At 34.0% G+C, this 138,902-nt stretch overlaps 8 protein-coding genes and 1 long non-coding RNA gene across 14 annotated transcripts; 3 read left to right on the forward strand and 6 right to left on the reverse strand.

Moving 5' to 3' along the window:
- Positions 1-2,282: 2,282 nt before the first annotated feature.
- On the forward strand, positions 2,283-20,261 carry LOC128185511 (synaptojanin-1-like). 2 transcript variants are annotated; one of them, XM_052855094.1, is made up of 27 exons: positions 2,283-2,421; positions 3,821-3,907; positions 4,213-4,480; positions 5,784-6,009; positions 6,147-6,230; positions 6,388-6,546; positions 7,082-7,248; positions 7,830-7,911; positions 8,041-8,196; positions 8,300-8,456; positions 8,951-9,139; positions 9,593-9,695; positions 9,905-10,045; positions 10,162-10,354; positions 10,809-10,820; positions 12,855-13,013; positions 13,318-13,477; positions 13,955-14,033; positions 14,287-14,487; positions 14,621-14,699; positions 14,842-15,007; positions 15,129-15,212; positions 15,756-15,913; positions 16,261-16,384; positions 16,523-16,608; positions 17,239-17,380; positions 17,693-20,261. In XM_052855094.1, the coding sequence occupies exons 1-27, from the start codon at positions 2,301-2,303 to the stop codon at positions 18,841-18,843; spliced, it is 4,734 nt and encodes a 1,577-aa protein (XP_052711054.1). In that variant the 5' UTR covers positions 2,283-2,300; the 3' UTR covers positions 18,844-20,261. The 2 variants fall into 2 exon arrangements, with proteins under 2 accessions (XP_052711054.1, XP_052711058.1); XM_052855098.1 differs by lacking the exon at positions 10,809-10,820.
- Positions 20,262-21,177: 916 nt separating this feature from the next.
- On the reverse strand, positions 21,178-33,467 carry LOC128178470 (G patch domain-containing protein 4-like). 2 transcript variants are annotated; one of them, XM_052845665.1, is made up of 7 exons: positions 33,386-33,467; positions 27,254-27,317; positions 24,519-24,641; positions 23,969-24,122; positions 23,555-23,696; positions 21,745-23,273; positions 21,178-21,558 (listed from the first exon to the last, which is right to left on the reverse strand). In XM_052845665.1, the coding sequence occupies exons 1-6, from the start codon at positions 33,392-33,394 to the stop codon at positions 21,753-21,755; spliced, it is 2,013 nt and encodes a 670-aa protein (XP_052701625.1). In that variant the 5' UTR covers positions 33,395-33,467; the 3' UTR covers positions 21,178-21,558; positions 21,745-21,752. The 2 variants fall into 2 exon arrangements, with proteins under 2 accessions (XP_052701625.1, XP_052701620.1); XM_052845660.1 differs by lacking the exon at positions 33,386-33,467 and adding an exon at positions 32,661-32,667 and having other exon boundaries at positions 27,254-27,324.
- On the reverse strand, positions 25,147-25,761 carry LOC128178490 (uncharacterized). Its single transcript, XR_008242965.1, has 3 exons — positions 25,572-25,761; positions 25,341-25,456; positions 25,147-25,234 (listed from the first exon to the last, which is right to left on the reverse strand). It is a non-coding gene; the product is annotated as an uncharacterized LOC128178490 (long non-coding RNA).
- Positions 33,468-33,596: 129 nt separating the features above from the next.
- Positions 33,597-41,814, forward strand: LOC128178483 (serine/threonine-protein kinase PLK1-like). The gene is made up of 13 exons (XM_052845678.1): positions 33,597-33,873; positions 34,861-34,968; positions 35,105-35,221; positions 35,613-35,830; positions 35,934-36,029; positions 36,260-36,459; positions 36,626-36,739; positions 36,982-37,080; positions 37,187-37,282; positions 37,972-38,125; positions 38,422-38,551; positions 39,315-39,431; positions 40,128-41,814. Exons 1-13 carry the CDS (start codon positions 33,769-33,771, stop codon positions 40,359-40,361), a joined length of 1,788 nt encoding a protein of 595 aa, XP_052701638.1. The 5' UTR covers positions 33,597-33,768; the 3' UTR covers positions 40,362-41,814.
- A 7,138-nt stretch (positions 41,815-48,952) lies between these two features.
- Positions 48,953-53,243, reverse strand: LOC128187091 (cholecystokinin receptor-like). 3 transcript variants are annotated; one of them, XM_052857240.1, is made up of 2 exons: positions 53,034-53,243; positions 48,953-50,380 (listed from the first exon to the last, which is right to left on the reverse strand). In XM_052857240.1, the coding sequence occupies exon 2, from the start codon at positions 50,372-50,374 to the stop codon at positions 49,187-49,189; it is 1,188 nt and encodes a 395-aa protein (XP_052713200.1). In that variant the 5' UTR covers positions 50,375-50,380; positions 53,034-53,243; the 3' UTR covers positions 48,953-49,186. The 3 variants fall into 3 exon arrangements, with proteins under 3 accessions (XP_052713200.1, XP_052713211.1, XP_052713221.1); XM_052857251.1 differs by having other exon boundaries at positions 53,030-53,243; XM_052857261.1 differs by lacking the exon at positions 53,034-53,243 and adding an exon at positions 52,068-52,305.
- Positions 53,244-82,062: 28,819 nt separating this feature from the next.
- On the reverse strand, positions 82,063-84,055 carry LOC128164665 (olfactory receptor 51V1-like). The gene has a single exon (XM_052828636.1). The coding sequence runs from the start codon at positions 84,053-84,055 to the stop codon at positions 83,237-83,239; it is 819 nt and encodes a 272-aa protein (XP_052684596.1). The 3' UTR covers positions 82,063-83,236.
- A 5,446-nt stretch (positions 84,056-89,501) lies between these two features.
- On the reverse strand, positions 89,502-97,842 carry LOC128155959 (olfactory receptor 51V1-like). Its single transcript, XM_052817891.1, has 2 exons — positions 97,749-97,842; positions 89,502-92,293 (listed from the first exon to the last, which is right to left on the reverse strand). Exon 2 carries the CDS (start codon positions 92,276-92,278, stop codon positions 91,163-91,165), a length of 1,116 nt encoding a protein of 371 aa, XP_052673851.1. The 5' UTR covers positions 92,279-92,293; positions 97,749-97,842; the 3' UTR covers positions 89,502-91,162.
- Positions 97,843-131,178: 33,336 nt separating this feature from the next.
- On the forward strand, positions 131,179-135,044 carry LOC128177359 (uncharacterized). The gene is made up of 2 exons (XM_052844051.1): positions 131,179-131,382; positions 132,329-135,044. The coding sequence occupies exon 2, from the start codon at positions 132,333-132,335 to the stop codon at positions 135,042-135,044; it is 2,712 nt and encodes a 903-aa protein (XP_052700011.1). The 5' UTR covers positions 131,179-131,382; positions 132,329-132,332.
- Positions 135,045-136,199: 1,155 nt separating this feature from the next.
- Positions 136,200-138,490, reverse strand: LOC128185828 (uncharacterized). Of its 2 annotated transcripts, XM_052856539.1 has the most exons (3): positions 138,332-138,490; positions 137,634-137,783; positions 136,200-137,451 (listed from the first exon to the last, which is right to left on the reverse strand). In XM_052856539.1, exons 2-3 carry the CDS (start codon positions 137,665-137,667, stop codon positions 136,445-136,447), a joined length of 1,041 nt encoding a protein of 346 aa, XP_052712499.1. In that variant the 5' UTR covers positions 137,668-137,783; positions 138,332-138,490; the 3' UTR covers positions 136,200-136,444. The 2 variants fall into 2 exon arrangements, with proteins under 2 accessions (XP_052712499.1, XP_052711808.1); XM_052855848.1 differs by lacking the exon at positions 138,332-138,490 and having other exon boundaries at positions 137,634-138,305.
- Positions 138,491-138,902: the final 412 nt, after the last annotated feature.

Genomic DNA, 138,902 nt, shown 5'->3' on the forward strand with positions numbered 1-138,902 from the left:
CCAGTCTTGTTCAGATCAAACCAGAAGAATGCCTCAGTGTACGGAATAAACAGTCATTATATGTCAAATGGAAAAGAAGGTATTGCAATTGCGCTATTTTTCCCTAAATGAGTTCCAAATAAAATGGAAAAATCAAAGTAACAGAATTCGATGTAAATCTTTTTTTTGTACATAAAACAGTGTAAAATTCTATAAGGAAAAATTGTCCTAACTTTAAGAAGACCATGATAAAAATTTGAAAATGGTTAGACCATTTTGGCAGATTTCACGCTTTATAAACGGGGAATCTTAATTGTTGTGAAAAACTGCCTCCTTGAAACAAAAATAAATTAATCTTAACCTTTAGATACAGAAAATTTCTTGAAAACTGTCGTTTCCGATTTTTGTTTCAAAAAGGCACAATTCTATAGCTAAAAAATATAACTATTTGGGGGGGGGGGGGATACTATTACCGATAATATCGAACCCCGGAACAGTTGGAATTTTTTTTATAATATTTACTTTTAATCGCACGAAAAGGTAATGTACATTGATAGTTTCAGAATCTCAGAATATAGTTAATTAAACGCTTGTCAATGTAATATTTTGCGTGCGTGCTTATTTTTTTTCTTCTCAACATTATTGTGTGAAGTCCCCTTTATCATCTTGAATTATAAACATTTTCTTCTGACCAAAGGTTTTTAAAACAATGTTCATGTACCCATCAATGTTGAAAGTTGTGTTTTTCTCTTTTTATATGAAATAACCGGGTATGCCGTTATCAAAAAATACCTTTAGGCCTACAGGTTGATAAAAACTAAACAAAAAATCATTAAAAAGTATGAATAGGTAAATGAAAATATGTATGGATAAATTTGTTCTACCTTTTTATACCCCCGCTCCGAAGGAGAGGGGGTATACTGTTTTACCCTTGTGTGTGTGTCTGTCTGTCCGTCCGTCCGTAACAAAAATTTCTGTCGCATTTATCTCAGCAACTGTTTATCGCAGATGCTTGAAATTTTTACACAGTGTTTGTTAAGGCATGCCATATCGTGGGATATATTTTTGTACCAATCGGACGTCAACTTCCTGTGAAATGACGACTTTGCTTATTTTTTAACCAAAATTTTCAAACAAACTTTCGTCAAAGATTTCCCAGCAGCTATTTATCGCAGATGCTTGAATTTTTTACGCAGTATTTGTATAGGCATGCCATATCGTGGGATATATTTTTGTACCAATCGGGCTTCAACCTCCTGTTAAATAATGACTGTTTATTTTTAGCCAAAATTTTCAAACACATTTTCCTCAAAAATTTCTCAGCAGCTATTTATCGCAGATGCTTGAAATTTTACACAGTGTTTGTTAATGCATGCCATATCGTGGGATTTATTTTTGTACCAATCAGACGTCAAATTCCTATAAAATGAGTACTTTGTTTATTTTAGCCAATATTTTCAAACAAATTTTCCTCAAAGATTTCTCAGCAGCTATTTATCGCAGATGCTTGAAATTTTAACACACTATTTGTTTAGGCATGCCATATTGTGGGATATATTTCTGTACCAATCGGATGCCAGCTTTCTGTTAAATGTCAACTTTGCTTATTTTGCATATTCACATCAGAGCGGGGGTATCACTAGTGAGCATTGGCTCACAGATTGTTTATCTAGATACTGTAGAAACATGCAATGTTTTTATATTACAACTCTGATGGGTTTTTAAGAGCCAGAATCAGATTTATCCATGTAGCTCACAAGAATGATATTTTAAACAAGTTGGATAGAAGAAATCAAGTTGATATAAGTTAACATCAAAATACTGAATTTATGATTATCTTCCTAACTGAATTTATGAAATAAAATGGTGGTTGTCGTGTTCGATAGAAATGCGCGTAAATGTCTGTGTATTTTGCCTACATACGGAACATACCCGCTATGTAAATATAGTCGTCTCAGTTCATGTAATGTGTCTAAATATTTAGAATTTATTAGTATTTCTAGGTCCTTTTCACGTTAAGTAAAATCCCGAATTTCTGCAATACCCTCTTTCTTCTATAAGACAGAGGGTAACGTCAAGGAAAAGTCCTCTGTAATGCTTTTGTAACATACATATAGTGTCCTAGCTTTACTTATGCGGCGTCATCTCAATGATGTATAGTTGAAGCAGTATATAAGCATTGGTTTGTTTATCTTATTTAACATTCCTTTGTCGTGTGAGCTAATAAGGAAAATATCACAATGCAGTGAGGAAATAATACAACCATCAAATTTACATCGGGATCGAGATTACAGAAAGGGGAGGAAACTTGAAAGTTGAAAATGGCGATGATTAAAAATTTCCGGATATTTCACAAATTGGAACCCCCGTATAGCGTTATAATTGACAACAAAAACTATGAAGAATCGTTACTCTTTGAGTCCAATGCACTTGCTGTTCTACGTAAGAGGGATTTCTTTACATATGCCGTAGATTTGCTGTTCTTATCATGAAATAAATCGATTTATGAAAATAAGCAACAAAACAAATCGTTTACACAATTTTATTGTCTGCATTATTGAACGAGTATTTTCTAATTTAGACTCTTATGATATTGATGTTATTCACAGCTTTAGCAGGAAAAACAAAGAAAGAAGCGATTTCTACGGTTTCCTTTTGATTTCTATGCTGTACTCGGGTACTAGCACCACTTAGATTACTTGTGTGTCCTTTGGGTCTTTGAACATCAGTGAATGTATTTACTAGGCTGTGACTAATTGTATTAGGAAAACGGGTTATATAGGAAGAGTTTTAGTTGCCCCATCCTTTCATGTTTTAATATATATATCAAAATATTTTAAAAATATGATTAGATTTTATGTGTTTTATGGGGCAAATGTTGGGGCGAGTGCAGCATAAATTGATTACTCATGAATACATATTTTTCATATAAGCGTGGTTTAGTAAATGGATGCATCACTGTGATAAAAAAAAATGAATAAAAATAACGCTCCAGTATACTTGTATAAACATTTATATTTTGCGGTGTGGCCGTGTGGAGGGCAAAGCCAATAAAACTTGATCACAATTTCACAGTCAGATTAATTAGAAACATGCACTGTTAAATTCGCCTATGTATTTATTCAGTATTCTAAAGGTCATGTGCTCAATCTAGATATTGTGATGTAACGTTTGTTGAGCAAACATCACTCGACAATTTTTGTAAAGTAACATTGCTCCAAAAAATTTACCATGAAAAAAGCTTCAAACAACAAGTTGCAAACCAGTTTTTAGAATAAGCAGAATGATTTATTCACCTCTTTTTAAAAATGCATGACATTCTTAAAAATACATTTTTACCTGTTCTCACAACAACATGACATTGGTAGCCATGTGCAATTTACACAGAATTGTGGGTACAAATCTGACGACAGAATATTTAGTATGTCAGAGGGAGCAGTAGTTCAAATTTTCTCTTCGTTAGTTAGAGTGCTTGCAAAGCTCTGGCTAGCTGCAGTCGCTATTACAATTTGTTATGATTTAATGCAGATACATAGATCAAAGTACAACTCTTTTAAACACAGGTGTCGGCAATTTTATCAATTATGTTGTATGATTATGAGAAACAGACAAAATCCTACCAGTAAGCATTGCAAGTGTAGCAGCAATTAAAGATTAAAGCCTTAAAATTTAGCAGTAAATTACAGGTTTGTTGCTTGTTAAAATTTCTCTGAGTACTTCCCAATATTCCTAACATTGCTGTATTCAATGGACTTGTAGTAAGTGCTCAAGGTTTTCTTGGATAAACTTTAAAGATATTCTATGTCCATTTTGTTTCTGACTTATGATTTTTTGTTCATAGACTCAAGTGAAGCTGAGCTAGTCAAAAAACAGTATACCAAAATATTGGATACATATGGATGTCTCGGAGTTCTGAATTTTGCTGTCGGTATGTAATTAAAAATTTATTTTGGATTTAATTAAGTAGTTATAACACATGGTACACTTTTTCCAAACTGATTCTTCTTAATGAAAAGGAAATTTGCATTTTTGTTTAAAGTAATAGATTTTTTATATGCGGGTACATGTATTGAAATAATGAAATTGCTTTTTAACTATTTTACATGATAAAACATAAAAACTGTAAACTTCCTTTGTTTTGTTTTATTTATACATGTATACTGTAAAAGTGTAATTTACTTGTGGGGGAGATCCATTACAAGGCAATATTTCATGAAATCATTTATATTTCAGGGGAAGACAATGTGTTTTTCCTAGTGCTAGTCACTGGTTGTTTGTCTGTGGGTAAAATATGCGATTCAGAAATCTTCCGAATCACGTCGACTCACTTCCTGTCCTTGAGGAATGGTCAGGGAGACGAGGAGAGGATCTCAGAGGTCAAGAAGCTCCTAAACTCAGGGACATTCTACTTTGCCTGGTCAGCGGCTGGGACTACGTGGGACCTGACTCTGTGTGCTCAGAGAAAGATCCAGGAGCACGATACAGACAATCGATTCTTTTGGTAAGAGTCTTATTAGAACAGTGAGCTTTCAATTAAAAGCGTCTTTACAATTCCAAGGCTCAAAATGTTTTTCATTGATGGTTTGTTGGATGATATAGGTATAGCAGATTTCTAACGGTATGTATGCAGTTTTTAGCAGTTTTTGATTTGTTGGAAACCCGACCCAAACTGTGTCAGTGTGATGAACCGTGTAAAAAAAAAAACACTGTGAGGAATGAGAAAGGTTATTCATTGGTATTTATTGAATATTCTGTTTATTTATGTATTAAGGAGAAATAAAGATGTTCTTATGCATATTTATAAATGATTCATGTAAGTGTAAATCTGCGCATGACTGCAGGAAAGGTCATCGAGAGGAAGAGCGTGGGAGGAAGAACAATGACAGCAAATTTGTTAACAAAATTAAATACTAGTGAAATACTTTTTTGATGTTGAAAAAAAAAATTGCCAGTTTTCCTTTAAAACTTTCGTTACGAAAGAAAAGCTATTAATATCAATAAACCAATAAACATATAGATCATCGTTTTAATTCATACCTGATAAGAGAATAAATGAAACAAAACATCAATATTATCACTTTCAGGGGCCCCTTGACTCAAAACATCAGTGTCTCTGGGTTTTTTTTCTATTGTCTTTGAATGCATTAGCCTGCTACCAGCATGCCAACCATGCTTTTGTGTTAACTTCTTGTTTTATTACATACTGAATAAGCTTGTGTCATTACTTGATCAGGTGATAATGAATATTTAAAGCTGAGGCATTTACAGAACGGGTCTGTCAGTAAATAAATTAATTGGGAATTATATTCAATACCGCTGCTTTTAAATGTGTTTGAAATAAATTGTATAAATTGCAGAAAGTTTCTAACTTACTAGTATGTAGATCATCACACTGACAAAGTTTGGGTCGGATTTCTAATATACCAAAAATACCAAAAATAGTGTTAAAAACATTATTTATGTACAGTATACCTTTAAAACTATGACGAACTAGACTTTTTTTGTTTGGGAAACATAACATGTGAAATTGTAAAGATGTAGAATAACATGATGAATTGATTCTTCTGGTTTGTGTCTCAGCAGACTCAGCAGAGCAATAAGCTTTCCTTGAAAAACCTGATACAGCTATATTGTGCTATGTTTCGTATAAAATTCATATATGATTTTTTTGGTAACAATTCTGTTGTTTTGTGTTCTCTTTGTAAATTAATTCATACCCTTAAGAATGGAAATTATTGGGGAAAATAGCTCAGGTACCGGTAGTTAACAACATGAAGGTGACAGAATTTTTATTTTCCCTCCAGGAACCGCATGCTGCATGTTCACTTTCAGAGATTTGGAATAGACTGTGATCGATGGCTGTTCAAGATGATTTGTGGAGGGGTGGAGATCAGGACCATATACGCCTCTCACAGACAGGCCAAGGCCTGCCTGATATCACGGCTCAGCTGCGAGAGGGCAGGCACCAGGTTCAACGTCAGAGGGACAAACGATGACGGCCATGTGGCCAATTTTGTAGAGACAGAACAGGTACAATAAAAAGTCAATAAAACAATATAAAGATAAAACAAATAATAATATGACAAAATTATTTTATTGAGTGGTTCAAGTGTAAATAAAATAACTTGGTAATCATTTTAAAATATCTGCAATAAAATTTTACTTAGGTCGTTTTCCTTGATGAGAAGATATCCTCCTTTATTCAGACTAGAGGCTCTGTGCCCTTGTTTTGGGAGCAGCCTGGAATCCAGGTATAATGATTTGTAATGGTATTTTACATATGTAAGTGTGATCTCTTATTTGTGCCAAGTCTTGAAGATTTTGGGTTAGTGGTAAGGGTAGTAAGTGAATGATTTCACCAACTTTTTCTGATGAGAGATACATGTATTTACTTTTCATTTGACATAGGTTGGCTCTCATCGGGTGAGAATGTCACGGGGACACGAAGCCTCGGCCCCAGCCTTTGACAGACACCTGAACATGATCAAAGACCTGTACGGAGACCAAGTACTGATCAACCTACTGGGCAAGAAGGAAGGGGAGCACATGCTGAGTCAGGCCTATGTGGTAAGTCACTGTAGAATATAGCACTGTAAAATTACAGGGCAAGAAGGAAAGGAAGCACATGCTGAGTCAGGCCTATGTGGTAACTCACTATTGAATGTATTGTATGATGAAAGAGAGGAATGACAATGAGAGGGAAGTAATTAGAATGTTGTGGTGGACTTTGATCCATGAAATTTGTATGTTTTAATAAATGCATAAGTGGATGAGTTCTTGTGACAAAGTCTAGTATATACCTACATGTATTAATAAAATGTTAGTTTCCACTTACTATGACATAGGCATTTGCTTTCGTTTAAACCACAAAGTTTTTATGTTGATATGTACATTACATGTAAAATGTATTTACATATACATTTCCAGCATCTCTGTCCATTATGAAACTACAAAATTTTTAAATAAAATTTTAAGATAAGTGTCATTCTTTCTCTCAGTAGAAAAGTATATGTAATTGGCAATATGGCATGTAATGCCAGTGTTCAACAGAATCAAATTAATTTACATGTAAACTAAATTTTAAACTTTTGATGTCATTTAGAAACATCACCAGGCCTCCACATTTCACCAGAGAATTCCACTGATCAACTTTGATTATCATACAGAGTGTAGAGGTAATGCTAAAAACCTGGATCGGCTGAAACAGAAGGTCCTCAAACAGCTGGTGGACTTTGGGTACTTCTACAGTGTGGACAATCAGGGAGACAGGTAATAACAGGTGTACTATTTTACCCCCTCTCTAAAGGACAAAGGGGTATAATGAATTACCCTTGTGTGTCTGTCTGTCTCTCTATCTTTCTGTCTGTCTTTCTGTTCGTAACAAAAATTTCTGTTGCATTGCAATCAGGGAGACAGGTACTAACAGGTGTTATTTGTGTTGATACTGTCAACCAACTTCTATTTGTGTTCAGGAAAATTTCACAATGTTTGCATCTTTCTTGCCTTGAACCAGCATCCTATTGTCTCCAATACGGTATTTGTTTAATAATTTTAACAGACTGTCACACAATCAATAGCCCTGAGCTAGTTTTCCACTGGTTAATTATGAAATAAATAAATGTTTACACAACAGTATGAGTTGGGCTGGACTCTACTCGTGTACCATATTTACTTAAATGGAATTTGTTTTTTCAGATACATTCTATTGCTTAGTACAGAAGTATACATTGATTGTTTTTGGTAATGAATGTATTATAGGCTAATTTACAAAAATGGCATTTTAATAGCAACAGATTGATGATACATCCTTAGACACTCAAAATGAATTTGTCTATCTTGTTTTACTCCAGATTTCAGTCAGGAACAATGAGGTCAAACTGTTTGGACTGTCTGGATAGGACAAACGCTGTCCAGTCCATGCTGGGCCTGGAGGTAAACTACATGTTTTTAATTATTGGTGGTTATGCTTCGAATTCAATGCAATTCTAGCATCAACTTGCAGTCCTGTTAAAAAAAACCATACCGTAACTGATATTAAAAAATGTTTTCATCGATTTCTAGATGCTGCCTCGTCAGTTGGAAAGTTTAGGACTAGCAGAGAAACAACAAATGGTGTCAAGATTTCTGGACATTTACCGCCAAATATGGAGTGCTAATGGGGACCATGTCAGCAGAATTTATGCCGGAACTGGTGCTTTAGGAGGGGGCAGATCAAAGGTTAAAAAAAAAAATCATCAATATTCATTGTCAATTGCATTAATTTATAGAATTTCTGCTACTGAAAGTTACACTTATGTTAATGATTATATGTATATTTCAGTACTCAGATGCTGCACGCTCAGCCACTCGTACCATACAGAATAACTTCCTCGACAACAGTAAACAGGAAGCAATAGATATTCTGTTGCTGGGGAATACATTGAGAGGAGAGTTAGCAGACAAGGCCCGTGCACTTCTTACCACCAGGATATTGCATGGTGGGTACCTAAATATAATTAGTAATTATATGTTTTTCTAAATAACTACCAAATATATTGTTTGTAGCAAAATCTAATAACTGTATACAGGGTTATTTTCACCCCGTGTAATTTTAGCCCCTCTAGACTTGCAAACAGTTTTGCCCTGTCTTAAATTCATCCAGACACAGTTATATTTAAAGAAAGATAATATGAGACTTTGGCATTCACCAAGTCCTTAATTCGCCCGCTGGCAACAAGGGCGAAAGGGGCAAATATAAAATGAGGGTGAATATTTCCCTGTATACAGTATCAGTTGTTCACATTTAACTAGCAGAATATTCCAAAGGTTGTAGTTGCATAAACATATACATGTAATTGTTAATCATTTTCGAATAATTACCAGAATAATGCATTGTGTCTTGCAACGTATAATTATCTATCATTCATAGCCATTAATCTGCTGAAAGATTAGATTTAACACTAAAACTTAACAAAATGATTAAAACTTGCAGCGCCCCCTGCCATCCTCCAGTCGATGGTCAACGACTATCCCGACTACACAGAGGTCGAGGATCTGAGGATCTTTGTGGGTACCTGGAACGTGAACGGGGGCAAACACTTCAGGAGCATCGCACACAAACACGAGTCTGCAACAGACTGGCTGCTGGATGCTGCTTCCATTACCAGAGAGAAAAATCCAGGTTTGTATAATGTCAACAAAGTAGAGATACTTTCAAAGTACAGAGGGTTCCGCTTAATCTGATAGTCAATTTGTCAGATTAACCGATTATCATATTAACCAATTTAGCATTTTTGTAGTCTTTAATTTTGGTATAGAATAAAATACAACTTGTTTCAATACATAATTTATCAACAAAAAGATATAATCTGTTTGTCAATAGTTTGAAATGATATAATTTACCTTGCAATAACAATGAAATAGCATTTTATAAGTTATAGGGCATTCATACCAGATTCATTATTTACCCTTTCGCTCAGTTGAAAGAGTGCTAGTTTATATGCCAAAGGACTTAGTTCAAACCCCAGCAGAGATACCATAATTTATATCATTTTGTTCAAAACTATGAGGAGGTTTGCAGAGATTGCATTGGTCTTGAAAAAATAACATTGGATTGGTTTTGATTGATTTTCAGAGATGGTTGACAGTTCTGCAAATTGGGAAAAGCCTATTGATATATTTGCCATTGGCTTTGAAGAAATTGTTGATTTGAATGCCAGTAATATTATGAAAGCCAGGTAAAACTTTTAAACGCCAGCATATCTTTCTTTTAAATGATTATATGAAATCTGTGATAGGTTCTGTGTTCTATCATACACGTCTAGTATATCAGAAATCTAGACTCAAAATCAATCAAAGTGTGAGTTCTTATTGAGGATTGATTGTAATTTGGTAATATTTGCAAAGGTTCTAACACTCTTCAAACTTTCTAACTCCATAATTACAGTACAACAAATGCTAGAGAATGGCAAAAGGAATTACTGAAGACAATATCCAGAGACCACAAGTATGTGGTGCTGACCAGTGTCCAACTGGTGGGGGTCATCCTCTACGTATTCATACGCCCGCACCTGGCACCCTTCATAAGGTCTGTATTGACACCTTGGCATACTTACCCTGTACTTTGCTGATCATATGTGGAAAATTAATAGGAATTTGTTGGTCCCTTGAGGCTACAGTTGATCATTTTGTTTGGTTATATAGGGATGTTGCAACAGATTCAGCTAAAACAGGACTTGGAGGAGCGACAGGTAACAAAGGGGGCGTGGCCATTCGCTTCCTGTACCAGAGCAGCTCGCTGTGCTTTGTCTGCGCCCATTTGTCTGCTGGTCAGTCACAGGTCAACGATCGCAACAGTGACTACCATGAAATCTCCCGCAAAATCTGCTTCCCAATGGTGAGTTACTTGATATTGTACGGTCAATGAGATAATCCTGGCCCTGTGTTTTTTGCTTGCTTCTTCTTATTTATCAGGTTATCAATAATAAATCTTATATATATATGGACACTCATATTGTGTTCCGTTACTCTTAATCTTAATCTGATTATCATTATTGAAACAATTTTAAATCATAAACCATCAAGTAGCAAATAGATTATAATCAATTAATCAATCAATAACTACAATTAGCAGTTTGTATATTGACTTCTCTGTCTTGTACAGGTACATGTATAATTATGTAAATCTACGATTACAATGAATTATGTGTAGAATCTGCATAGCTTATATTTAATACAAGCCCTTTTGCTCTAAACTGTTTCATGCTTTACGATATTCTGACTTACATGTACATTGTAATAATTGCTTTGATCTTTGACTGGAGTTAAACTTTTAATCTCTCAATGTACAGGAGCAGTGTATGGTAGGCCTTTCCTATTGTTTACTAAGCATGGATGTTATGTGTCGTTTGTCATGCCCTCTGTAGTTTTTGTAAATTTCAGTCAGTTTGTTCTTGTTCAGATATTGGTGGATATTTATATCAATACAATTAAAAATGTATTTACTCGAGATCTATATACATATACTATATATGCATGCTTGTAACTAGATTTTAGAGCCAAAAAATATATATTTAAAGTGGATATGTTGAATCAATTCAGTGTTGAAGTTTTTTAGATACCTGCAATTGTTGTTGTATTTTAATACATGTACATTGTATACTATATTCCATATCAAAGTTAAAACCCTTTAATCATGTTAATTATTTTTGTTTTGTTACTGTTTTATTGAAAGTAATTGTCCCTTGATAGAAGGTAATTCTTTTCAAAGTCAAGGCATAGTTTCAAAGCTACCGGTAAGATGGCATGGAAGGGAACAGAAGTTGGTGTGAATGTGCATGACAGTGTTGCTTTACTGGCCTGTACATGCAAGTTGTACATGAACTCAGAAAATGGAAAGAAACTGATGTGATTTTATCCTTTTTTAGATCATGCCAACCACCAAGAAGGTTGAATAATGTCAGCTTCATGTATCTAATTAATTCTTTTATACTCATTTTCTGCCTTTCTGACTGTTATCATAATGATAAAACTTTCTGATTATCAGAGATACGTGCATCCCTCTCTGTACAGAGTAAATAACTAATTGATCGTTTGTGAGAGTCTTAATTAAGATCAGAATAGTAGGTCTTTGTCATTCTTGTTTGCTGCAGAGAGTCACATAGAGAAAAAAAAGAGTTGATAAACTCTTATGATGCCATCTTATTAATTGTTGAATTCATGTTACACTCCTTGGTTTAACTGTTGGTAATGCTTGAAATGCAGAATTACTACCCTACTCCAACATCTAGCATAATATCTATAAACAGAGCTATCAAATTCGTAAAACCAGTCAGAGCTTTTTTTTTTTAATTTTAAGAATCTATCATTTATCCTTTTAACCTGTTTCAAAAAGTTTTTTCCTCATTGTCAGCAATTTTGACAAAGAACATTGCTGCATTGATATACTTTGTACATGATAAAGATTTCAAGAGCCTAAGTATCTATTAAGAAAAAAAAGACATAAAAAAGTAACACAAAATAAGACGAATGGTTTTAGACATGTTCTAAGGATTGTATTCAAAACAGACTTAACAATTGAAATGTCCAATATTGATGTACAAGATGATATAAAAGCTTATACATGTGTATTTTTCAAAGAAATTCTTTACCAACAATCACCAGAATTGTTTTTTTAAGTGAATTCTAATATATTCTTTTGGTTTCATTAATATGTATGAGCATCAACTTTTGTGGATTTTATGAAAATCACAGTTTTAAAGATGAGTAAATTCATGGCCAATGGTCTTACTGATTCAGTATGTTATTAAAATTGCACTTCAATGTACTTTCAAATTATCCACTAAATCCATGAAAAATAGTAATGAATATTGATGAAACCTCAATATTAAATAAAAACTCATCGGACAGGTATCTTTTTTTTTTAAATACAGATATTGTAATTTTTTTCTTTCTAAAAAGTTTGAATATTTCATTTTCCTAAAAGAAAAGGAATGTATACAGTATTAAAGAATTCATTTATTTTTTTCTTTTTCTTTAAATATAATTACATGAATGTACACCAAAATCTTAAGCATTCATGTTAATTAGTCTTATCAAACATGCATGACTATATCTAAAATACCCAAGTAATATTTTTGTAACCTATGTATTTGAACATCGTAAAATTTTAAGTCTTATCTAAAATAAAGTACCTAGTTTAAATGATACATGTTTATTAAAGATATTTTTTTCAAAATATCGATTCTTTGAAAAAAAAAAATTGAAAAACATTAATATCTGGGTACAGGTAATAAAAAATAATTACCGGTATTTTAGTATCTAAGTAAAATTTGGTATTGAAAAATGAACACTATGAATATATTTTGGTAACAGATTCTGTCATAAATTAAATGTAGGGAAGGACAATAGGGTCCCATGACTATGTGTTCTGGTGCGGTGATTTTAACTACCGGATAGACCTGCCGCGGGAGGAAACCCTCAGTCTGATTGAGGCCAAGAACTGGGGCGCGCTCCAGGCCTGTGACCAACTCAAGGTCCAGAAAGAGGCTGGAAATGTAAGTGAATAGGAGGAAAAGCGTGAAAGTATCTCAATAGCTATTAGATTTATAGAACATATTAGTAACATACCGTACATTAAATGTTAAATAATGCATTCATATATAACATTATAAAGAATATCTTGCATTAGGTTATGGCATTAAAAAAATGTTATAAAGATTAAGGAAAATTTTTATCTTTCAGTGTTTGAAAAAAGTCTGCTTCCCAAGTCAAGGGTTTATTTAGAGCATAGCAAATCAAAAACTCCTAACCTCATTAGGAAGATGATAAAATTTTGAATGATGTTATCTTTTTTGGTAGGTGTTTAAAGGATTCAATGAAGGGCCAACCAACTTTGCCCCCACCTACAAGTATGATCTATTTTGTAACGACTACGACTCCAGCGAGAAGTGTCGATGTCCCGCGTGGACAGACCGCGTGTTGATGAGGAGGAAACGACTCATCCACCATCAGCCACAGTGTGAGTGAATACTTCCTTCTTAAGAGAATTATTACTCAATGTCAAGGAAAATAGATGTAAATTTATTTAGTATCCCTTTAGACTCCCTTTTGAATTTGATTGATTTAAAGTACAAAATCTGAAATTGGCAATGGATTTTGAATATCAAACAGCTGCTTCTAAATTAAGCCTAGAACTTTTTCTGAACTAAATTAATCAGAGTACTGAGAGTGATTGATACATGTACATTTTCTTAATAAGATAAAAAGTTGTGTCACACAACACAGTTATAATAAAAGGAATTTTGAATTGATTAAAATTGATAAAAAATCAGTTTTTCGGCTGTCTTAGAAAAACTTGATTTTATGAGTACAATGAATTCTTTTGTAAATATTACATTTTCAAGTTCATTATTCAAAGTATGGCAATAGGAAATTAGAAAAGTTGAATGCTTTAATTCACATAAATTTTGTTCATGTTTTAAAATTTATTAATAAGTGTTAGAGAATGGACCAGTGTGGAACCCTGGGAAATTGTTGTTGTACAACAGAGTAGAACTGAAGACATCAGACCACAGGTAAACACATGTAAATTTAAAATAACAAGTACATAACATGTGAAAATATATACATTTGATGATTTCTTAGATCCAAAAAATTCTAAATCATTCTATGAACAAGAAACTATATGTATTCTGATTGGCTGAATTCCCATTTGTTGTTTATTGCTAGAGAAAATTTGTATGACACTCTCCCTTTACATCAGACCAGTTTTTGTTCTGTAATATAAATGTATGACACTTGCTATTTCACACTTTCGGTTTACATCAGACCAGTGCTGGCTCTTTACGACATTGACACGATGAAAGTGGAGGACAAGAAGAAGGAGCAGAAGCTACAGGAAGTGGTCGCTTGTCAGGGACCGCCAGATGGCACTGTCATCGTGTCGGTGGAGGCGGAGGAAATGGAGCAAGATCTAGTGGAGGCCATCGTCCACTTCTTCTCAGACGTTGGAGAAATCGTACTTGTCAGGTAAACCCCTTGAACTCATTTCATGCCAATGAATGTCAAATGACTATATTTTAATTACATGTACACATTATTTATAGTAATATTTTGCTTTGATTTTCGGCTTTATTTATTTATTTTTTTTACAATTTGGCAGATTTGTGGAGAATGACTTGTGGCTGATTTTTAAGAATGGACAGTTTGCATTAAAAGCTTTGAACTATGATGGCTCTGAGGTATGAACTGGTAGCTCCTTGTGTGTGATTTTATAGAAGCTGAATACTGGGTTAGATTGTGATGGATTTTTTTTATATCTGTGTACTCAATATGTTTAAACAAACTGTAATGTTTAAATGATTGAATATAATGCTCTATTAGATTAATGGGACCACAATAAGAACTCGTCTGAAGACAGAGAACTGGCAGGCCCAGATACAGGAGGAGCTAAAGATCTGTGTGGTGAACACCACTCCCCTCTACAACCAGTTCTCCAACAGTCTGCTGGGCGAGGATTTCAACACGCCTGCCATGGAGTTTGAATCAGGTCTGAATTTTGTCTATGTGTAAAAAAAAAATAAAAATTTAGCATTTCATTTCTTATATTTGAGTTGAAAGGTAATACTAGGAGATGCATATTGTCAGTAATTTATGTAATCTCTCTGTAGAGGAAGATGATGACACAGAGATACAGGATTCTCTGTTGGATGCCCGCATGGACCAGATTCGACCCAGTTCTCCCAATGGGTCAGGTATGTCAGCTTTATAGAAACTGTTACATGTATGATAAAAAATATTTAAACAGGAATTATAAATATTACAGCGTAAAAGTTCCCAAAATCTATGTACCAGCACTTCCTGTTTGTTTTTGTTTTTTTGGAGGAGTAAAGAATCATGAAAAGTGTTATTCATTATCCAGTCTAGTGTACCTCTTTTTAAAGTGCCAAAAAAGAATTATAATTATACAAGTAATCATAAAATTCCCAAATATCTCCTGATGCTAACATTTTCATTTTCAAAGTATATTTGAGGTAATAATATGATATCTCTCACTATGACTGCATGAATATCTGATTGAATACTGTAAACTAATTTTTATTCGCGGCGACTTTATTTCGCGATTAACTGCCGATAAACTGGTTCGCGACGACTAATGTTTGCGACCAAGCCTTATCCAGACCTGTATTGCTGTAAACACTATAGACAAAGGATTGGTTCGCGCTAACCTCACGAAAATTTCTTGCACGCGAATAAAAGTTGGTTTACAGTAGTAATAAATTCTTTCTATTATTCAGGACGATTCAGTCCGTACTCAGATGATGGCTTTTTAGACCAACCCTCTGGTCCCCCTCCTAGGCCCCAGGCAATAAACAAGCCCCCCATTCCAGCCTCAGCCCCCAACAGAGAGTCACCTGATCCATTCACCAGTCAGGCCAAGACATCAGGACAAGAGGTACACAGGATCAGTGTCTCAGAAAATGATTAGTTATTGTAAAAATTGCTTATTTTAGGCCAGTAGCCTAATACCTAATTTCACAAATTTCTCAATTCTGTATCAATATGAAATTGTAAAAGCAGGACTACAGTAAGTTCACAACTGTCAAAAAATTACAGTAAGATTTTAAAATTACAAGAGTAGCTTCTGGTGATTTTACGTGGATATGGATTCCTTGTGTTTAATTAGGAATCTAGAAATCAGTATGTTGACAATGGGATGTGTATGGAACATTATACATGTATTGACAATTTGAATCTATTTGAAGCAGATTTATACCTTGTTCTTTTTATGGACTTTTTTAGCCTGGATCTCGACCAAATCCTCCACAGCGCCCCTCAGGACCCCCAGCCAAACCACCACCTCCACAGCGACCAAAAGCACCCCCTGTCAAGTCGACTGGGACCGCAGAGAAAGCCAACGATAATGGTATAAGTTTTTGAATTTTGTAATACATGTATATGTCATTTTCTGAAAATGCGTGTGTATTTTGAAATAACTGTTTATCCATTGTCATTAAGTCAGATTATTGATACTGAATGAACATAAGCTTGTTTGTATGTGTAGATGTCAAAAGACCCCCTCCCATTGTGAGAAAGCCCATGAGCTCCCAGAGTATCAAGAGAATCAAGACAAAACAAGAGGACGCCAAGGTAGGAGTGTGATTCGTTACTTTAATAATCATTTTGAAATATCACAGAATGTATGTGAAAAATAAAGTAACTTTTTGATATAGTGATTTACCATTATCGTAAAGTGGATTCCAAAACAAGTGTATATCAGGCATTAAATGCAATTCTGTAAAATTTTGTACCATTGAATTCAACCAAATGTGGCGGTGGAAATACCGGTATATCCCATTGAATGGATAGTAACTATGTCTGCAGTATTACTCATCCATGTAGAAAGGGAATAAAATTTGGTTATTGTGCTCAGTTTAATACATGTATAAAGTTCTGTCTTATGTTTAGGATGTTGTGATAATGCCTTTGAATAGGTGATTTGACATATTGAATACCGGTACTGTATGCAGGGAAAAATTCGCCCCTGTTTTATTTTTGCCCCATTTGCTCTCTTCAGCGGGGGAATTTAATAGACTTGGCAAATTCCAGTGTCTCAAATTATCATTGATAAAACATAGCTATTTCTGGGCGAATTCAAGACTTAGCGAAACTGTTTGCAAGTGAAGGAGGGCAAAAATTACACGGGGCAAAAATAACCCTGTATAGAGTAATCTAAAGGATTGAGAAAACTGATAGATGTAATGTTCTTGTGTATTACAGATGCAAGCAATGAGTATCGGTCTTCCAACAAATGTGACCCATCAGGGACATGCTACTTCAATAGAGGATGCCCAGTCTCTGATTGAGAAGCTGATGGTTGGGAGAGGAACATCATTACCCCCTCCATTGTTACCCGAATCTGGTGAAACAACTATTTAAACATCAATCTTTTCTCTTCTTTTTCTACCTATTATGTTTGAAAATGAAAAGGACTACATGTATTTAAAAAGATCTTACATGTACATCTCTAAAATTGATCCTAAAAACCACAAACTCTTTGCTTGTTGGCTTCATGCCAACATTCAATTTTTGTTGCATGATTTAAATGCACATAAGTAAAATTGTTAGTGTAGCCATATTCATGAAGATATTTTTACAAACATAAACGTATTTTCATCATTGATTGTAATCCACATTATTTAAAAGTTAATTTTTTTCTTTATCCATATTTCAGACATTAAAATGACCAGGAGTCAAAAAGAGGCTCCGGAGACAAAAAAACCTGAAGTAGATGCACCAAGGCCTGTGCCAAGGAACAAGAATCCCGGGACATCCCCCACAGAGGCCCTCCAGCGCCCTAGGGATAGTCCCCCTGGTGTACAGCCCCGGGCAGAACTACGCCCTGTCCCAGCACCCAGGAGGGAGGTACAGAGTATGGCCATCAATGAAGTGGGGCAACCGAAGCCCTCCAGGGGCCCCCCTCCTGTTCCACCCACTCGACCCCAGAGTTGGATGCCCACCTCTCAGAATGTGCCAGAGGATCAGGCCTATGCAGTTGTAAATAAGCAGATGAAATCTAATCCTAAAAGTGCTAGTCAAAATCTAATAGATGCCCCTTTGTCATCAGAGGCTGGACAGGTAGAGAAAAACGACCCGTTTGATACTTCAAGTGTACCTAGTCAGTTTCTTAATCAGGGGCCAAACTCTTCAGTTACACCACCCCAAAGGGTGAATAGACCTCCACCCCCTGTACCCTCGCGACAAGTGTTCAACAACCCGGATCTCACTTCCAGTGCTTCCTCACACAGTAACCCAGACCAATGGGGTAGTAGTCAAAGCCATTCAGAAAATGGATCCAATTCTCCACCTAGCCCTTCCTTCAGCCCTCCTGAAGTTCCATCATTTGATTCCACACCAGGGCAATATTCACATCAGGGACCTCCCTCTGAATCTCCACCCAATGTACCCTCTAGTGTAGGACCCCCTACTGAATCACCACCCCCTCCTCCATCCGAATCCCCACCCCCTCTTCCTTCAGATGGCCCCCCTCTAGAAGCCCCACCCCCTTTCCCTTCAGAAGGCCCCCCTTTAGAGCCACCACCACCCGTGCCCTCTAATGGTCCTCCATCTGAACCCCCACCCCCTCCCCCTGCAGATGATGATGAGGATCAGTTTGCAGAGTTTAAGGCCAATTTTAATAGCTTTCAAAATTCTACAAATGAGACCGCTAAAAATGCTAGTCTACCAGTGACCCAAAGATTGCCCAACAATGAAGCAGTTCCTAATAGACCAATGCCCCCTGTACCCTCTCGGGGGCCCGCCACTGGCATGCCCCCTGTTCCAAGACGACCAGCAAACTTACCCCCTGTACCCCCAAGGTCTTAGAGCAAATTTTAGTAAGAATATATGTGTATAATGAAAATACAGGGAGATCCACTCAAGCTCCTGAACGATGTTCAATGTTTATATCTGCTTAATACTACCTGTCTACATACATTTATGTACAAGGTATGTACTGGTGCATGTTTGTGTATTTCTAGGGCAGTTTATGCTCACCTAGACTAGATCATGCACTGTTTATCAGTCTTTATTTCCACAGTCAGGTTTTTTTCTCAATATGAAAACGTTTTTTAAGTTTGTAGATTTTAATGTGTTATGTGGTAGAACCACAATGTAGACTGTGATATCCTAGAACTGGTCATTGAATCATATCAAATGATTATACATGGAGCATTTGTTATCTATCAGACTTTTTTTTCTGCAGATGCTTGTTTATTAGAAGTTAAGGTGTCTTTATGTATGTTGTTAAAATATTTTGCCACAAGTCTTACCCAGGTCTTCAGAGAAAAACTGTTAAAATGTCCTCATTTAAGGGTCATTTAATTTATTTGAGATTAATAATTCATGTACCGATATACATAAGATTTCTACCACTAGTCAACGTAATGTAATCCTTTAGCTTTTTAATGCAAAAGAGAAGTTTATTGTAACACATGCATGTAGTATATAGAGCAAAATTAAGACAACATGTAATGAAAATGTATCAGAATGTTTAACATATTCACTATATAATGTATTTGAACATGTTTTTGACAGTGAAAGTTGCATCTTTTCAATACATTAGGTAGAACTTTTCTGAATAGAGGCACTTTGATCATTCCAAGGATTTATTTTTCAATTCATCTCTTCATGTAACCGAGTTTTGAGGGTATGGAACTAATAAACAACTACCGGTATTTGGTTGTACATTTATCATATTTTGTTCAAGATTGTTGTCCTTACACAACTTCTCTTTTGAAAAAGTTGACTGCTTATCCTCATCAACATTCCATCATCGTTTTACTTTATATTATGTGTCTAGAAATTGCACGTCAATTTCTTGATATAGCAATTTATTATTTATAGATAGTTTGTTTGACCAAAGCCCAAACTTTAATATCGTATTTTTTTCCTTGATTTAATTTGAGGAACATTAGATTACCATAGACATAATATGGTCTTGTGCAATAAAAGCTCTCCTAAATAATCTGCTGTTTTGCAGTAATTATGATGACGAATGAGATCAAGTTCTGTTAGTTGCCCTGTTCGTGTGATCTTAGCTGATATATGTATATTAAGAGATGTGTTAAGTAGAGTATAACTGAGTTTTTGGTGTACAGTGTAGACAAATATTACCTGTGTTGAGGCCTCCGATTGTTAATACTTACATAGAATGGTGTTATCTGTGATACTTGATGAGTACAAAATGTCTGGACATACATGTACTTTGTGCAAACTAGAGCTAATAAATTTAATCATGTGTTTTGGGGATTTTGTCTTAATTTTTAAGGAAACTGAAGAAAAAATAGCTTTGCAATAGGCCTGTAGGCCACATTGCTTAATATTGTACTTTCATGTCCAATACTGAAATATGATTGGTTGAAATGCAGTTCATCGTCTGTTCTATAACCTTAAGCGTTAGCAACACACTTGGCAATGGGTAACACAACGAGCAGAAGTTAAGAGCATTCAGTATAATAAAATAAAAAGTGTCTGTTTGGGAGGGCAACCGTTGAAATTGACACCAAGAGAAAACCATTGTCAACCTCCGCTTCGCGTTGGTTGACAATGGTTTTCTGGGGGTGTCAATTTCAACGGTTATCCTCCCAAACAGTCACTATTTATTTTATTATACTGAATATCTTAATTTTAGAGAAATTTTTACTGCTTTCATATAGAAATGACATCAATTTTACAGCAAACGGTACACGCATTATTCACGCGCTTGTAACAATTCGTTGTGTTACCCGTTGCCAAGTGTGTTGCTAACACTGATGATAATAGAACGGATTATCAACTGCGTCTAAACCAATCAGATTTCAGTATTTAACATGAAAGTATAATAATTTCAAATGTTGTCCTCCCAAACAGGCACTGTTTATATAATGTTACCATACTTAGAGCTGAATATGGTACAATTTGATAATCAAAAATAGTCAATCTGTCATAGGCCATACACCTTTTTTCTGATTCTGATACCAGCACAAGGATAACATTCATGATCCTTTCCCATATAAACCTAGAACTTATATTGCCCACTTATGGTGTTTCTATGCTGCCTTAATGTTTACATACATGTAAATACAGCAGCCAAGGATGAACTCTTCCTTTCACAAGTTGTGTTCAGCTTTCTATCATCACAAAAACACACAAATTTGATGGTGCCATTACCATCACTGCTTTCCATATACACCAATTACAAGATTTATTATATAAATTACAAGTTTATTCCATAACAATCATATTTCAAACAGCATAAAACCACTTCATGTTAATATTTAGACTTAATTCTGTAACAAAAGATACAATCATTACATTATTTATATCTTTCTTGTTTCATTCTCAGAGTTTGTCAACTGTAACGTTATAATTTACATCTCAAAACTGAATTTACATATCATTTAGATCTAAAAATACATTGTACAGATCAAGAAATCATTGATGAATGACTTGATATACAAGTTAATGTATGTGTACTTTAGGGTGAGCTTTAATAATAAGAATGTCTCTGCAAAGTCTCCTTAACCTGCCAATGGATTACAGGGTTTCATAATTTCTTGCCTAGATGCAAAAGAAGAAAATTAAACATCATTATTTGAAACAAATTTGTGTATTGAATTAAAAAGATAAAACGTTTTGCACTCTTGTAGTCTGTATTTCAAAATATTTTTTACTATCATGTACACATAAAAATATATTGGAAAACAACTGCATGATTTTTTTTAACACAAGAACCATTTAACTTGCCTCCAAGCCTACTTTTTGAATTTTTGTTTAGAATACCACAGGGATTTTTTCAACTGATGGCGAGTGAGTGTTTTTCCTTTTGTTTTACTAATTTGTTCTATCCTTAACTTATCAGCTTCAGTCAATGCCTTTGGCTTGCTACTTTTCTTTTTAGGAGTCTTTCTCTTTACTGTTTTCTTTGACTTTTTCGAAGAATCTTGCTGCTTAGCTGGTTTGCCAGCAGGTTTCTTTTTCACTATTTTTCGTTGACCTTTTTTAGCAGGTTCCTTTTTTATTATTTCTTTTTCAACTGGTTTAACATACACACCACTGATAGCATGCATACTGGCTCCTTTAGATTTAAACAAGTCTACAATGGATGGGAGTTTTGTTATAATGTCTTCCTCTAATTTCTTCTTTCTCTCCATTCGCTCCTCATAAGTTGTTGCTCTTTTTACTGGCATTGGCGGTGCCCTCCTGTCATTGGATAACGCTTCTCTGCTTCCTTGCCAATTGGACCTTGTTTGAACACTTGGTCTTTGTGGACGCAGTACCCTAGTGTCTCTAGCCCGCTGCACAACACTATTCTCCTTACATAATCTGTGAGCTACAGGTCTTCTCTCTGGATATGTCTGTTGTACAAGTTTTTGCTGTGATGCATACTGTTTTGGTTTGCTCCAGAAACTTTCTTCACTTTTCTGCTTTGTTTTCACTTTACTTACTCTAACAGACTTGTCTTTAAGTTTCTTTGTCTTTGCTTTTTTGATTGGCGGCTGTTTTTCACTACCACCAGTTTTGATTTTTTCGGTGTAATTAGGCATAAATGTTTTCATGTAGCTCTCTTTCGTTATATTCACCAGGGTTTCCTGGGTGTTTTCAACTCTTTCAAGGTTTCCTTCGGAATCAAACACAACTCGCTTTGCCCGACCATCAGTTGTCATTTCAACACTTGACTCACCTTTTTTAGACTTTTTTTTCTTCTTCTTTGGCACGTCTTCACAGCTCTCTGACTTCCGTTTCTTTGAGAGTTTGCCTGTAAAACAGTCATTCCCATCTGCCTCTGTTTGCTGTTCTCCCTCCGTGTATTTTTCCTGAGTTTTGTCACTTTCTTTCACACAGGGACTGTCCACAGTTTCTGCCATCTCCTCTGAGCAAGGTTCATCCTCAGTAGCTTTTCTCTCCTTTTTTTTCTTTTTCGACTTTTTTGATTTTTTAACACATTCCTTATCAACAACAGATGAATCCGTGGTTTCTTCCACATCAGATGCATTTCTTTTCTTCCTCTTTTTAACTGTCTTCTCAGATTCATCATCTAGATAAAATCCCACTTTTGCATCTTTATCCTCATCTTTTGTTTCCTCTAATTTATTCTTTCTTTTCTTTTTCTTTTTCTCTGACACTGATCCATTTTCACTTGCCTCTTCCTCCTTGATTGATTCTACAGAAGTTGGAATAGGTTGACTTCCTCTTCGTTTTTCTGCCATTTTTTGGGCAAAGTATTCTTGTAAACTTTGTTTGCTGTTATAGGTTACCAAAGACCCACTGTCAGCCTAAAAATAAAAGAAGATTTGAAGCATTTGAAACTACAAAATGCATAGAAAGAAATAAATTCATATAATTATAGTGTGTAGCATAAACAGTTTCAAAAATATGTAAATGCGTGGTCAACGAGCCTATCAATACAAATTATTAGTAGGAATTGCAGTTCAATGAACCCTTAATTTCATGGACAAACTTAACAACGAAATTAACAAAAATTGGTATTCTATGAATATAGATGAAACCACAGTACAATGTAATGGACTGATGATTCCTGTTTGGCAGCACATACCTCGACTTCTTTCTCGCTAGGTGCTTCCTCTTCCGTTTCTTTCTGTTTGCTTTTTTTCTTCTCTTTGCGTACACCAAATATGGAGTCTAAATCGGTGGCTGATCGGTTTGACAAGTCTTTTCCCTGAACAAACTTCTGGTAGCTAAAACAAATATCATAAATGATGAAAATTAACTTCCCAAAGGTCAGCTCAATGTAACGATAGGAACATTACTTATTCCAATATGTTGGAGAAATGGTGGTTCAGAAGATTTCAAGACTAAAAGAGTTTCTTTGCCATAAAAATAGCTTGAAAATTGCAATAATTTTGATTAATATTATCCTCTCAGGCTCTGACATGGATTTATTTTTCAAAAACATCATTTATAATTTTGTATTTGAGTTGCAACATGAATGGTTGGAATGAATACTGACTGGACTCGGCTGCGTGATTTTTTGGACGCTGACTCAATACTGGACACAGAGGCCTGCTGTTCTGAGTTTCCTTCATTCAGGTTGGCCAGTATGGCATTGAAGTCATCCTGATGGGCTATCCAGTTGTCACCCTGATCTTTCTTATACCCTACACCTACCAATTTAACATACCTTTATCATACGTTATATACACTAAATCACTTTTTATATTTTTTAACCTTACTAAGTAATTTTGCTATATTGCCAATAAATAACCATTATCACACGTTTCAAAAATTAAACTTGTTATTTCTCTGTACCACAATATCTTTGCAACAAAAATTTTGCTTTTTAAAAGTATATTTATTTCCTTTAGAAATATGTTTTCATTTCTTGTCAATTTCTCTGGATAAAAAGAGATCACATGTCGTACGTTGTAGAGAGTATGAGTCAGAGTGGGCCACAATTTCTAATATGCTTAAAATATTCAATTATTAATAAATAGACTCAACATAACAAGAGCAACAAAATAAAGCTATAGATATAGTGTCACAAAGATCCCCAGAATTACCTTTATTTCCAAATTTATAGTCAACTTTGATGTGATCGGAAATTCCATCCTCCTTTACTCCAAGACCTTTTCCTTCACTCCAACCAAACTTTTTCATTAACTTCTGGCCAAATTTAGTGGTATCTGTATAAAAGATGAATAAAAGCAATTCACTGCAAAATTGAATAGAAGAAGACACAAATATTAAAATCAAACGTATAACATACGATCATAGTTTGGGCAAAATTTCGAACAAAACTAATGCAGAGCTGTCCTGATTTTCAGTGAGGCCTCTGCCCATACATTCTCTCAATAGAGGTCATTCTACGCAAGCATCGCTTTCACCTCTGTCAGTGCCTGATTTACAAGATTCTTGTACAAACTAAAATAGTTAAATATGGGCAGAATATACCCAGTAATTAAAATCAATGTATTTAGTTTTTTTATCTATGAATATGCATACATGCCAACTTTTGAAAATCTTCATGGGGGATTTTTCGCGAACGACATTTTTCATGTCTACAAATTCGCGACATTTAGTCGTAAAAATATAATTTGTGTTTTTTGTTGTTATAAGAATTTATTCCATATATCCAAACAAGCTAACAACTATAAAACAAAAAGGTTTATTCTTTAACAACAAATGTAAAACTTTCAACAAGCGTGCTTAAAATTCAGGTCCATGGTAAAAGAATCTGCAGCCAGGAAACATATGCTCTCTTTCTTAAGACAATGGCCTACAAAAAATATGATACATATATATTATTAAATGCAGTGTTTGTCATACTGTTAATGTTATTATACAAATGGTTTACAATACACTTAACAATTTATTGTACTAACCTTTATCTTGGTCCACATTTTTTCCAATGCAAAACGTTTGCATTCCGACTTCTGATTGACATGAAGCGTGGATGCATTTACATGTTTGCCATTCGCTGTAGCCACCATGGTTAACGCTAGAAAAATAGTTACGCTGAGCTTAATTTAATTCTTTAAACAGTTTAAAGACTAAAAAATTTTAAAGGAATTTTTTATCATAGTAAACTTTGAAGTGAAAATGTTTTTACTTACCATCACTCGGAAACATTTAGTGATTTACAAGCGATCGGTGCTGTCAGCATGGTCAGTTGCTTCATTCGTTCTTTATCTATAAAACAATTAACTTCGATCGCCTAGGTCGTTCTCTCTGTGTACAATACATGCCGATTAATTACTATCAACACACGCTCTCAGTTAACTCCATTTATCTCCCAACACATGTTCACATATCCCAAATCACGACATGTGCCACAGGTAAACAATAATGGCAACCCTAAATCCCGATTTCTGATTGGCTGGCCAAACAGAAGTCGCGCGAGATATAAAATTCATGTCGGAAATCGGGATATCTTGTCGTAATATTTTGCGAAATCGGGATTTCTGTACAATTTACAAATCCCGATCGGGAAATCGGGATCGATGCTTCAAATCGGGAAAATCCCGACTAGATCGGGAAGGTTGGCATGTATGAATATGATTATAAATATTTCAATTTGTATCTTTCATACTTTTATTAAAAAAATTTTTTTTAATTTAATATTAGAATTATTTTGTTGGGGTTAAAATTAAAAATCTGATCAATGATATGATCCAGTTTGACAAGATGTTTAAAAGTTTTGGAGAAAGCATTTTCTGCTTGCACCCGATTCATCTTTGATTATTGAGTTTACTCAGGTGACCTAATAAAAATCGACAACAGTAATGTCATCTTCTATGGTCTTTTAAAACTTGCCAAAAAGGTCTTTGCCCTTTAACATCCTCTTTTTGAGGTGGTATGGGACACCTGTCCATAATGATTTTAATGTAGATAAAATGACACAATATTAAAAATACTTGCCCCATTTTAGATTTTCCAAATTTCACAATATTTGACCAAGGTAAAATTTATAAAAAAAACCCAGCGAGATTCGAACTCGTGACTTTCAAATTTGTAGATAACACTCTAACCCATTGAGCTACACTGTTAGGTAACAATTTTAGGAAAGAAAAGATTTATAAAATTATACTTAATCTTATTGTTTATTTTGATTGGAAATATGTCACGCTATGAAGGTGTCCCATACCAACTAAAGTGAATGTGCAGGAGAATCAAAATAACATTACCACATGCTCACCATGATTGTTTGATCTTATGACAGACTTTTAATTTGGAGATGACAGAGTTGTAAGTGGTAGAAATAAAGAAAATCTAGAAAACTTGTTGCCATCCTGTCGCTTCGCTCGCTATGCTCACTGGTAGGATTTTGCCCGTTTCTCACTTATTTGTACAACAAATTGATAAAATCGCCGACTCCTGTGAACAGGTTAACTATTTGGGCATTTAACCACCAAATGGGACTCAAAACCACCAAACCGGGGGGGGGGGGTGCCCAACCTGATAAAATCAAATAATTTGATAATGTTTCCTTAAAATGCTTTTGTGTTATGTTGCTTTTCTCTTACAATAAAAAGCCCAGGTCAGATTTAAATCTGTTATTCCAATGAGGGACGTCCCTGTTCCAACTTGCATATATGTTGTCTAAAGTTTTTGGTTTTTCTGGTTTGTTTTATTTAAATATTATAGCAAAGCAAATTGGACCAAATGAAATGTAAACAGGAACCCGAATTTTCTCTAAATCTAAATGCTGATTTGACTTGATTATATGCGAAATAGCTGGATAAAATTTAATCAACCTTTAAAATCATTTTGAACATCACATTAAATTATATATTACCGTTACTCCATGCATTTCCATTTGGGTTAATCGAAATTTTGCGTTTGTTACGTGGTTCTGCTAGCATAGCCACGGTCATACTAAAACACGCCTGCCGACGCCTGCCGGGGAAAACACGCCTGCCGAGAGAAAACCGCACGCCTGCCGTTTACCTGATGGATTATTTTAATATTTTCTTTGATATTTTATTTAACTTAACTAAATTAAGTATCATAATAACAAAAAGTTGACTTTATATTGATTATTTAGCACAAAATTGGCAAAAATGTTCAATGTTGGTAAAGATAGATAACTCTTACGTAGAATTCATACGCCTGCCGAGGAAATCTAGACGCCTGCCGTTAATTTGATGGATTATTTTACTTTTTTCTTTGATATTTTATTTCTTTTAACTAAATAGATGATAATAGAAATCAAAAGTTGATTTTATATTAATTAATTAACACAAAATAAGTAAAAATTGGGTAAGCTGATAGCTCTTACGAAGAAATCATACGCCTGCCAAGAAAATGTATACGCCTGCCGTTTAGTTGATGGATTATTTTAATTATTTCTTTGATATTTTAGTTTACTTGGCTTAATAAACGATAACAGAAATAAAAAGTTGACTTTAAATTCGTTAATTAACACAAAATTAGTAAAAATCGGTAAAATAGATAACTCTTACGCAGAATGCATACGCCTGCCGAGAAAATCTATACGCCTGCCATTTATCTGATATATGATTTATTTTTTCTTGGATATTTTATGTTTCCTAACTAAATACATGATCAAAGAAATAAAAGGTTATTTTGCATTCGCTGTTTAATGAAAATATTATTAAAAATGTTCAAAGTCTGTAAAGAAGACAAAGAGTTCTTACCCTGCTTACGCCTGCCGAGACACTGAGTTGTACGCCTGCTGATTTAATCATTTATCCATGTCTTTTATTTTTATTTCTTGAAAAACTTCAGCTTTTTACATAGTTATTGTTTATTAGTGTTTTCATAACCTTATTTTTTGTTGCAATTAATTAAAGATATATTACAAACTCGAATCAGGGACATACATGTACTGTTAAAGGACATATCGCATGATTTTCAATTTTCGAAATTTTTAAAATAAAATCACTCTATACTCATTAAAAATGAAGTTTATAAACGTCTTCATAAAATATTCTGCCTAATTCGTGAGTTTGAGAGCGATGAAATTCAAATGCCGCGATATGCATATTTTCTCTCTCGATCTACCCGCCATGATGTGTGACGTCATATGCGACCTCGAGCGAGAAGGTGCTGTCAGCCATCTTTGTAATTCGATTAGATTTAAACGACAATTAAACTAATTATCACCTATTAAATTGCCGATAACGGGACATGATGGTGTTTTGTGCCTCCTGTGGGTGTTCTAGCCATCGGAAATTGGGATTTGGACTGATGTTTTTTTAAGTTTCCCTTACGAAAGTATGCGGAAATCTTGCGACAAATAGTGGTCTATCTGTCGACGAGAGGATTTATTAATAAACATTCAATACATATATATCATTAATTATATGGTATATTTTTGTAATCATAGTTTCATAAATAAATCGTATTCATTTTTCAAAAAGAAAAAATTGAAGTTTATGAACAGGGGCCTGTGTACAAAACGCAAGTTCATCATGTTCATCGGAGAAAAATAACGAGAGGGGACGCCATTTTGGATACCGCCTCGCTTCATTAGCTGTTTTCTCATTGTTATTGTTAAACTATACGTTCATGTATGCGTCGGATTTGTAAAAATGATTTCTTCATTCATACATGTAGCTCACCTCTGCAGAAATCATATTAATATCATCGGAAGGTGAGATTTCTGTAAGTTTTATTTTTTGTGGGAGAAGTCAAGGATCGAGTTGTCGAAATCGAATGTTTATGCGAGAAATAGACAAAGTTTGTTGATATACATTTATACGTAAATGGATAAAACTATACGGAGATGGGATCTTACAGAAATAAAGAATCATTAAGGAAAACGTTCTTGCCTGCTTTTACAATCCAGTGTAATATAGAGTAAACAACCTTATAGAAAGTTGTGACCAGTTAAAATTACTGCCGAAGAAACAAACTTCTTGTGCACCACAGTTTTACAATAATTAACATTTTGAGTCGTTAGGAACGCCAAAAAAACAAGACTGTTGTAGATTTTAATAAATAAACACCTTTAACCGATTTATTTAAGCTACAATCATTACTAAGTTGTGTTTACAATGTTTTCACGTCGATCAATCTGATCGCCATTGCCGACTTCATCAATATCATCGTTTTTTATCCGTACTGGTGGCTTAAACATGTACGACTGTATAATAAGATTCTTTTAATTTAGTCAGCATATAAAAAAACCCAACGTAAATGGTGAATAAATGTCAAAATTTAAAGAAGATAATGCTAATCCTACATATTTGTTTACAATCAGCTGTTTGAAGAAGGTCGCATGTGACGTCACTGTACCACGTGACACGCTATCTAATTAACGAGTTTTTAAACGATCAGGGCTATAATTTAAATTGATATTATGGCTAATTACCGCTTTTATACCGTTAACAAACTGTTAGGAGTAATTATTAGATACACAAGGAAGCCAAAAAATGTAAAATGTCCCATACTTTAGAAACATGCGATATGTCCTTTAATTACATGTATATACATGTACATGACTTTTGTATGTCTCTGCTCGAATTTTAAGATTAAAGTTTTCGAAGAACCCTTAAAATATGCATGTATTTTACGTATAATCAAAATATTTTATGTTATATATTCATACGATCTAGCCTAAAAGTGGTGTCTGAAATAAGAAGGAAAGTATACTGATGTGAATATATGTATAATTAATGCACTGTTATACTAAGTTCAGAAATACGTATGGAGTCAAACTGTAAATACTGTGTTTGGTGAACATGTAAATACAAAATTCACGACATGTAATGGAAATTAATATTCACACCAACTCAATCAATTCAAAAGATGCAATTCGATAATTTCATTTCTTTAGAGAAGTGGACTGGCATAACCTTTATCTGTGTATGAAGGCTATCTAATGTATTTCTTAAACAAACAGGCTAGCGTACTTAAATTGTGTATGCATTCCAGATTTTATAAATATTTATGCTCCTAAATTATTAATTCTAGTAAATGTATATGGGGAAAGGTTTGACTTTTTAAGCAAATTGCATTTACATTTTCGTACACAATTAGTTCTGTACAATGTTTGTAACTGTTTACATCTTGAAAAACTACAAATATAAGAGTCAGAAACCATGATATGGCGACCTTGCTCTATCAATTCGAATAATTAAAGTGGACTGCAAGGTTTTAATAATACTTTTGGGTTAATAATTAGGTGTAAGTTCAAAGGCTATACATAGTATCTTAAGACATACTTAGGTAGATCGACTCGTTCATAACTATTTTTCTCAGTCACCTAAAACACATGAGAGAGAGAGAGAGAGAGAGAGAGAGAGAGAGAGAGAGAGAGAGAGAGAGAGAGAGAGAGAGGGGGGCTTGTGTACAAGGTGCGTGCTTCACGGTCGTCTTCCAATATACAGGTAGGTAAGGTCTATTGTTTCTTAAGAGACAAAAAACCGTTCAATTCACACAGAATACACAAGAAACTAACACGTATGTATACACGTGTATCAGTAGAGCAACGATCACTAGTTATCTTTGGACATGTAGCCCCAACCCCGATTCGCCCAAAATATTATAGCAAAGAACATAATGAGTAAATTATTTTGTTATTATTACATGATTTGTAATATAATGAGATAAAAATACATTAATCTGTATGTGCATGTTCAGATTGTGGTCCCGTTTCTCTATTTACAAAACTGTGAGTGTAACCGTTTGAGGGATAGTGAAGTGAGTGATATTGTAAGCCGTATGGTATGATTATATACATTGAAGAATCAATAATTACGAATGCATGCATTATTCTTTCTTTTTTTTTATCAATAAACATATCAACCTCCACGACGTACGATTAATTATAGTCAGTATGGTTGATTAATATAAAAATTGTCGGGAAGATATTTTACGTTCATTAAGTTCAAAGACAACCGATCTGCATAGAATATTGCGTTTATTTTTGACTCAGAAAATATTTACTCATGAAATAAATTAAAACCGAAAAACCCCCACGTTCAGATGTCGAACATTTGGAATGTGAATGTCTTACGCTTACCGACTCGCTGCAGTTTTCTCCATATTTTCATTGAATTTTTTTTATTGAAAAATACATGTAGTAGAACAGTTGAACGCAGGTGCAACTACATCTATAAGTATTTCTTTCTCTTGATATTTGAATTGTTTCCATCATTGAAGAGAGAAAGAAAGAGAGGGCAGTGGATGGAAAAGACGGAGAGAGAGAGAGGATCTACTCGGGGGGAGGTGGGTAGAGTTACCCCCCCCCCCCGGTAAATCTCGAATTTTTTTACTGAAGTGGGGGTGATGGAGTCCCCATCTCCCTTGGAAAATAATTTTTTTTAAAGTAAAATCACCAAAAATCTTGCCCCGACACCCCAACCCCGGACAAACCTAAATACTACCCCCCCCCCCCCTGAAAAAAATATACTGGATGCACACGTTTCGTGTAACGTTTTAATATCATTGAAATCTAATTATTATGTCTTTATTCGTTTACTTGGTAAAGTTAAATGAAATATGAAATATTGTTTGAAAATATAAGATTATTAATTTTTGCGTTAGGCGAAAAGTTATGATATTGATTATAAGTATCCCTCTTTACAACACACAAAGTTTTATTTCATTCTTATTCTATGATCATGTACACAGTTGACGGAAGAAGAAAATTAATGAAAAAAATCATGTCATGCAATAATATAGGTATTCTACAAGCGTAAAAGCGTACACATGTATATTCCTTGGGCGTTTCGTATCTATAGACGTGTTGATAAATCTTACCCTGTATTTCTATCATAAAAAGCTTCAGCGACAGGCTTAATCAAAATATTAAATTCTGATAGAAAACAAAACTTTTGTCAAACTTAAAAGGGATGACATACATATTATATCATTCCGTATCACCCGACTTCATATAATATGATTAATCAATAGCAGCAATAAGTAAAGTTATGAACATAATTATAAGGCAAAATGTTAAGTCTATATTTAGCAATCTTTAAGTAATTTATAAATTAGTTTATACAAATAAAAATGACATAAATAAAATGGCAAGCGTGCATATTAAATCGACAGTCGTAAGATTTCTACATAAGAGTTTTCCCTTTATTTTTAGCCCTTCGCAATTTTTTTCCTTTTTATCTATGCTTGCTATTTAGTACAGTAAAATAAAATACTAACATAAGAAAAATATTAATTCATCTTCAGGTAAACGACAGGCGTGTGGTTTTTTCTCATGTTGTGTTGATTAAAAAATGTGGTAAATTTTTAATTAATCTGATTATTTATCAAGTTAGAAAACATGAAATATAAATAAAAAATTTAAAATCATCCACCAGGTAAGCGGCAGGCGTGTTCTCTTCTCGGCGGGCGTATGCATTCTGCGTAAGAGTTATCTATTTTACCGATTTTTACTAATTTTGTGTTAATTAACGAATTTAAAGTCAACTTTTTATTTCTGTGATCGTTTATTAAGCCAAGTAAACTAAAATATCAAAGAAATAATTAAAATAATCCATCAACTAAACGGCAGGCGTATACATTTTCTTGGCAGGCGTATGATTTCTTCGTAAGAGCTATCAGCTTACCCGATTTTTACTTATTTTGTGTTAATTAATTAATATAAAATCAACTTTTGATTTCTATTATCATCTATTTAGTTAAAAGAAATAAAATATCAAAGAAAAAAGTAAAATAATCCATCAAATTAACGGCAGGCGTCTAGATTTCCTCGGCAGGCGTATGGATTCTACGTAAGAGTTATCTATCTTTACCAACATTGAACATTTTTGCTAATATTGTGCTAAATAATCAATATAAAGTCAACTTTTTGTTATTATGATACTTAATTTAGTTAAGTTAAATAAAATATCAAAGAAAATATTAAAATAATCCATCAGGTAAACGGCAGGCGTGCGGTTTTCTCTCGGCAGGCGTGTTTTCCCCGGCAGGCGTCGGCAGGCGTGTTTTAGTATGACCCCATAGCCATGTGGTAAATTTCCTAAACTATCATGTGTTAAGATTTTCCATTAGGTATTTTCGTCCAATCAAAGTAATCGTTGCAAAAGGTTTCCGACATGAACGAAATCGGGGTCTCTCGGAATTTTTCTTTCACTTTCTATATAAAATTTAGACTTTACGCCCTCTAGCGAGAAAATTGATCTAAACCAATGAAATTAAACTTGGAAGAATTAGCCAATCGGTTGATTGTTGCTGTACACAATCTTCAAACTGGTAAATTTAAAACAGGACAGGTAGAAACTGAAGGAACGTGTAAAAAGGACTCCGTTAGGTTTTTTTTTGCATTTATTTTAATTTCAAACATTAATGTCATCAGTGTAGCCAGCACCTTGCAACAGTAAAATGTCGAGCGCATTAAGAAGAGAAGAAATACGCAAGGATATACCTGACATAGTCATTGATCCTGGAAATGGAAAAAGATACTTGAAAGGCAGATTTCTTGGCAAGGTATAAATGATAATTTTATATATGAAATTTTATGTCTGTTGTGGATAACAATCTGTAATGTCATAGTTAGCTTGTGCATTTAAATTTGAAGTTCAGAAGTTTTAACGTGTATGGACATGTTCATAGCTGCAGTTTAAAATGGAGGACTATATAAAATATGAATGTTATGAAGCAAAAGTTCTGACATACTTTTTATTCCAATGACATTATCTGTTTATAAATTATCAAAGTAAGAAGTATAACAGGTTGTTGATTTAAATAGCATTGCAATTGCTTTGTTGAAAACAACCAATGAAAATCAGTGGCATACAATAACTAGAGAATCTAAAGAGAGCGAATGGTAATAATAGCAATACAGAGCCTTTTGAGATCAACAGCAAAACAGACATGTTCTCTTTCATGTTAATCATTAAACAATATAGAATAAATGTGTTTCTGATTAATATAAACACTTTATTTGTCTCCAAATCCTTGTGTGGTTTCTGTTGGCAAAGAACCAATTCTCACCACATACCATTTCTCACCAATGCACTATAATGTCATAATATGAACATAAATTATGTGGTCTCGCGAACTGTCTTTGAACTGGTCCATGGTGAGAATTGGTCTTAGGCTAGCAAACTTTTTGAGGAGAAAAATAGTTCTTAGTCATTCCTTAATGAATTTCCAATTTTGTGACCAATTGTATGGTATTTGATTTCAAATGAGTTGTGATTTTTCTATCTTCAAGCCATGGCAAGGAGATATAATTAAACATAAGAAGGATTTAAATGATATATACAATCACAAATCACTAGGGTTTTCTTTGTTTCATGTTCTCCAACTTCTGGCAAATACTTTTTTAAATAGTTTTTTATGCAAAAAGTTCCTTAAAAAGTTCCTTACATGTTGATGTTTCTGCCAGATAGCCCTTTCAATTATTCAATAAACATATTTTTTTTTCCTTATTCCAATTATTCAAAAAACATTATTTTTTTTTCCTTTTAGGGTGGATTTGCAAAATGCTACGAATTGACAGATGCAGACACCAAAGAGATATTTGCAGGAAAAATTGTTCCAAAGTCTCTACTTGTAAAACAGCATCAGAAAGACAAGGTTTAATAACTTGTTCTAGTGTGCTATACCTGATTATCAATTTAAAAAGTGTTGCTTGCTTTTGAAATTAAAACTATTGCTTCCAAATTTTCATTTATGTTCTTAATTTTGACTGAACTTATTTGTCTTGTTGCAGATGACCCAGGAGATTAGCATTCATCGCAGTGTTTCTCACAAACACATTGTCAAGTTCCACTCTTTCTTTGAGGACATGGATAATGTGTACATTCTCCTGGAGCTGTGTCGTAGACGGGTAAGTTCTCACCCTGGTTGTGGGCCCCGTTAACACCTTCACACCTTACATCAATGATGGAGGGACAGAGGGTGCGACAATGACATCTGACACTGTCATTTTATTATGGCAGTTTATAAGTGAGACAGTTTTCTAAGAAAAATATTGTTATGAAATTGCTTTGATTATTTTTGTTTCACTCCCTCAGGTGTAAACTTGCCATTACTTGGAAATTTGTTTAAGTTGCACATGTATATATGAATACAGTATAGATAATGAATGATTGTTTAATGTATTCTTAGAATTTGGCAAGCAAAGTTTTGATTGTGTTGAAAATGTTTAAATGTTTTTCTTGAATTGGTACATTGTGGTAAATAAAACAATAAAAATGTGATATTATTCATTTCTCTAGTCTTTGATGGAGCTGCACAAAAGAAGAAAAGCAGTGACAGAACCAGAGGCTCGCTACTTTGTCCGGCAGGTTATTCTGGCATGTCAATATCTTCACAACACCAAAATCATTCATAGAGATCTAAAACTAGGAAATCTCTTCATCAACGATGAAATGGAGGTGAAAATTGGAGACTTTGGGTTGGCTACAAGAGTGGACTATGATGGAGAGAGAAAAAGGTAGAAGGAACAAATTTGTTGTGAACATTTTCAAAGTTAATTGATGAAATACCTAATTTTCAATAAATAAAATTAAACAATGTTAAATTAATTTTCTTTGTAGAACATTATGTGGAACGCCAAACTACATTGCACCAGAGGTGTTAGGGAAAAAGGGGCACAGTTTTGAAGTGGATGTGTGGTCATTGGGTTGTATTCTGTAAGTTGCATGCTTCAAAGGAATTGCCTCAAAGATTCTCTCACACAATGAAAATGTCATTGGTCCATCACAGTTTGGGCTTATTATTGTCATCATATTAATGCACCTTAGTGGTAACTCTGATGTGATTAAACTTTTGTCAGCTTATTTTACAACAAACCTTTGACTTTTCTTTGACTTAAAAATCTCAAAAATTATAACTTGCATTGGAAGCATTTTTACTTTAATAGGTACACTTTACTCGTGGGCAAACCTCCGTTCGAAACATCATGTCTCAAAGACACATACATGAAGATAAAAAAGAATGAGTACCACGTTCCTTCAAGAGTAAGTCTGCCTGCCAAAAACCTCATCATGAAATTGCTCAAAGGAGACCCAACAGACAGGCCCAATATGGAAACTCTGTTAGAGGAGGAATTCTTCCATACAGGTAAATTGCCGGGAGGAAAAAATGAATACTGTTCAATGGTGTTTGGTGTTTTATGTGATATTTCATGCTCACTTTGGTTTGTTTGTGTAGGGAAACTACTTAATCCCATTCAGTAGTATTTGGTGTTATTTGTAAATGTTTGATGACGATTTTGTTTTATGTGTAGGATACCTCCCGCCCCGACTACCCACCAGCTGTTTGACCATGGCCCCCAGGTTTGATACGTTAGCTCGCTCTGAGGCACTGTCTCGACGTCCTCTGCTAGAAATCAATAGAGCAGGTAAGACACATATTATTCTAAAGGATTTTTTTTTTGTTATTGTTTTTTTTTTTTTTTTTTTTTTTATATATATATATATTATTCAATAAATTACAAAATAAGCGAGGCAACATCTCCGCAGAGACCCTCCGGTATATCGTCACCTGGAGTGTTATTGTTTATTTGATGATCTGTTGTTGTTTTTTTAAAGTAAATTGAATAAGAAGTCTAAATAACCAAATTATCTTACTTGGTCTGATTAGATGGAAATTCTCGACCCCAGACGGCCCCAACTGACATGAAGAAAGACGATAAATATCCAGCAGATTCGGAGGAAACTGATGAGGGACGCAGGAAAGGAAGTGAGTCACAAAAGGGCTATATCATTATAGGTACTCTGATGTCGTATAAAAGTATAGTTTCCCAGTAAGTTTGTCTGTTATATTGAACTGTATATGGTTTTTTTAGGTGACGAACCTGCAGACTATTATTTGTCAGACCTCTTTGCCATCCTTTCAACTGTGATAGCATCAAAACCGTCCGAAAAAATTCATGTTCAAGAAGGTCAGTTTTAAAATCCATTATAATTTATTTGGGGAATTAAATTTATTCCTTATAATTTCATTTTTTAGTACTAAAATCAGAAAATATAGCCCACTAATAAGTTAAAAAGATGTTAATTTGTACAAAATTTAAATGTAACATCAAGCAGATTAATACGTTTCACACCCGCGTCGTATTGTGACGTAGGCAAGTTATGTTATACGATATATTTATGAATTTGTTTGGTCAATCAAATGAGGCGTTACAATCAGAATTATTCATGAATGGATTGAAATCAACTGCTGCTTAATTTATTAAAGTTTAAATAGGGCTGCAGCATTTATAAACTTTTTATAACATAGTATGACTGTCAATATGAATTTGTTAGGTTTTAAGTTCATTCTTTAAAATATTATTTTCTGTTCTTCAGCATGTTTAGTGTAGAAAATAAAATGATGGTACCTTTAAAGTTACATTAAATTGTACAAAATTCAAATGTACCATCAAGCAAAGTGACAAAGTTTGTTGATTGTCTTATATTAACGTGGACGACGGTTATACATGTACAATGTGAAATAATTTTTTTCATACAGTAAATAATGATGTCAATACCAAAATAAAATTACTCAATTTTGAGTTTGATTGAATATTACATGTAATTGTGTTTTGAAATGAATTGGTATGCTGAACAGTCGATATTACTTTTACAGAGGAGGCCGAGGACCCCGCATCCATTCCTATCTACTGGGTCAGCAAGTGGGTCGACTACTCGGACAAGTATGGGCTGGGCTACCAGCTGTGTGACAACAGTGTGGGGGTTCTCTTCAACGACTCCACTCGTCTCATCCTCCTGGCTAACGGAGAGTAAGTCTATTGTTAGATCATTACACCAAAGAGAGTCTCTTTGCAGCAAAACTTCCTTGAATTGCCTGAATTTTTCTCTCAATTAAACTTACCGAAAGTTAAATTTGTAATGTCAATAAGTCTATGCTCCCACCTCTTTTTGATGCAGTACAATGTATGTATGTTTTTATAGTGGAAACAATGTGACTGTCAGATATTCCAACCATATTCATTCTATTTTTCCTACTATTGATTGTACATGGGATATTTCCTCTGCGTTAATTGTTGTATGGACTAAACATTGACTTCCCTTTCAGAAATATTCAGTACATTGAGAGAGACGGGACAGAACATTACCACACACTGAAGGTGTTCCCAGAAACTCTGACCAAGAAAGTCACTCTGCTCAAGTACTTCAGGAACTACATGAATGAGCATCTCCTCAAGGTGAATATAAACTAACAAAATAATTTTTTAAAAAGCTCCTTAAATTTTTGAATTCTTTTAAAATATTAAGTTAGTTTGCTTTATATTACTTTATAGGTTGAACAAAGTGAAAATTCCCTTCTTTTTTAAATTCAAGAGATACATTATTCTTTTCAGAAATTGTATTTTATAAACTGAAAAAAAGAAATAACTTTAAAGTTTCCATACTGCAAGGGAATGAAGATTGATTTATATATTGTTACAAAAAGCCACATATAAAAAAATTTAGATTCCCACCCCCCACCTGCCCCTCTGAAATTGGCCCACCTTAATGTATTTTATTCTGAAATAAAATTGTGCTTGATATACAATAAAGTTAAGACATTCTAATTGCTACTTTACAAGTGGATCATCATTTGATTCCAATCATGTTTGTTATCACTTGGATACAAATGTCTACATGCATAAACAGTTAAGATAAAATTAAATAGAATTTGAAAATAATAAATTGGTTTGTGTACTCATATTTAAATAGCATTAACAATGAAAAAAAATATAGCAGTTATTTCAAGAACATGAACAGTGATGGGGAGATGTTTTAAAAAATAGAAGATGAAGTCAACGCATCTGCCCCATATTTTTTGCAAATCAGGATGAGAATCTAAACATAAATTTATGTGGCTTAACAGTAATGCTTTAAAGAAGTAAGAGTTGTTTCTCTTGTATCAGATGCAAACACTGCTGCAAAAGAGACTTCTATATACTATTCTGTCCCTATTTATAGGCCGGTGCCAACATGACTCCTAGAGAGGGAGACGACATGACTCGACTCCCGTTCCTCAGACACTGGTTCAGGACCAGGAGTGCCATTGTTTTACACCTCAGTAACGGAACTCTACAGGTATGATGACAATATACTCAAATACCTGAATGTATATGTGCCAATGATTTTGGGTTTTAAAATGCTCCTTTATTTAATTCATTTAAGAAATAAACAGGAAGTTAGGCTGCGAAGCCTAAAGGGCTTCTCAGTAGATTTGATCATGTGCCAACCAAGTTCATATCCTGGTGAACTTTCTCACATTGCTTTTTTATTACTTATATTTACGTTTGAAAAACTGTTCAGAATCATTAAAATAACCTTGTTTTTAATGTTTACAATAATGCACAATAAATATGGGTATGCAATTGTCAATGTAATGTCATTAAAATTTCACACAGAATTGAAAGTTTTCCCTATGCTATAGGTTCATATAAGGAAACATGCAAATGTAAATAAGAAAAAACAGAAAGTTTAAAATATGAATTTTGTTATGCTATCAAATACTGTGAAGTCCTAAGGGCTTCTGAGAAGATTTGATCACATGACCAACCAAGTTCATACCCCTGTGAACTTTTTTACATTGCTGTTTATTACCGTTGAGAGTGGCAAATCGTTCCGAGTTATTAACAAAACTGTTTAAAATAATGCAATCATCAAATGTTATGTGCGTGCGGTAATGATTGACGTCATTGTAAAGAACTAAACGTTTTCGTTACTCTGTAGGTTCATATTAGGATGTAAATATTTTGTTTTAAATGTTGTTTTTTTTTTCAGATCAATTTCTTTCAAGATCACACAAAGATTATTCTGTGCCCACTAATGCAAGCTGTGACATACATTGATGAGAAGAGAGACTTCCATATATTTAAACTTAGCGGAATCGAAAAATATGGATGCACACGGGAACTTGCCAGCAGACTTAGATATGCCAGAACAATGGTGGAACGCCTCATGACCTCTAAATCAGGGTCAGGTCGCGTGAGATCAGCCAACCCTTCCACTTCATAGCTGGTATAGCGACTGACATTTGTGATCAAGATTTTGTAGTGCTGGGAAGAAAAATGGTACTCAGTTCAGCTCAACTGTGAATGAAGTGCCAGGAACGAGACTATCAAATAAAGTCTGAAGTCCATCTCAGGAAGTTAATGAAAAAATACCGGCAGAAAGTAGTGAATGAAAATACCACCAAAATACCATCTGTGTTGACCAAATTATTTTATGAATGCTCTGTATTTGTTAGAGCTTTTGAATTTCTGACTGTACAATTATGGATGTGATTGAAAATCTCATTTTTGTACCTGTCTTTCATGTGGTCCCTCAAAAAATATCACATTTTGTTATGTCTGAAGGTTTTATTACAGCTGAGTATTATTGAGTGTTCCATTGTATTCAAAGTTCACAGTAGGTCTCATGTATATGTGTAAAAGAAACTTTTTTTAGTTTTCATATAATCATGTTCAAAGGGAAATATTTTTAGAAATCATGTATTTTGTGGTCCCTGAATTAGTAGTGCTGAGTTGTCTTTCTTGGGTTGGTTTTGGTACGCATGACTAGAGATTTGTTTAAGTTTTGGTTGTTTACACCCCATTCATTCAGGTGCTTTGTTTGTTTTAAGTTGTTTTGTTGTCATGAACTAAAGTTTTCTCAGAAACTTTTTACAGTACACAGAGCTACTTGTGAAATAGAGAAAATAGAAATTTGATGGACCAAACTGATCAGAAATTTTCTACAGGGAGACTGAGAACAGCGAAAGTGATGTGTTCAGATTGTACATACTTATTTGTAGAACTTGTGTACACCTATTTATATTGACATTGTAAACTAGAGATGGCTGCCCATAGCGCCCTGTGTTGTTACAAAGTGACGTTGCCATTGTGGATCAAATCCTAGGATCTGGTGGCGCTATTTAATTCTTCTCTCTTTCCTTTTCTCTCTATCCTCAAATGAGTCGGATGTGTCAGCCCTGCAGTGACTGAGTGTGAATTACTAGTAAACATGCCGTGTATTTTTGTGCCTATTGAGAAACAATTTACAGGATTGATTTGGCTTCATTTTTCACTTTTTAAGTTCACGTACAGTTTTGTTTCTTCTTTTTTAATATTATTTTGGCATCTGTCAGTTTAAGAATTTTGTCGATTTTGGAAAGAGAAATCTGCCAAAATGACAGCGAAGATTTCTGTCGGCCATGCTGAATATGAGACTTGTGACTGTTACATTATAGTGTGTATGTACTGTAAACACCTATGGATGTGGAATCTCGTCGCACACAAACTCACGCACTGAATTGTTATCATAACCTGTTGATTGTTATTTCTGCTCCCACATCTACTGGAAATCTATTTGATCTGTTTGAATTGGCCTTTTCTCAAATTTCTCGTTTTCTGTCTATCTCTCTCTCTCTTCTTGACTAATGCTATACAATACATGATATCATGGTTATCAATAAATGATTCTACTAATACACCTGTTTTGTTACTCTAACCGATGATAAATCTTGAACAAATCGCTGTTGGATTCAAAACGGTGGGATGGTTACTACCCTCGTGCTCATAACGTAACGCTCGTATTGCAGTAAGAGTACTGCCCATGTACTAGTAAAACTAGGATCTTGATTAATAGGTCACCGATTGTTAGTCTGTTAAGTGGTACGCATTCATTTTCCATGGATGAAAAAGATCCAAATTTTAGAATTACTGCCTCAACATTATGAGAACATAGTGATATTTTTATGTTTTATCACATTTGAACCAAATTTTTAGCACTTTAGGTTTCTGAATCCAAGCGTCATTGTTCAGTAGGCCTGCTTTTAAGGGAAAAAAAATGATTTAATTTCCTAAAGCATTATTAGCGGCTTTATGTAACTAGTGTTAGTACTGATGGCGCACTGGAGATCAGTGAAGTCATATTATATACAGTATATAGACCCCAGGCAGTCGGTGCTTCTCTATAGAGTATGAATAACACGTCGACATCAGCTGTTAATGTAAGTTATATGTGATTGATTATCATAGTGGAAAAAAACAACATTGCATTGATTGGTAACTAATGCAAGATTTTCATTCTAATTCGATGATAATGAAAATATTCGGTCGTTTTATTATTTTTTTAATTATGTCTACACTCGACGACATTTTAAAAGGGTATGGTCACGATTTTGGTCAAATTCTATAATTTACAATGCTTTAGTAATGCATTTCTATAGTGATCAAATGAAACGTAGAGTTATAAACAAGATATAGGACTCACAATTCTGCGCCATGTAAACAAGGCTCGTGCCCTGCATTTGTTTACATAGGTTCAGTATACCAGTAAAGCTGATTTGTCTATCGTCTTATTCATTTTAAGCATAAATACTTAGTTCCTAACCTTTAACACATTCATTTTAGGTCTAAAACTGAAATTTTCACCTCAACATTAAAAATGTAAACATGCAAAAACCTTGTTTACATAGCAAAGAATTGTAAGCTCTGTAACTCGTTTATGACTCAACGAATGACTCAAATTTGGTTGCCTAGTAAAATTGCCTTAGTGGAGCATTGTAAACATAAAAATCGAAAAAAAATAACCTTTGACCCAAATCATGATTGAGCATGACCCTTTAATCTCCGATTCCAGGATTGTATGTGTATATCTGGATATTTTTCTAGATTTCTATATCTCCACAGAATTATCCCCGAGTACCCAAACTCCGTCACCATAAGCAGAAAACCTCCCGCGTTTCTCTGTAAATTATTTTTTGTGGTTTTTTTCATCTGAAATCACTAGATATAATCTGAAACAATATAATTTATAAAATGATTGACAAAAATATTTTTATTTTTATTCAAATAAGCTCTCTGAATACGACGTTTATCACGCGTGCTTATTATATCTTATGAACCTAACTCCGTCACCCACATGCTCTCTGATATGGCAGGGAATGAAGACACATTAACAATTTAGTTTAAACTCCATTTGTATCTAGGCCAAGTTATAATAAGTAAAAATGGTGCATACAATTTAAATTGTATTTAATTTCATCGAAATGAAATGATCGCCAGAATAAAAAATGGGTCCATGTAACAACAATCACAATGGCCTTTTCAGAATGTATGGATGCCGTTTGATTTATGTCCTTACATATATCAAATATTTTATATCATTAATTAATATATTACTTATTATATTATTTATTTATTACATTTTTAGAAATGTAGCATATTCTAAATAGCGATGACGGAGTTAGGGTAGTGACGGAGTTAGGGGGCTATGCGAATAAATACATATGCTGGATTATCCACAGTCACCTGAGATGTCATGATATCAGAATATATATATGCTGGATTATCCACAGTCAACTGAGATGCCATGATATCAGAATATATATATGCTGGATTATCCACAGTCACCTGAGATGTCACGATATCAGAATATATATATGCTGGATTATCCACAGTCACCTGAGATGTCATGATATCAGAATATATATATGCTGGATTATCCACAGTCACCTGAGATGTCATGATATCAGAATATTTCCCCATTTTAAATAATCTTAGAATTCTGACTCTAGAATTATATAGCACAAATTCGAGTTTGTACGTTGCCTTGTACCTTGATATGTATATAACTCTTATTTTTAATAAAGAAGAAGGGTGGATTCCCAGTGTAATTTTTTTCACCTGAGCTAAGAATTGAATGATGTTGATAGATTGAAAATTCATTACAGACAGCAAACAAAAGCGCTCATTTTTATTAATCACTGTTGTATATGGTATAAGAATGATCATATAATTTATCAAATATCTGAGTTTATTACAAGCTTGTTGGGTGTTAACGCAATATCCAGTTTTCATAATGTAAGATTTGTTATACCACCCACCAATATTTGACGTATCAAAGCTGATTTTTATCAAGCTGTACATTTCAGCTTCCCATGCATAACCACTTGAAAGTTCCACGAGAACTTTAGATAAATAATTTAAATATTAATTTTTTTTAAATTATCCGTTTGAAAAATCTAGTTTACATATACCTACTAGTATATATATGAGATTCATAAAATAGTATTTAGCATGTTTTTCTTCAATCATGTTTTTAAAAAAAATTAGCCTTCCAGTTACCATGGGCAGGAAAAGAATTGCTAATAGACGTGTGCCAATTCCAATTACAAGAACATCTTAGTCACATTTAAGGAAAAAAAAACTATTCATCAATAATTTTTCTTTCTATGAGAGGAAGAGAGGAGCACGAACACGTGTTATTATAAGTTTTAAACTTCTTTTAAACTCTAACCAGAGTTTTCAATTTTTTCCCATGAAAAAAGTAATTAATGCACACAAATTTTCCACAAACAGCACTTTTTATACCGCATTCTCAAACACCTGTTGATTTCTTGTATATCAAATTTCAAAAGATGAGAGTTTTTTAAAGTTTGGTTTTTAGAATAAAAAAAATTCTAGACAAGTGAGATTTTTGCGGGTAATCCCGAAGAGATCAAAGATTAGCTTCAGTACCAACCTTTATTTTTAGATGAGTGATACGTATACAGCTGGATAAGCAAGAAGCAAGTAACTGAAACTCGGAGCTATCACCCGATCGCCGTGAGTATAGGGGTCGCTGTTCCTTTAGACAAGATTTTTATGGGGCGGGCTTTTTCGGGACTGCTGGAAATTTTCTCCGATATACAATGTCGTTTTAAAATCTTTGGAAGACCTATCTTCTTTCGCGACCAGCCACGGAAAGTTTCCGGCTATAAACCCGAGGAATAATCTATTAAAAATTTCGGTTATCTTGAAATCAAGAAAAATTATAAACCAATTCCTAATTTTACGTATAAGCATTCTGCACTAATTCTATTAGTGGAGCTCTATAATTTGAAATCTATTTTATGTTTTTCCGATCGAAGGATGATTCCAAGCCTTTTAGACTACTACAGAGTTTGCTAAAATATCTGCACCATTAACTCTAGATAACTTTTGATTAGATTTATTTAACAAAAAATCAAATGCATGCATGCATTTTCATAAATGTGTACGATGTAAATTTTCACTCAACAAATTTCACAAATACTAATCTTTTTGACATATGGAGCATTGTTTATAAAAACACAAGGGTATTCCAAATGACGTACTTTTTTTTTTTCAAAGTCAACATCAAATCGATGAGTAACATTGCTCACAACAGTGACTTGTTGAGTTGTGTTCCCCAGGGTATTCTTATTTCATATTTCGTACAACTATATCTGGAGTCTGTGTTTGATAAACAGTTTTAAAACGGAAGATACATGCTCTCTTGTCCGATTCATCTTCAATACAGTTCAGTTCAACCAAAGAAATATGGTCTGATTTTGTTACATCATAATAAAAAGAAAAGCACGTTTTTCACCCAAAATTTTTTGTGGGGAAAACCTTAATGATTTAACTTTCAACTTGACTCCCAGTTTACAAGTTTTTATCAAATACTAAATATTTGATTTATACGAATTTCAAATGGTATCAAATACCTGGGTCACCCTGTATGTATCTCATGGCAAGAGGATAAAAAATAAAGTACGTGTACGATTTGATAATAATTGGGGTTTTTTTTCAAATTCGAATCTATGAAATTTAAGAATGTAGAAAACGAGATGAAGCGATAAGTTAACTACTCGCAAACATTACATAAATAATTTACACTGAATTTGTTTCAAGTTGGAGCAATTAAATGGAACGTTACAATGCACAAATAATCTAAAATATTGGTAAACCTATCCCCGATCCCTTCCAATATTAGCATTTTAAAAAGCTTGCACTTAATTTAGCATCATTTCATCGCGAAATTGTTATAAAATAGTGAGTTTGTGTAACGATCGGATCGATATAGATAACACATTTTATTTGCATCGTTCTTTGTCTCGTTGTGATTTATGTAGACGATATTTCATTTCATCTGCATGAGCATATATTTTGCATGAACCCTAATTAAGGTGCACTTTCAATGAGGATTTTAAGGGGCTTTTTTTATATACATTAAGTGCTTTCGAGTGACGTAGTGTGATTATAACACAAAATAGGTATGCCCTAAAAGCGGCGGGGAGAAGATAAGCCCCAGCATAGATGTTTGAGGATTCTGAAGGAACTAAAAGCTGATTTGGAGGAATCACAGTTTGAATAAATATCCAAGAAAAATTTACCATGATATGATATTTTTTTGCCTAACAAACTTTGAAATTGTATGCACAGGAATTTGCATTGAATGATATTGGTATAAGCAAGTCTTGATACAATGTATTGGACTTCACTTATCAAATTGCGATTTTATGTTAACTGATTACCAAGTTTTTGATTATGATTTGTTATTCGAATGACACAAGAAAATGCCCTCCCCCCCCCCCCCCCCCCCCCCAAAAAAAAACAATCTTGGGTTTCTTGGTGCATTGTGGCAATGCAATTTGAATTTAATATGGGACCGAATCGACGCACTTTGAAAAAAAAAATCGAAGTGCGTTAAAATTGGGACCAAGTCAACGCACTCTGAAAAAGCTTTTCAAAGTGAGTACATGTACTAATTCATCTCTAAATTTTAACTGATGTTTGGGTAAAAATCTTGCAATGTTTAAGAATTAATCTGCAAATGAATACAGTTTGTAGTACAATGTGGGTTTCAACACGAATTTCATCAAATAAACACTCTACGCAAATTGCACATTTATTTGTTTTTACGTAAATTCATGTCGTTTGTTTTCGGAAACGATGTTTATGTGTTGACGGTTGTGTGGATGCCTTCTGTTTACGCCATATGGCGTGTGTTCAATTCCTACAATAGAAATAATTGTTTTAGATGTGTATCGCACTGCTTAATCATCCCAAATCTAGGTCATTGATGTTAGATTTATAATTTTTATCAATCGAATTTCGACCCTCTATTCGGTACAATTTCAACATTAAACTTGCGGCTTTTTAATCAAGATGAAAGAATTGCGTTTCCCTCTAATACCAACTATATATTAAAAAGCTAGTGAACATCTTTTAATTGATATAGCATTTCCATGAAATTGATCACTTTTTTTATAGATTGATGATAAACTCGCCCGAATAAGCTAATCATTGAATCGACATTGAGCTTTTTAATCTCCCGTAACCCGTACTGAAAAACTGGGACGACTTGTCATATGATATAACAACAAAAACTCAAGCGTTTGTACCTATCTATATGTTTCCAAATTGTCTTTATACTTAGAAAATATGCTTGGAAATATGAAAAGAAATTGAAACGCTGCAGGTTTAAATCATATCGACGAGATGAACGCTACGTGAACATTATAACGAACAGTGAAGATAAAGCTCAATTAATTATAATTCCACTTTGGTGTAATGATACATGTATTAAGAGAGAGAGAGAGAGAGAGAGAGAGAGAGAGAGAGAGAGAGAGAGAGAGAGAGAGAGAGAGAGTTTGGTCGATTCCATTGCTTAAAACGGCGTTTATAAGTACATTTTTTGCTGAAGCAGGCACGTAGCATCAGGGGGGGCCAGGGGGGGCCTGGCCCCCCCACTTTTTCTCGCAGGAACAAATTTTTAAAAATTTACATTTAAAAAAATGAATCATAATGGAGTTGGCCCCCCCACTTTTTTGGAAGTTAGTAAAAAATTGATATGAAAATAAGGAAATGAGTAGTCAAATTGTAGTTACTACCCCCCCCCCCCCCCCCACGGATTAGGAATTTCAAGAATTAGAGGAAAAATTTTTTTGGTAGGAAAGAATTTCTTTGGAAGTATAGGTGCGTCCCCCCCCCCCCCCCCCCCCCCCCCCCCCCCCCCACGGAATAGGATTTTGAAGATTTTTGGAAAACTTTAAATTTCCTTTTTTTTTTTTTTTTGCTTGTCAAGATTTTTTGGATGGGTCTGGCCCCCCCACTTTCAAAAACGATGCTACGTGCCTGTGAAGTACATTTAACCCTGAACAAATTGCAAGAGAACATTGTGCTTAATAGCCAATCTTTTTATCCTTCCATCATCAATAATTGAACATGGCTTTTGGTGGGAAAGTGTACATGTGGCTATAGCCCCGAATTCTACTTGTCCATTAGCTTAGGAGATTGTTTATATAGGTTTTGACAAGGTTTTCTTTTTATATGCTTCATGCTTTCAGCATTATTAGGTGAGCATGGTGCCACACTCGGAGCAAAGACGATCTTATCTAGGAGCCAAAGCACAATATCACGACTTCAGGTTATGTCGGAACGACATCATTCTTGTTAATTTATTCAATTTATCAACACGACCATCCTAAAACAAAAAAAAACGACGGCAAAAAAAAAATCTCTGTGCTAATTTCCATGACTGTTTCTTGATAACAGCTGAAACACGTGTAAAAATTATCATAGCTTCCGCCCCGATTCCTACAGGATAACACTAAAACACCCCCAGCAAGTCTGCGGTAAAGAGAGACCAGCGTCAGGGGGTTCAAAGGGAGACTAAATACGTCATCAGCATCGTCATCATCATCGCCATTATCATCATTGGCATATTAAACAGATATTTCTTTGATTCCTCCTTAATCGTTGAATACTAGTACACGTGAAAAAAATTTACAAGTACATACAAAAACATCTCTACTACGAATAAATAAAATTGAAAAATATTTTGTTAAAACTTTATATCGATCATATGAATTCAAATACACGTACAAACTGCATGTAAAAATCCAGTTAATTCAATGCACCTAATCATTATTTTGTGTGTGTGTATAACGCATGTACACGGGCTGTGACGTGGGTTCTAAAAGTCTTGCAGCCCAAAACGTGTTTTCAATGGATAACTTAATGGAGCAGAATAAACTTTAACTTTATATTCACAGTTTTCTTAACAGGTTCTCAAAGGTCGATTTTACTGACATTCTTACAGCAAAGCTTTCGGATTTCGTCGCGGAACCGACCATCAAAGAGTCCGTACAGAAATGGATTCATAGCGTGGTTAACGACCCGCATGGCTCGCATGAACTGAAATAGCTGTTGCAGAAAGCCATAGGGATTACGGAACCAAGCCTCGGGGTCATTCACACAGAGAATCACGTAAACTATCGTAGGAATATTGGACACCACATTAGTCAGAGATATTGTCATAAACATGAACGTGAGACGCCGGGTAGACAGTTTGATTTTCGATCCCGATGAGCGTTTCAATTTTGGCACGACGTCATTTGTAACCTCAAGTGTCGTCTTCATGACGTTCACTTCCGGGTTGTCTTTGCGGTTTCCGTTAATCTCCGGTCGTTTTGACGGAGGAAAATCACACTGGTCCTTGTCTTCGCTAGGGACCGGAACATCCGAAACCTCGGAACGCGAGTAGCTCGTGCAATGATTCAACTTCCGGACTCTCGTCTGTCGCAAGAGGTGCTTTAATATGTAGAGGTACATAGCAACAATGACAGCAATGCTCAGAACTGAGATGGACATGGCAGCTGCCGTGAAGCTGATTAAACCAGTGGCCATGTTTTCCGGTGATCGTATTGGACCACATATGTGTCCTGTCACATTATACTTGGCACTTTTTACTGGTACCCTTCCATAGAATATCAGTTCCGGTATGAGGATTATGGAGGTCACAAGCGCAATGACCCCCAGAGATACCCTTTTCCAGTACAAGGTCATCTGTTTTTGGAATGGACGACATATTTTCAGGAAACGTTGAATGGAGATCACTACCAATAGAAATATTGAGCTTTGAGTTGCTAGGTAATTCATATACAGGAGACACTTACACAGAACATCGTCTGGGAACATGACGGGAAAGATATTGACAGTCAAGGCAAACCACGTGGAGAACATGCACGCCAAAATGTCCACCACGGCTAGTATAGGAATGAAATACCGATCATCCTTGTACCCTTTCATCTTAAAGTTGTAGATAAAAATAATAAACAGGTTTCCAAAGGTCCCAATAGAAAACAGAATGGAATGTACCGCGGTACTTAACGCGAACGACCGCGAAATCTCGCTGTTCCAGTGTCGTAGAATTTTATCCACATCCGGAGATGACGTCACATTTTGCATCGTCATCATGGCCTTCTGTAAATGTGCAAAAAATAAATATAAGGTTAATTAAATTCAATTTTAAATCGGCGAGAATAAATAAACTATATTTCAAAACATTCCTCTAAAAGCCGTGTTTTATTAAAGCAAATTTGAATTGTATAGAGCCCTTTATATAACACAGTTACGTTGTGCTTTCATAGATCGAAGTCAAGGCCGTTCGTTTGATTTTTATTGTATCGAACTGAACTCAATACATTAAATAACCCTTACCACATCTTGTTTTTTATGAAGGATGTAAACATTTATCCGCGTCCTAATTGGCTATACACGCCAAGGATTCCCGCTTTGTTTACAAAGCCTAGATTAATGACGACAGTTGCGATCTTCAATCGAATAGAATCGTTCATGTAAAGCTATTGATACAAGGTTTCATTATTCATTATTAAAGAAAACAGGATGTTTCGATTGGAATAGAAAAATTCTATAAAACATGTCACTTGTTTCCGACAAATATAGAAAATCTGACACTCGTTAATCCTTGATCATTAAGCGTGTAAACTTGGTTTCTTTTTTTAAATCGGATTAAAAAAATCTAAATCTATAAAAATCATGATGGATATATATATATATATATATATATATATATATATATATATATATATATATATATATATATATATATATATACCTTTGCCACAAGTTAATGGATTTTTTGTTCACGATAAATCTTTTTACGCAAACGTCATGAATCGTCTTCCCGCTATTAAAGACGAGATAACTCACCAAACCGATGCTTAACATCTGTGTTTTCAATGGTGATAATCTGTTTTTTGACAATCCGTCTATTGCATGGGAAGCACTTTTCATATAGTCTGACTTAAAATAAGATCAGCTATATACCGGAGGGAAGGGGCACATAATTCTCTTTAGAGCATTGTCTCTAGGGAAAAGAGTCACGCAAATCGGAACTACTAGGACCTCCAACACTTGCTCGATTTCTTTCAGCGCCTGAACCAACAAACGATGCATTCATATTTCAAATGGGGTCCCCCCTCTCTCTCTCTCCCTTCCTCTCTCTGGTTTGTTTTTTTTTTGGATAATGCTAATTAAGTCAATCCGACGCTAAAAGACTTCATAAAAAATACTTCATGTTTAGTCACAGGGTTTTGGGTGTTGTTTAAAAAACCGACTCTGGTGAAAAACACCCTTTAAAAATCTCTTTGAAGAAGTGTGGAAAATATAGAGCATGTAAAAACAACAGTCAGAATTTGATTTATGAATCTGATAGGCTATTAAAACTTGTAGACTATGTGGCCTAAAAATAACCAAAACATGACCAACTCAACAGAAGCCATCTTGATTGCAGATGCAGTACTTATCAGTTCATGTACAGACAATATAAGAACATGTATTATACATTTACTGTATATCTAATTATATATTTTTCCGTTTGTCATTGAAACATAATCATTTTATCATACTTTGTTGGAATATATTATCCTATCAGAATTATATATCTTTAATGCTTGAGGTATATTGTTTAAAAAAAAAAAACAAGAGTATTCGAGAAGAATTTCCCGCTCTTCAGATCATCACTTAATGTATTGGAGAGATATTAATAAAAGTAATCTTTAAATGATCTAATGCAAAAAAGAAAAGAAAACAAAGCTGGCATTATTCAGCCGATCACATTACATTTAGATATACTCTATATACATACTTAATCCGGTTGGATCAGAAGACGTCAAACGTTAATATACACCACATTAACATTTTGTTGCACCGTCACTATTTGTAGATCCAGTTAGCTTTGATCTACCGCGCAGTGTTACAGCTGATCTCAGAGTTTACTGGATTTACTGAGCACTGCAGATAATCTTATCTTGTCAGTTATATTTCACTTCTCTGTACCTTCCTCGTCTTTCATTGAATATTAATTATGGACATGATGAGACTGCCTCTAGGTGCGTGAACTGACATACTGATATCGAATCAACCCACAATAGATCGCAAGGATAAAAAAAAAGTTAAAAACTAATTTTAATTTTGCAGTATTGGGTCGGTCGTCTTAGAATTTCAAAGAATTTGATAAAACTAAAATAAAAATACCCATAAACTACAAGTTTTAGATTTTATTAAAAATTGGACTGCAATAAGGATTGGAATATAGAGTTTGAAATACTCAGAACTCGATGTACTTTTCTCCTCTTTTTGTAGTTTAGAAAAAGCGACCACTTTATCTTGATCTGATGTCGCAATTAATGTTTGCACGTTTAAAATTAAGGAAAATATTCGAGCCCCATTTCCCGATGCTAGTCAATTATATACAGAGGAGCGCCATCATTTACACTATCACAAACAAACTCCAGGCGAACGTTGACACAGAATTCAAGAACAAATTTAATACATTGTCTGGAACAAAGGTTATTTTCAGTATTTAATGATACCGGCTTAATTTCCTTATCTTCAAATGATGACGTCAAACATTTAAATTTTTTTCAAATAATACATGTATACAGATAATAGACAGGGATTAGATTTTTTTTATTATGTTTCTTTTCCTTGAGGCTAAAGCTCTTATAATACCACTCTCCGTTTGAACTTATAGAAAAGAAAGACTAATGCTAGCCTGCAAAGAATATATTATTTAATGCTACTAGACGTTTTTAAAATAATACCAACCTACCTGGTCAAGACTACGAGTGATTTTCTGTACCAGCTGGTTTTATTCCGTCCGATAAATCCAAACTGAAATATAATCCTCGCATGAAAAACATTGTAATAAAACACACACTGTTTTTTCTTTCTTTCTACCTTTTTTTTCAGTTTCACGGCGTCATTTCACAGACTCACGTGGTTAGCGTTTCCGCGCTCCGCTGCAAGTGACACTACTTCATTCATAGCGCTAGGTCTTGCTTGGTTGGTCGATATTTTTACATCCCTGATTCGAGACGCCCCAGCGGTAGATAGGGTTCACGCACCGACACATTCTTATTAATTAATACTCATACATACCCTAATTTGTATTCATTAACCAATATTTACACATATATTTTTTGCCGTTGGGGCAACACGAATGATTCTTAGTATATATACATGTATGTATATATAAATATAAATATAATTTGCTGTACATTTAGCCATTAAAAGCTCCATGTGTTCCTTTATCGTTTTAGCAGAGCGGGGTTGAGATTAATGCACCATAAAGAAAAATGAAAAAGAGCCCATAAGTTCAAAATGCAAACTATATCGTGCATCCATCTGTGTTCTAATCAACACAGACCATCTTCTCTTTGGGTCCGATACTCAGCCGCGTAATTATCAAACAATAAGTTTTGCATCATATTTCCATGAGGTTTGATAAGATGAACTTTTTCGTGGAATGAAGTTTGTTAATTTTCAATTACAATCCTCTCGAGACTCCTGTTGTTAACCAAATAGCGTCTAGCAAAAGAAGGTCATAATTAATTAATTTCATCGTAACAGTAACATCTTTTCTGTAATCTAGGTCCGACCATATTATTTTTTTCTTCATTTATTTATTTTTTGTTGTTGAGAAAACGAAACATTCACAGCAACAAAGGAATAAAAAAGAATTTGCTCTAAGCATATTTCTTTATTTCTAGCAAACTGCGTGGCTAGATCAAACATTTCCCGACAGAGTTGCATGTTCACGAAAGTCATAATATTTGTGACTAAATTATTTTCTATTTTCAGCCAACATTCCCAGAATCTTAAACCTCCTGACTCAAATTCACGGTATATGATAATATAATTCAACATTATGTTTTGTTTAGTATCATGTTTTTTTTTTTTGTTTTTTGGTTTTTTTTTTTTGGGGGGGGGGGGGAGTTGGAGTTGGGGAGGGGGGGGGGGGGTGTTGGCGCGACACAAGTTTTATAAACAGAGAGTATATTAGTGATGTTTTAGGGGAATCTCATATAAATTTATATTATTCTCATTTCATTCATATTTTACATGTAATAACTGGAAAATAATCACAATGAACGATATATATATACTAGTATAGGGATGTCGTGGGGAAAAAGATATATTCTTTTGAGAAGTGGACAGGCATAGCCTACGTCCACCTATGCCTGTCCACTTCTCAAAAGGGAATACATTCGTTGCATGTTTTCACTCGTTTTGATTGACGAGATCAATCATTTTATTTTTCATCCATTTCATTTTCCACTGCATACAGTAAACACATGTACTTTATCTTTGATGTATGACAAAGAAGTAGGGGAACGGTTTATCGGGACGGGGGGCAGGGGGAGCAATGTTTTAATTGGCAAGTGCTCTACCACATTCCTCCCACTAAGAGACATTCCCAGATCACTCTCTTTCGCAGAAGTAAAAACTCCATCCGTTAACCTATTTATACTCCGAGAGAGCTCAGCTACACATTTTCGACATTAACCCCTGTATTTTACTGGATTAGTCAAACTTTGATTTGTAATATGCCCACAGAGACCGCCTTAGTGTCATATTCTCGAATAAATAAATTAAAACGCAAAGAGGTATTCAAGAAGATTGCAGAACCGTTTACTTATCTCATACGTACGTCATACGGATCATCGCATGGTATGATATATATAGTATATATATTGCTTATTTATAGATAAGAAGCCGCCTAACTGTCAGGATTGGGATAATAAACAATTGTTGTGGTTCAAAAATAACTAAGCAGTGTCCTTCAAAAACGGTATTGAAAATGGAACAATGTTTTGCTATTTTATATCATCTTTGAAGTCACGAGAAGCTGGCGACATTTACTTCCGGATAATGACGACGTTTGCCAAACGGTTACGACAAATCAAATTTTCTTGAAAACAGCAGTCAAAGACAGCTTAAAAACTTATCTGCCCAAACACGTAGCATGAAAGCGACATTCCTCCTTCCAACTTTATTTTGACACAGCGTCCGGAAGTATCAATGAAATAGAAGGATTTATGTCTCGGTTGCTTTCAGATTAATTTGGATTTCTACGGAAGCTAATGTGATAAACTAAGTAATCTGTATAGCTTTAGTGAACATCATCAATTTCCTAAAATGATCTTTTGAAAACAAATTAGAACTTTCGTCACAAATAGTTCCTTACCAATTTGCTCGTTTCTTAGTGCTTGATACAGAAAATGCAGATATTAATTAGTTCTAGTGCACTGATTAATCCTCTAGTAATCTCCTATATCTCCCCTTTCTTATAGACCGGCCTAAAGATATTTTCTTTTAATTAATGATATGATACAAATTTGATCAATAAAGGCATACTCTGTTGTTATAATTTACTAGGTATATTGTAGAGTATTCAACAAGTGAAACAGAAGAAAGCCACGTCATAGTTATCTTAATTAAAGATTTTCATTTCTTCGTTCAGCGCTCAGATGTATGCAACATCAACAAACCTATGAGGAAAGCGAAAATAAGCCGATAGGAAAATGCTGCGAGGCTCTGATATAAAAATGGCACCATATATATATATATATTGAACCGGAAAACTCAGTTTTTAGGCATGTGATTTTTAAGCTTAAAGATTAACAAAAATAAATATTCGTGACAATGACATCGAAATAAATTTGTTTGGGTTTTATTGAAATAAAAATCATTGAATCACCAAAAATTCAACTGAGAACTCAAGAGCAATTTTCTGTATTTAATGAAATCTTACGTTCTAAAAATAAGAATTTTAGGAGATTGTGTGTATTTCATTACATACAGAAAAATTTGAAATATTGCAATTTATTAGAATGCAACATCTTCTTTTGTATTTCTGTTGACAAGACAGAACGCGATGATTCAGAAACAAACAAAAACTACCTTAAGAACAGCCAAGATTTCCCCTGTTATTGCTTTCAAAAATTCAATAAAATATGTCTGCCAAATGATATAAGCGGCCTCCATTGTTTTTCCAGACTGTCTTTCTTCGTCGGTTAAGGTGTGATTTATGAAAGTGGTTCATCTCCAGGGAGCTATCGCCGTTTTTTCTTGTCATTACGGCTAGTTTTAGACCACCCACACATAAATAATAAATGCAACATTGAATAATATTTACATGCACTGAATAACTTTTGCGTCCGGATTCTTAAGGATGATTTGTATCGGAAACAACCAGGGACGTATATATATATAGTATTACAAATATATGTCCATGAAGCAACATATGGGGAAAGGCAATAAATTATACAATTATATAGGAGGCTAAGAAAACCCATAACCTGTTAATTAACCAAATTTCAGGGACCAATTAATCTGTTTGTCAAGGAAAGATCATATCGTTCGACTATTTGGTACACAGTATAAAAAAACGTATGCGAGGGGTTTGAGGATCGAAAAAAAGAAGACAATCTAAAACATTATTCAGTAGTCATGTGGCTTTAGTCGACCATTCATTTAATCTACAGACTCAATTTAACTGACAATCTTTTTGTTCATGATCCTTGCCAGTTGTAAAAAAATGACCACTGATTTGCAAAAAAAGTGACAACGCTATGAAAAAAGCGTAATCCAAGTAGTAAACTCGACTTGCAAACAAAGTTATCAAAATAACTTCTAAAGAAAAAAAAATATCAGGCGACTTGTCGGAAAATAAGGCGATAGATGATTATCTGTCAGAACACGATAAATGGTTAACTTGTCAACACAATGAATGAATATCTTGACAGGACACGATGAATGAATGACTTGTCAGGACACGATGAATGAATGACTTGTCAGGACACGATGAATGATTGACGTGTCAGGACACGATGAAAGAATGACTTGTCAGGACACGATGAATCACTGACTTGTCAGGACACGATTAATGAATGACTTGTCAGCACACGATGAATGAATGACTTGTCAGGACACGATGAATGAATGACTTGACACGATGAATGAATGACTTGTCAGGACATGATGAATGAATGACTTGTCAGAACATAATGAATCACTGACTTGTCAGGACACAATGAATGATTCACTTGTCAGGACACGATGAATGATTGACTTGTCAGGACAAGATGATGAATGAATGACTTGTCAGGACACGATGAATGAATGACTTGTCAGGACACGATGAATGAATGACTTGTCAGGACACGATGAATGAATGACTTGTCAGGACACGATGAATCACTGACTTGTCAGGACACGATAAATCACTGACTTGTCAGGACATGATGAATGACCGACTTGTTAGGACACGATGAATGACCGACTTGTCAGGACAAGATGAAGGAATGACTTGTCAGGACACGATATATGACCGACTTGTCAGGACACGATGAATGATTGACTTGTCAGGACAAGATGGATGATTGACTTGTCAGGACACGATGAATGACCGACTTGTCAGGACACGATGAATGAATGACTTGTCAGGACATGATGAATGATTGACGTGTCAGGACACGATGAATGAATGACTTGTCAGGACACGATGAAAGAATGACTTGTCGGGATACGATGAATGAATGACTTGTTAGGACAAGATGAATGAATGACTTGTCAGGACACGATGAATGAATGACTTGTCAGGACAAGATGAATGAATGATTTGTCCGGACACGATGAATGACCGACTTGTCAGGACACGATGAATGACGGACTTGTCATGAAACGATGAAGGAATGACTTGTCAGGACACGATGAATGGCCGATTTGTCAGGACACGATGAATGAATGACTTGTCAGGACACGATGAATGAATGACTTGTTAGGACACGATGAACGAATGGTTAACTTGTCAGAACATAATGAATGAATGACTTGTCAGGACATGATGAATGACCGACTTGTCAGGACACGAAGAATAATGACGTGTCAGGACACGATGAATCACTGACTTGTCAGGACACGATGAAGGAATTTCTTGTCAGGACAAGATGAATGAATGACTTGTCAACACACGATGAATGAATGACTTGTCCGGACACGATGAATGACCGACTTGTCAGGACACGATGAATGACCGACTTGTCATGACACGATAAAGGAATGACTTGTCAGGACACGAAGCATGATTGACGTGTCAGGACACGATGAATGATTGACTTGTCAGGACACGATGAATGAATGACTTGTTAGGACACGATGAATGAATGGTCAACTTGTCAGAACACGATGAATGAATGACTTGTCAGGACACGATGAATAAATGACTTGTCAGGACACGATGAATGATTGACTTGTTAGGACACGATTGATGATTGACTTGTCAGGACACGATGAACGAATGACTTGTCAGGACACGATGAATGATTGACTTGCCCGATAATAACAGTGGATATGATTTTCTTGTTAAAGTTAGACGATTGAAGATTGACTTGTCAAAGCACAATGGTTAAAAGACTTGTCAGAAGTAGATGATGATTGACTTGTGAGAAATAGACACTGGATGATTGACTTACTGATTTGTCAGAAATTAATGGATGAGTGATTTGTCAGAAATAGACGACGGATGGTTGACTTGTCAGAGGAAAGCGATGAAGAGATCAATTTGATTTCGATTAACCTTAGATGAGCAATATAAGCACCGATCATCTGGCAATTTTATTTATAGCCAGATACACAAACATCATCACACATTGTCAATGGAAACTAAAAGCCTCTTAAAAGTTAACTGTTTTTGATAAGAATTTGGCGTGAGAATTACATAATGACCGAACAGTCCATTACAAAGTGTGACGTTCCATGGCACACACCGAAAGTTGGAACAAGAAAGCGTCGGCTATACGTGCCAGATTTGTCAACGTTATAAATGCCATCACGCATATTAATCCTGATTTGTCAGTCTTAAAACAGGAGGCGCCTAGTTCCAATGCAGAAATGGTAACCGGCCAGGCAGAATTGCTGTTTTGGGAGTTTACACTTATTATTAATATCGATTAAACTGCAGCATCATTATAATCCCTATGCGAGGTAGAATTGCATCTTACTGTTTGCATTTGATAATTGCAAGACATCGCGGGCAGATTAAGTTTGATATGTCACTGACCACACTTTTGTTAAGAAGATTGGAGAACAAGGGGAGAGCAGTTGCGGATGTTTGACCCCGGGAAGATATGCATGCATGATGTTTTCCTAATCCATGTGAATCTTCGTTTAACATTAATCTTATCTAATACATGTTTACATTCGGTCGTTTACCAGGTAATCTTGAAAGGGCACCTGTTCTCGCTTTTGGAACGCAAAGTATTTCAGATTGTTTTTATTCTTCTACCGATTGGCGATAAATGAGACGTGCAGGCCTGAAATGACCTTCATCTCTAAGAAGTTTATGGTTAAAGTCAAAATAGAAAAAAAATCCTCGAAATCAAAGAAATCTGATTCAGACTAAGAGTAGAACTTGGCAAAAACAATAAAGAGTTCAAAAGGATTTGTCATTGGTTGGTTCGAAGTACTATGTCACAGATAAGGTATATGTTGCTCTGACGGTGAAATGGTATGGCACTTGTTCACCCTTTTGTTCTTTCGCAGCAAGAAACTAGTTCCAAGTAAATGATGGAGGTCATAAAAAATTATCTGTTGTAACAATTGGTAGCAAATCATCATATCTTGGTTTATGATTTAGGACGAGGCACCTGTATTATTACAGCATGATTGGCTAAGCTTTTAATTAACTACATCGGTACTGGGTGTAGATGTCCCGATAAGTTCTCATTACTAATATAGAACGTGTCGAGTTTATTTTTTGTGGGAATGGGGGGTGCAATGTATTCAAATATACTCATGATTAAATCTTAAATTTTGTAGTATTTTATAAGTTTGCAATAGTGACTTTCCCCAGTACATTAATTAGATCGTTCAGATAATAATTCGTCATCCTGAATTGTTCAGTTTCAGCATCCGAATGAGTTGAGAAGTTAATAACTCAAGGACCCCTGTATTGGCAGCCTTTGTGTGTGTGTTTTTATTCCTGCATTATTTTCGGCACCAAGGCTATAATGTGAATAGGTGCAAGGAATCAATCACAAGACCCAACTAACAAGTAATATTCAATCAGCGCTCGCAAAAACGATGTCAGTTTATCCAGATGCGCAAATGCATCCTGTCAAGGATTCTTAAAAATGCTCTTACGAGCTATAAAAATACACGGTATATATATTTTTAATTATTTAGAGACACACCTTCAGACTTAAAAATATGATTGCAGAGAAGTGTTTTTTTATTACTTAAACTTTAAAAACAAAAAAGTTTAAATGCATCTGTCAGCAAGTTTTCAAGTGATGGGTTCAATTCAAAGTTGTTTTGAGATAAAACCTTGCTGAGATAACTTTTGCTTTTAATGCAAAAATACTGTAATAATCGTTATTTATGTTTCTATAACAGAGAGTTGCGTTCAAGACTTGATAGTGCAATACTATGTGTTGCGTGATGATTAAACAAGTAGTTGGAGATTTATGAATAAAAATCAAATCATTGATAGAATAATTACAGTGTGACAGTTTTCTATGGAACGCATCTGTTGCTCCTCTGTTTTTGTGCATGTCAATTTTTGTGAAGAATGCATCTTTTGTAAATTGAAATAAAATCCATTGATCCAAAATATGGACAACTGCAGTCATCAAGTCCGTGTGTATAAATACGCCTATATCGGAAACTCTATACATAACCTTATTCGACTATCATGTTACCCGCCCATTATACAAGAATATGCAATCAAACCCCAAACTCCTCGAAGGACAAAAAAACCCCCCAAACACTAACCCCCCCCCCCTCCCCTTCCCGTGAAAAAAAAACCCGAAACACAACGCCCCATTAACTGGCATTTTATTAATCGGAAAATGATCGCCCCCATCATCATAATTATCGGTGCCAGAAATGCATATAGTGGGCTGTGAGTATATATATATATATATGTTTGTTGTGCACCATGTTTTTATAACCTATTTCGTTCAGATCAGCAAGGCAGATACAAAGAAATCTGACTGATTGAGACCTTTCCCTCGAAAAAAAAAATTTCACACCGAGATCGATAAACTCACTTACAAATGCCCCAACCCAACCTCCCCCAACCCGCCACCCAGAATTTAGATATAGGTGCTTGAGGACAGGATCGCCACCCCCCACCCTTTCCGTCCCACCCCCAAGTATATAGACCCCCGGGACTTTATTTTTTTTCTTATTGAATTATCCTTTGATGACATATTTCTAATTTAATTTATTCATTCATTGCCCAAAATTACCTTAAACAAAATTTTTTAAAAATCAGACCATCTATATATATATGTCATAAAATGATAATTTAGTAAAAGAAAAAAATAAAGACCCGGGGATCTATATACCTGGGGTAGAAGGGGGGGGGGGGTCGATCCTGTCCTCAAGGACCTGTGAAATACCCCTTACAAATTGAATTGCCCACACCTAGGTAAATCTTTATTTTTATAGTTTTTGTTCTCCCGGTTGTCGCTCCTGCACGAGTTTATTCAGCCTCCCTGCCGTCAAACCAATGGGACAATTACACTAGACGTCACAGACATACCACGTCCCGCCCCGCAGCGTCTCCAGTGAAGGGAACTCCTACAGTTTTTTATGTCTATAATAAACTCTTCCAATACGATAGCACTCGGTGTAAATTTCTCATCAGAAACAAACCTTTGAACATTAGGTATAAGGTATATGACCGATTCCGTTAACCACTAGGCTTTGTCCAGTGTTTTCTAAGATTTATATATGATATTATACAGTGTTTAATACTATACATGAAAGCTGAATAAATGAATAATAGGTGTCCTGTACCACCTTAAATTGAACCGAAATGTACACCATTGAGGCTGAGATTGTAGGGATTTTCGAACATGCAAATTAATTTATCAGTAGTTTGTGTGTAGATGGTAGCGAATATTGCAGGAATACATGTGTAGTACAAACCCACATCTTTCTGGCAGAATATTGTACTAACCGATTACTAGTACCAGTCGTAACAAGTTTGGCAATGTTGATATCGTTTGCTATAACTTGAAAAATATAAAATATACACCAAAGATAGAAAAATAATATTTTTTAATAGTTATTTGGGGTATTTCGAATCATTCAATGTTTAGGAAATTTGAAGCATCGCTTTGCAATGTTCAAAACATCAACAAATAAAACCACCCGGTAGTCATCAACAGCATTATATACGTGGTATCTATACGCAAGATCTAAAGACATTAAGAAGATAATTTGTGATTTCATAAATGTACTCGTTATCCTTTATGAAGGAAACTTGGTAAAAACGCTGTTCAGTGTTTTTTTTATGTTGTGATCTTAATAATCAAAAAAATTGACATGATGTATAATTGATAGACCGACAATTCTTTACGATTCAAAAATTGTCAAAGTGTGTTTTTTTGTGTTTTTATTTTCTTTTCACAAAACCTATTAAGAAGACCCAATTGCTGCACTTTCAACTCCCTTCAGGTTAGGGTATTTCGACACACGTGGTATTTGGAACACGTGTGTACACAATAACCACGCCCTAATAAACGAGGGCTTATCCCACCTGTCTATTGGATATTGAATTGCTTTGGTTTGTTTAGACGCAAAGCCATGATATTACAATGTTTGGGCTATTCCGACTTTTGAATAAGGTGAAAGATTAATCTGGTTTCTGAACTTATTTTTATGAGATAATGTGCACAGGCGATGCACAGCGGATACAATGAATTTCAAATAAAATAAAATGGACTTAAATAGTTATAACTCTTCTTCCTTTTAGACTAGATGGAAACAATATGAACTAGTTAATGATTAATACAATTTTTTTTTAACCAGTTTAGCTATTGATTCAAAATCCCCGGAAGTGACCCACAATACACTTAAGTGATGATGTCGTAAGAACCCTGTCAAAGTCACTATTTCAAAGACAAAAAAACGTTATTGTTCCCTAGCATAATCTTCTTTCTGTTGATACCAAGTAACATATAACCAATTATAAACAAGAATTCACCATAGTTTGCTTCCAAGTTTAAAAAAAAAGTGATTCGAAATACCCCAAATGACTTCGAATAAAAAAGCATTCATTGATAGATGAATTACTTGTAGTATTCTAAGGAAGACTTCTTGTGCTGTTCTGTTGTTTTTTTTCTGGGTCTTTTTTTTTTTTTGGTGAGCATGTCAATTTTTGTGAAGAATGCATTATCTGTATATTCAAATTAAATCCAGAAGCGAATGGTGACAGAGCGTGTTTATGTTGTACACATATTTGGTTTAGCTCAGATGCAAAGAAATTGTAATAATAATGACCTTTCCATAAAAAAATTTATAACCCCAAGTTTGATGAAGGAAGTACAATTGCTCCCACTCCGCCAGAAGAATTTGGATACCCCTTATGAATAAAGTTGCCTACACCCTCTTACTTGATAAGCTTATAGAACGATTGTTTACCATAAAGTTGTTCGCTCATTCACGATTTGATTCCGTCTCCCTATGATATTGTTCTTTGTAAATATTAATAAATATATACAGTTGATGACCAATTCAATTTTATAACCACTATTGCATTGTCTAGCGTTTCCTTAACTTTTAATTAAGAACATTATTATTTGTGTATGCATTATCTATATCTATAATTAGTATATCTATATCTATAATTAGTATAATGTGTTGTTGACGTTTAATGAAGCCTCAGTCACAACTATTCGTATGACAACTAATCATTCGTGATTCTAAGTGTGGTTTGCGGGCACAGTTTTAAATACAACTATCAGATGAGTATGATAATTTTCGTTTGTAAACATGCAGACGGTTTGGAGTATGTTTTTATAGTGATATCGAATTCAAATTACCAGCAGAAAATGGTCTCTTTTACGTTAATGGATTTAAAGTTTTATAAAGTGTAAATGGTGTCACAGTTTTGAGTAATATACTTTGTAAAATTAAACCATCTTAATGTGATGTTTTACTTTTGATTAAAAGTTTCGTCAATACTAATTGTGTGCGTCTTAATATTAGAATCACATAATTTGGAACCTGGAATTTTGTGTATGAGAGTATATGAAGAATTGATCATCCACTCCAGGCTCCCATTTTCTATACACGTTGGTACAGGGTATACAGGCACGTCCCCCTCCCACTTTTTTGCACAGCAAAGATTTTTCATAAATTTACATACAAAAAATTGAATTAACATTGACCCCCCCCCCCCCCACACACACACAAACTTTTATGGGACAATGTAAAAAATAGAATTGGAAATAAGGAAATAAACAGTGAAGTTAAAGCTATACCTGCCGCCCCCCCCCCCCCCCCCCCCACCCGGGATTAGGATTTTTAGGATTTTGTAAGGTAAACCTTTTCCTTTTTTTTTTGTCTGTCAAGATTTTGGATGAGTCTGCCCCCACCCCTTCCACTGTAAAAAACGATGCTACGTGCCTGGTATAAAGAATTTTATCTTAAATTTACTGTTGGTTATGATTGGCAATTCTTAGTTTTAGTCTTCATGTAACCTAACTGGTTTTTTGTGTGATTACTTATTCCAGCATTACCGACATTTCTGTAAGTGTAGCCACGGTTTTGTAATTATAGAATGTATCGTTCCTTTCGAGCTAGTGCCTCTGATAATGATCCTACTTCCTACAAAACAAGTCCGAGATCAAACACCACTGGCTCAAACCGGTAGTGACGTCGCCGAGATCCAGATACAGCCGCCATTATTGGACGCGCGGTGCAGAAAAGTTTATTTACGATTGTAATTACATGTTGCGTGAGAATAAATTCATTTTTCGCTCCAACCCTGAACATTATTTGCTGAAAGTTCATCCTTTGTTTCCCCTGTTTTGTTTGTTCCGTTTAAACGTTGACGATCTGACAACACTGATTGGTTAATAAAGGTGTCTGATGTACACGCGATTAGAGGCAATAACAGACATTATAATGATGGTATCAGCTCACAGCATGGGGTAGTCCAAAGCCATCCATTTATACCACCCCCGACTATGGCTAAATACAGCTTGAAGGAACTACCTTTATGAATTCGAAAATAGCGAATTAGAAAAACCTTAAAAGTGTATTTAAACCCTTATGAGCAAATCACTAAAATATCTACAACCATGAGTAACGGATCTATGTTCTTAACATAAAAAATCTGCTCCTATCTTTTTTTTTTTTTTTTTTTTTTTTTTTTTTTTAAAGAAAAAAGCACCAGAACATACTTGATACTGGTAAGACGTGCGAAGCTTAAGTAATCATGTCTTAACTCAGGAAATACAGACATCCCAATTCAAGGCTTAAATACTTAACACGTCGAGTGATAAAGTTTATTGAAAGGTTGAATTCCCCATCATGCAGGAGAAACGTCCAAAAATTGTTATAGATTTTTTTAAATTACTCGGAGGCAACTAGAAAAGGAGGGGTTGCAACTTCATGGGTCGGCCGATTCGTGATCACGGTACATTGGAACGGTAGAGCAAAGAACAGAGTGTAGAGATCACACAAGGTCATTGTTCAGGTGTTTAATTGAAAATTGATTTGCACCGAGGAATAGGAAACGATGTCATACGGAAAAGCCTTATTGGTAATGTACATGTACTTTCTGGGCCGATTTCCCGAGTCAGCTCTTTAAGTGAACCGAGTCGAGGGTTGAGCAATTTCAAACGATGTAATCGCAAGAGTGCGTCTAGGTGTCATACTGTGGTCCTTAGATGTGGGATTGGGTTACCTGGTAAATGCAATGTCAGAGTAGATCATATATATATGTACACCGAGAATAGTACGGGGAATCTATTGATTTATGAACCTTTTATGGCTTTTTTATAAAAATCATTTTTGGTAATGAGGCTGTCTCCGGAAAATGTCCTGAGGTCTAACGCCATGAATGGAGAAATAATTTCCATGGATAGCAATAGATTGTTATTTGTCTGGAATATATCGCAGATCTTTACTTGATATCCCACTTTAGAGCGGTTTGCGGCCATGCCATTATTATATTGTCGATACCTAAAATTAGCGGCATCACAGATTTAGATGAAAATTGCTCAGTACAAATGGCAAAGAATATTAAGTGTGATGAGCAATCGCTGTAGTTATAAGAACATTTTTCTTCGAATGTGTTCAGGAATGATACAAATCAGTACGCAAAGAGAACCATTATAACAGGAGCATGGACTTTGGGCAGTGATGTGCCAAACAGCAACGTGACGTGGGCCTGATTGTTCCACTGCTGGCCCGGGCTTTTGAGTTTCACTCGAGACCAGCGCCAACTTTAACTTGTTTTGATGCAAGAATTAGATACTTACATCCTACCGAAAGTCCAATGTCTTGTTAAAATAGTTCTGTCTATTCTGACTCAAATGTTTTTCCCCCGCTGATTTTGAATTTTGAAGAAAATTAATTAAAGCTGTAAATAAACTTCATTTACACCTAAAACTCACTATGTACAAAAATGGAATCTGTACACTATTCATCTTTTTATATTGAACGCATTTTAAGAAAATGTGCAGCTCTGATCATTTTTAATAATGAAAAAAAGTCGCTTAAATTTGGATTTGATTTCAATATATTTTTTGTGCCCGTGCAACATTTGATCAGGTTGTCACAGCAAATTTACATTTTGTAAAATCTAAAAAAAAAATCGGGGGAAAATAACACAGTCATCATCAAAAAAGCGCGGCCAAACCATTTTCCGCAGCGAATAAGAAAACTTGTTAAGTTAAATATGTTGATAATCCCAGAAACATAAAATTAAGTCTATGACGTCAAATCTGAACTTTCATTTACCCTAAAGGACTGAACGCTTATCGATGGCGCACGAAAATTTTGCAGAGTGATACCGTTTCCCAAAATTTGCACCAATCTCTTGAAGGTCAAGGTGACATACGACGGAATTTATTTACAAGGTTCCTCCCAGAAATCTTAAACAGGAGCCCGCGGAATTAGGTTTTCCATCATTGGTTTTCATTACAATGTCTGAAATATTTCAGAAAATTTTTCTCTCTCTCTCTCTCTGAGAAAAATTTGCTTCATTTGCATTACATCATCATCACAACACACAACGCAATAAAAAAAAATACACGATACGAGTAGTGTTCAAATACCGGTAGAATGCATATGACTTACAAACAAATGAAAGAAAAATTTACAGATTTAAAAAAAATATTTCTTCTTATTCGCCTCGAGAAAAAGAATATTGATTTCCTTAGCATCTTGTCATGAGAAAGGCTCTAGTCTGATTATTGGATAAAGAGCTAGTGGGGATATGATATATGCGAAAAGAATGATTCTTCTAAAGAAAAGTCATAAAATTCTTCCTAAACATTGATTTCCAATTGCCAAGATGACAATTTCCAAAGTTTATAATCGTTTGATATGAAATATGTGTTTCTTCTGTCTGGCGAATTTAGCAATACAAAAAATACAAAAGATACAACGATATCAAATATGTTACAAAGCCATACAAAGATAAAATTGTAAGGAAATGAAAACCGCGATGTCCAATGATGTCTATTATATATTCTCCTAACTGGCATTGCAAATTGACCTAATACTTAAGACTAGCTATGCAACAAGGAACTTTGGAATAATAGTTATAAGCTACAGTATTTTACTAATGTTAAACGGCATCTTTATCAAAAACCAAATCATTTTTTGGGGGGGGGGGGAGAAAATGAAATTTGTGTATAATATATAAACAAGATGGTTAAGTGTGACACATGTATTTAAGACCAACTTTTTGAAAATAGACTTTGGCAATTGGTTTGAACATCCTCCGTTTTACTGCTACTCATTTACATGAAAACATCTTATCAAACTTCCTTCAAAAGATCATTTTGTATAAAAAAAACAACAACAAAAACCCATTAATAATTGATATATGTATAATCAAACGCAAAACAATACGAGGCAAAATGATCCTGTTATTTTCACAAAATGTACGAATGTTAGTAAGGGCAAAACTGTAGTCTTTGCATGTTTCTGCTCTCCGTCACTGGGATCTTATAAATTCGTTTCGTTTGAAGTCTCACATCACAGAAAATGATTCCCATCAAAAATGCAGAGTTAATTCATATTACCTGTATTCACATCTTCTTGGGGTCGTGATTGCCTAACAGGACAATTTGATGAATGCGGTTAATGGGTGACGTCACACGACTGTGTTCGAACAGATTCCTATCAACTCCTAAGATAACACGTTTTGCTCGTGTATCATAAAAACAAGCCTCAAAATCAGGTTAATATGATGAAAACTTAAAAAAAAATACAGGTGTATGAATCCTAGATTAATTAGAAAAATGATTTGATTAAAAATTGATACATAAAGGTTGAGTGATTGAATTTTGAATGACTTGCATGACTGCCCATTATCTCCAAAGCGCGTCTGCCTGTTCTTTGAATCTGTGTTATCGAGACGTCTCGAGTTTCCTAAAGGGGTAAAGAGGTCGTGTTATTGCAAACGACCAATAATTCTAGAGATCTTTTATATAAAACAATTACAAAACATGCGCGGATCCAGAAAATTTTTCCGGGGGGGGGGGGGGGGGGGTCAACGATTATTTGAGTTTGCCGGGGGTGGGGGGTCTGAGGCATATTTTTGGTAATTTTATAATGTAAAATTAAAGACATTTGAATTTTCAGGGGGAGGGGTTCTTGAACGCCCTGATCCCTGGACTCTAGATCCGCGCATGCAAAATATATGTTTATCAAGAAAACTACTTTCAATTTATATAACTACATGTATTAATTAAAGTATTTAAAGTAGGTTACTTAGATACTTAGATTTAATCGGTAAAGTTAAAAAGTATATTGATTACAACTTATATATAATATACATTTAAATTTAGTTTAACAGCATTATACCAAGTACATTATATATATATATATATATATATATATATATATATATATATATATATATATATATATATATATATATATATATATATATATATATTCCATTAGTTTGTTGATTGACAAGTATATAGATAGCCTAATTTTGTTTTATTACCACGAACACGATCTTAAAGACCTTTACATATATATTCAAAAAACGAATTCTAATCAGAGAACCCGCGACCGAATATTCTCCAAAGATCTCTTTAAAATTCCAGCGATGATGAGAAAAGTACGTGTCCTTATTTCTCGAAATATATTGGCCGCGTATCTATTTACTCATTCAGCGCTCGTTTCCGCTGATATTTCAAGAACGATATTTTATCTGAGCACGGTGTATGGACAACATTGAGATATATGACACCCTTCGTCACCAGATACGAGTTTCACTTCCTGTCCAGGGCCACCTAACAGATTTAAGTACCTGCATTTAGTGGTCACGAGAGAAATCTAAATAATTTTATGCTTTATCACTTTATGCTGTAACAATCACGCAGGATTATACGTATTAAGTTGTGGATGGATCCCCATAGATTTGAGGAAACTTTATGACGGTGTTTCATTATAGCCGCACCATTAAGGTATTGTCAACTGATACCCTGAACCTGACACAGTACAACTAAAACAATCAAAGAACTGAAAGCCCGACTCTTTTGGTGTGTCTTTTATATGCATATTGTGTAGTAAAGACTGAAAATATCTCTCTCTCTCTCTTTCTCTCTCTCTCTCTCTCTCTCTCTCTCTCTCTCATGCTTTTAATGTCGGCAAAGCGTCAGAGAGCGACCAGATGTTGTAAGTGGCTGTAAATAAAAATATGTCTGTCTAGAAGAAGAAAATTCAACAGTTGCTGCCTTGAATTTTGCAACAAGCGTTATATATTCAATCCCCATTTCTTCAACGCGCAGCAAAGTAGTTCATGGAAATTCATGCGCATTGTATGTTCCAAAATGCATCTATTAGTCTTTTTTTTTAAACACGTTTTTTTTATAAGAAAACTAAAAAGATAGACAATTCTCTTGAAATTAAAAAAACAACAACATGCCAACACTTCTGACAATTTGTGGCTCTTTGTGTAACTATTTGGTATAGCGGAAGCTTTTACTTTGACGCTGTTTGGTTTTTTGTTTACTTTTGAAATTGTGTTATTTATGGTAACATTGGCGATTTGCCTGCCTACAGCCAGGACTCTGTATTCAGCAGAGCCCGGCTAAAAAACCAGTGGTAGATTTTCACAGATGTATAAATCTACATAAAAGTATTAGTATAAAAAAAGTATAATAAAAGTATTAAGTTACATGTATAAGCAAGATACAAAGCTTACGATTTTTTTGTTATGTAAACAAGGCTCGTGCCATGATTTTGTTTATATTAGTTCAATATACTGGTAAAAGCTCTTCTTCAAGCTGATTTTCTCTCGAACATAAATAAATTTCCCAGCGTTTGTCATATTCATTTTAGACCTAAACCTGGAATTTTTTTTATCAGCATTCAAAATGTAAATAAAAACGTTGTTGACAAATCAAAATATCTCGCTAATAACTCGACTATTGACATTTAAACTTTGGCTGATTAATATAAATACCTTACCAAAGCATTATTAACTTTATAAACGAAAAAATAGTTTTTGAAAAAATTCGTAACCATGCCCCTTTAAGCTTATTTTTTACCAAGATCAATTTCAAAGGGCTTATGTAGTGAAACTGCCCAATAAAAAAGTACCCCCCCCCCCCCCAAAAAAAAAAAAAAAAAAAAAAAAAAAAACCCAAATAAAAACAACAACAACAACAAAACAAAAAACAAAAACAACAACCAAATACCATCAAAGTAAAAAACTTTTGCGTTACTGTGTTAGACACATTATTCTATAATATTTCTCAATACTCTGTAAATCACTCATCATGTGTTAGATTTGAAACCAGTGTCATGTATTATTGAAAATGCTTTGTCTGAAATAACAATCGCGGAAATTCATCAAATATAGCCTTTATACCCTGTTTTGGAGATTGTTTTACAACAGCGATTTAGGCCTCATTATATGACTACTATACATGTAATTAAATTGTGAACGAAATTCGCAACTTTCAACCAAGCATCAGATTTAGTTTACTTCTATTACACAATCGGTGTAACGAACCGATTGGTTATACCACGGCCGTATGTTTAAATTCCTTCTGCAAGTTTTAAAACAGTATTTAAAGAACAAGTATTTCGCCTTGTAGCTGTAGCAAGCATCGTAAGAAAGTTCTCCTGTGAGCAATGAGTTTATGGGGGTTTTTTATGACCGGAACTGAAGCATTCTATCTGTCAGAAAAATTACAAGAAAACAACATGGAAATTATTTAAAAATAAATGAATCAGTAAAATTGCAGTTCATGAGTTTAATAATTTTCTCGTTTCTTGGACCATTCTTTGTACTATACAGGTATCAACTTTTTATTGTTATTGACATAGATTGAAAATACGGACAAGAAATTGAAGGCCTAGAACACACTTTTCAAATCATTTACTGAACTTGAACGTGTGAGACAATTTACCATCAATTATATTACAAATGGAACGAGATGACGACCTTCTTTAGATAATCTGTAGGGCACAGACGGAAGCTTGACAGTTCGTGATAAAAATCAAAGTGGGGAGTGTCAGTTTCCGGGGCCTCGTTTTAGGATTTTTGTCCGCCTTAGTACACTCGCATGTACTTTTAACAACAAAATTGGAAACAGCAATTACAGTCGAGACATTGAACTCGACAAGGCATATAAACGTTCTGGGAACGTGGACAAAATGTTGTGTAGTAATCACTAGTACTAAACACAGGTGTGTGTATGTTCTGTACGCATTTACTGCATCAATGTCATCTTTTATCAGCCACGTCAGATTATTTGGTTGAGATTTACAGCCAAAGAGAAGTTTGAAACGAATACCCCCCGATAACAATGAGGAATTGTGTAAACAAACAATGAGAAAATATGCTTAACCATGAAGAAGTGCACATGCAGAAGAGGCATGTTTTACAACTCCAAGACAGAATCGGTGCACTCGATGCACGAACCCTGCTAAATTCCACCATCTTTAAAGAGTGCAATGCCAGTACAAGAATATATCATAAGATTATCTTTGAAAATACGGCAGTTTAAAAAAAAATAATTTAATTTCAGATTATGAAAAAAACCGAAACATATTACCAGCATCTAGAAATCACGATTATACGAGCACGAACAGTAAAGTTGAAGAATGAAATATTGTAAACTTTTTCCTTCATATGTTGTATGATTATTCTTAGAGTTTCAGAATATGAATAATGATATCATGATTATAAAAAAAGCAACAAAAATACTCGAAAAATGCCAGATACAATAAAGGATAGATTAAGAAGCCTGGAAATGCACAAGCCATGTCGGGTTTTATTCTGTGTTATCCAATCTGACAAGCTGGTTATCCAACGCGCCCTGTAATTTGTCCAAATGGATCCGGAACATAGTACTATTACAGGACTATCTGAAATCTACATCCTTCTTGTTCGAGATCGCCGGCTTGATGAGAGGGCTGCTCCGATTCTATCGTTCCCTGCAACGATTCTCAGACTCCATGCTAAGTTTTATTTAGCCACTTAGCATCGAAATTGCGTGCTAAAAAATATAGGCATCGGGAGAGTATATTTACAAAGAATAATATAGGTTTTCACAAGGAAATAAGATCGGCTAGGTAATAAAATGGAATTATTTGTTGATTTTTTGGATTTGTTTTTGGATATCATCAATCAAATGTTATTTTATCTCATAAGAGTTAGTTGAGCCCAAGTTTCATGGAATATCACTTTCTGGCAATTTTCTAAAGAAAAAAGTAAAATACAAACGAAAAAATATCGAAGTTAAAATCGATTAAGAGAATTTTAAAAAGTAAAAAAAAAAGTCCAATTTTTTTCTTTGATAAAAGCGTTTCTTTCATAAAAGAACAACATGATGGATTGCTCACAAAATTTAAGTACCTGAACGATAACGATAACATTGAAAAATTTCGCAAGTTTGGGAAATCCGGAAATATATTGCTCTGTATTTATTCCTTTTATGCAATCTTGTCAGTTTCCATGGTGATGATACATCGGTTTATCGTTATCATTATTTTTGGTTTTAGATCATCCCTAAAAGCGTTGGCCTTGAGAATTAGAAAAGGAATTAGTATTTCAGAGAAATTAACATTTTAAAGCTACAAACAGTTAATTAAGAAGATTTCAGAGGCTTTACAGAGTCCTTTTCAACAAAGCTGGAACTTACGAGCAATCTCTATAGAACTTATACTAAAGAGCTAGGAAATTGGCTAGCATGGCTAGCGTCATATATCATCAAAAGATATCCTCAGCTTTGTTATTTGCTTTAACTAAAAGCAAAAAAAGTCTTTACCAATGTCATTTCCACCTGCATGGATGACCAGAAACCTTGGATGTGGATATTTTGATCGCAAGTCACAAATAATATCGGCAACACTGTCAAAACTTAACCCTGATACTCCTTTCCATAACACTGATACATTAGGTAATGAAAGGTCTGTACCAAACTCTGTTGACATTAATGCATACTGCTCAGCTCTTTTAATAAGAGATGATCCAACAATCCATATTGAATCTACAATATCATAAACAATAAACAATGCATGCATACATGTAGCAGTAGTTGCAAGCTGAATTGATAAGTAAACAAACTGCAGAAATGGTGGTGTTGTTAATTAAAGTTGTAAAACATTCAGATTAAATTGACAGTTTATATGTAACCAACTCAGGTCTCAGGTAATGCTTATATGCATCTGAAGACCATCTCCCCCTTCTTTGAATTTCTTGTTCAGCTATGCCCAACATGTACATGTGTGTAGCAGCTCCTATTCTAAAAGAGTGTGTTTTAAATGTTTTTGTTTCAATACCTAAAAATGTCAGTGTTTTGTGCAATGTGCTTGAAAACTGGTATGAAGACAGGGGACTGCCACTTAAATGGCAAAATAAAGGGCCATCATCCTTAGATCTGCATTGCAGAAAAGTCTCCAAGATTTCAAAACATACTAATGACTCTGATGATTTGTTTATATTGATAATAAAACCATTGCCACATTGATCTAATTTAGAAAATCGGAGGTTTAGTATGATAGTATCTTTGGTTAATTGTAGATCTGAGAGATGTATAACATTTTTGTTATTGTTGTTTGATGCAGATGTTAACTCACTAATGCGGAGAAGACCGAAAAATGCAACTGAAAAAGCAGATCCAAATAATAAATGCTCATACCTAGATTTTGTCACTGTTGGTAAAACCTGCAATATTTTGAGCAAAAGTTGATAAGTAATGGGGCTTCTAATGTCTTTCACAGGCTTAGTTTTTCTTAAACCAGCCAACATTTTTTGTAAGATTTAAATTACCTAATTTGTTCTCAATAACTGTATTTATCTGTAAGGGATAAATTTGATTATCCCCCGACAGATACTAGTGCATTACCTTTAGGGGGTACATACAATGTATTCTTAGCTTGTGTTGCCTATAATTACATATTTCCTCAACACAGCGTTAGTTGTAAAAAGTAACAGAGAACATCCTCCTAATTCTTTAGATCATCATTAAGTCTATAAAATCTTTAAACTCAAACTCAAAATGAAAACGACGGAGTTCCAATATTCTACGCCCAAATCGTTGCGAAGGACAGATCTATGTATTATACAATTCAAGGAGATGACTCAATATAATTCAAGGCCACTGAGGGTAGAAAAGAGTCTATTTATTCAAACGATTTTTAACATAGTCTGCCATGATAATTAGCAATTTCCTTCTTAATTAACAGGACAAATCACATCTACAAGGAATAGCAATCTTCGACTTCAAAGAGCGCCGCGCCTAGAGTTGAAAATGGGGATAAAGTGGGAGTTATATTTCTCCTCGTGATGCGATCACGTGTCTCTTCAAATTAAATCTCTGATTCAGTTTTGTTTTTCTCCGTTTTCGTTCTATTAACAAGTTTACTTCTGTACCAATCCCTTGTCCATCTGTTTCTTTCACCCACCTCATTTCTGATGTAAATAAGATGTATTGGTATTACCTTTCTTTTCATGATTTTATAAGATTGACCAAGGCCGGGTTAACAAATGCATAGCACATTAACAACAAAAAATCATCAGAGTAAGTGATTTGTAATTAACCTCACTGGTTTGGAAGTTGGTACATTCATTTGTAACACGACGGGAATCCTCTTAAATGTTCTTTATTTAGTGCATGACCTCGTAGGTTTCTTTTTATTTCATTTGTGTGTCAATTTTTGAAGTACAAATGTCTTCGCCATGTATATATAGTTAGTATGTTAAATATTGTTAAAAAATTGTTCATCTACGGTTTTAATTTATTTAATATCAGTAAGATTTTAGAAAAAAAAAAAATATATATATATATATATACATGTATATATATATATATATATATATATATATATATATATATATATATATATATATATATATATATATATATATATATATATATATATATATAATGTGTTGTTTTACAAAGTTTGCATGACTCTTGAGGAGCTTGGAAGATTTATTCTCCGAAGAATATATCACTTAAGAATAATTCCAAGAATGATTTTCCCAAGAAAAAATTATTTCCCTCGGACTGTGTCAACGGAAAATATTATCTACTTGAATGAATGCACCGACGTTGCAAAACATGCAGAATATATATGTTCCAATATATGTAGAACTATAAACGATGTATAACAATTTTCACATTTTTTCAAATCAGATGAAAAACAAAAACACCCCCCCCCCCATCGCCACAAACAACCAATAAAAAACACCAACAAAAATGAACAACTAAATCAGAATCAAACAAAGAGCAGTGAAAATCAAGCTCAATACATAAAATACAAGACAAATCAAAAAGTGATACAATATCGACGTTCGAGTCCAAAAAGATCAAGCGCTCGAGGCGAGATAGAATGAATATTCGGAAATACGCGACTTGATCTGGGACTTGAGAATTATAGAATCCGTCATATCATACAATCCTAAAATTCGTTTCTGTCTTTTTTGATACAGTGGATCGATCAATTCCGAGATGTCGCAAAGAAACCCAAGACTTCTGTTTTGCCCAAGAGATCAACCCTTGTTTTGTATGGTCTGACTAGAGATTAAAGGATAGGTAAAATTATTTCATTTGCTTATTTCTAATTGGATCGACATTTTTTAATTGAAATAAGATGATGAACTATGAGGACATTAGTCGTTCAAAAAAAATATATCTTGGATTAACTACGCAGTTAGAGCCATAGTTTTACACATGTATACTAGTATGCATTGGCCAAATTAATCTGCAAAAGATCTTGAAAAAGAAAGCACAATAGTCGAAAGAACTTGTCAAAAAACCCAAATCAACAACAAAATCACACACAAAAAACAAAAAAAACAACAACAAATAAACAAACAAAAAACAAAACAAATTTTAACAAACAAACAACCCATTAAAAATTGAACGATTTATTTTTTGACTACTTGTATTGAAAAAAATCTAATGTTTATGCCTATATAACAATCCAAAATACGCTGTATTGATCTTCATTGAAAGGGACCTGGACACGATTTCAGATAAAAAAAATTTTTGATTTCTATGTATAAAATAGTTTACTTTTGTATTTTGAATGATTAACCAAAATTTGAATGTTAGAAGTCATGTTACAAGCGAGATACAGAGGAAAGAAGTCGTTGTAATATAAACAAAGCTCGAGTCTTATATTTGTTTACAAATACTGTAAAGTAGAAATATTGCCATTTCTTCATCAAAATAACTTGTGGAAACAAGATAGACTGATTCAATGGGTTCATAAATAATTTCATCACAACAAACAGCAACATTAGTTTGGAACCAATATAACAAATATTCAAACATTGTTAGGACTAGAGCTTTGTTTACAAAACAAAGAATTATAACCTCTGTAACTCGCTTTTAACTCGATATTTGAATTTCAAATTTTGTCAAAGCATTGAAAACACCTGTCTCAACAATTCTAGACATAAAAATTGAAAAAAATAAATTTTGAAAATTTTGAGCTCAAATCTTGTCTAAGTCCCTTTAAAGCATAATAAAAAACCAGTATCTTAGATTAAAAACAAGAACTGAGGATGTCGTGTTACATCAATATACTAGTATATGATATACTGAGATTCTGACTGAAGTAACTATCTATATCAAAATAAAGAAGATGGGAGAATTAAGTAACTTCCCATTGGTTTACATGTAATTTTAAAACACAATTTCAAAATAAATTTTTCCCATTTAAATCTATTTGATATTTTTCAAATAAAGGTTTGCAAACGCACAATTTCTAACTATATCTATATAGTTTTAATATTTTATCAAACAATAAGAAAAAAATAATTGCCTCAAATTTTGGTGGTATCGAACCCTCAACCAAAAAGCCTAGTTATACTAAGTAACCTAAGCTCTCTGAGCCATTTCAAGCACAAAAAAGAGAGTAATTTCAGTGCTATAAGCTAGTTTGGTCATGAATTTATGGACTTGTATTATTTGTCTAAATCGTTCATTTGCTGAAATACAAAATCATATTTATTAATGTATAGTGGGTCACCACTCTGCGTTTTTGTTGATTGAAATCAGGTTTTTTTTTCAGTAGACTTTTATTAGACTAAGACAAATTTATTGAGCACAACCCCACATTATTACAGAAAAGACATTGAATTTCTAAAATATGACACCATTTATAGGCTTTGATATGCATACGCCCTTTTTAATCGACGTAGTTCAAGTATTGAACATATCTAAGGGTTACAAATCAATGTAACGCTAAATATACATAGCTTTGAACGATTTTAAAAAGAATTATCAGAATTGTTGATATATTTATTTTTCAATGTCTTATCCGTATTAACATATATGAGTAATTTACATGCCTTATTCAGCCATCTTCTTTGATAAAGAACTGTATGGTGTTTTTAAAAAAATTTGGCTTGATTACAAAATTTTGCAACTTCCCATCGATCTCTCCTAGATTTAATGCATGTGGAAACATCAGAGAAAATTCTGGAAAAATTTAACACACACTTGATGAAAACTTGCATAATAATTTTCAACCTACCCCCTATACCCCCATTATATTTTTGTCACTACGCTACATTACATGACAACTAATATTTGTCAAGTTTACACAAACATCTTTACAAATACCCCAAAAAAGTAAATTTTCATATTTCGTTGAGCAAAAAATAAGATTATTGAGAATCATGTCATGTTGTCATGTACATGTACAAATGTTGATTCTCAATAACCTAAATTTTTGTAAAGGACAGAAGTATGACAACAATATTTTTAATGGGTATCATGGAAACTCGTGTATAGTTATCTGAATTTACAAAAATTGATGTACAAGTATAAATGAATGTAACTCTGTACTTTGTATAACATTTTTTGCAAGATTTTGTCATTGCATGTGCTATCCATATTCAACTGCGCCATATATCGCAGTCAAAGAGAGATAACTCAGTTCAGTTTACATGCATTCTTTCCAAAACCGTTTGAAAGGATTTTTTTAAATTATTAGTTGATGAATGAAGCTGTTATTATGCAATGTAATATACAATTTACATCTAATTATAAGCTACGTTTTTCTACAGTAACATAACTGATCACATAACAACTGGATCGAAAACAATATATTAAAGCTTACACATCGGTAGTCCGAAATATCTGACGTTTCCTGGCTTTTTTAACGATTTTGATATTTTTTAGGTTTTCCTGGCAAGTAACTATCAAAATCGTTAAAAAAAGCCAGGAAAACGTCAGATATTTCGGACTAACACATCGGATGTTTACGTAACATGCACGGACGTATGCCACGTTTTACCAAAAGTGATTAAGGTGGCTCACTACACCTTGATAGTTTCTCCGCTGAGCAGAAAATTACTTGATTATGATAGATAGCATGATGCATAAGAAGTTTATAAGTAAAATAGGCGAAAAAATATGCAATTTTAGATAAAAAAAAAAATAATGATTTGGTAAATATGAACAAAAGTGCCGGGCGGGTTTTAACTTATACTCTGTGGTTCACAAACCCGATACTTTAACCACTAATCTATGATGATATTTAACGAAATCGACTGATACAAACAATTTAACAAAACACTTTAATCGCCACCTTGTTAAGTAGTGTCTAAAAAGGTATAAGTCTTGACGCAGTGAGGTACCTTAATTCAATGAGCTACAGAGCGATCTAAGTGTCATGACCGCCCAAACATGTGGAAGTGTTTTATACTCACTGACAGAAAAACGCGGGGGTGTTAAGGAAGCATATGGGCAATATGCCGTCTTATTTTGACTGTTGTATTCAAAATCGTGAAATTAAATAATTATTTTGAATAAGATCAAAAACCTAGTATTATCCTTTAAAATAGATGTCAGTGCAATAAAATCGGGTAGTGCATCACTGCCACATTGGTGCATTATCACGTGACAACTATAAATAGCTTACGTATATTCCTTAACATAAAATGAGATAGAACAACACTACCCCGCAGTTTCAAAAATAAAATAAACATACCAAGTGAAGGCAAAACATCTCAGTTTTATCAAAACCGCTGCTAGAATCCTATGTTTTTCCTTATTAAAAAGTTATTCATGCGGTTCTCGTAAAACCTTCCCAACTTTTATAAAGTTTGTACGGAAAACGGCAAATTGCATTAAAACAACACACAACATGGGATTCTAGCAGCACTTTTCAATTTAAGCATTGATCAAACTAACGATACGTATAAAATTTCAAGTTCAATATACGCGGGGTAGTGTTGTTCTAGTCGGATTTTTATATCGTAAACAACGACAGAGGAAAGCCTGGCCGAGAAATAAAAGCAAATTTACATACCTTTTAACAAATGATTGATAAAACTAACATCTCCCCCAGTATTCTTATGTTCAATTCTCAATAAATCACACCACAATACTTTATTAGAGTTCTTAGATTAGTTATATTTTGAATATGTTTACAATGCTTTCCGATCAAATTCACACGACATTCAACTTTTAGTCATGACGTCATCAAAGTGTAAATCTACGTAATACAAACTAATTTCTGGCAAAAATTGTCTTCAGTATTTTTTTTTTCTTGTTGGTCTATGTTTCGTTGCTTATGTATTTGAATATGTACATAATAACTAAGATTTGTGATTTCACGGAATTACATGTAACTCAGATTCCATATGCTTCCTTACACCCCAGCGAAGGTTTACGAATTTTTACACGTTTAAGCGAACTTTTGAAGAAAAGTATAACATTATTAATGAACAACATTATTTAAACAATGAAATGTTGTACACCTGTACGCTATGTAACGGGTGTGACCATTGCTATAATGAATCACAGCGATTCATCGTATTTAAAGAGGTTCGTTCCTGTGTTTTTGGGTAGCCATTTTAGGTCACCTCTATTATAGAAAATATGTATCATATATTGATTCTACTCATAAATTTAAATTTTATAATGCCAATTGAACTATCTTAAATGAAACAGTAAAGGAAAAATTACATTTTACAGAGTTTAGTATGGGACTATATTTTGTGGCGGAAGGTTTTTAAGAAGAAAATGAACATTTTTCATAACTCAGTTGTTTTATAGACAATGAACATTTTTCATAACTCAGTTGTTTTAGAGTACCGTCACTTTAGCTTCCTTATTTTCAGTTCAAACAAATTCCAGATAGTTTGTGCATTAGGATATCTTCATTTTGTGACGAAAAACATAATTTTACAATTTTTCAATATTTCTATCGACGTATATTGGCAAATTTAACTTATAATTCATAAAAGTCAAAGAAAAATGAATTCCAAATTTAGCCTAAAATCAGCTTATTTCATGCCAGATCTCAAATTTTACATAATAGACCTATACTTTTTGTTTTATTTTCTGAAATTTTAAGCTTTTTCCGACAAGTTTATCATAATTTGAGAAAAAGTTTGAGACTTTTAACTAATTTCATTACATGTTAAATTGGTAATGGATAGAAATAGTGTTTTATCAGTGCAACAAGGTCAAAATATCAATTAGGTGAAGAAATTGTAACATTTTTCTTGATAATAATTATAATTTTATTTATTTAAATAGTATAAATTTGTATTTGATGCCATGGTTCATTCCGATAATGAAATATAGAGGAAAAAGCAATTTATGTGCAATCTACGCTTTCGGTGCAGAAAGGTCATTTTAAATACACCGTAGCACAAAATGAAGCATACAGACCCCAAAATTTTGTTTTGAATTTTGATTAAGCTATGTTTGTAGATTTTTAAAAAATATTTTAGAAAAAAAACTTGAAGACTTTTGACTGCAGGATCCAACGTCCTTAAGGAATAAGGAATAATTCTTTCAGTAATATGAGGTGATAATTTCGGTCGGGGCGTGGTCAAATCCATTAAAGCCCGAAGGGCTTTATGATAGATTTCATTTGACCACGCTCCGACCGAAATCCAAGAAAGCCCGAAGGGCTTTATGATAGATTTGACCACGCTCCGACCGAAATTATCACCTCATAATATTCAAAGAATGATTTCTAATTAATTATATCTATATTATTTCCAATTTGACAATGTACACTTTAATTAAAATAACATTATTTTAAAACCCCTATTTTTTCTGTAGCTCATTGTGTATTACTGCGCGGCGCCACCTATACCGTTTTTGGGTTGTCCTACATGTATAAGACACGCCAATTTTGTGTTACTCATGTTTTATGAAGATTTTGAGTTTTAAGGTTCAAAATTGATTCGCAATGTTATCATAGACAAAGACACTTGACACTGTAAATTTAATATATTTAACAATGACAAGGGTGAGTCTAAAATTAATAAAACATCCCAAAACAAACCGAAACACATACACAAAATTAATCAGCTATATTTTTAATGATATTATGTCATTGAAAATTGAATGTTTATATGTACACAGTTTAAATCAACATCAAGATATTAGTTTACGTAATACATGTATAGTAAAGAAACTGTAATTCCTACAGGGGACAAACGATTGATAGCGATATAAAGAAACAATAACAGAACTACGGGTTAACAGAATCTCCTCGACAAATGAGGTTTGATTAATACCCTAATGATGGTGTAACACACGAAATCTATTCTCTAGACAAAACATTACAAACATTATACAATTATCTAAAAACTGTTCATGAAAACAGAGGCAGTAACAATATACTCGTCACTGTAGCGTTCGGCTCCGATTACTTTGGTCAATAGCTGGGTTCAGTAATGAAGCCGGTTGGTTCTGAGATTAACAACAGGAGGTCATAATATCATAATTATTTTATATTCATTAACAGTTCTTCAACTCTCAGCTCAAAGTATTGTTTTCATTCTTAAAATTATATCTGTTTTTCATACTTTGTATATTAATTGAAACCAACAGAAATGGTATTCCGATATAAAGTAACAGCGTGTTTGCCAAGATGAGTTATGAAAAGGGTAAAAGAAGAAATGTGATTAATTCTAAATGGTAAATGGTAAATAGTTAATATGAAGTACTGTTGTTCTTCTTAATACAGCTGGGCCAAAACAACGATCAAGAAAAAAACCCACAATTCTTTATACAATACATTTTCAAAAATAATCGCCAAATCTGTGATAAAAACATGAAAAACTCAGAAATGTGGAGTATCGAATACTGCTGATGATCAGACAACATTAATTCAAAGAGAATAATGAATAATTTTGAAAGGACCTAGCATTTAAAGTAATTATACATATAAGTACATGTATATTAGCTAATCACAACGGCTTTTGGCTGTTAAATTGGGAAATGTTTAATAATCCTTTGGTATTTATGTTGACTAAGTAACAAAATGTAAACTATAGCACGGCACGACAAGTTCTTAATTAACCGGTAAACTATATTTCATAGTACATGTTGTAAATAGTTAGTTAACGGTAAACTATAACATAATGTGTATTATGACTAGTTGGTTAACGGAAAACTATAACATTGTGTGTGTGTTATGACTTGTTAGTTAACGGTAAACTATGAAATGATGTGTGTAATTATGACTACATGTGGTTAATTAACTGTGGCTTTGTCCTTTCTTGTTTGAGGTTTGAAGGGAAAGGTTGGGCATGTTTTTTATCTTGATCAGTTTATAACAATGTAAAAACAGCAGCATTCCTGTAATTATAAAGAAAAACGGAACGCCGATAAAAGCGAAGTAATACATTATCAGGAAGAATTCGGGACAAGATTCGATAAACGATAAAACGACGGCATATGCAATGCACAAGACGGACAAAATGAACAAATTAAGCAGCGATATCTTGACCGCTCGATGCTTTCTATGAAATGTTTGATATTTAAATGGGTTTGTGATCAGAGAATACCTCTCAAAGGCAAGCAGAACAATGTTACTCCCAGCCCAGAAGTGATAAGTGTACCCAATCCAGAAAAACAAAACGCAAAGGGGAATGTTAAGATAAAGCTCGAACATCATGGGAAATAGAATAAACATAAAGACATAAACTATGATAGTCGCCAAAAGGTCACCCATTGCCACCAGCAAAATGCATAAGTAAGTTCCGTTTTTGTACATGCGCCTGCGCAGTATGTTGGTGATTGTGGCGACATTGCCGAATATGGATATCAGACTTAAGATGGAAGAGACAGGTATGAGCCAACAGGTTAGGAACTCGTGCACTGAGCATAGAGCGACGTCGACGGGGATTGTGGTTTGCTGATAGACGCTGGTTGGATTCTGAGATGCAGATGTCGATTGAAGGTCTGATAAATCCTGTAGAGTTTTGGATTTGAAAGAAAAACCAGTGGCATCTTGGTCCGCTGATGTAATGTACACGGTTGTCACATCCGGGGCTGTTGAAGTCAAATTCTCCATGAAATCTCTTCTGTTCTGAAAAATTGAATTCATTTCAAACATTTTGCGAATATATACAACTATATTGAAAATGGAGTTGAATTTTTGTGCTTTAATACCGGTAAATAAGGCGAAAATTGTCAATCACTTTAGATAAGCATTGTACCAATGCCGATTGGGCCATTTTTCTATCAGCGTTGATAAATCATCAGCGAAAATAAGGTCTAAAATTTGAACCAAATTTAATATGAACTTTGTAAATGCCAATATACTTACCCTTCACAAAGGGAGTCATAATATGGAAAAATTGGTTTCTTTTTCATTTAATTCAAAACCAAAAGTGAAATTAACATTTAAAACATGAAATCAATCTCTGCACACCGTGCTCTTTACTATCTGAAGAGGCGTAGTCACGGCCATAAAAAGCGTTTGGATTACATTTATTTAATAAAAAATGTGGCTTGAACTGAGACGAATAAAGCCAAAAAGGGGGTAACTAAAATTTAAAAAGATTGGGTGATAAGATAGCGGAAACTGCCATTCGGTTAAGTCGTAAAATGCAATTTCAAATATATTTCCTTCCAAGTTAAATCTACATATACATTGTTTTTGATACTGTTATAATACAGGTTTGCAAAATCACAATTTTTACTTATGTAACGTGTTATTTAGTTATGAATAATTCAACAAACGATTAAAAAAAAAATTGCCTTAAGTTTTGATTGTATCGAACTAACAAGCTAAAAAAGCCTAGTTATATAAGGTTACCTATGTCTGGTGCTCAAACCACTGAGCCATTTTAGTCACATAAAGTGTGTTGTTTTTGAGGTTCCTGTAAAGTGCGAAACGAAATAGGAACGAAACGAAATGAAACTAAACGAAATCTACCGAAACGAAACGAAATCCACCGAAACGAAACGAAACCCACGGAAACAAAAACAAAATGAAATCAAAACGAAACGAAACCTACCGAAACGAAACTATCAAAATATTTTTGAAATTATTAAAGGTATAACCTTTCACGAAGCGAATATTTTTCCTAAATTTACAGATTAAAAGTTAATAAACACGATCCAATTTCCATGTTTTCTTTGTTTTTCAAGATTTTTTGGATCAGCCCCCCCCCCCCCCCCCCCCCACTTTATAAACGATGCTACGTGCCTGGATAGTGCATAATATGATTTAAAATATAACCCACGTTGCATCCAATCAGCAGTCGCTAGATATTCTTTCTTTAAGAAGTGTTTTTAATCGTTAAAAATTTCTCAAAGTTCACAGCGACGTCACATTCGTTTCGTTTCGGTATATTTCGTTTCGTTTCCAGTTCGTTTCGCACTTTACAGGTACCCGTTGTTTAAATGCTATGTCCGACTTTGGCCGCGAATTTACGGACTTATTTTTGTTAAGGGGATGTGCGGCCTTCTTGTACATGTACATTCGAGGATAAGAATGTAAACTTTTCTTGAACTGGCTTGATTACGTTAAACTTTGAAACAGACCAAAACTGTTGCCAACAGATAAAAAAGCAATGAATATGAGGTTCTACATTTTTACATAGGAATTTATAGAGAAAATTCTTTAAAAATCTTCTTCTTGTTAGAAACTGATCGGCCAAAAAAGATTAACTTGTGTGAAAGCATCCTCAGTTAGTGTAGTTTCACGTTTGTTCAAATTATATGATCCTCGGGGGTTGGGTGGACCGCCACAATAGGGGGTGAATTTTTACATAGGAATGTAAAGAGAAAAATCTTTAATAATCTTTTTCTAAAAAAACATTTGTCTAGAAAAACTGCAGCTTTATTAAAAGCAACCTCAGAGAGTATAGTGTCAAATTCGTCAAAATCATTTTTAAGAGTAGGGTGGGACCACATTTGGGGCGGGGGATCCAATTATACAAAGGAAAACATTTTAAATTATTCAAAATCTCAAATGATATAATACTTGTATATGGTTTTACTTATATGCAAGCCATTAACAAGCGTTTATATGTGAAAGTTAACGCGTTTTCTCTCGAAATTTTTTTAAATATTTTACCTAATGTTTATTTTATTTTAAAGTTATTTTATGTAATGTTTAAAGTTCACAGTTAGATTCCCTAACAAGCTAAAGCGCCAAACACTTACCTTTAGGTTCCGGGGGAAAATACCTTCACTTTTCAAATTCTATAAAGGCGGGACTGAGATTTTGGTAGTATAAAAAAACCCTTGCTCTAGAGTTTAGTAAATCCGGATAAAATACTGATATTCTATGAAAGTGGTCGCCTTATATATAGCTATTGTTGCGCGGCATTTTGTAGTATTCTCCGGATGTAGTGATTTTACATAACAATGAAGATCGAATGATGCTTTTTAAAAAGAAGAAAAAAAACCTTTTGTTATTCATTTTCCATTACAAGATATAATTTCATATCTTGCGTTTTTGTACGGTAAATTAAAATAATGCAGAGAAAACCTTTAAACATTTTCAATTTTGTATAATCAAATCATAGATTTATCAATTTATTTGTTGACTTCATTAATTTTTTTCTTCAAGAACTATGATCGCTACCTTCATAACCCACATAAATCGTAAATGAAAGCATATTATTGTTTATATTAACGTCTTTCTTTTAACTAATTAATAAATAAATTATGAAAAGCTAGTAAAATTCACTACATTGCTGTTAATAAGTACGTAAGCTAAAACAAACAGCCAAATCGTCTCCTGATTTTTCACCCATCTTCTTTGATAAAGAACTGTATATGGTGTTTTAAAAAAATCTGACTTGATTACAAAATTTCGCAACCTTCCGTCGATCTTTCCTAGATTTAATGCTTGTGGAAACATCAGAAGGAATTCTGGAAAAATTTAACACACTACCCTGCACTTGATGAAAACTTGCATGAAAATTTTCAACCTACACCCAATACCACCATTAGATCTTTGTCACTACGCTACATTACACGAAAACAAAATATTTGTCAAGTTTACACAAACATCTTTACAAATACCCCAAGAGATTTAATTTTCATATTTCGTTGAGCACCGGGTGAATTTCATAAACGATGTGAGAAGTGTCCTTACAATCATTAAGATTATTGAGAATCAAAATTTGTACATGTCATGTTGTCATGTACATGTACAAATTTTGATTCTCAATAATCTTAATTTTTATAAAGGACAAATATAACAACAATATTTTTTAATGGGTATCATAGAAACTCGTGTTTAGTTATCCGAATTTACGAAAATTGATGTACAAGTATAAATGAATGTAACTCTGTACTCTGTATAATATTTTTTTGCAAGATTTTGTCATTGTGCTATCCATATTCAACTGCGCCAGCTTTTCGGAAATAACCTTGTCAAAGAGTGATAACTCAGTTCAGTTTACATGCATTCTTTACAAAACCGTTTGAAAGGGTGGTTAGCGAATTTTTTTAAATTATTAGTTGATTTATGAAGCTGTTATCATGTAATGTAATATACAATTTACATGTAATTATAAGCTACGTTGTTTCTACAGTAACATAACTGATCACATTACAGCTGGATCTAAAACAAAATGTTTTTAAAAGCTTATACATCGGATGTTCACGTTACATGCACGGACGTACGTCATGTTTTGACAAAAGTGATTAAGGTGGCTCACTACACCTTGATAGTTTCTCCGACGAGCAGAAAATAACTTGATTATGATAGATAGCATGATGCATAAGAAGTTTATAAATCAAATAGGCGAAAAAATAATGATTTGGTAAATATGACCAAAAGTGCCGGTGTCGTATAATTTTAGGCCCACCCCTAACAAATGTCCGGCCGGACCTTTAATGTTAACATTTAGGGTCCGGCTTTCCCCTATAAGAAAAGGTCCTACCCTTAGTCACTTATTAAAAGTTCTCTCAAAGTAATTATTATCTTTGCTCATGTACATGTATCTTAAATATGCCTTTGTTTATGTAATCTAATCGGACATTTGCGTATCGTACATGTATGACCATATTACTAATTAAATCATTTTTGGAATATCAAATATTGAAAGCGGGTTAGATTTTGACCAATTGTTTAAGAATCTGAAAAAAGGAAAACCAAGAGTACTTTGACAATAATTTGCACACACTACTAGTCACAAACCTGATACTTTAACCACTGAGCTATGATGATATTCAACCAAGTCAACTGATACAAACAATTTAACAAAACACTTAAATCGCCACATTGTGAAGTAGTGTCTTAAAAAGTATGTATTGACGTAGTGAGGTACCTTAATTCAATGAGCCGCAGAGCTATCTAAGTGTCATGACCGCCCAAACATGTGGAAGTGTTTTATACTCACTAACAGAAAAAGGCTTACGATTTTTTCACGTTTAAGCGAACTTTTGAAGAAAAGTATAACATTAATAATGAACAACATTATTTAAACAATGAAATGTTGTACACCTGTACGCTATGTAACGAGTGTGACTATTGCTATAAAACATGAATCACAGCAAGTCATCGTATTTAATGAATAAGGAATCATTCTTTCAGTATTATGAGGTGATAATTTCGGTCGGGGCGTGGTCAAGTCCAATAAAGCCCGAAGGGCTTTATGATAGATTTTACCACGTTCCGACCGAAATCCAATAAAGCCCGAAGGGCTTTATGATAGATTTGACCACGCTCTGACCGAAATTATCACCTCATAATATTCAAAGAAGGATTTCTAATTAATTATATTTATATTATTTCCAATTTGACAATGTACACTTTAATTATAACAACATTATTTTAAAATCACTATTTTTTTGTAGCACATTATGTGTTGCTACGCGGCGCCACCAATACCGTTTTTCGGTTATTCTATAAGACACGCCCATTTTGTGTCACTCATGGTTTATGAAGTTATTTAAACAATAAAATGCATTCTTTGCTGATTTATTCGGGATATGAAGGTAGTAGCGACATTGCAGAAAAAATACATAACCCACGTTAGCGGGTTATGTAAATTTTTTCTGTAATGATCGCTACCTTCATTACCCGAATGAATCATCAAAGAAAGCATTTTATTGTTTATATTTACATTTTTTCTTTTAGCCAATTGATAAATTGATTATGAAAAGTAAGTAAAATTCACTAAATTACTGTTAATGTACGTAAGTACGTTAACTAAAAGAAACAGCCAAATCGTCTCCTGTGAGACTTTGAGTTTTTCGTGCAGTCCGTGATTTTTCCTAGGTAGTTGTAGGTCTCGACCAATCGATAAACTGGGCGTGTCAGTTTGGTCCTGTCACTTTATTGTCAGTTTCAGTCGCTGTAGATTTCGACCAATCAATAAACGGGGCGTGTAGATTTCAATCTGGCTGTTTCTATAGAGCTTTGAATTAACTTCAAGTTTCCGTAAGAAATAGAGAGAATAATACTTGGTAGATGTAAATATTGAGTTTTAAGGTTCAAAGTTGATTTGCAATGTTTTCACAGACAAAGACAGTTGACACTGTAAATTTAATATATATAACAATGACAAGGTTGAGTCCAAAATTAATAAAACATCCCAAAACAAACCAAAACACATAAACAAAATTAATCAGCTACATTTTAAATGACATCATGTTATCGAAAATTGTATGTTTATATGTGCACAGTTTAAATCAACATCAAGATATCAGTTTACATAATACATGTATAGTAAAGTAAATTGTAATTCCTACAGGGGATAAAACGATGGAAAACTATCAGAAACACCCACAGAACTACGGGTTAACAGAATCTCATCGACAAAGTGGGGTTTGATAATACCCTTATGATGGTGTAACACACGAAATCTATTCTCTAGACACTTGAAAGGAAATACAACAGACATTATACAATTATCTAAAAACCGTTCATGAAAACAGAGGCAGTAACAATATACTCGTCCCGTAACGCTTGGCTCCAATTACTTTGGTCAATAGCTGCGTTTAGTAATGAAGCCGGTTGGTTCTAACCGAGATAAACAACAGGAGGTCATAATATCATAATTATTTTATATTCATTAACAGTTCTTCAACTCCCCGCTCAAAGTATTGTTTTCATTCTAAAAATGATATCTGTTTTTCATACCTCGTATATGAATTAAAACCAACAGAAATGGTAATCCGATAAAAAGTAACAGCGTGTTTGCCAAGATGAGTTATGAAAAGGGTAAAAGAAGAAATGTGATTAATTCTAAATGGTAAATGGTAAATAGTTAATATGAAGTACTGTTGTTCTTCTTAATACAGCTGGGCCAAAACAACGATCAAGAAAAAACCCCACAATTCTTTATACAATACATTTTCAAAAATAATCGCCAAATCTGTGATAAAAACATGAAAAACTCAGAAATTTGGAGTATCGAATACTGCTGATGATCAGACAACATTAATTCAAAGAGAATAATGAATAATTTTGAAATGACCTAGCATTTAAAGTAATTATACGTATAAGTACATGTAAATTAGCTAATCACAACGGCTCTTGGCTGTTAAATTGGGAAATGTTCAATAATCCTTTGGTATTTATGTTGACTAAGTAACAAAATGTAAACTATAGCACGGCACGACAAGTTCTTAATTAACCGGTAAACTATATTTCATAGTACATGTTGTAAATAGTTAGTTAACGGTAAACTATAACATAATGTGTATTATGACTAGTTGGTTAACGGAAAACTATAACATTGTGTGTGTGTTATGACTTGTTAGTTAACGGTAAACTATGAAATGATGTGTGTAATTATGACTACATGTGGTTAATTAACTGTGGCTTTGTCATGACTATTTATTATGGTAAAATTTTATAATGATATGTTGTGTGTGTCATCGTTACTAACTAGTTAGCGGTTAATTAATCAACTTTGCGGAATAGTTAGCCACATAGCGGCGGCTATAGTTAAAACGGCTTAGTTGTGTACTGGCTGGCTTTGTGCAGTTAACAGTTAATATGTCGTGTGTTAACTAACTAGTTAAGCAGCAAGTTTGACAAGTTGTCTGGCTGGTGAAAAATTAACTATACATGTCTCACAGTTCTAACCACCGTGTGTGTTTTGACGAGTAACATGTAACTTAAGAAGTGGTTTATGATATCGTTTATTTATTATCCAGCATAAGTCTTTTACACATTCGGTAATTTGTTATAACTTGCAGTTTATTAGTTAACAGTACATGTATTTTGTTTACTGACATTGTAGACACTCATTGTCGATGACGTGATTTCCTTACGCTTTACCTTATAAAGAGACTTCATTCTTTTGAACGAGAGAAAGTATATGAAGGGATTAATGGCGTAGTTTGTCAGAATGAAGACCGTCCCTATCTGATACAGAAGGTGCGTCCACATTTCAGAGGGACCAAGGAGCCCGAACTGTATAAATAATATCATGAAGTCATTAATTACAAACGGGATCCGACTGAACACGAACGAAAGGCAAATGAGGTAGACTTTTGTGGTTAGCTCAGAGAATCCTTTCTTGTTTGAGGTTTGAAGGGAAAGGTTGGGCATGTTTTTTATCTTGATCAGTTTATAACAATGTAAAAACAGCAGCATTCCTGTAATTATAAAGAAAAACGGAACGCCGATAAAAGCAAAGTAATACATTATCAGGAAAAATTCGGGACAAGATTCGATAAACGATAAAACGACGGCATATGCAATGCACAAGACGGACAAAATGAACAAATTAAGCAGCGATATCTTGACCGCTCGATGCTTTCTATGAAATGTTTGGTATTTAAATGGGTTTGTGATCAGAGAATACCTCTCAAAGGCAAGCAGAACAATGTTACTCCCAGCCCAGAAGTGATAAGTGTACCCAACCCAGAAAAACAAAACGCAAAGGGGAATGTTAAGATAAAGCTCGAACATCATGGGAAATAGAATAAACATAAAGACATAAACTATTATAGTCGCCAAAAGGTCACCCATTGCCACCAGCAAAATGCATAAGTAAGTTCCGTTTTTGTACATGCGCCTGCGCAGTATGTTGGTGATTGTGGCGACATTGCCGAATATGGATATCAGACTTAAGATGGAAGAGACAGGTATGAGCCAACAGGTTAGGAACTCGTGCACTGAGCATAGAGCGACGTCGACGGGGATTGTGGTTTGCTGATAGACGCCGGTTGGATTCTGAGATGTGGATGTCGATTGAAGGTCTGATAAATCCTGTAGAGTTTTGGATTTGAAAGAAAAACCAGTGGCATCTTGGTCCGCTGATGTAATGTACACGGTGGTCACATCCGGGGCTGTTGAAGTCAAATTCTCCATGAAATCTCTTCTGATCTGAAAAATTGAATTCATTTCAAACATTTTGCGAATATATACAACTTTATTGAAAATAGAGTTGAATAGTTGTGCTTTAATACCGGTAAATAGGGTGAAAATTGTCAATCACTTTAGATAAGCATTGTACCAATGCCGATTGGGCCATTTTTCTATCAGCGTTGATAAATTATCAGCGAAAATAAGGTTTAAAAATCCGAAATATGAACCAAATAAAATATGAACATTGTAATTGCCAATATACTTACCCATCACAAAGGGAGCCATAATATGGAAAAATTGGTTTCTTTTTTATTTAATTCAAAACCAAAAGTGAAATTAACATTTAAAACATGAAGTCAATCTCTGCACACCGTGCTCTATACTATTTGAAGTGGTGTAGTCACGCCCATAAAAAGCGTTTGGATTACATTTAGTTTATAAAAGATGTGGCTTGAACTGAGACGAATAAAGCCAATAAGGGGGGTGACTATCACGCAGTCATTACTTTTTTAAACAAAAATTTAAAAAGATTAGGTGATATGATAGCGGAAATTGCCATTCGGTTAATTAAGGTCTTCCGTTTTCCAACGGTAGACCATATTGTTTTCGTTCGGTTTCTTTTTCCTATTATTATTTTTTTTTCTTACAAAATTTGTGCAGGCGATTTCTCGGAAATGGCTGAACCGATTTTCATGAAACTTTTCGATCTAATAGATATTAGTCCGAACTTAATATACATTTTTTTATTTTGATGATGTCATTTCCGTTCTTGAGTAAATGACGTTTTAGCGATTTTCAGAGGGTCGGCTTGTCCAGGGATCTCCTCCTAAACGGTAGAAGATATTGAGTTCAAACTTTCAGGGATTGTAGACAAGAGATTGTAGATGTGCAATTTGGCATTCATATTTGTCATGCTCAAAAGGCGTTAAAGCTCGCCTGGTCCCGAAAATTGAGACTAAAAAACGTCGTAATTTTTCATGGTTTTCTTAGTTTATCTCTTTTTTGAAAAATATTTTGTTAACACATGTAATGCAAAAAAAGTCTATATTTACAAGACCTTTCAGTTCATATTGAGAAATAGGGGCTGGCTCCTAACATAAGGGGACCAAAGGGCTCTAAAGTCTTTCATCTGTAGCCCTTTACTGAGGGATATTTTGTGAACGGTTATAGAAGCAAATATGTTTATTTTACAGTTATGTATGCAAGCAATGTAATGATTTTATCATGTGTTACGTAATTATGGTTTTTTAGGGGCCAAGAGTCCAGAATTTTGATCACATATATCTCAGAAAGAAAAAATATTTTGAAATGCAGTATAGAAGAAAAAATGCTCAAATGATGTATCAAATCATATGCAATTTTCAAAATTTCGTTAAACGGCCCCTATAAGGAGTTAAGGGATCGGCCCCTAAAATGTTCTTTCCAATATATCTCAAGAACGGTAACGAATTTCTAAACAGTTGTTGAACAAAATGTATTGAGATTTAAATGACCTTTTATTTGATATCGAGAAAAAGGGGCTGGCCCCTAAAATTAGGTGACCAAAGGGCTTTAAAGTCTTTTATTTGTAGCCCTTTACTGAGGGATATTTTGTGAACGATTATAGAAGCAACTAGACACGATCTCGTTGCGAGCAACGAATGGGTTTTCCGTCCGATTCAAAGATAAAATCGTAGATCTAAGCAAAAAATAGTAAAAAAAAAAACCTGCGGCAATCGGGGCTTGAACCCGGGCCCCCTGAGCCATGTCCACGACTCTATCGACTGAGCTACTCAGACTCTCGCTTAAGAATATTGACGCTTAATTTCTCGAGAATGTCTGAATAACCTGAAAGCATCTTGTTGCGAGCAACAAGTGGGTCTTTCGTTTGATTTTGAATTGATAGGGTTCAATTAAACTGTTGACATTTGGTACGATTTACTATCATATTAACTTCCTTATAAACTTATTTTTCAACCTACACTGCGAAATGCAGATTTCCGGAAAACGTCATTTTTAAACTTCAATATCTCCGCAATGCGTTGTCCGATTTTAAAACGGTTTTTAGTTTTGTATTCAGTACAAAAATGTCAACAAAACGCATATGCTTTAAAATTCCAAAAATCGAAATATTAGAATCACTTCCGGTGACGACCGGAAGTGACGGAGGACCTGCTCATATTAAAATTTGATAAGTTTAAAACATATTCTGATGGAAAAAAAATCGTAGATTATTTGATTTAAAAAAATTTTAAAACACAATTTTCCAAAAATGCTGTTTAAGCGGACCGGAAGTGACGGACGATCGTAGTTTTACCTGATCGGCCCTAGAAATTCAAAAATCTATCATTCCTGAAACTTTTAATTTTCTATCTTTAATCGTTTTTGCGAAAAAGGGAGAACAAGATCACTTTTTACAAAAAGAAAAACGAATATAACGGCCGAACGGAAGTGACGTCTTCAACAAAAATGTACATGATAAAAGACCTTGATATTTTGTATTATTCGTGAAATTTTCATAAAAATCCATTGTAGCATATTTGAGATATTTGAGTTTTATGAAAAATGTTAAGAAAAAAAAGAATAATAATAGTGAAAAATAGAGAAAAAGAAACCTAACAAAAACAATAGGGTCTTCCGTTGGAAACGGAAGACCCTAAATATGATTATCTCACAGTTATGTATCCAAGCAATGTAATGATTTTATCATGTGTTACGTAATTAAGGGGGTTTTAGGGGCCAAGAGTCCAGAATTTTGATCACATATATCTCAGAAAGGAAAAATATTTTGAAATGCAGTATAGAAGAAAAGATGCTCAAATGATGTATCAAATCATATGCAGTTTTCAAAATTTCGTTAAACGGCCCCTAAAAGGAGTTAAGGGATCGGCCCCTAAAATGTTCTTTCCCATATAGCTCAAGAACGGTAACGAATTTCTAAACAGTTGTTAAACATAATGTGTTGAGATTTAAATGACCTTTTATTTGATAACGAGAAAAAGGGGCTGGCCCCTAAAATTAGGGGACCAAAGGGCTCTAAAGTCTTTTATCTGTAGCCCTTTACTGAGGGATATGTTGTGAACGGTTATAGAAGCATATATGTTTATCTTACAATTATGTATCCAAGCAATGTAATGATTTTATCATGTGTTACATAATAAGGGGGTTTTAGGGGCCAAAATTATAGAATTTTGATCACCAATATCTCAGAAAGGAAAACTATTTTGAAACAAGTAAAGAAGAAAAGATACTCAGAATGGTGTACTTAATAATTTGCAATTTTTAAAATTTCGTTAAACGGCCCCTATAAGGAGTTAATGGATCAGCCCCTTAAACGTTCTTTCCCATATCTCTCAAAAACGGTAACGAATTTCTAAACAGTTGTTGAACAAAATGTGTTGAGATTTAAATGACCTTTTATTTGATATAAAAAAGGGGCTGACCCCTAGAATTAGGGAACTAAAGGGCTCTATGTTTCAACTGTAGCTCTTTACTGAGGGAAATTTAATGAAAGGCTATAGAAGCAAATATGTTTATCTTACAGTTCTATATCCAAGTAATGAAATGATTTATTCATGTGTTATGGAGTAAGGATTTTTTTAGGGGTCATGAGTCCATAAACAAGCTATATCTCAAAAATGAAAATATTTTGAAATGCAGTGTGGAAGAAAAGATGCTCAAAATGATGTACTTTACAAAATGCAACCTTCAAAACTTGGTTCAGCGGCTCCAATAAGGAGGTAAGGGACTGACCCCTAAAACTTTTTTTTCTCAGATATCTCAAGAACGGTGACGAATTTCTAAACACTTGTTGAACAGAGCTCTTATCCCTGAAACAAAATAGTATCTGGCCCTTAGAATGTAGACCCCGTTTTTCTATTCTAAATCATGTTTAGCTGTCAAATAGCAAAATCAAGATCGAATATGTATCTCAAATTCTAAAATCAGACGGAAGACCTCCTCGTTGCTTGCAACGAGATCGTGTCTAGTTTCAAATATATTTCTTTCCAAGTTAAATCTACATATACATTGTTTTTGATACTGTTATAATACAGGTTTGCAAAATTACAATTTTTACTTATGTAACGTGTTATTTAGTTATGAATAATTCAACAAACCATAAAAAAAAATTGCCTTAAGTTTTGATGGTATCGAACTAACAAGCTAAAAAGCCTAGTTATATAAGGTTGCCTATGTCTGGTGCTCAAACCACTAAGCCATTTTAGTCACATAAAGTGTGTTATTTTTAGGGTTCCTGTAAAGTGCGAAACGAAATAGGAATGAAACGAAATGAAACTAAACGAAATATACTAAAACGAAACGAAATCCACCGAAACGAAACGAAACCCACGGAAACAAAAACGAAATGAAATCAAAACGAAACGAAACTATCAAAATATTTCTGAAATTATTAAAGGTATAACCTTTCACGATGCGAATATTTTTCCTAAATTTACAGATTAAAAAGTTAATAAACACGATCCAATTTTCCATGTTTTCTTTGCTTTTCAAGATTTTTTGGATCAGTCCCCCCACACTTTATTAACGATGCTACGTGCCTGGATAGCGCATAATCTGATTTAAAATATAACCCACGTTGCATCCAATCAGCAGTCGCTAAATATTCTTTCTTTAAGAAATGTTTTTAATCGTTAAAAATTTCTCAAAGTTCACAGCGACGTCACATTCGTTTCGTTTCAGTATATTTCGTTTCGTTTCCAGTTCGTTTCGCACTTAACAGGTACCCGTTATTTAAATGCTATGTATATCCGACTTTGGTCGCGAATTTACGGACTTATTTTTGTTAAGGGGATGTGCGGCCTTCTTGTACATGTACATTCGAGGATAAGAATGTAAACTTTTCTTGAACTTGCTTGATTATGTTAAACTTTGAAACAGACCAAAACTGTTGCCAACAGATAAAAAAGCAATGAATATGAGGTTCTACATTTTTACATATGAATGTTTAGAGAAAATTCGTTAAAAATCTTCTTCTCAGAAACTGATCGGCCAAAAAAGATTAACTTGTGTGAAAGCATCCTCAGTTAGTGTAGTTTCACGTTTGTTCAAATTATATGATCCTCGGGGGTTGGGTGGACCGCCACAATAGGGGGTGAATTTTTACATAGGAATGTGAAGAGAAAAATCTTTAAAAATCTTTTTCTAAATAAAGATTTGTCTAGAAAAACTGCAACTTTAGTAAAAGCAACCTCAGAGAGTATAGTGTCAAATTCGTCAAAATCAATTTTAAGAGTAGGGTGGGGCCACATTTGGGGCGGGGGTCCAATTATACAAAGGAAACATTTTAAATCATTCAAAATCTCAAATGAAATAATACTTGTTTATGGTTTTGCTTATATGCAAGCATTTAACAAGCGTTTATATGTGAAAGTTAACGCGTTTTCTCTCGAAAATTTTTGAATATTTACCTAATGTCTTTTTTATTTTAAAGTTAGTTTATATACCCTAACAAGCTAAAGCGCCAAACACTTACCTTTAGGTTCCGGGGGAAAATACCTTCACTTTTCAAATCTTATAAAGGCGGGACTGAGATTTTGGTGGTAAAAAAACCCCTTGCTTTAGAGTTTAATAAAAATCCGGATAGAATATTGATATTCTATGAAAGTGGTCGCCTTATATATAGCTATTGTTGCGCGGCATTTTGTAGTATTTTCCGGATGTATTGATTTTACATAACAATGAGGATCGAATGATGCTTTTTAAAAGGAAGAAAAAAAAAAACCTTTTGTTATTCATTTTCAATGACAAGATAAAATTTCATATCTTGCGTTTTTGTACGGTAAATTAAAATAATGCAGAGAAAACCTTTAAACATCTTCAATTTGGTATAATCAAATATTTATCAATTTATTTGTTGACTTCATTAATTTTTTTCTTCAAGAAATATGATCGCTACCTTCATAACCCACAAAAATCGTCAATGAAAGCACATTATTGTTTATATTAACGTCTTTCTTTTAACTAATTAATAAATTGATTGTGAAAAGCTAGTAAAATTCACTAAATTACTGTTAATAAGTACGTAAGCTAAAAGAAAGAGCCAAATCGTCTCCTGTGAGACTTTGAGTCTGACATCATCATGATTATTTCGTGCAGTCCGTGATTTTTCACCCATCTTCTTTGATAGAGAACTATATGGTTTTTAAAAAAAATCTGACTTGATTACAAAATTTCGCAACCTTCCGTCGATCTTTCCTAGATTTAATGCATCATCAGAAGGAATTCTGGAAAAATTTAACACACTACCCTGCACTTGATGAAAACTTGCATGAAAATTTTCAACCTACACCCAATACCCCCATTAGATCTTTGTCACTACGCTACATTACACGTCAACAAAATATTTGTCAAGTTTACACAAACATCTTTACAAACACCTCAAGAGAGTTAATTTTCATATTTCGTTGAGCACCGGGTGAATTTCATAAACAATGTGAGAAGTTTCCTTTACAATAATTAAGATTATTGAGAATCAAAATTTGTACATGTCATGTTGTCATGTACATGTACAAATTTTGATTCTCAATAATCTTAATTTTTGTAAAGGACAAATATAACAACAATATTTTTTAATGGGTATCATAGAAACTCGTGTTTAGTTATCCGAATTAACGAAAATTGATGTACAAGTATAAATGAATGTAACTCTGTTTAATATTTTTTTGCAAGATTTTGTCATTGTGCTATCCATATCCAACTGCGCCAGCTTTTCGTAAATATATCGCAGTATAAAACCTTGTCAAAGAGAGATAACTCAGTTCAGTTTACATGCATTCTTTACAAAACCGTTCGAGAGGGTGGTTAGCGGATTTTTTAAAATTATCATTTGATTTATGAAGCTGTTATCATGTAATGTAATATACAATTTACATGTAATTATAAGCAACGTTGTTTCTACAGTAACATAACTGATCACATTACAACTGGATCGAAAACAATATGTTTTAAAAAGCTTATACATCGGATGTTCACTTTACATGCACGGACGTACGCCACGTTTTGACAAAAGTGATTAAGGTGGCTCACTACACCTTGATAGTTTCTCCGACGAACAGAAAATAACTTGTTTATGATAGATAGCATGATGCATAAGAAGTTTATAAATCAAATAGGCGAAAAAAATATGATTCGGTAAATATGACCAAAAGTGCCGGTGTCGTATGATTTAAGGCCCACCCCTAAAAATTGTCCGGCCGGACCTTTAATGTTAACATTTAGGGTCCGGCTTTCCCCTATAAGAAAAGGTCCTACCCGTAGTCACTTATTAAAAGTTCTCTTAAAGTAATTATTATCTTTGCTCATGTAGATGTATCTTAAAGATGCCTTTGCTTATCTAATCTAATCGGACATCTGCGTATCGTACATGTATGACCATATTACTAATTAAATCATTTTTGGAATATTAAATATTGAAAGCGGATTAGATTTTGACCAATTGTTTAAGAATCTGAAAAAAGGAAAACCAAGAGTACTTTGACAATAATTTGCACACACTACTAGTCACAAACCTGATACTTTAACCACTGAGCTATGATGATATTCAACCAAGTCAACTGATACAAACAATTTAACAAAACACTTAAATCGCCACCTTGTGAAGTAGTGTCTTAAAAAGTATGGCTTGACGTAGTGAGGCACCTTAATTCAATGAGCTACAGAGCGATCTAAGTGTCAAGACCGCCCAAACATGTGGAAGTGTTTTATACTCACTGACAGAAAAAGGCTTACGAATTTTTACACGTTTAAGCGAACTTTTGAAGAAAAGTATAACATCATTAATGAACAACATTATTTAAAAAATGAAATGTTGTACACCTGTACGCTATGTAACGGGTATGACCATTGCTATAATGAATCACACCAAGTCAATAGCATTAAAGGAATAAGGAATCATTCTTTCAGTATTATGAGGTGATAATTTCGGTCGGGGCGTGGTCAAATCCATTAAAGCCCGAAGGGCTTTATGACAGATTTCTTTTGACCACGCTTCGACCGAAATCCAATAAACCCCAAAGGGCTTTATGATAGATTTGACCACGCTCCGACCGAAATTATCACCTCATAATATTCAAAGAATGATTTCTAATTAATGATATTTATATTATTTTCAATTTGACAATATACATTAATTAAAACAACATTATTTTAAAATCACTATTTTTATGTAGCATATTATGTATTACTGCGCGGCGCCACCAATACCGTTTTTCGGTTATGCTATAAGACACGCCCATTTTGTGTCACTCATGTTTTATGAAGTTATTGAGTTTTAAGGTTGAAAATTGATTCGCAATGTTTTCAAAGGCAAAGACAGTTGACACTGTAAATTTAATATATGTAACAATGACAAGGTTGAGTCAAAAATTAATAAAACAACCCAAAACAAACCAAAACACATACACATACACAAAATTAATCAGCTATACTTTTAATGATATCATGTCATTGAAAATTGAATGTTTATATGTACACAGTTTAAATCAACATCAAGATATCAGTTTACATAATACATGTATAGTAAAGTAAATTGTAATTACTACAGGGGGAAAAAGATGGAAAAGTATCAGAAACACCCACAGAACTACGGGTTAACAGAATCTCCTCGACAACATGGGGTTTGATAATACCCTTATGATGGTGTAACACACGAAATCTATTCTCTAGACATTTGAAAGGAAACATAACAAACATTATACAATAATCTAAAAACCGTTCATGAAAACAGAGGCAGTAACAATATACTCGTCCCGTAGCGCTTGGCTCCCATTACTTTGGTCAAAAGCTGCGTTTAGTAATGAAGCCGATTGGTTCTAACCGAGATAAACAACAGGAGGTCATAATATCATAAATATTTTATATTCATTAACAGTTCTTCAACTCTCAGCTCAAAGTATTGTTTTCATTCTAAAAACGATATCTGTATTTCATACCTTTTATATTAATTGAAACCAGCAGAAATGGTAATCCGATATAAAGTAACAGCGTGTTTGCCAAGATGAGTTATGAAAAGGGTAAAAGAAGAAATGTGATTAATTGTAAATGGTAAATCGTAAATAGCTAATATGAAGTACTGTTGTTCTTCTTAATACAGCTGGGCCAAAACAACGATCAAGAAAAAACCCCACAATTCTTTATACAATACATTTTCAAAAATAATCGCCAAATCTGTGATAAAAACATGAAAAACTCAGAAATTTAGAGTATCGAATACTGCGGATGATCAGGCAACATAAATTCAAAGAGAATAATGAATAATTTTGAAATGATCTAGCATTTAAATTAATTATACATATAAGAACATGTATATTAGCTGATCACAACGGCCCTTGGCTGTTATATTGGGAAATGTTTAATAATCCTTTGGTATTTACGTTGACTAAGTAACAAAATGTAAACTATAGCACGGCACGACAAGTTCTTAATTAACCGGTTAACTATATTACATAGTACATGTTGTAAATAGTTAGTTACCGGTAAACTATATCATTGTGTGTGTATTGTGACTAGTTAGGTAACGGTAAACTATATTACATAGTACATGTTGTAAGTAGTGAGTAAACTGTAAACTATAACATAATGTATATTATGACTAGTTAGTTAACTATAAACTATAACATTGTGTGTGCATTATGACTTGTTAGTTAACGGTAAACTATAACATTGTGTGTGTATTATGACTTGTTAGTTAACAGTAAACTATAACATTGTGTGTGTATTATGATTTGTTAGTTAAAAGTAAACTATAACATTATGTGTGTATTATGACCAGTTAGTTAACAGTAAACTATAACATTGTGTGTGTATTATGACTAGTTAGTTATCGGTAAACTATAACATTGTGTGTGTATTATGACTTGTTAGTTAACGGTAAACCATAACATTGTGTGTGTATTATGACTTGTTAGTTAACAGTAAACTATAACATTGTGTGTGTATTATGACTTGTTAGTTAACAGTAAACTATAACAGTGTGTGTGTATTATGACTTGTTAGTTAACAGTAAACTATAACATTGTGTGTGTATTATGACCAGTTAGTTAACAGTAAACTATACCATTGTGTGTGTACTATGACTTGTTATAAAAAAAAATAGTAAACAGTAAACTATATAACATAATGTGTATCATTATGACAATATAGTTACCCAACGGTAAAATATGACATGATGTGTGTTATTATGACTATATGTGGTTAATTAACTGTGGCTATGTCAAGACTAATTATTATGGTGAATTTTTAGACGGTGGCTATAAATAGCCACGGTCTATTGCCAATCGCAACTTCTCGAGCCTTTCCGGCAAGCTCGGAAAAACGCCTCGAATGTATTACCTAAGCGTCCATGACAACCCCACTTTTTATAAAACTTGGTATAAATACAACACATTTTACGATCTGTTGAGATGTGAGCTATACTTCATTTAAGTGAACGATATACATTAAAATATAACACAGAAGCGACATACAAGACTGTCTAGCCGATACTTATTTTAATGGGAAGTGACTCCATTTTGTATAAAATTCTAACATCCGGTGAAGGTAATACATTCGAGGTGTTGTTCCGAGCTTGCCGGAAAGGCCCGAGAAGTTGCGATTGGGTCTATTGCTACCGTCCTGACCGGAAGAGTATTTCTCACAGGGACCCTAGCGGATAAGGAACGATAACTCTGTTAGGTATGCAGTGTTACAGACTATGTTTTATCTATGTGTCGATTTCAGTATGAGAACTAATTTTAATCTTATCAGATATTTTAAGCATTATAGCTGCTAATTATTTTGTACATATGTTTAATTAATTTATGAAATTGTCTTTTATTTTAAATTGGCCGTTACCCTGTCTGCTTACGCGGTATCGATAATTCATGCACCAACTGCCAGTTGTGACGTTAAACTCTGTATCAGGGCTGCATAAACTATATCACTGCGATAATTTGCTAAGAGATCTCACAATAATCGCTTCTTGTTTTTTTATGATGTAAACAATTGTCAGAAAAACACTATTTAAACAGGTTTGCCATTTCATATTTCAGCAATTTTTCAACGCATTAATTTTAGTTGAGGCAGAATATTTATTTTGTAGTAGCTTATTCGAAGAATTCACAACAGATACTGACAATGAATATTACATAAATTACATTTTATTGAACTTCAACCGATCAATGGCACACTTTCTTCTACAAGTGTGCATGTGTTTTCAAACATACAAAAAACTTGAAATTTACGATACAAATATGTTTAATTTTGGACTGAGCTGTGATTTACATGAACCTTATTTTGTAACCCACTCAGTCTGTAGGAACATTAATTTTGTTACAGGAACCTCAATATTCATCAGACAATATTTACTACTGAATTTGACGCTTTACTTGCTGCTGACTTTCTCTCAAACACGCTAATCGATCGACCTCGGATTGTAAAAATCACGTGCAAATCGAGTCGCCATTTTACATATATAAACAAACCACATTTTACGATGTTTCAAAGATTTTCAGTTGAGATTTTTTGTAAGCAAATAAGGGATTGAAGACATATGCTGTAAAACGTCTTATGGATTTCACGGCGTGTCAGCACGTGTATCTCTAAATAATTTGCAGCAAACGCTAGCTTTTTTGTGAGAAAAAACAATCGGTTCAACTCATGCAATATTCCATATTATATAAATAGTGCCTGTTTGGGAGGGTAACAGTTGAAATTGACACCCCTCGAAAACCATTGTCAACCTCCGCTTCGCGTCGGTTGACAATGGTTTTCGAGGGGTGTCAATTTCAACTGTTATCCTCCCAAACAGGCACTATTTATTTTGTTATACTGAATGTCTTAATTTTTAAGAAAATTTTACTGCTTTTATATAGGAATAACGTGAATTCTACAGCGAACCGTACGCGCATAATTTTTGCGCATGTAACAATTTGTAATGTTACCCGTTGCTAAGTGCGTTGCTAACACTGAGGGTAATAGAACGGATTATGAACTGCGTCTTAACCAATCAGATTTCAGTATTTAACATGAAAGTATAACAAACATTTATGGTACATTGTAAACGGTAATGTAAGATATCATAGTTTTGTTCACTAAACAGTTTCTACGAAAGCCGAGAAGGATCATTCGAGATTCGAAATACGAGATTCGAGATTCGAAATACGAGATTCGAGATTCGAAATACGAGATTCGAGATTCGAAATTCGAGATTCAATATCTGAATTAACCAATCAAATCATGGATCTGAAACCTGTATCCTAGCAACATCAAACTGTTCTAAATAAAGATCATTCGTACATGCTCTTTCCTACAAATAAATGTCTTAATAGCTCTTAATAAATGCTATGTTCACTTCTCCCTACCTAACTAAATAATTATGTGTATTTACTTTTACACAGAATATCTAAGTAGACTAGTAATAATGCAGTGTGCTTCGCGGATCTAAGTGATTTTGTTTGCCCTGGTGCATTTCCACCTGATGCGTTTGAACCCTGGGGGTATTTCACCGCCAGTAATAGTTTAAAACCCGGGTTTATTAACCCCTTTTGTGTAAAAATGCGGTTATGGTAGAGAACTTCATAAGCGTAGCTAATTTTTTCTGTAGGGGGGTCCTAGGCCAATTTTAGATAATTTCACTATGTAAATGCTCTAATTTTCCCGAGGTTCCCCTGACCCCCTCCTTTCTAGATCCCCGCATGAAGATTAGTACATGTATCTAAATAATCTAAATATAAATAATCTGTCCTGTTTCACTAATAAATATAAGCATTACTTATCGTTTTTATGTATGCATACAGTGATACACTAGTACTATGATTATAAACAAATCATTGAGATATTATCACATCATACGGAATTATTAATAAATACAATTTTTTTTCCTTTTCCTCAGTAAACAACTTATTATGAGTCTTACTTTTGGAATTATTTTCAATATAGAAGGATACCTACTCTCTACAATTAAAGGTAGGGATGATAGGGTGCCAATTTGTTCACATTGCCGATTTCTTGTGCAGAGAACAGTAAAACTTTTTAAAAATTTGATTGTGCATGAATATTTCAAAATAAATTGTTGTACATGTATTTTGTTATAATTCATTCATTGATATATCAACAAGAAAGAATAAAAGCATATGTTTCACAGCCAAGTTAAGTTTCTCTTTAGTTTCCTACCCCCCCCCCCCCCCCGCACCAAAATTGACAATAATTACATACTAGATGCTGTCATTAGACAGTAATACCCGCACCATGTGTTTGCCCCTAAATAACACTGTTTTATACCAGTTTAATTAAAAATGAAGGCTACATGCAAACTCCGGTAATACATTTAAAAATTATAATTTTCATAACTGAAGGATGAGATCCCTGCCCATATGATAATACACATCGTGACATGAGCAGCACTTTATGTGCAATTTGGGGTAGAACTGTTTGCAGTGAATTTTCAGTTAATCAATAATCTTAACATTTTATGTCATAGGAAGTATAATGGTCTATATAATTACTACAAACAAAATTAAAAATTAAATTATGCCCCCTCCCCGTGGCGGTTGCCGGTTTTAGATTTGCTTCTGTGTGCCTACATGAACATCATCGTGTGCATAGATTTAGAGAAGGGGTGGGAGTGAGGGGTCCAGACCCCCCTCCCCATGAAAATTCGTAAATTACCAAAAATACACCTTGGACCCCAATGCTCTTACAGACATGTAAACGCTCTAACCCATTGCGCTTCAATGTTAGGTAACATTATTTGGGGGGTAAATATTTAATCAATAGTCAACATACTTTATTGTTTATCTCAATAGGAAGTATACATGTACATCACAATATGCAGGTGTCCTGCACCACCTTAAAGCTGTTATTTACCTAATAAAATAGTGCAAGTGGATTTGAAGAATAGGTCATAAAAATACATGCATGTTACAAATGACTGATCTTTGTCTGAAGTTACGTACACAACACAGGTTTGCATGTCTCATTAGCGGGTACTAGTTTTACCCAGCTCTTCGATTAGATGGGTTCACGTGTATACATACATGGTGTTGCTAAAACGCGGAACGGAAAACGGAACGGAAGGAAAACAATGTTATTTACCTCATAGATTTGTTCAGTATGCTAAAACGATATACTTTATGTACCTTTTTAATTTTTTTTGAAAGATTAGCAATATTAGATTATTTATTCAAGAATATTTATTTCCTCAAAATTAACAGTACATGCATTGACCACTTTATTCTGTCCCAAAATATCCTCGATTCACTTTTTGCTGTATATTTATATATACCTCAGGGTTCAAGCGATTCTCTTTTAGAAGCATTAAACATTCTCATTATTCTTTCTTTAAAACGTCCTCTCTAGCTTATCAGCTGGTATAAATACGTACACGGCTAAAAATAAAGAAGTCTACGGGGTTTTGCATTTTAACAGACCCGGATGATGGTGTTGAAAAATTGTGCAAGGTCTTCTGAGTGACTTCCAAATGGAGAAAAGATGTCAACATTTTCCATTATAAATCGTCCAAATGTGCTGCATGAATATTTTGGGATCGACAGACTATAGTCCCAATATATAATCGGAAAATCAAACCAGGCAACGTCTAGAGCTCTCTATTCGGATCATATGTATATAGCTGCTGGAATAAACAACTGCATGCTTTGTAATGCAAACGTAAACAAAATTGAATTGCTAAAAATACTAGTTTCACAAATTACTAGTTTCACAAATTACCGGGTATTTTAATGTTTACTGTATTTTAATTTTTTAATGTCGTCAGTCCTACAGTTTTTTTCTTCCATCTCAATGATACTGTATCGTCTGTATGATAAAAGATCGTCTAGAACACCGAAAATTCAATTTTGATGTAAGTATATACATGTACATCATATTTGAAAATAATATAAAAATACTCAAAACACGCATAAAACGCTTTCACTTACTGCGTACGTTACGCTAATATGCCAGCAATACCATATAAGAGAAATAAGTAAAAAGTTATAGCTAATTTGCTCGTTTAATCATGTTAATGTTTCACAATTCGTATACATTTGACTTTTCCGTTTCGTACTCAACTAAAGCCGAATGAATACAATGCTATAATTGATAGACATTCATATGAATATTAATAAGATAGCAACATGTTGATAATCATTCATTAGATATAAATAAAAGATACAAAGTAAATCGTTTCTGGCCAGTCTATACCCTTTTTAAGGGATAAACGTGATGATATTTTCCATTCCGTTCCGTTTTCCGTTCCGCGTTTTAGCAACACCCATACATACATGTCTGTGTTTTCCGTATGCAGAAAAGGATTACGGTAGTTAAGATCAGCTAAAGGAATTCATTATTGTGTTTTAATTGGATTATAATTATGATGTTGACCAATTTAGGTAAGCATAATACATGTAGTAGCAGTAGCACAATATAATAAGATGCCAGCATGGGATTCCTGCCAGCATACATACACATGTATATAAGTTCTACTTTCACTTTCTAAATGTAATCTCCCTTTGACAGCATACTGTATCATCATCTTTTGATATTTAAATAAGCTTATCATCGTTACCTATCCTATCGCATTTGTAAAGTTTCTGTCATTTTAGTTGCAAAAGTTATTTTTTTCATTTGTCAGACTGCATGCACTGTTGAGTTGACCCCATATTGACCCTGTATAAACAATTTCTTATTAAATTTGTGTATTTCATATGTAAGTAAGTGTAGACACTTATATTTTTTATATGAGTAATAATAGGAAGGAAGGAGTATTTCTTTCTTTAATGTATTATAATGCATCAAATACAATGTAGGTCATGACCTTATGGGACTGTTCTGACCCCACGAAACAGGAAAATACAAAATATCTTCTAAAGTCATTATGATGCATCAACTGGTGTAAAGTACATTAATGACCCCCAGGTGTTGTCTTTTACAATTGCCCCAAATAGGTGAATACACATGGCAGTGATGCATATAACATTTTGTTTATAAATCTTAGAATTAAGCAATTTCCAAAATGTTAATGTGAATCACGAGAGAAAAAGCAATCAAGAAATGATTCAAAATTTGCTACTGTACACATGTAAGAATGTATTAAGAAGACTGAATCTTTATAAGCAGGTTAGATTGGGGGGGGGGGGGGGATGAATGTGGAGTATAAACATTTATAATTTGAATCATTTATTGTTATTAATTAATTTTAACTTGTCAATGAATACTACTTATTGATCCCAAGGTAGAAATATGACCTCTGATTGTATCTCAATAGATCATTTGTCAATTATGCAAGGTGTAATGTAATTTTTTTTAAGAATAACATTTTTTACCAGTTTATAAAAGTTTTTAGACACCCAAATTATATTTTGATTTTAATAGATTATTCGACAAGGAAGGGGGGGGGGGGGGGAGAGAGAGAACAGTTTATATTTGAGTTTGTTTGGGAGTGGGGGTTCCAAGTCATATATTTGACAATTTTTTAATGTAATTTAAAATAAGACTAAGCCATACTACAGCCATGGACATGAATAGTATAGAACAAAACACAAACTAATACATGTACATGTATATATACATAGGAAGTATTACAAAACAGATGATTGATCTATATCTGGGTTCTTAAATTGAATCATATATCATGTACATATTATATTATTGTTTCTTTGTTCAAGGCATTTAAGATGGTATGTAGGTCATGATCCCAAGTGCTCTTCCTGAAATTATCAAATATCATAAAAACCATTGAGATCCCCACCTTAATCCAAAGATATTATTCCTCCTTAGGTCATGCAGGCGCATCAGATCATAATGGCATGTAAGTCATGACCCTAAGGGGTCATCCTGACCCCCTTAGAATCAGAAATTGTCAATTATCTTTAAATTATTGATGTTTGATGATCCTATCTCTATTTAATCTTTATTAATTATTAAGTCTCCTGAATGAAGTTTGGAGACTTATTGTTTTTGTACGGTTCTTAATACATGTATATATTTAAGGTCTTCCGTTTCCAACGGAAGACCTTTCTATTATTGTGCGGGAAAGATTATTTTTCTTTTTTTTTTTTTTCTTCCTAGACGCGAACTTTGAGGCTTCATATCGTGCTCATTTCTGAACGGTTTTTGCTCAAATTTTCAGGGCTAATGGACTTTACAAAACACTATCTTCATCAATTCATAAAAGTTAGAATTCCCTTTCCGTTAACGAGTTATTCCCCTTTTAAAATTATTTAGGGCCTTTGGTTTCCAGACAAAGGCTCCGAGACTATGGTAGCAGGGAATGAGAATCCAACGAATTTGAATAACAAAGACATTGAAGTTGTGCACATCGGTTTTTGTTTTTGGATTACGTTCCTTATTTAGGAAAAGGTAGGGGGTTAAAAAACAGGATTCGGAAGAGTGCGAAAATTTAGTCATATTTTCCTTTGTATCTTTTAAGCAAAAAATAATTTGTTAAAACATGTAGAATAAAAGTTGTGCAGAATATCAAGGGCTCTCATTTGACACCAATAAAAAAGGGCTGGCCCCTATAATTAAGGGCCGAGAGCCCTTGAAAGTTTTTGCTAAATAACTAAAAAACGGCTAGGAATTCGAGGTTGCTGTCGCAGAAAAAGTTGTTTATTGGGATCATATTAATGTCGTTACAATGTTATTTTGTTGGTGAGTTGTGTTGTATGAGCGTGAAAAGATTTACATGTTAACCTGTATCTGCTCTTATTTGGCAAGTTAACGAAAGTCATTACGCGTACAACTGGCATAAAGTTTTCACGGAGAGTATGCTGGTTTATACAGGAGGTTAAATTCATAATAAATTGGGTTTTTTTTAAATGAATTATGCTTTTAATTGATTGATTAAAGTCATTTTTCTTAAGTCATTATAGTGCACAATCCTTAAAAAAGCGAGAACAAAAGATGTAAACGTTCGTCTTCTTATCTGGTACGTAAAACGCGAATAACGGATTTAAAAGGGAATCTATGTAATACGTTTTAATTATCCTACTACATGCATTTTAAATCCATCTGGGACAATAGCTGTGTGTTTGGGTACGATTACGTAAGCTATCCCTCGTCCGCGGCCGAGAAGTCGATAGCCATGGTCGCGGCAGGGCTACCTAACGGTCAGCGATTACCTAATACACGAGAGTTACGTCTCTCATATATGAAGTTATTTAGCTGCATGCAAAGTCACATATTTTATTTAGATTACACAGAGAAGTGTATTTTTGTTAATTTGAATTAAATGATAGTGTGTCTATTTAGAAATCGTTCATCTATAATGAAAGCAATGTCATTCTCAATTTGAAGTAATATCAAGCATATATCATTGGTGCCAAATCATTTGGGTTATAAGTTAAAAGAAAAAATTTCTGTTTGATTGATTAGTCATTGTATTGCTAAAATTTCATTTCCCCGAGTTCTGAGCTATGTGTTTGTTGTGATTTTACGTAACCTAGTCCTCGCCCACGGCTTATCGGCCACGGCTGCACTACTTAGCGGTCAGTGGTTGTATTATACACAAGATTCGCGTCTTTTATGTTTCTGTTTGATTTTATATAGCCGCACAACGATAAGTGTTTTAATTTTTCGTTAATAAAGTTTGTTCAACTTATATTAATTTAATCAAAATTAAACAAAAAAGTGTAAATTAAGAATTTGTTCTGAAGAATATATAAAAACGAAATTATTCCAAATCAGTAACATCGTCAGACATAAATCTATTCTGGGTTTGTACGTCTAAAATATTCTGAAATCTGTACTAATAATGCAAAAAACACAAAGATTAAACTGCTATACGAAGATCATCCTTCGCGCATGACTAATGAAATCGTTAGCGAGTTGACAATTTTACCCAATTTCATGATTTAGATTTGACAGTCGCTGGAAAAGTTGTTTGTTAGGATCTTATAAATGTTGTTACAATGTTTTTTGTTTGGTTTTCTGTCTGTGTGTGTGTGTGTGTGTGTGTAATATGAGAGTTAAAAGCTTCGGATGCTTTCACGTACCGAGCTGTTTTTATTTTGCAAGTTAACGAAAGTCTTTTTGCGTACAACTGTCATAAGTTTAGCACAGAAATTGGCCTTTTTTACTGGGTGCTTTAATTCAAAACTTTTTTATGTGTATACATGCTTTTAGTGTGGTTTTAAGTCATATTTGTTGATTTCTAATTGTTATTACCTTAAAGATAGATAGAATATATTTACATTTGTTTTCGTTTATAGTGAAACACAAAATACAAACTAAAAAAGTCTATTAGTTATACATTAAGCTATCAAGCTGCATGCATTTAAAATCTATTTGCTCTCAGAGCTATGTATGTGTGTACTGTACGTAAGCTGTCCCTCTCCGGTGATCAAGTGGGGTTGGATGCCATAGTCGCGGCTGGACTAAGTAGCGGTCAGCGATTATCTAATATACAAGGATCGTGTCTTAAAGATACGAGTGTTGTTTTATTGGGGATGGGGGGGGGGGGGGGTGTGCTGCAAATTGTCGCTGGGAAAAATGTTCTTGAGGGTCTAATAAATTTCGCTGCAATGTTCTTGTTTAGGTGTCTAGTTGAAACTGTGTGATAAAGTTGCAATTTTAAACATGTACCTTTTCCCATCTAACGAAAGGATTTTTGCGTACAATTTACGTGAAGTTACCACTGACGGTGTTCTAATTATTTGGGTGTCCTGATGCATTTAGAAAACGTTGGGTTATACACCAGTATAATTCATCTTCTGTTGAGTTTGAATAATGATAAATCCGTTAAAACGAGAATTATAGTTATTATACAGACTGCATTTAAAATAAAACAGGTATTTGAGCTTTCTGTGTGATTACGTAAGCGCAACACAAAAACCGACAAAAACAAACGCCATCCCTTTCTAATCGCCTATAGGGCAAGCGATCCGCAAAAGCTGTTAGCTTTTTGTGCTTTTAGCGTATTTCACATGTATTTTAATTAATACATGTAATTTGTACCAACACAACTGTTTGCTTATATCTTTCAACTATATCTTGTTTTGGTGGGTATAAATTTTATTTAATTAAGGTGTACAGTTGATTTGCAGTTATTTTTACTATAGTGATTGAAATCAGATAGGAATATGACAATCACTGGAATAATAGTATCCTATGATTGCGAATCTATATATGCAGGGTCAATTGGAGATTACATTAAGCATTCAGAGGTGACATATATGTCTCCGAAACTTTGAATGCGATACAAATTCACGCCGAGATTTTGTCTGGTACATGTAAAATACCCGAGGCTGTGGTCACAATATGTGTTATATCTTATGAGGACTGTGAAAAATGTTCATGTATACGAAAATTGGTCAAATAAGTATACTGATATAACGCACATGGGTTGTATTTGAAAGAAATGTAATATATTTATAACAATAGCATATATATATGATTATAACATAGGTCGTTTTTCGTCACGGTCATTATTATTTAATATTTATCATTGCACTAGTAGCTATTACATTATCGGATATCTAAATCGTGTGGAAAGGAAATGCTATGTTCAGAATCACATCTAACATATTAATTTATGTGTTGTAAATTTACTTAGTTTACATGGAAAGTTAAAAGGTTTTAATGACATGTTGATTTTAGTATTTTTTTGTGCAATATAATGAATGTAAATGTAAATTATATATACATGTTCAGACGTATTTTGCAGTTGTCCTTATTACATTTTTCCAGTCCTGTTTTCAATTGAAAACATTAGTTTGGGTTTTAATAATGATTTTTGAACGGGTCGCAGCAGTGATAACAACATTTTAGGTTTTCCGCCCCCCCCCCCCCCTCCTCCTTTCAGTTAGCAAATTTATCCATTGGTTAAGATTTTTCCTTTTATCAGCGTGTTAATCATATTGATATATTACTATATAACATATTTTGTAACGATTTTTGTCCAAAGCACAATGAAAAAACGTATCCGAAATTTTGGGTACATATTCTACAGGGTACGAGTTGTCAAGATACCTTCTCGTAAAGCGCGCCATCTGCTGGGAGAGAGCCATTAGCGAAGGCGTCATTGTGATTGTTTGCATCATTTGTGTTCGTTTAAATTGGTTTTTACTTATACTGCATTTCACTATTACATGTGATAGCTGTTGAGCTCTAAGTGTAAGTACTGGATATTATTATGATGAAACAAAATGCTTCATATGAATATTCTCAATGCAACAATGCATTGTATTTTTGTGTTGTTTACGTTTTCGTAAGTTTCTGAAGTTTTATCAGAAACGACGGGTGTTACACATAATTATGGCCTTGTGATTTAGTTGTAATTATTTCATCAACACATCTTATGTTCTTACCGGTATGTCAAAAAGATAATCTTTGGAATTACTATCCAAGGTACACAACACTCTGAAAGTTAGCCTCGTTTTCGTTTTTTGGGGTTTTCCTGACCATTTGAGTCTATTTGATCTCGGAAAATTAGTGTCAAATACACAAGAAGGAATAGATGGGTACTTTAAGAAATTTCATTGATCATTAATACGAAAAAATGATCTATACGGAATGTCATGTTATTTGTACATTCTTCTTAAATGAACAGTGTGCTGTTAACTGCCATGACTACTAAATTAATAATGTAATGCTTAGTTCTGCTATGTACAATACAATATATATTTATTTATTCATTAGTCAAGGGCAATCAGGGGGCATATACATTAAAAGAAAATAATATCATGATTATAACAAATAATGAATGAAATAATAGCCCACAATGTCCAGGTTCATATAACAGGCAACAATATGCAGAATGAGTCATTGATACAATGAAATATATGTATGGGATTTATGCATTTAACTGTGTGAAATAATGCGTGAACACAACAGCTATACAGAAACAAAATAGCCTGAAAAGTGAAAGTACCTAGGGACGGTGCCTGCACAGTCGATTAGACTGGTCTACTTGTACTAAAAATGTTCAAGCCTGTATGCTTATACATAACATATCAACAACCCCCCCCCCCCCAAAAGTAAACATATTGCATATTATATATGTATACATAGCTATAACCATTATATTCCACCTTTGAGAATCATTTCACTGAGTTGTACAAGTACTTGTAAATATTCATTTGTCATAAGCCAGTATAATTTTTGGTCATTGTCCATATATTGAAAATTTTTACAAAAGTCATCAGCTAAATTGTACAGAGTATCTCTTAATGCCTTGTTATGATCTCATGAGAGTAAAAAATGTTTTTTATCATCCACTGATTAGACATTATATCAATTACAATATCTTTCTTGTCGAGGAATGTCTTGATATCGTCCTCTTTCAATATTATGTCTTTGAGCAGAAATGCAAAAACGAGTTAAACTTCTCCTCTGCTAAAAAAATTTCAGTAATCTTAGATAGTTCTGTTGGCCAAAATTTTGCTTAAAAGTGCTGTAGCAACTTAGTTTTCTGTCAGCGTGTATTGTGAAATTAGAATTCCATTCTTTAATATAGTATTTAAATAGACAGTCTCTAATTGCTATTTTGAATTTTTGAATTGTTACTGACAGTAAATTGTTTTTGCCATCAATGCTGATAGTTAAAAATTGAATTGAGACATACCAGGAGGGAGTATTTTGTTGAAACAACTGTTTTGATTCACAATAAGCATTATACAAGTGGAAAGGATTGACTTTGATTCTCAAATAGTACAAATAACTTAACATAGATCTTATGATATCAAATTATAAATATGTAAGGGAAATCTTCCTAGTTCAGATAGAACAGCAAAGTTTGTTGCAGATTTATGCAATAAACTAGGTTTAATAGTATGATCAAAAATGTGAATTGTGGTTTTGATGTCCGGATTCAGAGAAATAAAATCCTTTTTTTTAGTTTGAAAAATGATTTTAAGGCTTTTTGATAAAGCTGCTCTTGAGCAAAGGAGAATGAGCCTGAGGAAGAAAATGACACACCTAAGTATCAGTATTCAGAGACACATTTAAGTTCAAAATCAGCAAAGTTAAATTTGGATTTAGAGAGTCTGTCTGCTTTATTGAGAACAATTATCTTGGTTGTGGATGTATTAATATTGAGACACCAATCATTGCAGTATTTTTGCAAGATTCATGTATTAATTAAGCTTTTGTTGCAAACCATCTGCTGATGAAGATAATAAAATTATATCATCCGCATACATCAAGCATTTGATTGGGTTTTAGTTTAAAAACACAGGATCGGCAGACAAGTGCAAGTTTTTCGGGATATCATTAATGATAATTTTTAATAAGTTGGGACTAAGATTGTCACCTTGTTTTACACCCATTCTTATTGGAAAAAAGTCTGTGATGTTATGTTCTAGTCTGACACAAGTACCTACTTTTGATAGTGTTATAAAAGTTTGTTCCTACACCAATTTTGAGGAGTTTAATTTTAATTCTTGTATGAATCACTATGTCGAAAGCTTTTTGAAAATCAACAAAACAGGCATAAACTCTACCATCCTTAGTACTACAATACTTATCAATACATGTAAAGGTTAAGGTTACACAACTCCATTCCATATATAATGAAGCAGATGACATTTGTACAATCTACAGGATTATAGTATAGATCTAATCAAAACATTTATAGTGTGTCCTAAGTGATAGCTTCCATCATTTTTTCATGATTTTTATTAAAAATACACGTACCTGTGAAACAAATATGGTTGAAATTGATAAAAGGGAATATATCCAAGATATCTACATTGAAAAATAATCATTTTGCATTTGTGCTTATGTTTTAGCAAAGTGTTTTCATAAGGAATGTTTGGTTGCACATTTCCAATGCAAACAGAAGACAAAATATATATATAATGAATGTAGAAATTGTTTTATAAAAGTACGCATACAATTAAGGTACCATGCTGTTTTTATGATAACAGTCAAATGCACAGACTTGTGCAAGTCCTTAATATTGCCATATGATCTTGGATGTTTTCAAGTGGAATGAGTTATCCAGGTGATCTTTTCTATAATGACTTTTGTCTGTCGTCCTGTGTTAAATTTACATTTTAACTTCTTAAAGACTGTTAGGCCAATTGTTGCATTTTTGGTGTGAAGCATTTACATTAAGAAGAATCAATATTGTAAAATTTAGGCTCTGAAACCCCCCGGGGTGTCACAGTTGAGCTAAATATGCAAGAAAAAGGGGAAAAAAACCCAAAACTAAAATTTTTCTCTATTTATACACATGTGAGCGGAAAAGATGAAGACATGGTCATGATGTCCATGAAGCCTTTTACTGAAATTGTGAAATACATGTCTACTTGGTCTGGGGTTTTAGCTCTAGGGTGGGGACAATTTAAAAAATGTTTACTTCACTGTATATTTCTTGCACATGTGGGGGGAGGGGGGGGGGGGGTTAAAAGAAAACGACTACATTATTATGTTTACTTGGAAATTTCCCAGTAAAATTGTAAATGTCATGTTTCCTTGTGTATTGGTTTTGACTCTAAGACAAGGCCAAATTGGATCTGTTGTGTTCAAGCATATGTATACCATAATATTTTGAAATTTCCTCTCTATGCGACATATTTGTAAGAGATACTGATTTCATAATTTTTTAAAACAGGAATCCATCTTTCTGAATTTTAAATCTCATGTCTTTTAACATAGGTATTTTATTCTAGGGCTGGACCAAAATCTTTATGTAGTGTATAGGGTAGTGATTCTTAATACAGGTTGTGGTTGAAATGGTCATTTTGTTTTAATTTATGAAATGTTAAAAAAATTGTACTGACACAATATAATTAGACTGCCATTTTGGAAGAAGATGTAATATATTATCTTCTATAATACTTTGTCAGCTACAGAAAAGTAAGGGTTATGGCCAGCGACTCACACGTATATTTGATTTACTTTATATAAGGGGAGGGGTGTTGTAGGGTTTGATATTTATCAAGTCAATATTATTCTATGAAGTTTGAACATTTTTTAAAGATATTGTGAAAACATTTGGAAAAGTTAAGTGGGAAGAGTTGTAACATTAATGTTGTAATTTATGTTGGTTTCCAAAAATGGTTTTCCCTTCGTCTGCTTGTTCATGTTTCGTATTTAATCATTATTATATTATTAAGAAGCTGCATAAACAAAAGCTATGTGATTATTTTTATCATTAGAAATGAGAAACAGTTTTTTAACTTTCTTAATAAGGCAATAAACTTATCGATTGTAAAATTAATTATTGACTAAGCAAAATCACTCATAAGCATTTCAATAGAATGTTTTCTTATATAAAAGCCAGAGATTATTTAAATGAAAATTATATATTCAGGATTTGAAACAGGAGAAATAAACATTAGTCATGTGATATATCTTCTAAAGTTTCTTGAATTTTTATGCCCCTGCCATCAAAGGGCTGGAACATATAGTGTTATTCATTCCGTCTGTCTCTCTGTCATCCTTCACTGTTTGATGATTATCTCAGCGACTGTTGCACACTTTCAACTCAAATTTGATATATGGATGTATATACAGACTGATGTTTATGACAGAGTTATGCCTCTTGAACTTTGAACAAAAAGCAATGCATGTATACACTTTCTGGTCATTTTCTCAACATCTAGTACTTTTGCACAAATTCAAATCATATTGATATTTGGATGTATATCATGAATATACAGGTTGAGTTTGATATGGGTAGTGGTTTCATGATATTTGATGGAGTTATGCCTTATGCTTTGGGAGGAATGAGAAACTCTTAGCTTTTGTTTTGTAACTTTTGAAGGGATGATATAATACTGATATTTTATATGTAGGATTTTTATGAGGAAATACAGATTAAGATAAAATTTAGTTCTAGTCTGATGATTGTTGACAGTTACCGGTATGACTCTTAAAGTTAGGATAGAATGGGAAATTTGAAGTTTTTGCTTTTAACTGTTGAAATGATGGGTATGGAAAGTTTATTTTTAAAAATATATTTCTTACAAAATACAGGCCAAGTTTTACCTCCCATTCAGTCTGATGAATTGGAGAGTTATGCCTCTTGAAGTTAACAGAAAATAAGTTATTTTCAGGAATTTATAAGTAATTTACTATCAAACAAATGTTATACATGTACTAAAGTTGACATTTAAATTTTGATCACCTGCTAGGACATTTGTAGTGTTATACAAATCTTTTTTTTTTCTTAAATGCCTAAAGGAACAGTTTTTGTCTGCCCCTAAGAATAGGGAATGAGAGGTTGTTTTAAGTGAAACATGTATGATAGCTGCTTTGTTTCAAGTTATCTATGAAAATGAACATATAAGATTTATCTTAAACAATAACAAATAAGGATAATTTTTAAGGCGTCGAGCTAATGCTCGGCAGCCTTCTAGCGATCGTCTGGATTGGCAATCGTCCAAAAATTCTTGCGCTGCACCGCCTTTTAAATGCGCATAAAAAATAAGTTCCTAAAAGTATTAAACGTATTTTAAGATTTTTTTCTCCATTTATTCAACTAAATTGTGAACAAAAAAACCCAGCTTTGCCTCCCTGGTGATTGACAACTCATTGCATAAGAATAAATTTGAAGAAATGGCGGATGAATACAATGAAGCCTAAGCGTAAAGATTCACTAGATATTATTTTAGTTTATCACTTACATTTTAATTGGAGACCGTGCCCGATAGAAATAACATTTTAGATGTAAATTTCTTTGTTATCGGGCACGGTCTCCAAAATAAATGTAAGCGATAAACGTATCTAGTAATTTCGTTGCAAAAAATGAACTCGATAATGCAGTTAGTTTGGTCGAGCATTATAGATAGCACGTGTTGTGGATTTGTTTGTAAACAACCATACCATAGGAAATCTTGTTTCAAACAGGAATTGAAATAAATAAATGTATGTTTTATTATTATAATTAGGGACACACTGTTAATGTATTCAAATTATGAACCTGTGAAAGTTGTTCAAAGACTGTTTGAGGCAGAAAGAAACATATTATTTTTGAACTTTGAAATTTCTTCGATTTTTGCAATTAGGATGAGTTATTGTATTAAAAAACCACCACTACCTATTTTATAAGAAAATTACTGATTTTTGCTTTTTAAAGCAGCAGAAAACATAATTCATATACTTTCTATTCTAAGTCTAATATCATTTGATATGACTATTAGTACAGAAATTCAAATTATTGGTATCATTCTATATAAAAGAAAAAAATGTCAGCTCGACGCCTTTGTGGCCGTTCCAGCCTTTGATTTTTCCTTAGAGACTTGTATGCTTTGAATATCAGGTTATGCACGGTATTGTGATCTTTGAGTTTGATTTCATCAATATAAAGGGAATGTAAATTTAAGTATTTCATGTAATTGATTTATCTTATACAACCTCGTGTCAATTTATGTTCTTACCACAACGTTGATAAAAATTTAATCAATGCTTTACTAAACCAACAAGTGTACGCTGTATAATGCTTTTGACCCATTTGTCAGCCGGTTAGTTTAACAGTTCTGCTGTTTTGCTTATCAGATCTGAAAGTTCAAGTAAGGTTTAACATCTATGTTGTGTCGTATTCACACCTGTTTGTTTTCGTCTTCAAACTTTTGATATTATATATCCCTTTTCGCTAAGATATATCCACTGAACCACATTGAACAATAAAAAATGAAACTTTTTTTCAAAGTAGATTTTTTTTGGCTTTTTATGGGAATTTTAGTCTTCTAAAATCTTCCTCGTAAGAAAATGCTGCAGTGAAAATTCCAATATTTACACCAAAGCTTGTGTATGAATACTTGTAAAAGAATTGAAGAGATAAAAACTGTGAATGCATTCGGAGCATATCTTCTCTTTCTTTTCGTCCAATATGGCTAATACTCCACTCACAATTATCTTAAATGATTTTTGATGGACAAATGCGATTGTCATTTTGAATCACATTTAACTCTTTTTTGAAGCGTATGATGTCATGTATTTTCATTTCAATGCTCACAACAACAAAAGGTCAAGGTCTTTTAACCAAAAAGATATGTCTGCATGACAGATTTTTAAAGCTATATCTACCATTGGCTGGTCAATATTTTTTGCACTACCTTATATATCAATTTTCAGTATTTGTTTAGCAGACATGTATTGAGAAAATAGCACTTGATGAATGCTATATGTCAGAATATTGCTCTTGTTCATTAGTATTAGTCTCATATGGTCTCTTTTCATGCTAAATACTCAAATTGGTCCACTTTAATTTTAAATAAATATATTTAATAGTTTATGACATTATCAATTTTTAAGTGTTTGGACAGATTGAAGATAAAATTAATTTATATGTAGGGTCAAAATAAAATAATGGACAAGAAAACCTTATACAGAATACTAGTCTAAAATAAATTTTTGGACAAGTTCTAAAAACATTAATAAAATGGTTTCATAAAATGTGGGTGCTTTAATTTTCCCATTGACCAATGAATAATTGGTTTTTTTAATAGATGATTTTTGTGCATAATTATTTTCTGATTTATTTAGATGCCCAAACGAAAAAGAAGAAATGCTCGAAACGAGAAAGAGAAAGACAAAATCCGTAAAAGAGGAGAAGTCTATGATGCTCAATCTGAAGCCAAGAATGAGGAAAGGAAAGTTTGCTGCTCAACCCATGATGATTCCACAGAGGGGGTCTGCTCTTCATTGGGAGAACCCTTGGCCAAGATTCAGGCCTCTCAGGTTGAGAAAATGAATTCAAGTAATGCTCTGAGTTTTGCATCTTCTCAGGGAAGTCTGAGTACCATATACGTGTGTACGACACCGATCTCTGATTCCGTTTCATTGAGTACTTCTGAGGAAGTATCTGTCTCTGATTCGGTCTGTACTCCTCTAAGGGTACCCTGGCACAAAGATGGCAAGTTGCCATGCCTTGCAGATCAGACGCACTCAGTATTATCTATGAATGATGATATTGATTTCACAAAAGATGCAAAATGTTCTGACTTGGTTACTAATAATGAATGGTCTGACATGGTAACAGAGAAAGCACTATCTGACTTGGTAATAGGCAAAGAACGTTCTAACTTGGTTGCTAACAAATATCAGACTGACTTGGTTACTGAAAAAGAAAAACATGGAATAGAAATTTTTTCTCTAAATCATGTCAACAATAACAGCAAAACTTCAACCTGCCCAAAATCTTCCAAAGCCAATCTAATATTGAATGAGGAGATAGCTTGTGAGAAGAATAAACATTCTATTCTTTCATCAAATGATCAAAAATCATGCTTTATAAGAACAGATGAACAAGATTTAAACACTGTGGTTACATCACAATTTGACAATGATTTTGATGTTCAAAACCCATGGCCCACTGTCCAAGGAAATTTTAATCAGGGATATGATCTTTTTGGTACAACTGCTGGGTTACAGTGTGTTCCAAACTGTTTATCAGCTTTGTCTTATCATAAGTTAAAATCATCCCATCTATGGAGTGCAGCAGACATGGACAAAATTCTAATGACAGGGAATGAATTGTATGAAAACTTGCAGAGATACACAAATATAGCCCATCATTACCTGTTTATTTCTGATCTTCCAAATGCACTTGAAATTCACAATGAGATGTTCTCTTTTGATTTTCATGAGCCTATAAGCACATTGATTCAATCAAAATTTGATGATGAATTACCTGATTTAAGTTTATTCAATGCCAAAAGTCTCATGGAAGCACTGCAAACATGTTTGTATGAAAGGGATGGGTGTTTTGTTTGTTTTCGTGAAAATACCATGCTTGTCGGGAAACTGAGAGGAAGTTATTTCCTATTTGATTCACATTCTAGATCTGTCACTGGGAAATTAATGCCTGAAGGGAAAAGTACATGCATTTTCGTCAATAATTTATCAGGTGTTTACAAGCATATAATGGATTTGGCACACTCTATGGAAATAACAAGTGCTATCCAATGCGAGATTACTGGAGTAACTTGCAATTGCACATCCTCCAATGTATGTCTGGACAATGTTCCATTTGAAAACATAGATATTGAAGAAGATATAGCGATCACTTTTGTTGAAAAGCCAATACACACCCAATTTGAACATGTTCCTTTCAACATTAGAAAGCGCTTATGTGAAAATTTTCAAATTCCTTTCATAGCTGACAACATTCCACAAGGTGTCAGTATTGCTGCTGCAGGAGAACCATTGCGCTGTCAGAAAATTCCTGGAGATGGGAATTGCTTTTTTAGAGCAGTCTCTTTCTATTTGTCAGGTTCAGATCATGCACATGATAAGATCCGCTTGGAAATGTGCAAGTACTTAATGGAAAATAAAGCAATGTTTCAAAAACTCCTAAGATCAAATCTATGTTTTCAAAGCTATGTAAAAGCTATGGGGACATTAGGTTCATGGGCAACAGAAGTTGAAGTAATAGCTATGTCTCACATGTTGAACATTCCAATATTTACATTTGAGGATAGTCAGTGGTCAAAGTACAGTGGCAACCTCATAGACAAAACATGGAGTTCTTTAGATGGGGCAATATATCTAAATCATGTAAACAGAAATCATTATGATGTGGTTGTTTCTGTATTCAACAAGAATCCTGCTGTCAATCATTGTGCACTTAACACAGAGACTAAAGCTTCAACATCATCTTCAAGAAATTCTGGAACAGTTATGCAAACAGATAATTCTGAAACAGCTATGCAAACAGATAAAATTGATAGGGAGAGAAAGAGAAAGAGAGACTGGTATAACAAGCGCTATGAAACAAGTATGCATTTCAGGAAACATGTGTTGGCGGGAAAAAAAATGCACAATGCTAAAGATGATGTCAAGAAAAAAATGTCAGAAAAACACAGAAACCGTTCTGAAAATAAATACAAAACTGATGAGGAATATAGGGACAAAATACTGCGATCAAGTTCCAATAAATACAAGAGAAATGCTAGGTACAGAAGAAATTTAATTCAAAAAGGGAAGGAAAAATACAAAGAGAATGCTTCTTACAGAAATGAATTACTTGACAAAGGAAAAAGAAAGTACAGGGATGATAAGAAGTACAGAGATTACTTAAAACAGTGCAGCAAGAGAAAATATGATGAAGATGACAAACATAGAGAATCTGTCAAGCAAAATGGTGTTAAGAAATATAAAACAAATTATTTCTACAGAGAAACCATGAAAGAGAAAAGTAAAACTAGATATGAAAGCTCAACATTTAATGACAATTTGAAGGAACAGAACAGACGTAAATACAAAACTAATGATGAAGTGAGAGCATCCAAGAGAAAGCAAAGCAAACCAAAATATTCAAGTTGTCCTAAATTTCAAGAGGATTTGAAAAGTCAAAGCAGGAATAACTATATGAATGAGGAATTTAAGAAAAAAAAGAAAGAGAACAATAAAATGAAATATAAAACCAAACCTGAAGTGAAAAAGAAAGTATCAGACAGTAAGAAAAAAACAACTCAGAAGCTTGAACTGTATGATTCTGTATTAGAGAATTTCATGATGAAAAAAAAGCAGGGTCCAAGTTACACATGTGCTTGTTGTCAACGACTTTTGTTTCAAAATCAAGTGCAAAGAATTCAGTCAAACCATTTCGAGAACAAATCAGATTCAATAAGACTTATTGCTGAAAAATGTATATCAGACAAATACATGCATCAATGCAATAAAACCTGTGATAAAGATTGCCCAAATTCATCCCTATGGTTATGCAGAACGTGCTACAGAAAGATTTCAAATGGACAATTACCAGCCGAAAGTGCCATAAATAATTTGGAACTAACAGACATTCCTGAAGTTTTGAAAAAACTGAATAATTTGGAGAAGCATTTGGTTTGTTTGCACATACCATTCATGAAAATAGCATCCTTACCAAAAGGAGGTCAAAATGCTATTTATGGACCCGTTGTTTGTGTTCCATCTGATATAAAAGCAGTGGAGAAATTGCCCAGAAATGAAGAAGATGACATGATCCTCAAAGTAAAACTTAAACGAAAGCTTTTGTACAAGGGTCATTATGAATACCAATTTGTTAACCCATCTCATATTAATAAAGCTTTGGATTATTTGAAGGAAAACAATGAATGGTATGAAAACACAACAATACTTCATAGCGAAACAATAAGTGATTCTGAAATTGAAGAGAAGTTGGAATTCAATGAATGTGAAAATGAGGGCAAACATGAGGATCTAAATGAAGAAAATGAAGATACGACTGTCTCTGGAGTTCAGTATGACACATGCCTACAGCCAACAGATATTGGACAAGAAGTGTTAGATCATTATTTTGATGACATATATAACATTGCCCCAGCTGAAGGTAAAAACCCAGTGAAAATGCTTCAGGAGAAAGGAAATGAAGCAAAATCTTTCCCCCACTTATTCCCAGATGGGAAGAATACCTGGACAGAAGAAAGAGGATTAAATATAACATTGTCTAGGTACTTCAACAATAGGCTCATGCATGCTGACAAAAGGTTTGCACAAGACATTGATTACATCTTTTTTAGTCAGTATTTGTCTGAACTAAAACAGGTCATTGACAAAACTCAAATCTCCCTTAGAAAGTCATTTGAAAAAACAAAAGATGGAACACAAATCACTTCAAATATGCTTCAAGACCCTGAATCTTTAAAGAAACTTTTGAAAAGTGACGACGCGTTGCGGTTTTTGCAACCGATAAGGGGTACACCTTCATTTTGGCAAAATGTACAAAAGGATTTGTTTGCAATGTTGAGACAACTAGGAATTCCAACCTGGTTTTGTTCATTTTCCTCAGCTGAATTCCGTTGGAGTGAAATTTTAAATGAATTATTGAAACAGCAGGATGATGAAAGGAAAGCAGATGAACTGGATTGGACAGAAAAAAGCAAACTTTTGAAATCAAATCCTTTAATAGTTGCGAGAATGTTTGAGCACAGATTTCACATATTTCTTCATGAAGTTATTTTGAGCCCCTTAAACCCAATTGGTAAAATAAAGGATTACTTCTACAGGGTTGAATTCCAACAAAGGGGATCACCACATGTTCATTGCCTGTTCTGGGTTGAAGATGCTCCAAAGTTATTAGAAAATGGGAAACAAGCCGTGTGTGATTTTATAGACAAATATGTAACATGCTCAATCCCTTTTGAAGATGATGAATTACATCAGACAGTTCTTCAGGTTCAACAGCATAGCAAAAAACATTCAAAATCTTGCAGAAAAGGTGGGAAAGAATGTCGTTTTAACTTTCCAAGACCACCATCTTCCCAAACCTTCATTTCTTCCCCAATGGAAGACAACGATGATGAAACTGAAATGGATAAGAATCAAGCAAAAAACATTCTGCTGAGTATTTGGGAAAAAATCCAAAATGAACAATTAGAAGAAGGAACAACTACAATTGACCTTTTGAATGCATTACAATTAACACAAGATATTTATGAGAAAGCTTACAATGTTGTTACTTCAAAGCAGACAGTTGTTCTTAAAAGAAACCCAAACGAGTTGTGGATTAATCAATACAATCCATACCTATTGAAATGCTGGGATGCAAATCTTGATATACAGTTTGTGTTGGATCCTTTCAGTTGCATTGTCTATGTTGTTTCATATATATCAAAAGCAGAACGTGAAATGGGCATGCTTTTGAAACAGACAAAGATAGAAGCTGCTGAAGGCAATATGAATGCAAAACAAACCATGAAAAAGATTGGATCTGCGTATCTCAATCACCGTGAAGTTAGTGTACAAGAAGCTGTATATCGAATATGCAATTTACGGATGCGTGAATGTTCTAGAAAAGTTATCTTCATACCTGTTGGTGAAAATCCCACAAGGTTAACGAAGCCACTCTCTCTTTTTAAGAAAAAATCACAGACTGATTATGAAGAAGAAACCTCTCTTCAAAATGATCCTGAAGATGAACTATGGATGACAAGTATTGTTGATCGATACAAAGCCAGACCCCTTACCTCTGATTTCCCCTGTATGTGCCTTGCGACATTTTGCTCACAATTTCGAGTTTTAGCAAAATCTCAAATACCGAAAACAGAACGAGAGGGAGTTTATGAATTGTTAGATAACAAAGGTTACATTCAAAGACGGTCAAAATCAGAACCAGCTGTGATTCGATATCCAAGGTTTAGTCAAGAGAAAAGCCCTGAAAAATATTATCAGTCAGTGCTGCAACTATTCTTGCCACATCGTGATATGTGTCAGTTAAAGCCCCTTGGATTTGATACATACCAAGCCTTTTATGAACATGGACATGTAAGTTTAAATGGAACACAAAATCTAGTCTGTGTTAAGCAAACTGTTGATGAGAACTTGGGGAGATATGCACCAAATGAAAAAGCTTTAGATGATGCAGCAGAGATGTATGAAAATCTAGGGGATGTTGAAGATGCATGGGCAATGTTATGTCCTGAAACAGAACTAAATAGAGACACTTGCAAGAGGAAAACAGACAAGAGAATAGTTGACAATGAAAACAATCAGAACATCCCAGATCTATCAGCATCTGACATTCCTTATGATGTTCCATACACTGTAACAAAGAGTAATACAAAAGCAGAAATAAAGCCAATGCTAAGAAATCTTAATGAGAAACAGCGAGACACTATGTATTACGTGAGGAATTGGTGCCTTGAAACACTTGATCATAGCAAACCAAAGCCATTCCACATATTTGTTACAGGTGGAGCTGGTACTGGGAAAAGTCATCTTATCAAAAGCATTGAAAATGTAGCAAATGAAATACTGCAAAAAACAAGTGCAGAACCAGACAAAACTTGTGTTTTGCTTACAGCCTTCACTGGGACTGCAGCATTTAACATAGGGGGATGCACAATTCACCATGCATTTGGTTTAAATAAATACATGTCAATCCCATATGAACCGTTAAGAGAGCAAAGCCTCAGTCCTATTCGAGCCGAATTAGGGAATTTGCAAATCCTCATCATTGACGAAGTATCTATGGTGTACAAAAAGCTCTTGTATTATATACATGAAAGACTAGTTCAAATAAAGGGAAGCAAGATGCCGTTCGGAGGTGTTTCAGTCATTGCTGTTGGAGATTTCTTTCAACTACCACCAGTAAAGCAGCGTCATGATGAGAGATTATACATGGAGAACAATTCTTATCCGGAAGATTTCTGGAATGAATATTTCAAACTAGTACAATTAGATGAAATCATGCGCCAGAAGGAAGATGTCTCTTTTGCGCAAAATTTGAATTTGATACGAACCAGAACCCTTGATGTAAATCTAGATAATCAAGTTCTTCAAATGCTTAAAAGATGTGTGAAAGATGGAAATGACAATGCCCTCCATGTATTTTCTACAAATGATGAGGTGAATGAATTTAATTTGCATATGATTAAAAAGACGTGTGAAGATATTTTGGAAGTACCAGCTATGGATTTTGAAAGGGATAAGACCAGTGGAAAGATGCATTTACGAGATGCCCCATTTGTTCGCTGTAAAAGTGATGGAATGTCAAGCTTATTGATGGTGTCTGTTAATGCCAAAGTTATGCTGATACGCAATATCTGTGTTGCAGATGGTCTTGTCAATGGGGTAACTGGAACTATTGTCAAAATAATGAAAAACACAGACAATGATGTAAAAGCCATAGATATCACTTTTGACAATGAAAATGTAGGGAAAAATACAGGGCAAAGGATGGGAGAAGTGTATGTTGTGACAGTAAATCGTTGCGAAGAAGAGATGAGGACTTCATCGAACAAGAACTTCGTAAGACATCAATTCCCTATACGACTTGCCTGGGCATGTACAGCACATAAGGTGCAAGGTATGACAACAACAGAGATCGTTGTTGATTTGAACCGCACTTTTTCAGCAGGGCAAGCTTACGTAGCTTTAAGTAGAGTAACATCAGAAAAAGGTCTTTGTATATCAGTTAAAAGCGAAGAAATCTTCCATAAGAAAATTTATGCTGATAAGAAAATATCTGATGCATTGTCAAAAATGCCACGTCTCTTCACTTATGAGAGTCAAATTCTACCGTTTAGGTCCATTGTATTGATCAATATTCAAAGTTTACGACAAAACTTTCTTGAGCTAGCTCATGACACCAGAATTAGAAATTCTGATTTAATATGTCTGACAGAAACGTGGATGTCAGATTGTGATAGTTTGGAACAGTTTGCCTTGGATGACTTTGTGTTGCATCATGTGTCACGAAAACAGTCTTATGTTGGAGAAAATGATCAAATCAGAGATCTGCATAAAGCAAAAGGAGGAGGGGTTGCAGCATACATAAAACAAAGAAGCCCATTTGTCAAGATTCCGATGCCAATTAGAGATATAGAGGGGTTGATGCTCAAAGATATAGACACTGAGATAACTTTTGTTATCATTTATAAGCCCAGTGTGTATACAACCAAAAATTTCCTCCAAAGATTGGAACTTCTCTTGAATATACTACATCAAACTTCGAGAAACAATATCATCTTGGGTGATTTTAATGAAAACTTGTTGAGTACTACTACATCCACACCAATTCAGAAATTCATGAAAGAATTTGGATATCACCAATTGGTAGATTTTCCAACAACAGAAAATAGAACTTTGATTGACCATGTTTATAGCGCAATTCCAAATGGCATTCACGTCCATGTCTGTCCCACATATTACAGTTACCATGAAGCCATTCGTATTGATATGTCAAGTTCTAATGACTTGTTATAGCTAGCTCTGGACACATAATATGTATTGTTAATTGGTCAGTGCAAATCAAGAACTTAGAAAATGAAGTTTCAAATTATATAAAAAAGGACTTGAATACATAACATTTATTCTTTGAGGAAAGAAATGTGTTTGTCATCGAAAGATATGGAAATAAACAAATGCTAAACAAGTGTAAAAATTAGTTTATAAATGGAATATGTAAGTATTATGTTTTAAAGCAAACTTCTCAATCTTCATATGTATTGTAAGCTAAAACATTAATCATGATTGACTTTTTACAAATTCTGTAACTATCCTAAACAATGAATTAATAATGCTTATCAACTAAAAGAAACATCAGAAAAATATCCAGATTCTGAGACAAGCTGTGCATAGCATATTCACATGTACTACTTTTCCATATTCACATGATAAATCAGCCGTCATCAAAGAAATAAAAATGTAACCACATTTAGATATAATCTATCAATTGAAATTACATGTATACCAATGAAATTAACAACCAAAATAATAAATATTTCCATTATATATCACGATATATAAATTACCTTATATGTACGTATGTAAATTAAAGCCTTCAGTATACTAGTATCTTTTATCATTGAAATGATGTGATTTATAAAAACTTTCCATATCAAAATATGTCACTAATCATTATGGAATACCAGTAAAAATAACATTTCCATACCATCATTACATTAGTTACATTAAATTAGTTATCATCCTGTATCCAAAAATATGCAATGTTTAGAAAAAATTAGGTGACCATGTTCCCCTTGCCAGTTGACATTACAGCAATGAAGTATGGATACTTTTCTGTTAATGAAAAAGTGATAAATGGACTGCTTTCCATCATATGCTGTATAGAAATATCATCAACATTTTAGTATCAAATAAATAATAACTTTAATAAGTATATAAAAATTCATGAATAAATTCAAAGAAAATCTTTCTGCCACATGTATATGAAACAATGCATGGTGATGTATTGATGCAAGCAAAACCCAGCTTGACACATAAGAGAGATATCAAAACAATAACATAATGTCTTGCATGTGATTTGACTCATACCATGATATATTTAATTATTGACCCAAATCAATGTAAATCACATCAAAGACAAGATATTTTATGTTCTTGAAATAAATTTTAAGGGAAAATATCAAAATAAAATGAATATTGAAATCAACCCAAAGCAGAAATCTGCATATACTATGTATAAAAGCTCAATAGATTTCTATTAATTATTATATATTTAATGCCATTAATATCTTGCACAAATCTGATTTCCATCGATCATATGTGGTGGTAGAATTTGCAAAACAATTAAGGAAAAAACTGGTTTATAAACATATCTTCAAACATAAGTTTGACACTGTCATTAATTTTTCTATTAAATTTTTAAAACATTTCCAAGTTTATTACCGGTAATATCCATTTACCAAACTATATAATTTTCAAGTGATATTTTAGCTTTAACAATTTATACACAGCTATAATAAAGCTTTGTTTATTTAAAACAACTCACAAAGCCCAGTGTTTATCATGCATATTTTTTAATTGGCCAACAAAGGATATCTAATATATTAAAGCAAAAACTTAGCTCTATTGACATATACATCGGCCTTTATCATAAATTTGGTCATGAGCTTCTCTTTTGAAGCAACAATCTTATAAATAAGCTTTACTGAAATATAATCACTATCTTTCGTTGTGGCTTTTTCTTTGTTTTTAGGCATACGTGACTGAATTTGACCTCTACATTATCAATTACATTTCAAATAATTCGAAATACGATATGGATACGACTTTTGCCACAAAATAAATAAATCAGATATACATCGGTATCGGAAGTTGATATAACGTGCGAATACCCATTATCAGATTATAGCCGATTGTTATAAAAATAACAAGATTTCCGTTATCTATTCGCTGTTTTAAGCTGCAAACCAAAATAAATGGAAAATAGAATGATTAAGACACTATACCAGTTAGGAATGAAGAAAATTTACATCAAACATCTCGGAACTCACCTTAACAAAGGTAAGCCTATGAAAACGTAAATTGTGCCCGTGCGATGACACATGCAGCATGCAGCTGAATTTCTGTCTTAAAATCCACTTTGATAACAGGACATTAGTTAAGGTCCAAGTCCGAAAATATTTACCTTTGTGTTATGATATTTGGCAATAATAATTAAGATTCCATTTCTATTACACAATAATAAAGAAAGAAAACCGAGCGTCAGATCCTCGCTACCACTATCAGCCAAGATGCATTTATTTTCAATGTTTTCTTTTGTCAAAAGAAAACCATTCTTATATCAGGGACGTATATACTAACGGGATAGGCAACTGTATGCTTTTCTATAGGATTCTGGGCGAAGTCTCGCACCTCACGAGATGTTACGAGACTTTTCCATTTTAATCGGCGCCATTTTGAATTTAAATCGAGAGTGTGAATCTGACTGATATTTTCAGCAAATAAAGCCGTTAATTGATGGTATTGAAGACCGAGAAGTTATTAGCGACATGGTAAGTTATAATACGCTTGCATCTATCAATTTTTATGAGGCCTGTAGACTAGTGTTTTGATAGGAATTTGTTATCAGTCACGATTGATTGCCCAAGCGTAATGACGCGTGGCAATGTTTACACAACACAGCTGGAGATTGGGGCGTCCTACGGGTTATATTTATACAAATTAATGAAGCATATAATCCTTTTCATAGCCATTAATATAAATTGACCAATTTATAAAACTAATTTAGCTTAATTCACACAATGTCCACCGACTACTTGTTGAGACGAAATCGTATCTTTTAAAGAGAATATGGCATTTTTATTTTTCAAAATTCTCTTAAATTAATGAATCAAAACCGGTATTTTTTGTATTATATGATAGATCTAAGTTATGAAAAGGGCAAGTTTCATAAATCATATGGATGATTAGTGTAGATTTTTTTTTATGGTACTTCAAAATACAGGAATATTTTATTTTAATGAAGAAAACATGGCATTTATTTTTCAAAATTCTCGTAAATTAATGAATCAAAACTGGTATTTTTTGTATTAAATGATAGATCTAAGTTATGAAAAGGGCAAGTTTCATATATCATATGGATGATTATTGTAGAATTTGTTTTTCATAAACCAAAACTTGCACATATGTTGTCGAATATGTGAATCAAACTTTTCTGCAAAATGATTTACACCATTGAATATAAATTTGATTTACAATGCTTGAATATATTTTTATATTGTATCTTTGGTGGCTGTTTATGCCTTAAATGATGTTTGTTTTAAAAAATAATGGACAATATTACTCATTATGTCGACATGTTTGTTATTTTATCTGAAGAATATACCGGTAATGCATGCAATTTAAGATATATTTTTAAAAAAAAAGTAAAGATGCACATTTATGTGTTTGATGAAAATTTGTTTTTCAAATTTTTAATATGGATATTATTTATTGCAGAGAAATGCCTCGTCTCAAACGTAGAAGTGGTTCCATTTGTCAAAGGAAAAAGTACCATTCCAAGAGACATCGAAGTCAGAGCGTGTCCGATAATTGCGACTCCACATTCTCTGAGAGTACAGCAGAGCCTCATGTGGACCATGACTATTTATCTCAAGCAGCCCAACCCTCAGACCATGATTATAGTGCACTCTCAGCCCGACCTCCGAACCAAGACTATTCATCCCAGACCCTGGACCACTGTTGTTCTACAGGACAGATCACCACTGACATTATTTTGTCAACTGAAACTGTGCCTGTTGAGAATGTGACTGCTGATTTTCTTGTGTCTGAAAGTTTGTCTGTATCTGCAGAGGAAAGTGAAAACCCCCTAATCAAACTTCAAGAAAATCTAGCTTCTCTTGTGTGCTCACCATATACTTTGACGTACAATCAGCAACAACATGCCATAGAGATTGTGGAGTTTTACCAACGTGAAGGAGCAACCCCCTCGGTGAAGCTGTGTGTTGTGATAAAGAGTGACTTTCAAGTGGACATATATGTGCACAGAACTTTAGTCCCACAGTCAAATGAGTTTTGGAGTACACTTCCTAGACAGATCAGCTCAGCAGAAGATGTTTGCAACTTGCTTGCAAAACTTGAAACGTATGGTGTATGTGTTGGGAATCCTGATGAAGAGTTTCATGAAATCACACCTATAGGATGCGGATTGTCTCACTCGGCATCACAAGAAATCTCTGCATTTCGAGAAGGAGACTTTGGTGCTGTTCAGGGAAATCTTGTTTATAATTCAACAATACGCTCAGCAAAATGTGACTTTCTAGTTCTTGGTGCCAGATGTGTAAATTGTTCTGGATTGAGACGCCTTCTCAGAGAAAGGAAATATCGCAGAGATGAACAGAAGAAAAGAGAAGTCACCATGAGCAGCACCTACAAGCATTCAGATATGACAAGGGAAATGCTTTGTAAGAAGTTGTCAATGCAGAAAGCCCACATAAAGACATTACAGACTGAAGTAGAGCGCCTGAAGAGAGAGATGAATGCAACTATTGAGAAAGGCATCAAACTTGATGACGCGCAGAACCATGAGATGAAGGACCTGATGGCCGTCTGCCAGGATGACATGGAACAAGAATATCCAGACCCTGGTTGTTATCAAAGACTTTTTTGGGAGCAACAGAAGAAATATGAAAAACATGGGAAACATGGTATGCGGTGGCATCCAATGATGATAAAGTTGTGCCTGTACTTAAGACAGAAATCTTCAAAAGCCTATGAGGCCTTAAGGGACTCCGGTTTTGTGCAATTACCAAGCATGCGGACCTTGTATGATTACTCCCACTACATCGAGAGCAGGTTGGGGTTTCAGCCAGACGTTGCAAAAATGCTGAAAGAAGAGTGTACGAAAAAAGACATGTATTCAGCGGAGCACAGAAGTTTTGTTGGAGTACTGTTCGACGAAGTGAAGATTAAAGAAGATCTTGTGTACGACAAACATTCAGGTGAAATTGTTGGTTATGTGAACTTGGGTGAGATCAGCAATCAGCTATATGAACTGGAGAGAGTGATACAGAAAAAAACACCAGCTGTTGCAAAGTGCATTCTTGTGATCATGGTGAGAGGGGTTACAAGCGATCTGAAATTCCCATTTGCAGCCTTTGCAACAGTTGGAATTACTGCAGATTTCCTATACCCAATTATTTGGAAGGCCATCTCCATACTGGAAGTGACACTTAAATTAAAAGTGCTATTTTGTACCTGTGATGGAGCATCACCCAACAGAAGATTTTTCAAACTTCATGCCACAGACGGGGAACCATTTACTCACAAAACAGTCAATCCGTATGACCCAACACGACACATCTATTTTATATCGGATGTGCCACATTTGATAAAGACAGCCAGAAACTGTTTCAGCAATTCCTACTCACACACAAAGTCAAGGTCCTTGTGGAAGGATGGAAAGGACATCTCATGGATGCACATAGTCAGACTGTATGAGGAGCATTGCGAGCAAAACCTGTACACCCCCTGTCCAAAACTGACCCGTGGACATATAGACTTAACTGCCTTCAGCAGGATGAAAGTCAGCTTTGCTGCTCAAGTGTTCAGTGCAACTATTGCAAATTCACTTGAAATGCTCTATGACGAATCAGTGGAGGAGACGGTGAAGTTTGTTCGAACCATGAACAAATTTTTTGACTGCTTAAATGTTAGAAACCCCTATGAGGGAAGGAACAAACGAAATCCAGATTTGAATGCGTATACAAATCCAGAAGATGAAAGATTGCATTGGCTAGTAAATGATTTCTTAGAGTATTTTGCACAATGGAAACAAACTGTGGATGACAGAGGAGAGTTCAGTGAAGCCCAGAAAGCTACAATGCAACTTAGTCATCAAACACTGACCGGCCTGAAAATGTCTGCACTCTCTATCACTGCCTGTGTCAGGTTTATGTTGGAAAGAGGTTCCCAGTACATCTTAACCAGTTTTTTTAATCAGGATCCTCTGGAACAACATTTTGGACATTACAGACATAAAGTTGGAAGTAACAATAATCCTACAGTGTATGAAGTGAAAAACATTCTGACCCAGATAAGAACTGTTGGCGCACAAGCACTGCCCTCAGCCCGTGGAAACTGCAAGAGAGACGAAAACAGACGACCTCGAACACTGGACCACACTCCAGTTCCAAGGAGAAAACCAAAGAAATAAATTCTTTTCTGACATTTAGTGACATGGATTAATGTAACATTTGCCATCTAGTCACATTTTAAAGTGTTAAAGTTTTGTGTGTACTTTGTGTTCATGCTTTTCATGTGTTTAGTAATTAGTTCATCGATTACTTTTTCATTTTGAACCTGACTTGTTTTTTGTTGAATAAATGTGTGCATTTATTTTTCTCTTTTCATTCAAAAAGGAGGTTTTTAGATGAGATAATTTTGATAGATTATTAAATCAAGAAATCAGCAGCAACTGTATGGCCCAAGAATCATTGAGCAGTCTTTAACTCAAGTCAAAATTTGTAGTCATCCAAGTTTTACAAAGTTAAAAAACAACTTTTTTTCAGACTTTAATATTCATATATATGCCATTGAATGCTGAATTTGCATGGTTTTGATGATTAAAATCATTGGTGAATGACTGTCTGCTTTATGATTCTTGAACATGCTTAACCTTACTTTTTCACCATTATTGAATAACGTCTGGAATCACAAAAGACATTTTATAAAATTGCTGCCCTCTCTCAGTTTAGTGTCGAGATACTGTGTAGTAGGTAAGCAAATTCAAGCCTGGCTTAAAATAGGCATTCCTTTTTTAAATAATTCAAATTTAATAGAATTGAAATTGAATAAAAAACTTGATATATGCCGTTTCTTCTTTAAATAACCCATTGAATGTGGGGATTAAATGAGTTTGGTAATTTCTCATCACTAGGAGATAGGGCATGCAATTAATTTCTGAAAGATGGGTCAATGGTTACATATTGGTGCATGATCTTTAATAAGATCCTTTATTTGCTGGCACACACAAAGACACTATCCTCCCTTAAGAGGGCTGAATGACTGCGGCCATTTTTAGACTCTAAAGATCTCCTTGAGAGAAGAGTTCTGTGTACAGATAAAGAAAAATGTTTAAATTTTATTGATAAAGTATATAATCAAAAACTGGCCACAATCATTGAGCCCTCTTAAATGGTAGATCTGATGGATAATTTGTTGACCAATGAACTCAATGCAATATACACTTCCAGTACTTTTCAAAATGAATTAATGCAGATAATTACTATTATAGTCAAGTTGAAAAGCTTAGTAAATTGAATGAACCAATTTCTGTTGTCTTTTAAAGAAATTAAGACCTGTATATAACTTCAACTTTTTATTAATCAAATGACAAGAATTGTTATAAGCATGAAAAACAACTTAATTATTCTCAATCCATAGAAAATGATTATCAAGTGGTTTAAGTATCACATATCTTGAGCAGTTCAAATATGAAAACATGAAATGCAGCACCATAAGAGAAATATTAAACAGTAACATTTGATATATAAATTATTTAAAACTAGTGTGACACATTTCAACAACACAGTCAGCAAGCACTGTAAATGGGATTCAGTTGTTGTTCTTTGACTTCAGTGCCTGGCGTAAACTGTCACTCTGTTTGCTGGTCCTTCCACTAAGTTTGTTGCGAAGAACTCGTGCAGTGGCAAATCCTCGAACAGTCAGAAATACACATATAATGTCCTCTAAAAGTGGTGACAGGTCTCTCTCTGAATTTTCACCGAATAGCTGCTTCAAATAATGGTTCACCATGAAAGACTCCATCATGGACTCCTTAACTTTGCAACTGATGTGGCTGTGGCTATAGTCCGGAATTTTCCTGATGACGATTTCCAGCTCCCGCACAAGCAAATAGAAACTGTCACTTGGTCTCAATAGGCCCCCGCGACTGTTTTTCCTCAACCATGCATCAAACTTGGTCACAAAACTCGAATTCTCTGCTTTACAGGACAGTTTTTCCAATAGCTGAAGTCTCCCCTCTCGATATGCTGAAGTCATTCGCCGGCACTTTTTCTTTATATTGGCCACGATGAATCCTGAGATGTAGTAGAGGATTTGCTGGTCCATGGTCGAAATCTGGTCAGCAAGTGTGTTGGACGTTGTCCTGTTTTCTTGCAGAAGACGTCCAAGAATTTCGGATGGTAACTCAAGGAGAAACTCTTGCAGGAAGTGGATAATGTCTTCTATCTTCTCCTCACATCCATTCAGAATGAACAATGAAACACACTCTGTCTGAACACATTCCGATAGCCTCAGTGAATGAAACTTTGTAAAGAACAGTTCCCTTGAATGAGGATCACACAAATTGGAGCTGAATATTTCTTTCAAGTGTCCCACTAAAGGTTGCTCCAAGAACTGGGCCTTGCTGCAAAATCTGGCCAACCTCACGATTACACTTTCCCCGAACAAATTGTGCATTGGACATTCTTCTAATCTTGTCAGAGTTCGAAGACTTGCCTCATGAAGAATGCTCTCAATGTCCACGGAGCAGGAGGGGGAAGGAGATTTGCTGTTTCCTGCAGTGGCACAAGAAGTTGCTGTAACTCTGTGGTCACTAGCTAGAAAAAAAGAAAGAATTATTAATAAAAAATAATATAATGCTACAAAATATTAATTAATTATTATTAATGAATAATCTATAATGCTAAAAAATTAAACAAAACCTAGAAAAAAATTAATCAAATCACAAGGCTTTATAAAAATCATTTAATAAAATTTTAAAATTTTTGGTGATAAATACCTTTTGTTTTGCTTTTCTTGTGCTGCTTGGTCATGTGTCCTCGAAAACCAGATATGGATTTCAGGATCTTCTTACAGTCAGGGCACTGGTAACTTTGTTCTTCTTTTGGTGGCTGGTCACCAGACTTCTCTTCATGGTCTGTATACTCCCCTAAAAGTTCATCCAAATCAATGTCATTGTCCCAACACAAGAAATCTTCCTTAGACATTGCACTTATCAATATTTAACACAGGTTGGCAGGTGGAATGATAAGTGTAAAATGGTGTATAATACTGTATTTTTAATGGGATGTCCCATTACTTTCAATTACCCCCCCCCCCCCCCATTTTTTAATTAGGGACGTCCTATTATACCCCAGTACACCATCATTGTATACCCCAGTACCCTCACATCTTCATGTGCTCATCATTAAGTGTTATCAAAACAATAGAAAGGTGTGAAAACGACGTACAGTACAGGTGCCTACCTACACTGTAACAACAAACACCAGTAGTTTATAAAATCGAGATAATGTTTATTATCTATGTCCTTTTAAAAACATAATTTGATAAAACTTAAAAGTATCCTACAATGAATGATTTGGTCAGTAAAATAATTATCATTTTAATCGTTCGTAAGACATATATACATCAAAAATTGATATTTAATCTGTTTAAGTATTTAACCGACTTTCAAAAATATAAAAATATTCAACTTACTTGCAGAAACTGGCGTGTCAAAGTTTTGACATCTTTTGTTTACATCGTTGAATCGGCCATTTTACATCTCGCGAGATTTAAATTTCGTATGAATAGGTTGGTGCGAGAAATCGCGAGACTTGCGGTGGTTGCTAATCCCGTTAGTATATACGTCCCTGCTTATATCAACCATTTCAAGAAAACACGCATTAAAGATTTCAATACAGAAGTTATCCTAGAGAAAAGGTTACGTGTTTTGTAGCCGAGATCGCTTCCCATATATAGAATTCCTGTAATGAATCATGAGTACGTGCTGTATATAACAATTCTTGCAACCATATGAAAATTTCACTCGCCATTAACATCTCAATGTTAAAAAAAATTCTGTAACGATTACACAAATTGTGTTCGACAAAAAGTTTTCCAGACCATTTTCTTCTTGTCTTTTTCTAGACACATCTTACAGGCTTTCAATCACAACACGTTTTTGTAACAAAAGCACAACTGAAAGTTTAGTCATCACAATAGATTAAAACCACATCATGTATATTTCCAACATGCAGCAACAACGGAAGACCTACTCGTGGCTTTG

Source organism: Crassostrea angulata, chromosome 1 (assembly GCF_025612915.1).
Source record: "Crassostrea angulata isolate pt1a10 chromosome 1, ASM2561291v2, whole genome shotgun sequence".
NCBI lineage: Eukaryota > Metazoa > Mollusca > Bivalvia > Ostreida > Ostreidae > Magallana > Magallana angulata.

Coding starts and splice junctions, on each gene's coding strand:
- LOC128187091 (XM_052857240.1), bottom strand. CDS start 50,374: ATGATGACGATGCAAAATGTGACGTCATCTCCGGATGTGGATAAAATT.
- LOC128155959 (XM_052817891.1), bottom strand. CDS start 92,278: ATGGAGAATTTGACTTCAACAGCCCCGGATGTGACCACCGTGTACATT.
- LOC128178470 (XM_052845665.1), bottom strand. Junction 24,123..24,518: donor CTATAAATTTGGAAATAAAG/GTAATTCTGGGG, acceptor TTAAATTGGTAG/GTGTAGGGTATAAGAAAGAT. Junction 23,274..23,554: donor CTAGCGAGAAAGAAGTCGAG/GTATGTGCTGCC, acceptor TTTTATTTTTAG/GCTGACAGTGGGTCTTTGGT.
- LOC128185511 (XM_052855094.1), top strand. CDS start 2,301: ATGGCGATGATTAAAAATTTCCGGATATTTCACAAATTGGAACCCCCG. Junction 16,385..16,522: donor AGAGAAAGCCAACGATAATG/GTATAAGTTTTT, acceptor TTGTATGTGTAG/ATGTCAAAAGACCCCCTCCC. Junction 17,381..17,692: donor TCCATTGTTACCCGAATCTG/GTGAAACAACTA, acceptor TCCATATTTCAG/ACATTAAAATGACCAGGAGT.
- LOC128177359 (XM_052844051.1), top strand. CDS start 132,333: ATGCCTCGTCTCAAACGTAGAAGTGGTTCCATTTGTCAAAGGAAAAAG.
- LOC128178483 (XM_052845678.1), top strand. CDS start 33,769: ATGTCGAGCGCATTAAGAAGAGAAGAAATACGCAAGGATATACCTGAC. Junction 34,969..35,104: donor AACAGCATCAGAAAGACAAG/GTTTAATAACTT, acceptor GTCTTGTTGCAG/ATGACCCAGGAGATTAGCAT. Junction 38,126..38,421: donor ATCCTCCTGGCTAACGGAGA/GTAAGTCTATTG, acceptor CTTCCCTTTCAG/AAATATTCAGTACATTGAGA.
- LOC128185828 (XM_052855848.1), bottom strand. CDS start 137,841: ATGTCTAAGGAAGATTTCTTGTGTTGGGACAATGACATTGATTTGGAT. Junction 137,452..137,633: donor CAAGAAAAGCAAAACAAAAG/GTATTTATCACC, acceptor CTTTTTTTCTAG/CTAGTGACCACAGAGTTACA.
- LOC128164665 (XM_052828636.1), bottom strand. CDS start 84,055: ATGGAGAATTTGACTTCAACAGCCCCGGATGTGACAACCGTGTACATT.